This window comes from Loxodonta africana, chromosome 16, assembly GCF_030014295.1.
Source record: "Loxodonta africana isolate mLoxAfr1 chromosome 16, mLoxAfr1.hap2, whole genome shotgun sequence".
NCBI classification, from domain to species: domain Eukaryota; kingdom Metazoa; phylum Chordata; class Mammalia; order Proboscidea; family Elephantidae; genus Loxodonta; species Loxodonta africana.
Window position 1 is genome coordinate 75,091,646 of NC_087357.1, and position 144,179 is coordinate 75,235,824.

Genomic DNA, 144,179 nt, shown 5'->3' on the forward strand with positions numbered 1-144,179 from the left:
CCACTGTGTTACCTTGTCCTGTAGGTCCCAACGGTCCCCTCAACCTCCCCTTTGGCATCGCCTGGAGCCCTTCTCCTGACTCTCCTACCTGGGTATATATCCCTGGATGCCCTGAGTCCCATGCCTCACCGCTTCTCACCACTGAGGCAGTTACAGGAGAATACCACCATCAGTCAATAGAGTTTTCCTAAAGCATTATGGCTTAGAACCCCTCTCAGTGTCTGCTGCTTTATAAACAACTCCCCAGGAATGTGCTGGCTTTATCAACTCCCCCCTTCTTTTCCCCTTCCCCCTACCAAGAAATAAATAAAGAGCAGAGGGAAGATCTGTTTTGCTTCAACTTTAAAAAGTCTTTGAAGGCACAGCTATTTAAGAACAATAAAAAAAAAAAAAAAAAAGTATTTTGTTCTCTTAACTGCTGCTCAGGTGGTGAAGCCCCCCTTGTCCTTCCCACACGGAAGGGATGGAGGGGTAGTTGTGTTTGATGGTTGGCTCAGGCCCTTCTCCTGCAACTCCCCCAGGAGGGCCCTGCAGCCCCCCAATTGTGCTGCTCTCTGGGACACTGACTCTGATACAGAGCTCGCAATAAACAAAGGCAATGAGTCATAGCAACACAACCAGGGGTGACTGGAAGAGCCTTTGCTTGCTGCCCCCTCCCATGGTGGAGCGTGGGTGGGGACCAGGGGAAGTAACCCCCAGAGGAAGATTTCTTGCTTCTAATGGATCCCATATGCCAAGGGCTGCATTCTGATATTCTCCAGTCCCAAAACACCTATGCTTTGATTTTTATTTTATTTTGAATGGGTGGAGGGATAGAATCAGGATGCTTGTGCCTCAGATCTCAAGCTGACAGTCCAGCATTAAGTAAAGCATTAAATACAAATGTTAATTTTGTGTGTGTGCAAGCCTGTGTGTGGTCTTCATCCCCCTCTGCCCTATGATTCTCAACTCCCTTTCCTTCAGACTCTCTTTATCTACCAGTTTTAGTAGTTACAAAGAGTTTGTACTATTAACTATGAGAATGTCACCACGTCCCTCTCCTAACCTGAAGTTGCTAAAGGGAGGCTGACACTTTCCATAATTTATCTTCCTGAGAATGAGGTAAAGCTGGATAAAGTAAGAGGATGGAATGGTGGGATAGTCAACAGAGGCCTCATACCCAAGGTCAATATTTCTAGTCGAGTGGAGTAACTGGCAGCACGAAAATCTAATTTTGGGGTTTTCTGTGCCTTAAACTAAAGGTTCTATATGCCCCTCCCTTTCTGTTGCTATTTTATAGAATGAAAAGCAAAGGAAGTGTCATCAAGGTCTACCCTGCTGACAAATAGAAATATTCAGCTACATTCTAAAAGCTTATAACTCCTAGAGCCAAGTGAAGGCTCCCCGGAACTATTTTTAAATCTAATTTTAGATCACCCTCCTTCTTGAGTAAGGAATCTCAGTGATCAGCTGCTCAAAGCTGAGAACCTTTGATAGAATGCAAGCTTGAACCATCATAGACTGAAAATCGCCCACAAGCCATTCTATGCATGAAGAACCCAGGAGAACCTAGGTGAAGTATATAGAATTGGAGCATTTTCCATTTCATCTGATGGGCTCTGTGCATATCTGTCAGGACAAGGGGGCTTTGCAGGAAAGCAGAAGCCGAACTGAATTCCAGATGGAAAGGAAATCCAAGTGTCACTCTGGGATGCTGATGATCTGGTTTAGTCATTAAGAATGCCACAGCTAACAGAGAGCTTCAATCTGCGTCGTTAAGAATTTACTAGTTTTGTCTCTCAACCCCTACTGCAGGAGACCCCTGAACCTTCATTTTCCTTCTGAGGCTGCCCTGGGTTTTCTTCTTTAACATTGTCCCTGATTTATGGTATGTCCACATGTCCCTGGATAGTACCATCTTTTGAGTTATACATCATCAGAGTGACTCATTCTGATGATGTATGGCCCCAATACATCATCAAAGCTCCTTGCTCTGCCATTGCACTAATGATATGTTAGTGTAATACATCACCGGGCTGAGCTGCAGCCGTGATGGATGGCGCCCAGGGTGATGGGAGTCCATGGAGAGGGAGGCTGAGGAGCAGATTCCGGGTAGGCACAGGAGGAAAATCAGTCAATCCCAAGTCGACCTCCCTTCCTGGTAGCAATGCCTATTCTGAATTAGCACTGTGGCATGCATCCCGCAAACATAAAGAAACACAGAAGCATACCTTATCCCCAGAAGGCATGCAAACTTGGGGCTCACCAGTAAAGGATGTGAATAAGGAGAGGAGAGGGAAATATACAGATTGTGGGCACGTTTGAGGTTACATTGTTGTTGATGTTGTTGCTAGCTGCCATGGAGCCAATCCCCCAGTCATGAACACACCATACAGACCGCTGCCGTGTCCTGCACCATCCCCATGAACTGTTGCAGGCAGGACCATTGTGATCCACTGGGTTTTCATTGGCTGATTTTCAGAGGTAGATTGCCAGGCCTTTCTTCATAGTTCTTCTTAGTCTGGAAGCACCACTGAAACCTGTTCAGCATCATAGCAACAAGCAAGCCTTCACTGACAGATGGGTGGTGGCCGCACTTGAGGTGCATTGGACAGGGATAGATTTTGGGTCTCCTGCATGGGAGAATTCTACCACTGAACCATCAGTAGACCTGAACTGGGGCACTGAGGAGCAAACAAGAAAACGGGCTCTGGAACAAGGACTTCACCAGCAGGAGAATACAGGAACCAGAAATAGAAGAAAGAAGGAACAGGACGTGGTAGCACAGTGGTAAAGAGCTTGGCTGCTAACCGAAAGGTCAGCAGTTCGAATCCACCAGCTGCTCCTTGGAAACCCTGTGGGGCAGTTCTCTGTCCCATACGGTCTCTATGAGTAGGAACTGACTTGATGACAACAGGTTTGGTTTTTTTGTTTTGGTATTCCTAACTCCCCACCAGGGTTTAGATGAGTGCCCTCTTGCGGCTCTTTCCTCAGACCACCTTTTTATTAAAGCTTACTCCTCTTTTTTCCTCCCCAGAGCTTCTGAGTAGCTGTGAACATTCACCTTAAGGGAGCTTTGAAGTATGAGTATCTGTTGGATTTGACTGGATGGCAACAGGTTTTTGAGCTTTCACTATATCCAAGTTTAGACTGAATCAAAATCTTGTGTGAAAGAACTAGTACTCAGTTTACTTATCTGTAAATGGGGGTAATAATATAGCCAACCTTATAGGCTGTTGTGAGGATTGTGAAAGTTAGCTGCTGTAAAGTACCCGGGACAGTGTCTGAAGTAAACATTGGCTAATGTTAGCCATTACTACGACGACGACAACTGCTACCACTGCAGCTACTGACACCGCGGCTGCTACCACAGCTGCGCCCTAAAAAGGCTCTCTTTAAAGTCGGGTTTCCCAGTATCCCCAGCGGGGTGAACTTTCCCAGTATCCCCAGCGGGGTGAACTTTCCCAGTATCCCCAGCGGGGTGAACTTTCCCAGTATCCCCAGCGGGGTGAACTTTCCCAGTATCCCCAGCGGGGTGAACTTTCAAAGCTCTGCGTTCTCTCTCCTACTTGGGAAGCCTCGACGTGCTTTAGTAAATGAAAGCGTCTGAGCTCTCATATCAAAACTTGACTTCCAATTTCAACATGATGGACTGGGCACTCTGACAAGTCCTTCTGCTAAAATACAACTAGAACTGGGGAAACTACCACAAATAAAATTTTAATGCATGCATATTTAGGCTCATTTAAAAATAAGGTAAATCTTCAGGGGGAAAAAACTGACAATAGAATAGAGAAGAGTTAGAAGCAAACTACAAAATTCCCATGTCAGTGCTGAGATTGGCCTCACAGCAAAGAGGGGAAACTGAGCCAGGGACTTATTTGTCTCCACACCCAGCCTCTGGCAGAAGCAATGACAAACCCTCATTGGAACAATGAATATACTATTTATACGTCCTCAGATGCCCTCATATTAAGTATAACAAAATGCAAACTTAGAATTTAAACCTGCCAAGCACAGAAATAATTAAGGAATAAGCCATTACAAGAGAACAAAACAAACAAAAAACAATTGATTTAGATTCCTCAAAACTAGAGATACTGGATCTCTCAGATACAAAATAAGTTGTTCAAAAAATTGAGAAGATAGAATTTTAAAAATAAAGAGCAAGAGAACATCAAATATGACCAGGCACAAGACATGACTAAAAGTAATTTATAAATGAAAGATGTAAGCACGAAATGAAAAACTCAGTTAATGGGCATCATGGGTTGGACTGTGTCCCCCAGAAATATGTGTCAACTTGGTTAGGCCATGATTCCTAATATTGTGTGGTTGTCCTTCATTTTGTGATTATAATTTTATATTAAAGAGGATTAGGGTGAGATTGTAACACCCTTACTAAGGTCACATCCCTGATTCAGTGTAAAGGGAGTTTCCTTGGAGTGTGGCCTGCACCACCTTTTATCTTACAAGAGATAAACGGGAAGCAAACAGAGAGTGGGGACCTCATACCACTAAGAAAGAAGCACTGGGAGCAGAGCATGTCCTTTGGACCTGGGGTTCCTGAGCCAGGATGCTCCTAGTCCAGGGGGAGATTGACAAGAAGGACCTTCCTCCAGAGTCTACGGAAAGAGAAAGCCTTCCCCTGGAGCTGATGCCCTGAAATTGGACTTCTAGCCTAATAGACTGTGAGAATATAAATTTCTCTTTGTTAAAGCCATCCACTTGTGGTATTTCTGTTGTAGCAGCACTAGATGACTAAGATAATGGGTTAAAGAACAGACTAAACATAGCAGATAGAAGAATTAGTAAACTTTGAATTAGATCTGAGGAAATTACGCAGAAGAGTAAAACAAGGAGAGGAAAAATGTAAAAGAGATACTGAGACATGAAGAATAAAATAATAAGGCCTAGAATTCAAAGTATGAGAGCCCCAGAAGAAGAGATTAGGATGCCTCAAGGAAAAGAAAGATGTGATGCTATATTAGCGGAGAATTTCCAAACCTGACCAAAGTAATCAATTCACAAATATAGAAACATAGTATGTTTTAATAAATAGCAGAAAAGTCACATCTAGGCACATAATAACAACAATAGCAATAAAAATTATAACAACAAAACTTCTTCCCATCAAAGCCAAAAAGTTTTTAAAAGCAGCAAGAGAAAAAAGTCAGGAGCTTAAAAATAATAATGAGATGAAAGCAATAACAATAATGGAAACCAGAAGACGGTAGAATCATACATGTAAAATACTGAGTTGTGCACCTAGCAAAACCATTTTTCCAGAATGAGAATGAAAGGAAGATTTTCAGGTAAGTAATTTCCATCAACAAGCATTCACTCAAAAAAACTTCTAAAAGTTCTTTAGTAAATATGTATGTAGATGTATTTGTATATAAATTAATAAATATATACAAATAGGCTTGCATTGGAAAAAATAAATATATACATAAATCTAAACAAACAACATTTCTATAAAATAATAAAATATACAGTAAATATGAATATATATAATTTAAAAGTAAGTATAAAATATATTAATAATGGCAGATTTATGGGCTTTTATTTAAAAAAAGCAGGGCAGAAAAAATGGTGGAAAATGATAGCATGTACATTGAAAGAGAAATAACCAGATTAAAAATTTTCTAAATGTCATATATTATTTGGAAACAGGGTTCCAATATTGATTGATTTAAAATTGTAAGGCAAATCTAAAGGTTTGCCATTTATAATTATATTAAAATTGGATAAAAACTAGAATAAGAATCGAACAATTTTAAAGGATAAGGAAGAAGTCTGAGCATAGGAAAAGAAAGACAAATAGAAAGCATGAACTAAGAGACAAAAATGACTCCTGGTATATCAATATCCCAATAAAGTAAATAGATTAAACTTAGTACTGAAAAGGCAGAAAAAGTCAGGATGAAATTAAAAATATAAAGTTGAGTTATATGTTATTCAAAAGAATTATACATGTAATACACATGAAACAAAAAAATGCAGAAAAATTGAAGGTTAAGAGATTGCAAAAAATATTTCCAAATTGGCAAAATATTATTAATTGTTGAAACTAAAAAATAGGTTAATGGTAGGTGATTATAATATATAGTTTACTTTGGTATATGTTTAAAGTTTCCCATAATAAGAACATTTTTAAAAAGATACTTAAAATATCATGCAAGCATTAACCAAAGAAAGCTGGGATAGTTATTTTAACATCATACAAAATTGATTTTAGGGTCAAAAAATAGTATTAAGGATAAAGAGCATTAACACATAATTTATATATATACATAAATTTTATATATATATATATATATATTATTTACCAGGAAGATAAAACAACTCTAAAACATGAAGTTTCAAACAAATATAAAGAGAATATCAATAGATGCATCGCACTGGACAAATCTGCTGCAAAAACCTCTTTAAAATGTTGAAAAGCAAAGATGTCACCTTGAAGACTAAGGTGCGCCTGATCCAAGCCATGGTGTTTTCAATTGCCTCATATGCATGTGAAAGCTGGACAATGAATAAGGAAGACCAAAGAAGAAATGAGGCCTTTGAACTGTAGTGTTGGAGAAGAACATTGACTATACCATGGACTGCCAAAAGAATGAACAACTCTGTCTCGGAAGAAGTACAGTCAGAATGCTCCTTAGAAGCAAGAATGGCGAGATTACGTCTCACATACTTTGGACATGTTATCGGGAGGGATCAATCCCTGGAGAAGGACATCATGCTTGGTAAAGTAGAGGGTCAGTGAAAAAGAGGAAGACCGTCAAGGAGATGGATTGACACAGTGGCTGCAACAATGGGCTTAAGTATAACAATGATTTTGAGGATGGCACAGGACTGAGCAATGTTTCCTTCTGTTGTTCATGGGGTTACTATGAGTCAGAATTGACTCGACAGCACCTAACAACAACTATCACAGTGGGAGGTTTCAATACTTGCCTCTCAATTGCTAATAATAGAAACAACAAACACAAAAAATTGGTAAAAGTAAGGAAGATTTGAACAATACAATTAATAACTTGTTTTCATGGACATAGATACAGCCCCACATCCAACAATTAGAGAATAGTCATTCATCTTAAGCTCACACAGAACAATTAGAAAAACTAGCCACATATTGGGCCATAGAGGCCACAAATGTCCAAGAATGATAATATACATGTAGTGTTTTCTGACAATAATGCAATTTTACTAGAAATAATAACAAAAAAATTTTAGGTATGATGTCTCTGGAAATTAAAAACAAATGTCTAAGTAATGCATGGGGCAAAAAAAGAAACCATAATGGAAATTTTAAAGTACTTAGAATGAATATAATTTCAAAACTTGTGGAATGTAGCAAAAGTGGAACTTTAAGAGAAATTTATAGCCATAAATGCTTACGTTAGCAAAGAAGAAGATAATTGATGATATATGCATTAAGATTTAGATTTAGAAAATTAGAGTGGTGAGCATTTAACCTAAGTTAGAAAAATTACCTTAGAAAAGGTTAAAAAAATAAGTAAATAAAAGTAAAATAAAAAATCAGTGGGGGAAAAAAAGATGTAATAGAGAAGCAATAAGGCCAAAAATCGATGCCTTGAAAAAACTAGTAAAATAATCAAGCTTCTAATGAGAAGAATGACAAGAGAATGAGACTACTATGAGCAAGCACATGCCATCTTGAAAAATTGAATGAAACAGATAAATCTTTGAAAAATATGTCAAAATCAGCTCAAAATGAAAGTTGAAAGGTTTTAATCATTAAGATTTTAATCAATAGTCAAAAGAAACACCAGATCCACACAAGCATTACTAAAAAAAAAGGTGTAAGGATTGGAAAGGAAGAAATAATATCACAGATTATATAATTGACTATATTTAAAACTCAAAAGAACTTAAAGATCAGTTAGAAAAATTAATGAGAACTTTCTAAGGTGGCTGGATATGTGATCAGTATACAAAAAGCAATTGCATTTCCTTATACCAAAAATAAACATTTTAAATATATAATTTAAATAAAAAGAAATAATTTATAGTAACAAAAAAATAAATACTTTGGAATAGATTAGCAAAAGACCTGAAATTCCTTGATGGAGAAATATTAAAAATATATACTGAAAGACATTAAAGAACACTTAATTAAATGGAGATAATTTCTTGTTCACGAGCTGAAAGACTCAATAGTCTAAAGAAGTCAGTTCTCCCCAAATTGGCTTGTAGAGTCTATACAATTGCAATAAAGTTCAAGTTGATTTTTTTTAAGGAACTTGATAAGCTGATTCTAAAATGTATATAAAAAAGCAAGTGCCCCTAAATACCCAAGGTGTTCCTAAAGAAGATGAATACAATGAGGGGACATTGTCTACTAGATATCAGAACTTACTTTAAAGCTAAATAATTGAGGTAATGTTGCTATTGAGCAGAGAAAGTTTATTTGGAACAAAATAAAGAGTACAGACAGAATCCCATGCGTGTCTGAAAACTTGCAATATAACAGATGAGGCATGTCACATCACTAGAAGGAATATTAAGTAAATAGTACTGGGACACCTGGTTCTACTTATGAAAAAATTAAATAAAATTATATAAATGCCTCATACATTACATTTAATCAATTCCAGATGGATTAAAGACTTACATATAAATGGCAAAAATTAAAATTTGGAAGAATATATAAGAGAACATCTTGATAAAATTGGACTAGGCAATGATTTATTAAACAAAACTCAAAAAGTGCTAAACAAAGAGCTAAATTCAACTCCATTAAAATAAGCATTTTTGTTCCTCCAAGGAAACCATAAATAGAATGAAAAGACAAGCTATACAGTGGGAGAAGTATTTGTGTTGCACAGGACCAACAACGGATTAGTATCTGAAAAACATAGTGAACTTCTTCAACAACAACAACAAATTTTTTTAATGGTTAAAGAACTCGAAAAGGCATTGCACAGAAAAGGTACCATAAATGGCAAATAGTAAAAAATAACCAAATTGGTTAGTAATCAGGGATATACAAATTACTACCGTAATGAGACACCATTTCATATCCCCTGCGTTGCAAAAAAAGACCTCTGGAGGCACAATGGTTACACTCTAGGTTTCTAACCAAAAAAGTCAGCAGTTCAAAAAAGTCTGCAGTTCAAACTTACCAGTTGCTCCACCAGTAAAAGATGCGGCAGTCTGCAGCCTTCAAACCTTGTAAGGCAGTTCTATCCTGTCCTATAGGGTCGCTATGAGTTGGAATCGACTCGATGGTCAGTATAGTTTACAGAATTTAAGAAATTTTAGTTTACAGAAGTTAAGAAGCTTGACAGCACTAAATGTTGATGAGATTGTGGTACACTGAAAACTCTTACACATGGCTATCCCTAGGGTGCATGGGCTTCCTGGCAAATATTTTTCTCGGGAACCCTGTCTATATAAACAACTTGAGTCACCTCAAATAAGCTCACCAGCATCCTTCCAGAGGTACCAATCTCATGCAGTCCGGCAAAAGGAATTCAGCCTTGGCCGGTGAGAGTAATGTGCCAGCCAGACCACGCTCTGCAACAAGACAGCACTCCTGGTCCCAGCCAGTCTTAGGAATTGAAAGGGAACTTAGAACATTTTGAGGAAGGTAGTCAAAAGGTAGGTCCCTGAGGTGCAGGTCTAGGCAGAGACCCCTCTTGCCTAGGTCTAAAGGCAATGCTGCTCTAATATATTATTGGTAGAGAATGCATCTATGTAAGAACTCTGGAAAACAGTTTGCTCTTATCTGGTAAATTTAAGCACGCATGTTCTTTATAGCCCAGCAATTTTACTCCTAGGTGTACCTACTAGACATTCTCTTGCATATTTGTCATAGGAGTCATTTATGAGAGTGTTCATTCCAGCATTGCTCACAATAGCTAAAAACTAGAAATAACTATAATGTCCACCTATAATAATACAGAAAAAAAAAAGGTAGGATATTCACACCATGGACTCTTAACAGTTCCGTGAGCTACAGTACCTATAACAACATGATGGATTTTAAACACAGTGATGAATAAAAAAACAAGCCATCCAAAACTATGTACAATACGATTCAAAGTCTATAAAATTCTTAAGAAGCAAAATTAAATAATGTATTTAATACACGCACACATATGTACAAACATACGTACACCCATACACATACACACATATCTGGGTGGCAGTGGAGAGACACAGGGAAGAGATCACACACAGATTCAGAGAGATTGACAATGTTCTGGTTTTTAAGTTGGTTGTGGATTCATGGATATTTATTTTACTATTAAGCTTCATAACTTATATATTCCATATATTCTTTTTATGTATCAAATGTCAAAAATTTGTTCACATAGTTTTTGAAAAGAAAATAAACTTAAAAATCCTTAAACCAAGAATTTCCCACGGCACCTCTATAAACATGTAGAACTAGTGTCTTTGGGATGTTTTAAGTGCCTGATTCTGGAATAAACTGAGCTTCATTAATGTGGTTTCCCACGAGAGAGGGCCAGAATGGTGTGTGGGTCCGTCTCTTCATTTAAACAGCAATGCCACCCAGGAGGGGATTGTATTCAACCTTTCACCTCTCCAAAGATAGGAGAGGAGAATATTTGGGACTATGACAAGTAACACTCCAAGCTTGATTGTCCTCAGTAGTTGAGTTCTTTGTTTTACCTTTCCTGTCATACAATTTTTTTTTTTCTGTTCAGAGAAACACTAGTTTCCTCTGAAACAATAAGCACTCTGAATGACTGTCAGCCTAAATCCAATCCATTATTTCTTTGCCCACAGCCTATCTCTTCTCTCAAAACCTAAACTGTGAATGAGAAATTATGTGTAAATTGCCCAGCACGCCTTCCTGATGAGCAGTGCTGGTATTTGAAGACCCAGTGATGTCAACCCAGTGCTAGATAAGGAGCTATTTTGGCTCTTTGATCAAAAATATAACTTAAACTAGTCATGCATAATCATCCTTCTCCCTCACCCGTGGAAAGGGGGCCTCCAGGGAACGTGGCAGTTGTGTTCTCTTGGCTGAACAGACTCTGACATTTGGTTCTTGGCTGCGTAACCAATGCTTACTCATTTCCAATTCGAGTCAACAAATATTTATTGAGATTTATTGAGTGTTCGTTACAAGTCTTGGACTGGGTGGCTGAAGATTAAAAAAAAGATGAATTTGAAATTATCCCCTATTCTCAAGGAAGTTGAACAAGAGACAATGTTGAAAAGCAAAGAGGTTCAGGTTTTCATCTCAGCTCTGCTGTAAACTTGCTGTGTGGGCTGAGGCAAATTACTTTATCTGTCTAGGGCTCTGTTTTCTCTTTCATAAATTAAAGTGTTTGGACTGGATAATTTTGGAAGTTCCTTCCAAGGTTAAAAAATGAAGTTAATGTGAATCTGGTTGAGCAGATAAGACTAATCAGATAATTTTATGACGATAAACCATGGGTGTCATCTGGTGATCTAGTTCTTTAGTTTTACAAATGTGGAAACCTAGACCCAGATAGATGATGGAACTTTCTCAAGGTCACACAGCTACAATTTAAGAGAGTGTGGGGGTGGGAGAGGGTGTAACAGGGTGTTTTAGATACAATGAAGTTTTGCTTTAGGTTGGAATGTAGTATATGGGCTATGTCAAAAGGCCAGTGGACAATGGGAAATTGAGCTGAGCCATCTGCTATAGAAGGGAAGGGAAAATTGACCCTCTAGGCAAAGTTACTTGATTAACTATGGCCAAAGGACCACATTGTTAGAGAGAGTTCACTTGTAATACAATGAAAAATCCTAAAAAGTACTAAAACAAGAAATGGATAGATATCAAAGCATTTTCTCTCTTATTAACCATAGCCAGTGTGCCTGCCCCTCTTTCTGGCCTTAGCAACTCAATAGCACTTATATTATTGTCTCACTTTCATTCTGCTAATGTCCTCTCCTGATATGAACCTGAGTTAATAGAAGGCATCATTTCCCATGAAACCTGTCTATAGTAATGTATGTACCGGAGCCACTGGACAAGGGGTAAGGTGGCTCAAGTCAGCTCAGCAGGGGTCACTGACAGAAGAATTCTAGAAGAAAGATTTATGGCAGTACAGGCAGTCCCCAAGGTGTGAACAAAATCCGTTCCTACGTCTGTCTTGAAGTCAAACTTGTAGGTAAGTCGGAATAGTTACATATAGTTTTTATTTAGCATCAGTCAACATTTGTCTTAGTACATAGGACACATTTAACCCTTCTATGTATGTAAAACACTTAAGAAACTCTTCCAAACTGCACAGTGTTTTCATGAGCATCACAAAGTAGTGTGTGTGTTTGTTATTATGAACTATTGTATTTAATTCAAAATTTTAACAAATATAATAGGTTTATGCTAGTCCATTCTTAAGTATAAGTCGTCTGAAAGTCAGGCGTTTGTAACCTGGGACCTGCCTGTATACCCAAGATTTGTGAACAAAAGACAGACATGGAGAAATATTATCAAAGATCAGACTTGAGGCCATGTCTACACTGATAGGAAGACCCAAGGATTTCCCCAGAGATGTTAGAGTGAGCCAGGAATCTCTCCTCAAGTATTGGGCTTTGGATCAGTTAGCTATTACTATGTAACAAACTATTCCGAACTTGGTGGCTTAAAATGACAATCATCTATTAATAACTTGCATATCTGTGGATCAGCTGAGTATTTGCCGATCTGGGATAGATTTGATTCATCTCAGATGGGCTTGCTCATGTGCGTGAAGGTTGGCTGGGGACTCCACTCTAAGCTGAGCTTAGCTGGGGCACCTTGGTTGTGGTAGCTCAGGACTTTCCCACCCTCTTCCTGGGATCGGCAGACTATCCCAGGTGTGTCTTTCCCACGCTGATGGCAGAAGCTGAAGAGAGCAAATGGAGACACACGTAAAACCTCTTGAGGCCTAAGCTTGGAACTGACACACTAAAACTCTTCTCACTCTGTTGGCCAAAGCAACTATAGGGCTGAGCCCAGATTCCAGGAATAGGAGTATAGGTGCCCTTCTTTAAGAGAAAGAACTGCAAAGTCACAAGTAAAGGTGTGTATACAAGAAAATGTAAAGAAATGAGACCATTAATGAATCTCCCACAGGAGCCTAGAAAGAGCATTTTTTAAACTTTTTTTTTTTTCAGTTAATATACTATTTTGATAGTCAAAATTAAAAGGAATGCTAACTGTCTCAAGATGGGCCTGCGATATGAAAAATTTTCTATTTATGTCTCTTACCTGCCTTTCCTTATTAGTTGCCGTAGATTTGACTCTGACCCGTGACAACTCCATGAGTGTCAGAGTAGAACTCTGCTCCCTAGGGTTTTCAGTGGCTGATTTTTTGGAAGTGGCTCACCAGGCTTTTCTTCCAAGGGACCTCTGGGCAGACTCAAACCTCCAACCTTTTAGTCAGCAGCCAACCATGTTAACCATTTTCACTACCCATGGACTCCATTTACGTCATGGAGTTTGTTAATCCTTCGACATTTACCCATGGCTATCAAATTAGAAATTCCTGGCCAAGAAGGTCAAGTTGGCTACTTAGGGGTGGCACTATAGTTCTATTATAAAGAGAACACCTTCCCAAGGGTGAGTCCAGAAGGTTCCTCCAACTATAAGATGTGGTAATCTACTGAGAGCAGGGTGTTTTCTCTCATAGGGTTAAAAATTGAGGCCGACAAGAATAAGACCCAGTGCCCAAGCATGTACAGAACGAAGAGCTCTACCTGGGTGGGTATTCTAGAGTGCACCACACTTAAATCCTTTCTTGGCAGTATTTTCCTTAAATACAATATGAATTCCAACTTTATTGCTTCATTAGCATAGTGACAGGGAGTTATATTTCACTTTTCAAAATAAGGTTATTTGTCTCTCTTTAATGGCCTACTGCTTCTGGAGAGGACTTAAGTACTAAGAGGCAGTTAAGCCTACAGAATGGGTGGCAGCAGCTGGTTTAAATTAAAGAACTCAACTTCTATAGGCTGAGATATCCCCATCAAGGGCAAAGGTGGGCAGGTCCAAAGACCTGCCAGTCACAGCAGCTGTGTGCAACAGACAAAGCGACCTTGAGCAATTCCAGTGGACTTGTAAGGATATTTGGTGAATGACTAGCTTTCAATAAGTTCATTTGTCTATTTTCAGTAAAGTGACCCTTTGAGTAAAGTACGTAAAATAAAATCCATTTGATTTATCTTTTCTTGGTTAATTAAGGCAAAACACGTGGATTGTTTATGAAGGTGTCATTTTAAAAAGCAAGAAACCTCAATGAACTGACATTCTGTTGCTTACCGTCATAAATTGGAATTGCCTTATCTACAAAACCAGAGCTCAGGATAGGAATGTTTGCTCCTTCGCAGTGCTCATCCCATTTATAATTCTTTGTTTTTAGGGCAGATCCTTTGCTGGACTGTAAGCACCATGGAGGGTTGAAACTGAGCCAGCTTTTATTCCCTGCTGTTTTCCTAGCACATTGCATAGAATCTAGCACATAGTGGGGACTCAATAAAGTTGTCAAATGAACAAAAATAATCCTTCCACAGTAGGTGCTTTATTGCATGGTAGCCATTTAAAACACTAATAAACCTGTAGTTAAAATCACTTTCCTTGGGTTTTGTGGTATTTTCAGGATTCCTTGGGGAGGAATAGCAACTTGAAAATTGTGATATTGTAATAGTATAATTCTGAGTCAAAAAATATATAATGAAATTGAATTCAACCAAGGATTTAAAATGCGACGTTTGAAAGCTGTTTTCCCACAGAGGATTTATATGATAAAAATATTTTTAAGGAACTTTTTTCTTTTGACTCGGTGTTTAATCAGGAAATTTTAACATGTTCTATTTTACATAAAAGTTAAGCATATTATTAACAATAGGAACATTAATTGATAGTCACTGTGAACTATAATACTCTCTAGCCTTTGGGATGAACAATTAATTATCCTTACTTTTTTGTTTTTATTTTAATTAAGTGCATATGTAGCACTTTACATATTTGATGTATTTTATAACCATTAATTACAGAATTAATGCACAAACATAAATTATACATGTTCAGGAAAGAGAACCATCTTTAAATTACGAATAAAGGAACCATTTAGTTTGCATAGTTTTTCTCTTTGGGGGAAAATTCTGCCCATGTGTAATAAAACCAGTTGCCATCGAGTAGATCCTGACTCATGATGACCCCATGTGTGTCAGAGTAGAACTGTGCTCTGTATGATTTCCAATGGCTGGTTTTTCAGAAGTAAATCACCAGGCCCTTCTTCTGAGGTACTTCTGTGTGGACTCGAACCTCCAGCTTTTTGGTTAGCAGTTGAGCACATTAACAATTTATTCTACCTAGGGGTCCTCCTGTATAATAAAAGGGTAAAGTATCATTCTCCTATTGATAATGACAGGACTAATAAATGAAAACTAATAGTTTATAAGAAGGACTTGTGGCAGATGCTGAAAAATGGGTGTAGTTTAATTTTTTTTAAATCTTTACTGTTTTAAGGAATTTTTGTGGCTGATGAGAACGCCACTTCCCAAGTATGCCCAGCTCCCCATGTGTAACTAGATTACCGAAGGAGAATTATTTTTGCACCTTTCCTTTCTAATGGAGGATTTGGGAAAGGTGAGTAAACATTCTTTCAGGGAAGGGGCCTGGGCCTTCAGAAGCAGGGGGAAAAGCTGGGTTTGAGATGGGCTGTCTGAAGGCTTTGAGTACAAAGCACAGAGAGACAAGGCAGATGGTGGCTGAGCTGGAGAGCCTCTGCCTGAGCTGGGAGACCTGCTCTGAGGATGCTGGAAGGAAAAGGAAGCACAGAAAAGGAATTGGCCTGGGCTGGCTGCCACAGTCCTTGGAAATCCCCTTCCTGAATGAAGCATTATTATAACTCTTGGACATTTTTGTTTCCCATGAAATGCCTTCCCTGACCCCAAACCAAAACGATATCCTACTTTGGAATATGTTTTAATTATAGTTCATCTCATTTTCAAAAGTTTTGTAATACTCCTTGAGCTAAGAAAAAGCATCGTGAGAGATAAAGTAAGGACTCTGAAACAATGCTGTCAGGGCTCAGTTACCTGTACAACTTTGGGCAAGTCCCTCAGTCTCTCAGTGCTTCAGTTTCCTCTGTAAGTTGAGGACAGCAATTTTATGTACTTCCTTGGGTTGGGGTGAAGATGAAATGGGTTACTTCATGTAAAACGTTTTAAACAGTAGCTTGCATATAGTAAATTCTCCATCTGTATTAGTTATGTTGTTGTTGCTATTTGTCACAAAACTAGGATTTGGAAATGATTGTACCAGAGGCCCTTGTAATTAGAGTGCTTCCTTGAGGAGATGATGATCCTGCCTAGCAGGAATCAGAAGTAGGTCATGAATAGGCCAACTGACCATTAAGGTGAAAAGATCAAGTATGTGAAGAAGAGAGGAGTCAGTAAGAGGGAAGCAATGGAAACCACCCTAAATGGAGGACATTTTGAATGAAGACAAAAAACTTGGTAGGTTCAGCCTTGCTGCCTCCAGATATCTGAAAGAAATAGTGCTAACTCCTGACCCCAGGTAGCAGACTTGGGAGACCTGCGTATCTGGAAACATAAAGGCCATTGCTTGGCACAGAGCTCCTAATACACCTGTGTTAAATGGAGGAATGAATACATGGTAAATACGTGTGTATGTGAAAGAAATTTCTAACAGTCAGTACCATCAGAAAGAAAGTGAGCCCCTGTCACTGGAGGTAGGCAAAAAATAGTATAGAAGAGAACATGGATTAAGGGTTGGACTCTTTGGAATCAGGCAAACCTGGGTTAAAAGTTGGGTACCGCCATATAAAAGCTACTCAACCTTGGAAAGTTTACCTAACCCTCCTTTATCTTTAATATGTGAGCCTTAACTACACCGATCTCATAGGGTTGTCGTGAGGATTAAATGAGATACTGCATGTACCGTAAGTGTTCAATAAGCCGTAATTGTAACAGCAGTAAGAGTAGTTGTTATTGTTATCAGGCTGGGTAAATAAGGTCGAAGGTATTATAGATGGACCTTGGGAATCAGATAGGAGATGGAACTAAATGACTTTTAAGTTCCCCTTCAAATTTTTTTTTTTTTTATTGTTAGGCCTTGTGCTTCTATCTGTGGTAATTCTATATTTGTTTTCAGGAACTTTTGGGAATAGTATATATATACATATATATATATATACACACACGTATGTGCATATGTGTGTGCATGTGGTGTGTGTGTGTATGTGTATAAGAGAGAGGGGGCATCTGTCTGGTAACAGTAAGGAGTGCTGCTCACAGCCAGGAAAAAGTATAACAATATTAGGTGCATCTGAGAGGGGATTACATCTAACAACTTGGTTTCATTGACACTGTACTCTAATTACCAAGCTAAAAAAAAAAAAAAAAGCTAAGCAGCCATAAATCTGGCCACTAGAGACTAGACGTAAAAAAAAAGTTACCTAGGAGTGGTTGTGCAGCAGCCAGGAGCTTCCGGAGCAAGTTCTGGGTCTTTCTCCATGCTCTCTCCATATGTAGCACAGCTTCAATTAGAAACTTCTTCATTGTCTTATTGACTTGCTCACTCAGTTCCCCAATATTCTTAGCTGAAGCTTCTACAGCTGGGTGGAATCCCCTCACAGGAAAGACTCTATGGAGCACAGTTCCGGTCTAACACACATGAGGTAGCCAAGAGTTGGAATCAACTTGACAGCAACTTTTTTTTTTTTTAATGTGTATATACGTGTGCTTATGTGTTCGTATTCTGCACACGTAAATACCTCATACACATATGCACACACATGTACATGCACATACCAGCACTATTACAAACAGAAGGAAGGTCCAGTGATCTCATATAAAGAACCCGTGTATAAAACATTCCGCCTTACTTGGCGATTATTCTCCTGCTCCTTCTAGCATGAAGACTTTGCGCCTACAGCTTGCCTGGAAGCTTCCCACGGGTAAGAATCTCATTTTCCTTTCTAGCCCTTCCCTACCTAGTTAAATGCTAGTGTAGGGGTAAGTATTTAATCACAACATAAGTAAATGTTGAAAGGCTGATTTCCAAGTTAGACCCAGAATTACCATTTTTTTCCAACTACCACAAGCCTTTAAAAAAAAAAAAAATCAAGTTTTGATTTGTTTTTCTCCTCACATAAGCAGGTACTAACTAGACAAGCATGATTTTCAACTCTCCTTAAAGGAGGACAGAAATTTCTTCACTCTAAAAAAAAAAACTCTAAAACTTGGTGCCAAAAAGGAGTTTTCAAATCAGGAGGAAACAGTCCCAAGCATGCAAACAAACCCCACAAAACATCCGGAGAGAATGACTTAAAGTGTTCTTATGCCAAGGGTGCCAAGGAGCCAGAGAAAGTCGCCTTGGGAAGGCCTGTAAGCGAGGTCTCCCACCGAGTTCCCTGCAGTGGCCCTGCTCACACAGGCTGGGCTTTGGAAATGGGTCTGCTCCTTGTTCTTGGCCAACCATCCCCTCTGCCAGAACCAACAGGGACACAAGGAATGTGTTCTGAGGGAGTGTTTGGGGCAGTGTGAATGTTACAACTGGCCCCTTTATGAGCCTTCCTGGAAGCCTGGTGGTGCTCCAGACCCATGGCTGGGATGCACAAGTTGGGACTATCTTTTGACATGAACCTGAAGACTCTTCCAGACCACGGTGCAGCCTCTGGAAAGTGAAAAATGTCATTGAGAGATCTGGGAGCAGTTCCGGGAAGACAGGATGGAGCTGCTGCGGTGGGCCAGAACTTTTCTGAGGAGGACGAGCCCAGAGTCTTGGATTTGGTGTGAAATGAGAGAAAAGGTGCCTACTGACTAGTTTCACTGAACAACAATGGGCCTGTTGTGGTGAAACAAAATGAGAACCCCCTCCCAACTACCCAGATCTGCCCTTTTGCGTGTGTGCACATCAGGACTTAAGCCACCTGGGACAGAGACGCTGACTTGTCTGCATTTCTGCCAGCACTGAGCTCTCAATCAACCCCTTGCAAGACATGTTTGTGATTATCTGATTTCTCAGAGTCTAGAAGACCAGGGCTTTGTGGCCCATATTAAGATGAGGCCTTGGACAAAGAATCTACTTAACAATATGATTTATTCCCCATTTGTAAATTCAACCATCGTTTATTGAACACCGAGTTTGAACGAACATAAATACATCTCAATTCTTCTCCTTTAGACATGTACAATCTGGAGAGGGAAAATGCATACAGACCCAAGCAATTTCAATAGAACATGTTGATGTACGTATAAAAGATGATGGAGGACACAGAAGAAAGGCTGCTAATTTCAGTTATAAAACTCCGGAATGCTTCATGAAACAGGGAGTGTTTGAACTGGAGAGTCAAATAGGATAGTGGCAGAGAGAGACAGTGCATGTTGTACCCAACTTCCAGAGCCTATAAAAATAAATATATATGTGATTATATAGTTGCAGTGCTGAGATTTACTTGGAAGAAAAAATTGTAAATTTAAGACCCTGGTCTTTAATAATAGCCTGATATAACGGTCTGTCTGCTTTTTTGGTACATCTCAACAATCTTGTGTTACCCCCTCATAAGGAGACAATGGAGGCCTGACAAAAACCAAATCATCCCCTAGAAGGGAAAATATGAAGGTGACAGTTAATGACAGTGATACTGTTCAGATAAAAGCTTCCATAGCTTTGGGTCATTTGATTAATTGAGATTAATTGTAATCTCTTCTAAATCCTCAATGCAGAGCGCTTTTTGGTGGGATAGTCAGGCTGACCTGAGTTTGAATCTTGGTTCTGTCAATGCTAAGTAGCCTGTTAATGCTGGAACAGGCTACTTAGATTCTCTGAACCTGAATTTCCTCAAGTGGGAAGTGGTAACAGCGGTGCTCACCACACAAGGTTGCTGTGAAGATTAAAAGCAGTGAAGTTAGTAAAACCCCAGTATCTATCAGATCCTCTGTATAAGTTAGTACCCTCCTAATGTGTCATAATGTTCTCATCACCAAGCCATGGTATTTTCAATTGCCTCACATGCATGCAAAAGCTGGACAACGAATAAAGAAGACAGACGACCAAAGAAGAATTGATGCATTTGAATTATGATGTTGATGTAGAATATTGAATATGCCATGGACTGCCAGAAGAACAAACAAACCTGTCTTAGAAGAAGTACAGCCAGAATGCTCCTTAGAAGGGAGGATGGCAAGACTTCATCTCACATGCTTTGGACATGTTATCAGGAGGAACCTATCCTGGAGAAGGGCATCATACTTGGTAAAGTAGAGGGTCATTGAAAAAGAGGAAGATCCTCAATGAGATGGGCTGCTATGAGAGAGAATCAACTCAACAGCAATGGGTTAGTCACCAGAATTTGGAGGTAAAAAGAGGCCCAAAACCAAACCCAGGGCCATCGAGTCAATTCCGACTCTATAGGGTCGCTATGATAAAAAGAGACAGTGGACCCTAAAGGTTTTGATTTTCATAGACTTACATCAAGCTGAGGGAAAGAAAAAATTTTTATAGTATTGTTAGAATGTACTCTCAGAGAGTATATCCCACAATGACTGCCTCTACCCAAGTCACCCTGTCAATAAATTTGTTAGTACAGGGATCTGCTGGAGACTACATGAAAAGAGGCATCCTTGATTCCTGAAGTGTGGAACATGAACACATTTTTATCAAGCATGAAGAACCGCTTGTGATACTTGATAAAAGGCAGATTCCTGGGACTCAGCCCAGACCTACTGGGTAAGTGGTGGACTGGCACATTTGTCATGTTTTCTGGGTGATTCATATGCTCATTATGGTTGGGTATTGACTATGCAGATGGCCGTAACAGGAACTGTCCACCACCATCGAGTGGTGGCCGTCAACAGGACTCATGTTTATGGAAAGAAAGTGTGTCTAAAAGAACCAAGACAAGGCTAGAGGCAGGTGAGGCCACGGTTATGGTACAGCCAGTCTTCTGAAAGTGGTGAGCATGCTGGAGTGCGTTATATTGGGTGTGGAGGAAAGGCAGGGACCTAAGGTCAAAACAAGAGGGGATCATATTCATGCAGAGTAGATTCAGTAGTGGCAGATCAAGCAGTGGTAAGAATATAGATAGGCAAACAAGAGCAAGGAAAATACATTCATTTCTAAGAGATGTGAGGGCCCTATGGGAATTCTTAAAGGTGCTCACCCTGACTCCTAGAGGAGAATAAAGGAAGACATAAGATGCCTATTCAGAGAGGAAGCAGTAGGCCCGTAGAGACCAAGAGTTAGCAGAAGCAAGGAGGACAGACAAAGGCCTTATTGCCTGCGACAGCTTTGTTGTCTCCAGCTCAATATTTTTACATGGTTCCTTCTGATGTTAGAATCAATCTCAGAGTGGCCAGTTCAAGCTGGGCAGGTCATTGTCTTCTGGGGACGAAGGAATGGAGGAGACTGGCATTTGCTGAGCTTTTACTAGGGGACAGGAACAATGATTTACTTACTTCATCTCCTTTATTCTTTAAAACAACCCTGCACAGGATCTAAAAGGATGAGGAAACTGAGACCTAGAAGAGTTAAGTAACTTAACTTAAATTCACATTACCTGTGAGTTTGAATCCAAGTCTAACTCCAAATCCCTTCTACTTCCACAAAGTTGTATAGAAAGAAATGAGCAGCAAACACAGGTACAAAAATTTCTGTGAACAAATCAATAAATAGAAATTCTCAAGCTGGAAGAAAGTTTGCCCTTTAGGAATTAGACGCTCCCAGTTCTCTTCCAGGTAGTCCCCCAATTCTATTTTTAGGTTTGGCCCCAAAACTGTTCAGTGGCCACTGTTGTTTTGGAGGTAGATATAAACAAGGGCACCTTGACCACCCAGAGTCCTCTCACTTGCTGATAGGCTGGGTACTGCTGGGTACTGTTGGTGGAACAGATAGGGGCCAGCCTTGATACTTGCTTACAAAGTTCTCCAACCCATCCTGAATCCCAGTGTCCAGCCCCATCTGTCACTTAGCTGTGCTCATGGGACATTAAACACCAGCCATGGTCACAACGGTGCAAAAAGCAAGCCATACATCAGACGGAGTGTCCTGCACATTTTGGATATTAATCCTGACAGGAAAATCTTTAGCACTGTATGGATTAGTCAATGTAAATTCATTAACTACTTGTCATGACTGTAATATAATCTGCCCTGACCGTAAAGAGTCGACAGCACAGTGTTAATCAAATCTACACAGAAAACAACGCACTTCTGTTTAGACTCAATCACTACTTCCCTTGCAGAATCAGGGGCTGGGACTTTAAGTGGGAAAAAAGAGCTCCTGTGAACATCTCTGGGAGGGGCCCTCCTGTCTCCAGAAGAGTAGCACAAGTCTTTGCCTTGACAATCAGAAGCCACCTTCCATTTCCTCAAGCCATGCGCCCTCCACATAATGGAAGTCTGTCAATTTTCCAGTTCCCATCCACGAGAAGTTCACAGATAATAAAGCAGAATGTATTCTTCGAGGATTAACCATTTTCTCACAGGATGAGTAATTACCAGGTTTTAATCATACTCATTAGCCAGCTATTAGAGGCCTGTCCAGCTCTTCACCTCCAGCGGTGAGAGCGGAGAATGATTGTGGTCAGGACTGCACCCTACCTGGTGAAATATTCGACCATCTGTTCCAAGTTGTAACCTGCTGTATGAAGCTCCATGGTTTATGGCCACAGAAATCTGAGATCTTCACCACTGAATCCACTTATTTCTCTAGGTTGAGCCAGGCCTGAGCCCACCAGAACTAGAAACAAGTAAGAATTTAAAGTTCACTAATGTCAGGCAGCACCAACCTAGCTAATAGGCAGTCTCCGTTTCAGCTGAAACTTGGATTTTAATTTCCTTGATGTATTAAGGAGTCAGTGAAAATGTGGCTTTGAAACAAATAAATTCAGTGGAAATGTCTATGAGATTGTTTCTTTTCTGTTGTGGAAGATTTGTTCCTGCCCTTGAATACAGCAAGGTGGGTCTGAAAAATGCAGAAATAGTGAATGTTTAAGATTTCTAATATTTTACCATTTGTTTACCATTTTCTGTCTCTTCCAGATTGTGCTTTGATTGTCTCTGGTTGACAGAAGAGGTTTCTCTGATTGGGCCGCTCCATATTCTTTCACTTTTATACAAATCTATGTTGTATTTGAGTGGTCTTTGTTGGCAGGTCTGTGCTTCAGAGAACCTGGCAACAGGCTTTGTACACAGTGGGTGTTTGATGAAGTTTTGTTGAACGATGGAATACTATACATGTATTTTCTTAGCTAAAAATTATCGATACAAAGAGATTTCGTTTATTTCTAGTAAGTGAGTTTTTCTTTTTGTACCTAGGTTTAGTGCCCCATGGTATTCTGCTTGTGGTAACATACGGCCTTACCTTAGACTTTTCGTTTAACCAAAAACAAACCCTTGCTGTAGAGTTGATTCCAACTCATGGCAACCCCATGTGTTACAAAGTAGAAAGGCTCACAGGGTTTTCGTGGCTGTAATTTTTACAGAAGCAGATCACCAGGCCTTTCTTCTGTGGCATTGCAAGGTGAGTTCAAGCTGCCATCTTTAGGTTAGTAGTTAGGTTGAGTGCAAACCAGGTCGCCCAGGGACATAGCCTTCTTATTTATAACCTGCTTATTTAGAATTTCATCTGCATCGTAGAATGACAAAATTTTAAGAGGTTTTCACTTTCCTTTCATTGTTGCAGTATATATAACATCTCTCTCCTCAACTTTGTCTCCTCTTAGACTCAGATTCTAGCCAACACTAATTTTGCGTTGGTAAGTTTTCCTACCTTTCCTCCTTGCCCCTCGCTTAAAGAATCACCTGAGGCGCTAAATGCAGCAATATATGGCAGCGGGGTAAAGCCTTGACCTGTGTCTATTGTCCCTTTCTTCTAGTGTGAGAAGTCCAGTCCAGTGGTGAAAAAGGACATCCCAAACAGTAAAGTGTCAGTCCCAGGGGCTGTCCTGGGAAAAGGTCGTATATTCCCACAGGTGAACAGGAGGAATGTGGTAATGGAGAATAAAAGAACAGCCAAATCATGGACCAGGAAAGTAGGACACCTTGGTGGAGTGTATCCACAAGAATCAGAGCACTATATACAGGGCTGGGGAGCTCCAGCACAAATAGGACATAACCGCAGCCCCAACGAAGTGGGCCATTAAGGCAAAGTCCCAATAATTAGAACTGGGCGAGTGGCCTCAGAGGGGAGGCAACTGGAAATGAAGCCATGGTCAAAGCCAGCCTGTTCTCTAGATTCAGAATTGAGCTCCTGAGTTACCTCCTAACCTAGGTCAGGACTGGGCTGAGAGCCCAAGCAGGTGGTAGATAAGTGGTCTCAGCAGTGGGAAGAACCTGGCTGTGAGGGCAAGTGGCAGGCAGGCCAGGACAGCCTTGACTGTGCAGAATCCATTAATCGACTTACAATGAATTCAAATGAGAAGGGTCAGGAAATTTATCAACTGTCCTCTGTAAACATGGGCTACTGGGACCTAGCTTGGCAATTCCCCAAAGAGTAATGTTAATGTTAAAATTAAAAATTAGTCTACAAACAACACTGGATTATGAGAGCAGAGCAATAACATGTTATAAATCAACATTTAATTCCTATCCTTCAAGGAAATGCCAATTATGAAGGCCACTAAGTATGATTTACTCAGAAACAAACGCTGCTGGCTAAGTGTGGGTCCCATTTGTTTTAAGAATTTATCACCAAGGCTTTCACTGCTAATATAGGGATAGGTTAGAAAGAAGGTCATGGAACCTTCTTTTCAAGGTGTGTTGCTCTACCCATGTATTGTTGGGATTATTCTGCCTAGTCCTACCCATTCCCCATTCCTCTGATTGCTGGAGGCTAACTGGAAAACTAAAAGGGGTGACATCCTTTCTACGGCATTGGAAATGTTCAGCCAACTCATATTTCACCCATGTTATCACCAATGGGGTGGGCTGAGTCCTTTGCATTTTCCATAGCCTCCTTAGGCCTGCTAGATTATGGATTCTTTTTGTTCCCCTTTATCTGACCTTAATGTTCATTTTAGGGCCAGAAGAGCACAGGAAAGGAACCAACACAGACTTTCTACTCTGAGCAGGCCAGTGTATTAGATATATTATTTCATGTGCCACATTCAAGTTTCCCTTGATACATTGTTAGGCCTATCCTAGAGATGAGCAAAACTGAGGCTCAAAAATGTTATCTAACTTGCTGATGTTACAAAGCTGATAAATGGTCATGTTGAGATTTGAACCTAGCCCTCTCTGGCTCCAAAACTGATTTTCTTTCATTTAGAATGAGCTGTATTCCAGATACAATATGGTAGGATACAAATGTTGCAGAAGGGGTCATATTGATGCCCATCACCTCCTCCCATATGATTATGATTATTATGAGTTCAGTGGGGTCACTTAGTATTGGCACTAAAGTTCCTTGATCCCTACTTTTGACCAAGAATTGTCCCTCTTTTAATAAAAACATGTTCTTACTAAAAACCAAGTTGTCTCATACCTACATTTTTTTCTCCAATCCCTAAGGAATGTTAGACTGATACAACTGGCTCAGGCCTTTTTTTAAAAATGATGGTGCTATAGTTAATTTCCTGAAAAACTTTGAGTTCTCCATTAGGAGGAAGGATAGACAAAAAATTTTCCATGCAAGAGAAAGGATAGTCAAAATCTTCAAGCTTACAATTTTTACTCTCCTGCTGACCCATCATCATCCCAATAGGATTAAGAGACAAAAACAGGAGGTTGGGAAAGGGATGTGCAAAGGACAGAGGCATGGTAGACAAGGAGTATAATGACAGGGTGTAGGCTGACAGCTTCACATGGCACCTCTGTGGAGTATAATTTGAGGGGACTCTTGAATCAGAGTGCGATAGGTTGAAATTCTATCTCTGACACTCAATAACTGGTTGACTTTGGCAAGTTCCTTTACCTTTTTAGGTTTCACTTTTGTCTATAACATGGGGATAATATTAGTGTTCTTATGAGGAATAGTAAATTATTGAATGTAATACCAGAACTACCAATCCTTCTTCTTGGTAGCTGGAAAATATGGCCTTGGTGATAGAAATGATGCCGGAGATCGCATGATAGAATTTTACAAGACCAACAACTTCTTCATTGCAAATACTTTTGTTCAACAACATAAATGGTGCCAATTCTCATGGACCGTACCAGATGGAAAACACATTAATCAAACTGACTACATCTGTGGAAAGAGACAATGGAAAAGCTCAATATCGTCAGTCAGAACAAGGCCAAGGGCCAACTGCAGAACTGACCATTAATTGCTCATATGCAAGTTGAAGTTGAAGCTGAAGAAAATTAAAACAAGTCCACAAGAACCAAAATATGACCTGGAGTATATCCCATCTGAATTTGGAGACCATCTCAAGAAAAGATTTGATGAATTAAATACCAATGACAGAATACCAGACGAGTTGCGGAATGACATCAAGGCCATCATAGATGAAGAAAGCAAAATGTTTTTAAAAAGACAAGACAGAAAGAAAAGACTAAAACTGATGTCAGAAGAGACTCTGAAACTTGCTCTTGAATGTAGAGTAGCTAAAGTGAATAGAAGAAATGTTGAAATAAAAGAGCTGAACAGAAGATTTCAAAAGGTGGCACGAGAAGGCAAAGTAAAGTATTATAATGAAATGTGCAAAGATCTGGAGTTAGAAAACCAAAAGGGAAGAACATGCTCAGCATTTCTCAATCTGTAAGAACTGAGGAAAAAATTCAAGCCTCAAGTTGCAATACTGAAGGATTCTATGGGCAAAATATTAAATGATGCAGGAAGGATCAAAAGAAGATGAAGAAGCGGGGCCAAGATGGCTGACTAGGCAGAAGCTTCCACTGAACCCTCTTGCAACAAAGACCTGAAAAAACAAGTGAATCGATTACACATATGACAATCTATGAACTCTGACCATCGAACACAGAACTAAGGAATTGACCTGAGTGAGAGGTGAGCGAGAGACCACACAGGAGCAATGACTAGTTGCCGAGCCCGTACAGTGCCCCAACTCTGATTCCTTGGTGCTGTTATTTAGTGCGAATGCGGTGGGGCTGATGGTAGTTTCCTGAGACATGGCTAGCACGGGAAGCAGCCCTAACCCCCTGGGGCAATCTCAGCGGGACCCAGCCAGCACACACAGGCTACACATGCCTCTGGAACCTCCGATAAAACAGCGCTCTCTATACAAGATAAGTGATTTTCTTTATTTTACTGCGCTACTCTCTCCTGTCTATCTGATCCCTCCACTCCCTGCCCCAGCCAGCTTTATTAACATTCGAATTCCCTGGGCCTGAGACAGAAGTGCCATGCTTTTTTCTGACCCATTCTCCTGGCCTGGGAAAAGCAGCCAATTAACAATCAGGGGAAAAATACTTTCCCAACTCCCCTAAACTGGAAGATCAGAGCAGAAGTGGCTCTGGTTGAGGCATAAGCAACCCACAGACTTTGGCTTTCACCTGTACATGGAACCAGGTGGCTATTATAATGCAAAGGCAAATCTGCTAGAGGTCTGACTATAATTGTTTCAGCTGAGCAGTGGAGAGGCAGGTTTTGGAGGTCTGATACCCCTCTACCTATTAAATAGAGCTCTCACCTACCCACAGCACGGACCTGAGGGCTGAAGCTCCATCCCCACCACCTAGGTACCTGAGAAAGTGGTCTGAGGATAGTGGTGTCTACCAGTCTTTACAGGTATAAGCATTAGGTGCCTAAGGTACAGCTGCAGAGCCCACCCACCAGAGCGCTCTAGGAACAGAGATGCTGCTTCCTCACTGGCACTTGGGGGAAGGCTGTCAGCACCCTGCCCGCCTCAGAGCGTGACCCCCCTGCTGCTACCAGAAACCAGTGCATACAACCATCACCACCACTCCTCTAAGATGGTACGTGAGAGCCTACACCACACACTAGGTGCCCGACTATCAGGACACCTGAGCTGATTCTATTCAAGAATAGTGAATGGACTCATAGGCTCATATACCTGGTAACACCTCTAAGCGTCTGGTGACAGGACATTAGTGCTTCGAAGGCTCCAATAATCAAGTTAGCACACTCTAGTAGCCCATCTGTGTATATTGAAACAAAACAAAACAAGAACCTAGGACTCAGTGAGCAAACATAAAACAAATTATTACAATAATTTACAGATGGCTTGGAGACAGCAGTCAATATCAAATCACATGAAGAAGCAGACCATGATTGCTTCTGCAAACCCCCAAAACAGAGAATCAAGATCTCTCCCCAAAGAAGCTATATTCCTGGAATTGCCAGATGTAGAATACAAAAGATTAATATACAGGATGCTTTGAAGAGAAAAAAAAAAATTTTTTTTCAAGACATCAGGGATGACATCAGAAATGAAATTACACAATGTACAGAACAAGCCAAGGAACACACAGATAAAGCAGTTGAAAAAGTTAAAAAGATTACTCAAGAACATAATGAAAAATTTAATAAGCTGCAAGAATCCACAGAGAGACAGCATTCAGAAATTCAAAAGATTAACAATAAAATTACAGAATTAGACAACTCAATAGGAAGTCAGAAGAGCAGAATTGAGGAATTAGAATGCAGAATTGGGGAGATGGAGTATAAGGCAATTGGCACCAACATATTTGAAGAAAAATCAGATAAAAGAATTAAAAAATATGAAGAAACCCTAAGAATCTTGTGGGACTCTATCAAAAAGAATAACTTGTGTGTGATTGGAATTCCAGAACAGGGAGGGACAACAGAAAATACAGAGAGAATTGTTGAAGATTTTTTGGCAGAAAACTTCCCTGACATCATGAAAGCTGAAAGGATATCTATCCAAGGTGCTCATCGAACCCCATACAAGGTAGATCCCAAAAGAAAATCACCCAGACATATTACCATCAAACTTGCCAAAACCAAAGATAAACAGCAAATTTTGAAAGTAGCCAGGGATAATTGAAGTCACCTACAGAGAAGAATCAATAAGAATAAGTTCAGACTACTTGGCAGAAACCATGCAGGCAAGAAGGCAATGGGATGACATATATAGAGGATTGAATGAGAAAAATTGCCAACTAAGAATCATATATCCAGCAAAACTCTCTCAAATAAGAAGGCAAAATTAAGTCACTTACAGATAAACACAAGCTTAGAGAATTTGCAAAAACCAATCTGAAAAACAAACAAAAAAAAAGCTACAAGAATTACTAAAGAAAATTCTTTGGTCAAAAAATCTATAAAATCAGATATCAACACAACACAAGAACACAGAACAGAGCATCCTGATATCAATTCAGATAGGGAAATTACAAAAATAAAACAGATTAATAAAAAAAAAAGATCAAAATAGGGAATAAGTGATGTCATTATGTAAAAGATGACAATAATCAATAAAGAGGGACTAAATACAGGAGGCATAGATCTTCAACATGGAAAGGAAATCAAGGCAATATAGGCAGATACAAGTTAGGTCTATACTTAGAAAAATAGGGGTAAAAATTAAGGTAACCACAAAGAAGACTAACAATCCCATACTTCAAAATAAAAACCAAGATAAAAGTAAAGACTCAGCAAAAACAAATTCAACTACAATGAAAAAGAGGAACACACAATTTACAAAGAAAAACTTCTCAGCATAAAAAAGTAAGTGGAAAAATGAAATTGTCAACGACACAGAAAAAAAGGCATCAAAATGACAGCACTAAATTCATATCTATCTATAATTACATTAAATGTAAATGGACTAAATGCACCAATAACAAGACAGAGAGTTGCAGATTGGATTAAAAAAACATAATCCAGCTATATGCTGCCTCCAAGAGACACACCTTAGACTTAGAGGCACAAACAACTAAAACTCAAAGGATGGAAAAATATATATCAACCAAACAACAATCAAAAAAGAGGAGGAGTGGCAATGTTAATTTCTGACAAAATAGACTTTAAAGTTAAATCCATCAGAAAGGATAAGAAAGGACACTATATAATGATTAAAGGGACAATACACCAAGAAGATATAACCATATTTATGCACCCAATGACAGGGCTGCAAGATATATAAAATGAACTCTATCTGCATTGAAAAGTGAGATAGACAGCTCCACAATTATAGTAGGAGACTTCAACACACCACTTTTGGTGAAGGACAGGACATCCAGAAAGAAGCTCAATAAAGACACAGAAGATCTAAATGCCACAATCAACCAACTTGGCCTCATAGACAAAAACAGAACACTCCACCCAACTGCAAGCAAGTATACTTTCTTTTCTAGTACACATGGAACATTCTCTAGAATAGACCACATACTAGGTCATAAAGCAAGCCTTTGCAGAATCCAAAACATCAAAATATTACAAAGCACCTTTTCAGACCATAAGGCCATAAAAGTAGAAGTCAACAACAGAAAAAGCAGGGAAAAGAAATCAAGTACTTGGAAATTGAATAATACCCTGCTCAAAAAACACTGGGTTACAGAAGACATTAAGGATGGAATAAAGAAATTCAGAGAGTGCAATGAGAATGAAAATACTTCCTATCAGAACCTTTGGGACAGAGCAAAGCGGTGCTCAGAGGTCAATTTATATGAATAAATGCATACATACAAAAAGAAGAAAGCTCCAAAATTAAAGAACTGTCCCTACAACTTGAACAAATAGAAAGAGAGCAACAAAAGAAACGCTCAGTCACCAGAAGAAAAGAAACAATAAAAATTAGAGTAGAATTAAATGAATTAGAGAACAGAAAAACAATTGAAAGAGTTAACAAGACCAAAAGCTGGCTCTTTGAAAAAATTAACAAAATTGATAAACCACTAGCCAGACTGACAACAGAAAAACAGGAAAGGAAACAAATAACCCGAATAAGAAATGAGAAGGGCAATATTACAACAGACCCAATTGAAATTAAAAGAATCATATCAGATTACTACAAAAAATTGTACTCTAACAAATTTGAAAACCTAGAAGAAATCGTTGAATTCCTAGAAACACACTAGCTACCTAAACTCTCACAAACAGGTAGAACAACTAAATAGACCCATAACAAAAAAAGATGTTTAAAAGGTAATCAAAAAACTCCCAACAAAATTTAAAGCCCTGGCCCTGACTACTTCACTGCAGAGCTCTACCAGACTTTCAGAGAAGTAATACCACTACTACTAAAGGTATTTCAGAGCATAGAAAAGGACAGAATACTCCCAAACTCTTTCTATGAAGCCACCATATCCCTGATAAGACACCACAAAAAAAGAAAATTACAGACCTATATCCCTCATGAACTTAGATGCAAAAATCCTCAACAAAATTCTAGCCTATAGAGTTTAACAACATATCAAAAAAATAATTCGCCATGACCATGTGAAATTTACACCAGGTATGCAGGGATGGTTCAACATTAGAAAAACAATTAATGTAATCCACCATGTAAATAAAACAAAAGACAAGAACCACATGATTTCATCAATTGATGCAGAAAAGGCATTTGACAAAGTCCAACACCGATTCATGGTAAAAACTCTCAGCGAAATAGGAATAGAAGGAAAATTCCTCAATATAATAAAGGGCATTTATACAAAGCTGACAGCCAACATCATCCTAAATGGAGAGATTCTGAAAGCATTCCCCTTGAGAACGGAAACCAGACAAGGAAGCCCCTTATTACCACTCTTATTCAACATTGTGCTGGAGGTTCTAGCGAGAGCAATTAAGCTAGATAAAGAAATAAAGGGCATCCGGACTGGCAATGAAGAAGTAAAATATCTCTATTTGTAGATGACATGATCTTATACACAGAAAACCCTAAAGAATCCTCAAAAAAAAACTACCAAAACTAATAGAAGAGTTAAGCAGAGGATCAGGATACAAGATAAACATTAAAAAATCAGCTGGATTCTTCTATAGCAACAAAAAGAACATTGAAGAGGAAATCACCAAATCAATACCATTTACAGTAGCCCTCAAGAAGATAAAACACTTAGGAATAAATCTTACCAGAGACCTAAAAGACCAATACAAAGAAAACTACAAGACACTACTGCAAGAAACCAAAAGAGACCCACATAAGTGGAAAAACATACCTTGCTCATGGATAGGAAGACTTAACATTGTAAAAATGGTATTCTACCAAAAGCCATCTATAGATACAATACAATTCTGATCCAAATTCCAAAGACATATTTTAATGAGATGGAGAAACAAATCATCAACTTCATATGGAAAGACAAGAGACCCTGGATAAGTGAAGAATTACTGAAAAAGAACAAAGTGGGAGGCCTCACTCTACCTGATTTTAGAACCTATTATACCGCCACAGTAGTCAAAACAGCCTGGTACTGGTACAACAACAGATACATAGACTGGTGGAACAGAATTAAGAATCCAGACATAAATCTATCCGCAAATGAGCAGCTGATATCTATCAAAGGCCCAAAGTCAGTTAATTGTGGAAAAGACAGTCTTTTTAAGCAAATGGTGCTGGCATAACTGGATATCCACCTGCAAAAAAAAGAAACAAGACTCTTATCTCACACCATGCACAAAAACAAACTCAAAATGGATCAAAGACCTAAATATAAAACCTGAAACGATAAAGATCATGGAAGAAAAAATAGGGGCAACACTAGGAGCCCTAATACATGGCATAAACAGTATACAAAACATTACTAAAAATGCAGAAGAGAAATCGATAACTGGGAGCTCCTAAAAATCAAACCTGTGCTCATCCAAAGACTCCCCCAAATAGTAAAGACTATCTAAAGACTGGGAAAAAGTTTTGGCTATGACATTTCCGATCAGCGCCTGATCTCTAAAATCTACATGATACTGCAAAAACTCAACTACAAAAAGACAAATAACCCAGTTAAAAATGGGCAAAGGATATGAAAAGGCACTTCACTAAAGAAGACATTTAGGTAGCTAACAGATACATGAGGAAGTGCTCACAATCATTAGCCATTAGAGAAATGCAAATCGAAACTACAATGAGATTCCATCTCACTCCAACAAGGCTGGCATTAATCCAGAAAACACATAATAATAAATGTTGGAGAGGTTGTGGAGAGCTTGGAACACTTACACACTGCTGATGGGAATGTACATCATTTGGCACAACCACTTTGGAAATCGATTTGGCGCTTCCTTAAAGAACTAGAAATAGAACTACCATACAATCCAGCAATCCCACTCCTTGGAATATACCCTAGAGAAGTAAGAGCCTTTACACGAACAGATATATGCACACCCTTGTTCAATGCAGCAGTGTTTACGATAGCAAAAAGTTGGAAGCAACCAAGGTGCCCATCAATGGATGAATGGATAAATAAATTATGGTACATTCACAGGATGGAATACTACTCATTGATAAAGAGCAATGATGAATCCATGGAACATTTGATGACATGGAGAAATCTGGAAGACATTATGCTGAATGAAATTAGTTGAGTGCAAAAGGACAAATATTTTATAAGACCACTATTATAAGAACTAGAGAAATAGTTTAAACAGAGAAGAGAATATTATTTGATGGCTACGAGAGCGGGGAGGTGTGTAAGGAAAGGGGTATTCACTAATTAGATAGTAGATAAGTTTTATTTTAGGTGAAGGGAAAGACAATACACAATATAGGAGAGGCCAACACAACTGGAGTAAACAAAAAGCAAAGAAGTTTCCTGAATAAAGTGAATGCTTCAAAGGCCAGTGTAGCAGGGGCAGGGGTCTGGGGACCATGGTTTCAGGGCACATCTACGTCAATTGGCATAATAAAATCTATTAAGAAAACATTCTGCATCCCACTTTGGAGAGTGGCGTCCGGGGTCTTAAACTCTAGCAAGTTGCCATCTAAGATGCATCAATTGGTCTCAGCCCACCTGGAGCAAGGAAGAATGAAGAGCATCAGGTGACACAACCTTGCTTGCTGAAAGTGAAGAGGACTAGAAGCATTTACCGATGGAGGTCAAAGACTTCAGTTTGGATTACACCTCAACATACAGAAAACAAAAATCCTCACAACTGGACAAATAAGCAAATATGACAAATGGAGAAAACACTGAAGTTGTCGAGAAATCCAATGATGCATTGCATCGTGTGAATCTGCTGCAATAGACCTCTTTAGAGTGTTGAAAAGCAAATGTGTGACTTTGAGAACTAAGGTGCACCTTGACCGAAGCCATGACATTTTCAATTGCCTCGTATGCATGCAAAAGCTGGACAATGAATAAGGAAGACCAAAGAAGAATTGATGTGCTTGAACTAGGATGCTGGCAAAGAACACTGAATATACCATGGACTGCCATAAAGACGGACAAGTCTGCCTTGGAAAAAGTTCAGCCAGAATGCTCCTTAGAAGTGAGGATGGTGAGACTTTGCCTCACACACTTTGGACATGTTATCAGGAGGGGCCAGTCCCTGGAGAAGAGCATCATGCTTGGTAAGAGAGGTAGTCAGCAAAAAAGAGGAAGGCCTTTGATGAGATGGACTGACCCAGCGGCTGTAACAATGGGCTCAAGCATAGCAGCGATTGTGAGGATGGTGTAGGACTGTATAGAGTTTCATTCTGTTGTAAAAAGGATTACTATGAGTCGGAATTGACTGGATGGAACCTAACAACAACAAATACCAGAACATAATAAGAGTTCAATAACGGTTAGTTATTATTTTTATTATTACTGTGATCCCTATATTAAAAGTATTTCCTTGGCTGTTCCCTTCATTGGTGGGAGGTTGTGTGGGGAGGGAAAGGGATAAGGTCTTTGGCATTAGCAGCACTTTTAGCAGGATGTTGGGATTATTATGGAAGCTGTTGAGGGAGATAGTGGAAAAGGCTGTGGGGGTTATGAAATTTAGATATTAAATTCTGTAAGTTATTGATTTTTTGATTGATTTAGTGATGCTTCATTCATATGTAGTGATAGAATCACAGTGTTACAAGATTTTGAGCTCTTTTTTTTTTTGGCTGATAAAGAAACCAAGGTACAGAGAGGGAAATGTTTCTTTGGGTCACACGGTAGTGAGCAACAGATGTAAGATTAGAACCCAGGTCTTCTGGCTGTTGTTCTGAGCTCTTTTCGTAACTGTTTTGTAAGTTGTGCAGGCCTCAGAGGGCAGGCCCTAGGTGGCGACTTCACTTCAGGGCTCAGCACAGCCCTGAATCACAAACAGGCTAAGCCATAACTTGATTAGATATTTGACTGGGACCTTTGCAATATCATTCTCTCTACTTATTCCCAGGCTGCCCAAGATGCTGTCCCATTTCAGTTATATGGCTTCACAATTACAGCAAAATCCTTGCCACCACAGCAGAACTGGTCTGCCTCTTCATGATTTCTTCCTCACAAGCTTTTTCACCCCACCTTCACTTCATTTCTGATTGTTGGACAGAATCGGGTTGTGGCTAAGAGCCTAAACTTTAGAACCAAGCAGACCTGGATTCAGATCCCACTCTCTAGCTCTGAGGCCTCAGGCAAGTTAGTCAACTGCTCTCAGTCTTGGCTTCTTCACTTGCAAAACGTGGATAATAATGACTTTGTGCTTGTTAAACCCAGTGCTGTGGAGTCGATTCCGACTCATAGCGACCCTATAGGACAGAGTAGAACTGCCGCATAGAGTTACCAAAGAGCACCTGGTGGATTCGACAAGTCAATTCCGACTCATAGCGACCCTATAGGACAGAGTAGAACTGCCGCATAGAGTTACCAAAGAGCACCTGGTGGATTCGACAAGTCGATTCCGACTCATAGCGACCCTACAGGACAGAGTAGAACTGCCGCATAGAGTTTCCAAAGAGCACCTGGTGGATTCGAACTGCTGACCCTTTGGTTAGCAGCCGTAACACTTAACCACTATGCCACCAGGGTTTCCTAGTGCTTGTTAGTGGTGAGGATTAAATTGGATGAAGTATGAGGAATGCCTGGCACAAGGTAAGTGCTCAAAGTCTGACAGCTATTAATTATAATGTGCATCCATACCAGAGCTGGAAGCAGGAGCTAGCAGCTGGCAGGACTCAGTGCCAGAAGATGTCCCACTATTTTTCTAATCCTATTTCCTGACATTTAGTATTCCAGGTTTCCTTTCGTATTCCCTCAAGTTATTATGACCTCAGAGATGAAAATTCAGGACTGTCATTCATTCAATCCACGAGTACTGAGCACCTTCTGTGTCAATCGAGCTGACAGACACATACCCCCTGCCTCCAGCATTGTGTCCTTTACAAAGCTAGGTTCCTTGGATCGATTCTATGACCCAAGGGTTCTGGGGGTAAGCTATGGTATTTGTCACTCATTTGGGAGGTACAGCATTCAAGGATGGAGTATTTCTTGCCCCCTGAGGACTCCTGAAGATCCTTTTGTCTACCTCTGGAGCCAATCTCAGCCCAAACAACAATGTAATTATATCTCCATAAATTTAGAGACCCCCATGCTCATGGCAAGAGTAGAGTGGAGAGGGGAAGTTCACTTGCAAAAAGAGGAAAACACTACTGCTGGTTGACCCTGTGTTGCCGTGGCAACATCCTTATCTCTCCACGGGTCATCTAAGGCTTAAGCTCTTGGTAGTCACTCTCATTTTGTAGTAGGCCCTGGGGCTGGAGGCCTCCATTTGCTGAGGAGCCCAGGTAGTCATGGAAACCCCTAACCCGGATAATAAAGAAACATCAAGTGGAAGACATCTCCAAGCCCAGGAAATGAACCTATTCCAACCAATACTGACATTTGCCCTTTCTGCAATTTAGTATAAGTGCTAGAATAATCTGAGTTTCATGAGATTAGGGATCTGGCCTTAAGTTTGCTATGAGTTGGAATTTATTCGACAGCAATGGGTTTCATGTTGTATTACATCCATGGTACCTGGTATTAATATTGATCAATGAAAGACTCCCCATGTCAGAACTGATCTTCCAAAAATATCAGTCAACATTTGTAAGAAACTGAAGCAGACCCATACCTCATACCACACACAAAAGCTAATTCAAAATGGACAAAAGACCTGAATATAAAACCAAAAACTACAAAGACCACGGAAGATTTTAGGGCCAATACTTGTTTTTAGGCGCCTTCGAGACAGTTCTGACCCACAGCAACCCTAGAGGCCCCAACATATGGCGTAAACAGCATGTTCTTGTTGTTAATAGGTACAGTCAAGTCAGTTCCAACTCATAGTGGCCCTATGTACAACAGAACAAAACATGGCCCTGTCTAGCATGCAAACCATAATTAACAATACACAAGCACCAGAAGATAAGCTAGAAAAATGGGATCTTTTAAAAATTAAACACTTATGCTCATCAAAAGACTTCACCAAAAAAAGTAAAAAAAGAACCCACGGATTGGGAAAAAAATTTTGGCTATGACTATCTGACAAAGGACTAATCTCTAAAATCTACAGGAAAATCCAACACCTACACAAAAAGACAAGTAATCCAATTATAAAATGGGCAAAGGATATGAACAGACACTTCACCAAAGAAGACATTCATGTAGCTAACAGACACTTGAGGAAATGCTATTGATCACTAGCCATTAAGAGAAATGCAAATCAAAATCACAGTGAGATACCATTTCACCCTGACATTACCACACTAATCAAAAAATTAACAAATGTGGGAGAGGCTGCAGGGACATTGGAACTCTTATGCACTACTAGTGAGAAAGCAAAATGGTGCAACCATTTTTGAAAATGGTAAGGCACCTCCTTAAAAAGTCAAGAATAGATATCATATGATCCAACAATTCCACTCCTAGGAATATATCCTAGAGAAATAAGAGCCTTCTCACGAATAGACATATGCACACCCATGTTCATTGCAGCATTATTAACCATAGCAAAAAGATGGAAACAACCTAAATGTCCACCAACAGATGAATGGATAAACAAACCATGGTACATACACATGATAGAATATTATGCAACAATAAAGAACAATGATGAATCTGTGGAACATCTAACAACATGATGAATCTGGAGGGCATTATGCTGAGTGAAATAAGTCTATCACAAAAGGACAAATACTATATGAGACCACTATTATAAAAACTCAAGAAAAGATTTACACACAGAAAGAAACAATCTTTGATAGGTACAATGGAAAAGGGCTGGGGAGGGAAAAACACCAACTAGATAGTAGTCAAGTGGCAACTTCAGTGAAGGGTAAGACAGTACACAATACTGGGAAAGTCAGCACAGCTTGACCAGGACTAAGTCATAGAAGCTTCACAGACACATTCAAATGCCCTAACAGACTGAGCTAATTGGCTGAGGCCTGGGGACCATGGTCTCGGGAAACATCTAACTCAAGTGGCATAACATAGTCTATATTGAAAATGTTCTACATCCAGCCATGGAGAGTAGTGACTAGAGCCTTAAAAGCCTTCAAGTGGACATCTAAGATATATCTACTAGTCCCATCCTGGGTGGGTCAAAGTAGAATGAAGAAGACCAAAGTCCATGTGTTATATAGTAAAACTAAACACCATAGTGTTTTCTTGACTGTAATCTTTACAGAAGCAGATTGCTAGACCTGCTGGTTGGGTTTGAATTGCCAACATTTTGGTTAGTAGTCGAGCACAAACTGTTTGTGCCACCCAGGGACCTTAACAAGGCTATAAACCCATAACCCATTGCCATTGAGTTGATTCCAACTCATAGCGACCCTACAGGACAGAGTAGAACCACCCTATAGGATTTCCAAGGAGCAGCTGGTGGATTTGAATTGCCGACCTTTTGGTTAGCAGCCAAGCTCTTAACTACTGTAGGGCCATCTTAATAATGAAGTGGGTTCAAGGCCAATTCCCCTTCTAGGTGCCCAAGTTTCCCAATACCTACACGGTTTGTGTCCAGATGAAATAAGATTAAAATGACTATTTTGAGAAGCTTAATGGAGAAAAAAAATATGCACCAAATTACAAGCTTTGGGGAAAAAGATGGCGCTCAACTCTGTTCTGTGGCAGCCCTGTGGGCAACTGTATGGACTCGAGGTACTCCAAGGCTCCTTAGTACCTCTTCTCCCAAGTATGCCTTTATTACCCTAACACAGATATAGGGCTGTGCAAGTTGTCAGCTAGACCGTGAGCTCCATGAAGACAGGGACTAAGCCTATTTCATTTATCCCGTAGTTTCACTGTTGAATAAGTGAATGAATAGATACTGTGTGATGGGTGGGGATTTTTAAATAGAAAGAGCACTTGAGTGTAATTGTTCAGGGTACAGGGAGAAAAAGCCAATAGACATAGTTTTCTTTCTCTGGGACTCAAGTTTTGACTCAAAGCCCAGAACTCAGATTCCAGAAGAGATGACAACAATAATTATCTTTAAATTTCACATTGTGTAGTGTGACTTTTCTTTGGAACTTTTCAGTACATAATATTGAGGATGCCAGTTGGGAGGGAGGATTTTTTTTCTAATAAAACACTGCAGGCCACTTCAATTACCTCTGGGAAAATGATGTTTGCTCTTCTCTCCTCCATCCTTTCACTGAGACTTGCCTGCCTCCCGACGAGCTATGGGAAAGAAAAGGGTTTGTCTGCTTCTCTGCTTTTTCCTAATAAAGTTTGTCATTTATTGAGAACTAAAATGCTGTCCTCTTCTCTGAATTATTAATGCCCAACCAACCTCTCTAATCTTTGAACCTCTGAGCCACCAGCGAGGAATGGAGACCCACAGCCCTTCTTCCCTCTGGGACCTGCCACACAGCAGATGTGCAGCAAGGCACGCACTGCACATGTGTGCAAACACGCCCCCTCCCCCACACACACCAATCTGCTCTGTGCTGGTCCAGCTGGGCCAGTTGGGTTAGCTGAGGGGAAGGGTTTTTACTTCTTTGCCTCTTAAAGGGCTTTCAAGGTTGGTTTATTTTTTTCCCCTTGCTATCAGCAAAGGGCTACTGCATGCTTTAAAGTCAGGAAAGGTGTGAGTCAGGGTTGAATCCTTTCACCATTCTTATTCAATCTGTACGCTCAGCAAATTATCCAAGAAGATGGACTATATGAAGAAGAATGGGGCACCAGGATTAGAGGAAGACTTATTAACAACCTGCAATATGCAGATAACACAGCCTTGCTTGCTGAAAGTGAAGAAGACTTGAAGCACTTACAGATGAAGATCAAAGACTATAGCCTTCAGTATGGATTACACCTCAACGTAAAACAAAAATCCTCACAACTGGACCAATAAGCAACATCATGATAAATGGAGAAAATATTGAAATTACCAAGGATTTCATTCAACTTGGATTCACAATCAACACCCATGGAAGCAGCAGTCAAAAAAATCAAAAGACGCATTGCATTGGACAAATCGGCTATAAAAGATCTCTTTAAAGTGTTGAAAGCAAAGATGTTACCCTGAGGACCAAGGTGAGCCTGACCCAAGCCATGGTGTTTTCAATCACCTCATATACATGCGAAAGCTGGACAATGAATAAGGAAGATGGAAGAAGAACTGATGCTTTAAAATTGTGGTGTTGGCCAAGAATAATGAATATACAATGGACTGCAAAAAGAACCAACAAATCTGTCTTGGAAGAAGTACAACCAAAATGGTCCTTGGAAGCAAGGATGGTGAGACTGTGTCTCCCATACTTTGGACATGTTGTCAGGAGGGATCAGTCCCCAGACAAGGACACCATGCTTGGTGAAGTAGAGGGTCAGCAAAAAAGATGAAGACCCTCAATGAGATGTATTGGCACAGTGGCTGCCACAATGGGCTCAAGAATAGCAACGATTGTGAGGGTGGAGCAGGACTGGGCAGTGTTTCCTTCTGTTGTGCATAGGGTGCTATGAGTCGGATCCGACTTGACGGCACCTAACAACAATAAAAGCCACATCAGCAGGGAGCAATGGCTGAGATCAAAGTTGGCCTTTTTCTTGAAATACGGAAACCATTGGTGCTAGCTGTCCCAGGTGAGGGAGACATCCCAGCCTGCTTGAAAGGACACAAAAAAACAGCTGTTGAAACTTCACAGTGAAGCATGGACAGCATCCCTTGTGCCATGCCAGCTCGTTGGCTCCCCAAGGGCAGGGATCATAGTCTGTTTGGTTCACTAGGTATCCTAAGTCACTAGAAGTGTGCCTGGCACATAGTAGGTGCTCAATGAATATATTTCAAAAGAGTGAATGAGTCTAGACAGTTTTTTAGAAAAATACCTCATCATACAAAAAAATACAGACTTCCTTGCACATGCTACCTGTACAATCCCCCTCTCTCTTATCCCTTCCCAAGGCAAAAGTGCTGTTTATGCTTTCAGGACCAGCTCAATGTCACTTCCTCCTCAGAGCTTTTTCATAGTCTCCACCCCAGGAGTTGGTAATTACTTCCACTCCCAAGCCCTCAAAGGCCTTTATACACCCCACTTGTCTTAGAGAAATGGGCACACAGAACTGCAAAAGGGCTTTGCTGGTAAAAAAAGGCTTTTCAAAAAGCAGGACCCCCCCCAATCATGTCCATTTCAGTGTCCCTAAGGGTCCCCGGGTGGTGCAAATGCTTTGTGCTCCACTACTAATCCAAAGGTTGGCAGTTCAAACTCACCCAGAGGCACTGCTGAAGAAAAGTCTGGCAACCTCCTTCCATAAAAATTACAGCCAAAAAAACCCTATGGAACTCAGTCCCGTTCTGTAACACATGGAGTTGCCACGAGTAGAAATTGACTTGGTGGCAATGGGTCCGTTTTTTTTAGTTTCAACACCTACTAAAGTGGATGGAGCGATGACACTAGCACAGTGGCCAAAATTCTGCCTCTGGAGCCAGACAGCCTTGCTTTGAATTCCAGCTCTTCTATCTGCTAGCCATATGAACTTGGTCAATTTGCCTAAAGTCTGTGTTCATTTCCTTTTCCATAAAATGGAGATGCCAACAGTACCTACCACATAGTGCTTGTGAGAGGCTTAATGAATTCATAAGTGTGAAGTACTTACAGGCCTGCTTTGTGCATATTAAGTACTCAATAAATGTTCAGTTTTATTCTTTATTTACAGTGGGTGCCATAATGACATTTGTTTTTCATTTCTTTTGAAAAAAATTTGCCTGTACCTAGGCTGCTTTGTGTTTAAGGAATCTATTGTTATTGTTGTTAGGTGCCATCAAGTTGGTTCCAACTCACAGAAACGCCATGAAATGTTGCTCGGCCCTATGCCATCCTCACAATAGTAGGTATGTTTGCAGCCACTGTGTCAATCCAATCCATCTCTTTGAGAGTCTTCCTCTTTTTCGCTGACCCTGTACTTTACTAAGCTTGGTGTCCTTTTCTGGGGATTGGTCCTTCCTGATAATATGTCAAAAGTAAATGTCCTCACTTCTAAAAAGCATTCTGGCTGTACTTCTTCTAAGAGAGATTTGTTTGTTCTTCTGGCAGTTCGTGGTATTCATTATTTTTCATCAACACCATAATTCAATGCGTCAATTCTTCTTTGGTCTTTCTTTTTCAGTGTCCAGCTTTTGCATGCATGTTAGGTGATCGAAAAGACCGTGGCTTGGGTCAGCTGCACCTTAGTCCTCAAAGTGATATCTTTGCTTTTTAAGATTTTGAAGCGATCTTTTACAGCAAATTTGCCTGATGCGATATGTTGTTTGACTTCTTGATTGATGCTTCCTTGTGCGTTGATTGTTGATCCAAGTTAAGTGAAATCCTTGACAACTTCCATGTTTTCTCTGTTTATTAAGATGTTGCTTATTTGTCCAGTTGTGAAGATTTTTGTTTTCTTTATGTGAGGTGTAATCCCTACTGTGGTCTTTGATCTTCATCAGTAAGGGCTTCAGGTCCTCTTCACTTTCAGCAAGCAAGGTAGTATCATCTGCATATCACAGGTTGTTAATAAGCCTTCCTCCAATCCTGATGCCATGTTCATCTTCATATAGCCCAACTTCTTGAATTATTTACTTAGCATACAGATTAGATAAGTATGGTGAAAGAACAGAACCCTGGTGTACACCTTTTCCAATTTTAAACCATGCAGTCGCCCCTTGTTCTGTCTGGATAACTGCCTCTTGGTGTATGTACAGTTCCTCATGAGGACAATTAAGTGTTCTCACTTATGGATAGCGAAGAATCTACTATCAACAGTAATCTCTGATATTTGTTTGGAGAGTCACCCCGACTCTCAGTCCTGTGGTTTCCATGGAGCTGTACCACCTCTGATTTTAGAATGGGCTTGTGACTCAAATTTGGCCGTCCAGCACTGTGGCCTCATCACAGTCAGAGAGGCAGAGTGAAGCTTTTGTTGGGATTCCTGGAACAGAGGAGGATGCTCCTTCCTCACTGAGTGGAATCCGGAGTCACTGTGACAGCGGTCTTTCACCTCCAAGAAGTCAGAGCATATCTGGGAAGAGAATCATTATCAACAAAGAGAGCTGATCTCCGATGATATCCTTTGGGCCCTTGATCAAGCTACTCCAGAAATCAGCAATACTCCTGGATTTTTCCTTTTTTTGAGCCCTTTTCCAGTATCTATGGCTACATAACAACTACTCCTAAATTTAGTGGTTAAAAAAAAGGTTAAAACATGGCAAAAATAATTTTTCTTACTTATCTGTAATTTGGGTATGGTTCAGAAGGGATAGCTTGTATCTCTTCCACTAAGTGTCTATGGTGACCTGAGGGCTGGGGGCTGGGGTCATCTGAAGGCACACTCACGCACACAAGTAATGGTTTGATGCTGGCAGTTATCTGGGGGCATCAGTTTCTGTCCACACGAGCCTCTTCATGTAGCCTCCCCTCATGGGCTAGCTTGGGCTTCCTCACATCATGGTGGCAGGGTTTTCCTTGGTGAGCATCTCACTCTCACCCTCCAAAAAAGAGAGTGTCAGGCAGAGACTGCATCCTTTATATGACCCAGTCTTAAAACTCATGTGGACCTAATTCTGCCATCCTTTATTGGTTAGAATACTCACATGCCAGTTCAGGTTCAAGAGAAATAGAATGGCAATGGCTCCAGAAGAGCACGTAGGACTCAAAATGAACTGGTGGTCATTTTTGGAAAATACAATCTGCTACAAGGCCTTTTTGGTAAAGTCAGCCTGGGGTAGACTTTATCTCACTTGTCACAGAAAGAACCCTAACTATACAAAGTTGATCAAGATTTGTTGAATAGATGAATTAATTGTTGAAAACATGCCTTACCTGCTTTTAAGAGGTAAGCTCATGGACTTCATTACTTTTCCTTCAATCAAACTACCACTTTCATTATCTTTCATTGTATTCTACACTTTGTTCAGGAAAATATCTCACAGTGTAAGAGAGCTAACAAATGATGCCATGTTCTAAATATATTTCTTCAGTTAATTAGCCCTGCCAGCCAGGGCAGGCTCCCTTTTGTTTTTTAAATAACATTTTATCGTGCTTTAGTTGAATGTTTACATAGAAAATTAATTTTCCATTCAATGATTCTCATACAAATTTTTATAATTTTTGTTGCAAACCCTGCAATGTGTCATCACTCTCCCCGTTCCCTCCCTTGGTCTCCTGTTTCCATTCGCCCAGTTTCCCTGTCCCTCTCTATCTTCTTATCTTTGGTTTTGGGCAAATGTTGCCCTTTTGGTCTTGTATAGTCGATTGTTCTAAGTAGCACGTTCTTCAGGATGTTATTGTTTATGTTATAGCTTCATTTATTATTTGGCTGAAAGATGGCCTCCCAGAGTGTCTATAGTTTCAAGTTAGAAGGTTGTCTTAGGGCAATAGTCTCAGGGGTTAGGGCAGGCTTACTTTTGAGGACATTCAACAGCACGGTACCTGAGGTGTATTTATACAAACATTTTAAATCTTTCAAAACTCTTTCTCACCCAATGACCTTTGCTGGCTCTTTGAATCAGGAAGGGCATGCATTCTTACCTATGGATCATCTGACCCAGTTTAAAGATTGACAGATTTGATACCGAAAGAGGAAACAATTAATATTACTACTTATTAGACTGTAAAGAGTTTAATAGCCAATAACCAGTTGCCTTCGAGTCAGTTCCAACTCACGATGACCCCATGTGTCAGAGTAGAACCGTGATCCACATGGTTTTCAACTTCTGACTTTTTGGAATTAGATCACCGGGCCCTTCTACCAAGGCATCTCTAGGTGGGCTCGAAACTCCAACATTTCAGTTAACAGACAAGCAACTAAACTGTTTATACCACCCAGGGACTCCAATGGTTTTACTAGAAGTTTCAAATAAAATGGCAATATGTTAATGTACACTTAGGGAAAGTTGCGATAAACCAAAATGAAGTGGCATAGTTTATTTAACTCTAGAATGTCTCAAAGTCCATAATGTGTCACTCTCACGATCTGTTAAGCACAGACTCTTCTGAGCTAATTAGACTCTAGAGCATTTTCCTCTAAGACTCGCTTGCTCAACTCTGGTATTCCAAGGAATACAGTTTGAGAAATAATGACTTGTTCTAAGACAGATGTTGGAGGCAACCATAAACCTTTTAACCTTTTTCCTACTTGTCTTTTTCTTAGGTTGGTTTTATTTTGCCCCATTTTCTCCAGCCTAAGTTAAATTTCATAGTTTTCACATAGACACTCCACAAATGGTGTCCATATGAGTGTGGCATCCTCTGATTCATTTTGGGGAACAACGGCTGTCTTCCTGGGTGGGATAATATCTTTCATCTGTAGAATGTGAGACTGTATGGTATGTGGTAACACTGACATGCTATTGAGCAAGATAAGTCTTCCTGCCACAAAGAGAAGTGCCTTTTCCCAATTCAGAGGGACTCTAATTCTTTCTGACAGTGTGGGTGCACTGTGTCTGGTATATATTTCCTAGCTCTGGAAACTGGATCCAATCCTTCGGTTGGAACTTCTTGGACTTCCTTTTAAAGGCAACCCAATGGGCAGAAACTAAACGACAGATTTTACTTTTCTTTGCTAACAATGTTGCTTTGCTAAGACTCATATCTTTTGTTTCTTTAGTTCTAGTTTGCTCAGAACTTGGCCATTTTGTGATTGGTTCATCTAACCAAAAAGGGGAGTGAAGCAGCTCTAGAAATGCTTATTTCTTCTCAGCTTTCTTCCTTTCCCAATTAACTGTCCTGATACTTGCTGCCCCCTAAGCATTCTCTCCAACCCGCTTCTCTATGATTTCACACAGTTTTCGGTGCTGATTATTGTGGAATATTCACTGGCTCCCAACGCTCAATACGTAACACAGAGCAGCTGCACATTGGACTAAGCTTCAGCCTCGCAAATCACAGTTCTTTTGTTGTGGGTTTCTCTGGGAAGAATATCACAAACAGCAGGAGAGTATCTTATCTACCAGAGGGATGACACAAAGGTGTCATTCTGTTCCAGATATTTCTCTCTTCAAGAGAAAATTTAGTCCAATTGTATAAATGCCATTGGAAAAGAGACATTGTGATTATTGTTTATTTAGATCATGTAGCAAAGATAAGAAAAGGACAAGCTGGTAAACTATGGATACAGAAAGGTTTGATCCTTGGGTCAATACATTGCTCAAGGTATTTTTTAATTAATACGTGTTCTGCAGAATATTAATAGTTATTAATTGAAAGAAGATAAATCATCCTGTCAGATTAATTTAGAAAACCTGCGGTTAAACAAAGTTGAACTTTTTCCTTAAAGGATTTTTCAGAGCCTTTAATGCACTAATGTGTTTTGTGCAACCCTGAAAGGGGATGGAGCGTGCATGGTTTGCTAGATATTTTGGCCAAAGAATGCTCTTTTCAAGGAGCACCTTTTAGGGCTGGTGATCTAAATCTTACATTTTAGAAGAGCATTTCACGAAGTGTCTACTGGGATCATGGCTGTCACCCTGGATATGATTAAATAGAAGGAAGGGCTAGAAGACAGCTTGGCAATGCTCTCAGGTTATAGGCTTATGAGGAAACCATACAATGATATGCATATCTGTTGCAAATGATACTTGGGCAACAGAAAGAGTTCAATGGTGTTTTTAATTCAGGAATATTTATTTTGAAATCACCCAGCCAGGAAAGTCTGTCTCATTTTTTCTGTTCTGAAAACTTCTCAAGATTTGATCTACTGGTTACCCCTCATGTCTGTACTCACCATTCACCTTTGCTGCACAAGTCCACCCAACTCCTGAGCCAATTCGGATAAGAGTTAGAATTCGATCACTCCCTAGGCCTCTTGTGCCTGCCACAATTACAAGGTCCTCCACCCTGAATTCCCACTGCAATCAGCTTTAGGGTCTGATGACCTAAGAGTGAGCTCAGGTGGCCATGGAATCACCCAAGGTTCATCTCTCTACTTCCTTCTACAGGGTTGTGTAGCGGCTTCACTGTCCTTCTTCTCTAGGCCCTCTACGCAATCCTAGGCCCCATGGAGGGTTGCTCCCAGCCCTCCAGATACGAGTATCTGGCCTCTTTTTAGAAAATGTGTCCCTCTGATTCCTCTGGCAGAGAAGGATTTTCCCAAATTGAGGAATCATTTTCTTGTATTGGGCTATGATCCATTCCCCCAGGGATAGTCATCCAGCGAGGTCCTCAAATACCTCCCTCTTCTCTTTTTGTGCCTTTCCTCCTCCAATGCAGAATCCCTTCCCCTACTCCTTTATGTATCCAGACTCTTCCTGGGTTTAGCTCCCTCCTGTGTAAATATTGCCCTTCAGAAAGGATTTAAGATTTAAATGATGAAAATAAAAGCTCAGATTATTAAAGCTGCAAGGGGCTTTAGAAAACCCACAAACATATAACAGAAGGTCAACCTGTAACCAACAAAAGAAAATTGACTTGACCTCATCTCAAAGTGAGAGAGTAGCAAAGTCAGTTCTGAGACCTGTGGTTGCTTCTCTCCTTAGTGAGTGCTTTCCCACGACACTGTGGGTAACCAAGACATGTTTGCATCCCAGGAAGGATGAAAATCTTAGAGAAAAGAACTAGAGCTATAATGGTGGCAATGTAGGCTATTGCTTAGCATCATTAGCTATATTGCTTGATGGAGGATTTTTTTGGAACCCCTGAAATTATGCCACAAAATCCATTACATTTTCCACTGTTAGAGACAAGCAGTATAGAGCTGAAGCTGTTTTGCAAACAGCAGGTTTACCATTTCCCTAAAAGTACCTCTAGTTCACAGCCTGAATGCCTTCAAATGTGCATTGCCTCTGAGCCCTCGTCCAGACCACTATCCCAAAGCTTGCCCTCATCCATTTCTTTTGCAAATGGCACATTTCCTTATCTCTGAGTCCCCAAGCCCACCAAGCCAAGACCTCTCTTTCAAAGCTTATTGAAGGTCTTCAAAAGTACTAAACACATACCTAGCTCCTGCTGGATTTATTAAAGTGAACTGAACAATCAGCGATATTTGCATTAATTTCTTGTGCATCTTAAACTTTTGTTATTTTTCAAGGTACTTCTAAGCTGGACTAACATACATATTCCATTTATTATGCAAATGGTGGTGAATTTGTAGCTTCTGTCTGGAATGTTGTCAGGAAATATTCTGAGGCTTCCTCCAGGCTCAGCAAGAAGGACTACCAAGACCAATTAATGATATCTATGATAAAAAAAAAAATGATAAAAAATTTTTTTTATCATTGTGGGGGTGGGGGAAAAGCAAAGGTACCAGGGTGCCAAATGCTTGACATCCTTGCTCTAAATCCTTTTCCCGCCCCCCCCCCCCCCCCCCCAGTGATATCCAAATCATTAAGAATTCTCTATGTCTGGAGTCATTTGGAGGGTAAATCTGGTGAATTAGATTTACAGCCTGTATTGTAAACCTCATAAAACCTCATCTGAACTCATCTACCACTGTTAAACCCTAATAACAGATTGTTCTTAAATCAAGTTTTTTGGTGATTTTTTTAAAAGAGATTTTTTTAAGAAGGGACAGCAGATGGGGATTCACTATTTCACACATTTGAGGGCAAGGAAACCTGTTGCTTTCTTACAGATATCTTATGACCTGAACATTTGTTTTGTTTTGACCTTTTTATGATCATCTTATGACCTGAACTTTCTCAAGAGAGGCCATGTGAAAGCCCTTGGAGGAACTAAAAAGACCCAAAAGTTGACGTCATATCTTTCTCTTTAAGGACCTCCTGAGACCATGCAGGTCAAAGTCAGATGCAAGTGAATGCCTTCATCCTGCCTAAGAAGGGCATGTCCTTCCTGCCTGAGTCTCAGCTGCTATTCACCCATAAAAAAAAAAAAAAACAAACAAACCAAACCCAGTGCCGTCGAGTCGATTCCAACTCATAGCCACCCTACAGGACAGAGTAGAACTGCCCCATTGAGTTTCCAAGGACAGCCTAGCGGATTTGAACTGCCAACCCTTTGGTTCATACCCGTAGCACTTAACCACTACGCTACCAGGGTTTCCATTCACCCGTAGGGTGACTTTATAAGATTTAAAAAAGTCACCATTCCCTTAAGAACTTCACATCTGTCAGGCATTATCATAGAATTTTCTAAGAGCACATCACCTACTACCATTTGCAAAAAAAAAAATGGCGTAATATATGCACACATCTATGATGCTTACACTGTGAACAGAGCCCTCCTAGATGTGCTGTGAGACCTGTAAAACCATACAGGGAGGCCGTGCCTCTAATTGTTTAAAATATTTAAAAGTGATTCTCAGAACCATAAAATAGCAGATTTCTGATATCCTCTTATTAAATTTAAAAGCCAATGACACTTTATTGCTTCAAATTTACTCTTCCTATGCCCAGTTAGGAGTTCCTGGGTGATGCAAATGATTAACACGCTCGACTGCTAACTGAAAGATTGGAGGTTCGAGTGCACCCAGAGGTGCCTTGGAAGAAAAGCACAGTGATCTTCTTCCAAAAAATTAGCCATTGAAAACCTTACAGAGGACAGTTCTACTCTGACACACATGTGGTCACCATGAGTTGGAATCGACTCAACAACAACTATTTTGCTTTTCTTTTGATTTAGGAAATAGTATTGGAGTCTGTCTTGGTCATCTAGTACTGTTGTACAGAAATACCACAAGTAGATGGCTTTAACAATGAGAAATTAATTTTCTCACAGTAAAGTAGGCTAAAAGTCCAAATTCAGGGCATCAGCTCCAGGAGAAGGCTTTCTCTCTCTGTTAGCTCTGGACGAAGGTCCTTGTCCTCAATCTTCCCCTGGTCAAGGAGCTTCTCAGGTGCAGGGATCCCGGGTCCAAAGGATGTGTTCTGCTCCCAGTGCTGCTTTCTTGGTGGTATGAGGTCCCCACTCTTGGCTCGCTCTCCTTTCCTTTTATCTCTTGTAAGATAAAAGGTGGTGCAGGCCTCACCCAGGAAACTCTGTTTACATTGGATTAGGGATGTGACCTTAGTAAAAAAAAGAAAAAAACTTATTATTATTATTTTTTTTTACTAAGGTCCTTACAATTCCACTCTAATCCTCTTTGACATAAAATTACAATCACAAAAGGGAGGAGAACCACCCAATACTGGGAATCATGACCGAACCAAGTTGACAGTATTTTGGAGGGACACAATTCAATCCATGAAGGAGTCATTATTCCCTATCCTGAAGCATAGAGGTTGTAACCCAGCTGGAGCTGGGCTCGCACAGACTCACAAGGACACATCAACTGAGCCCTGAGGTATAAAGACAATAGCTAGGACAATCTTGGAAAATGTTATTTAGGGAACCTTTCACATAAGCCAATGAACCAGAACGCAAAAGACTTGCAACTCTTATCTTTTTCTATTAGTAAACAGAAAATTTGTGGGACCAATGAAGAACTTCCTGACTGTTGTTACTGAAACCTGTACCAATGATTGTTAAGAAAGACAATTCAAAATGTAGGATTGCAGTTTCTAGCCAATCCGTGAAAAGGTGAAGCTTTCAACAGTTTTGCCCATTTTGTAATGTTAAGATATACTAGTCATTCTGTAATAGCTCCTTGGACTCAGACATACATGGCTCTTACAGCATGCTTGCCCACTTTCCCATTCTTACCTGTTCTGTAATGTTGCTTGGACTAGGACAGACATGGCTTGAGCAGCATGCTTGTCCATTTTCCCACTTTTGTCTATTCTGTAATATTTCCTTGGATTCGGGCAGACATTAGGTGGCAGCATGCTTTCCCACTTCCCACTTTTGCCTTTTTGAATATATGCCAAATAAAACTTTCTTTCTGCTTTAGGGAACTTTGTGATTTTTTTTCCTGCAACACTTTTATGTTCCATTAAATCTCCTCTCTGGCCACTTAACTCTTACCCATTCTTCAAAACCCAGCTTTCGTCTACTTTCTCCAAGACAATTTCAGTGACTCTTACAACCCTCACTGATCTCCCACATCTCTTAAATTCTGTACAACTGATCTTCTACCTCATGCAGTTCAATATCTATTGTCTTATTCACTGTCATCTCAGATGTGTTAATTTTTTCCAGCTAAGGTGGTTTAGACCTCCTGATGCAGAGACCACCCCTCTTCCTTTTCTTTGCCACCCATTGATCTTATTTGAGCACTGAATAGTCTTGTTGTAAATACACCCTGGTTGGATGATGGCCCTAGTAGAAGGCAAATGGATTGTAGGTTCTCCTAACTTATATTGTCTTTGCCTTCAGAGAATCTCAGCTATAATCAATTCTCTCCATTTTTACTAATTTTAGACTTGGATAAAGGGCATAAAGCAGTTTAGAACAAAGACCACTAGCCTAGATTGGGAGTGTGAATGAAATTTCCACAAAAATTTAAAGATAAACAAAAAGGTTGTTCATAAACATTTTCAGTGAGTTTTGGTGGTTTTCTTGTCAAAACTGCTTCTCCTATCATCTGCCTTTCTAGACATCTGGAAAGTAGAGAGTCTGTGAAATATGTGCTTTGTGTTAATCAATCAGTTAGAATTATTGAGCACTACTGTACTTGGAAGGAGCCCTGGTGGCGCAGTGGTTAAAACACTCAGCCACTAACTGAAAGCTCAGTGATTCGAACCCATCAGCCACTCAGCCAGAGAAAGATGTGGCAGTCTGTTCCCATAAAGATTACAGCTTTAGAAGCCCTATGGAGCAGTTCTACTCTGTCCTGTGGGGTCACTATGAGTCAGAATCAACTGGATGGCAATGAGATGGATTACTCTACTTAGCTGTGAGAGAAGCTATATGCAGGAGGTAGGATTGGGTTCTATGTGGTCTTGGCCCTCTGGGAGGTATACAGATTATGCTCGCTTCTACTGCTGAGAACACTGAGGCTTAGAGAGGTCAATGGAATTTCCAAGCATTTCAAAAGTTGCCACTAAGTGAAGTGGCAGGGCTGGTATAAACCCAGGCTTGTCTGCCTCCAGACTCCGAGTTCACCACCTTGCACTGTCGTCGTATTTTCTTTGGCTCTTCGGCAGGGACCCCTCCTTTGCTTCATAGAGATCAGCACCGCCTTGAGCTTGGAAGGCCTGAGACTTGGGACACGGTTAAAATTGAAGGGTTTTGACCCTTTGCCAACAGTATACGTGCTGGTTGTTGTTGTTAGGGCCTGTCAAGTTGGTTCCGACTCATAGCAACCCTATGTACAACAGGACAAATCACTGCCTGGTACTCATAATCATTACTGTGTTTGAGCCCATTGTTGCAGCCACTGTGTCAATCCATCTCATTGAGGGTATTCCTCTTTTTCACTGCCCTTCTCCGTTACCAAGCATGATGTCCTGTTCCAGGGGCTGGTCCCTTCTGATAACATGTGCAAGGTACGTGAGATGAAGTATCGCCATCCTTGCTTCTAATGAGCATTCTCGCCCATTTCTTGTATGCATATATTCATTGAATCATCCTTCTGTCAGCAAACAGCATTGAGAAGCTATTATGTTTTAGGTGCTGAGATATGTTATTGTTGGCTGCCGTTGAGCAGCCCTCCAACTCCTGGAGGCTCCATGGATGGGATTGGACTGTTGTGATCCATAGAGTTTTCATTGGCTGACTTTTGGGAGTAGATTGCCAGGAGGAACCTAGTCTCTCTTAGTCTGGAAGCTCCGCTAAAACCAGTTTAGCATGATAGCAACATGAAAGCCTGCACTGACAGATGGATGGTGGTTCGTTTGAGGTGCGTTAGCCAGGAATCAAACCTGAGTCACCAGTCTCTCCTGCACAGAAACCAAAGAAAATTCTACTGCTGAACCACCGCTGTCCTCTATGGGGATATCGTTACTGTTACTGTTGGTAGGTGCCATTATCTACCTCAGTATTTTTTGTTTTTATCTTTATTATTTTCTTTCTTGTGCTTTCTTTTAGCTTGTTTTGTGTACCTCAGATTTTTGCTAAGGTGAATCATTAATTTTCTTACATTCATTATTCATTCTTTCATTTTTATTTTTAAAAGTATATTTATGGCTGTGCAGTTCCCTCTGATCATTGCTTTAAATGTGTCCACAGATTTTGATATGAAGTGTTTTTAATATGAGTTTTTACAAATTCTGTATTTTCAATTTGCATTTTCCTTTTAATATACAGTTGTTTTTCAATTCTAGGTGGAACGAATTTTTAGAATTAATTTTAATGTTACATAGGTGTTTGCTTGTTTTTGCATAGTGATCAGAGAGTGTTGTTTAAAATACTTCTATTTTATGAAACTTACTGCTGATTTCTTTGTGACCTAATGTAGGATAATTTTTTCGTGACAATCCCATGAGTGTTTGTATGTTTGAGAAGAAGGTATATTCTCAATTATTAGAGTGCAGTGATGGAAAATAAGTGATATCTTACATACATCCTTAAGATAAAAAAAAAAAGATACACCATATTTATGTTTTTTAGGTCTTTTATATCCACCATTATTTTTTGTCCACTTGATCCATCTTTTACTGACAGTAACGTGCTAAAGCCTCTGATTATTAATATATTTGGCTTGAAATCTACTGTGATGTCACAGCCACTACTCCTGATTTCCTGTTGTTCCCATTTTCTAGTGTACATTTGTTTACCCTTTTAATCTTGTTGTTGTTATTGTTATGTGCCATCCAGTTGGTTCTGACTCTTATCAACCCTATGTACAACAGAACGAAACACTGGTTCTGTGCCATCCTCACAATTGTTGTTATGCTTGAGCATAACAACATTGTTGCAGTCACTGTGTCAGTTCTTCTCATTGAAGGTCTTCTTTTTCGCTGAGCCTCTACTCTACCAAGCATGATGTCCTAGTCCTGGTCTCTCCTGATAACATGTCCAAAGTATGTAAGACAAAGTCTCATCATCCTTGCTCCTAACGAGCATTCTGGTTATACTTCTTCCAAGACAGATTTGTTCCTTCTTCTGAAAGTCCGTGGTATATTCAGTATTCTTTGCCAACACCATAATTCAAAGTCATTGATTTTTCTTCGATCTTCCTTATTCATTGTCCAGCTTTCTCTTGTGATTGGAAACACCATGGCTTCGGTCAGGTGCACCTTAGTTCTTAAAGTGACATCTCTGTTTTTCAACACTTTAAAGAGAACTTTTGTAGCAGATTTGCCCAATGCAATGCATTGTTTGATTTCTTCACTGTTGCTTCCGTGGGTATTGGTTGTGGACCCAAGTAAAATGGATCAGAAGTAGACTGCCAGGTCTTTCTTCCTAGTCTGTCTTAATCTGGAAGCTCAGCTGATATCTGCCCACCATGGGTGAACCTGCTGGTATTTGAATACTGGTGGCATATCTTCCAGCATCACAGCAACAGACAAGCTCCCACAGTACAACAAACTGACAGATACATGGGGTTTTAATTTTAGCCTTTTAAAATCACTTTGTTTTAGTTGTGTCTCTTGTATATAGTTGATTCTTGCTTTGTGAGTCAAACTGAATTTTTTTTTCAAACAATAGGTGAAGTAAACTTTGAACTGACATATTTGGTCTCTTTTCCATCATAATATTTTATAATTATGTATATTGTCGTTGTTGCTGTTAGGTGCCATCAAGTCAGTTCCGGCTCATAGCGACCCTACATGCAACAGAACAAAACACTGCCCAGTCCTGTGCCATCCTCACAATCGTTGTTATGCTTAAGCCCATTGTTGCTTCCACTGTGTCAATCCATGTCATTGAGGGTCTTCCACTTTTTCTTGACTCTACCAAGCATGATGTTCTTCTCTAGGGACTGGTTCCTCCTGATAACATGTGCAAAGTATTATATTATGTTATATTCATTATGTTAATTTCTTTACAGGATGTATATTCTTTGCTCTTTAATTTTAAAAAATTTTTTGTATGTAGAAACATTTTTAGTGTTAATCTAATGGTTATCTTTATACTTATATATTTTGTAATGTCTTTTTTTTTTTAATCCCTAGTTTGTTTTTTTTTTTACTTAACCTTTAAGCTATCTTTTTTTGGTAAATTTTAATAGTATTCTTCAATGGTATTAGAGCTATGCAAAAATTAATGTTTTATTTCTTCTTTCTCACTTGTCATTCCTTTCTTTAATTATTTATACTTTGTAACAATATGTAACATTTGTATATTCATCTTCTATAATCATTCCTACCCTTGTTGATGTCTTAGATCTACAATCTCTCTCATTTTCTCTCTCTCCCCTTATCTCTCTCTCTCTCTAGTTCTTTCTCTCTCACCATCAATCTTTTTCCACAAGTTTTCCCAGTCTTCTCTTGGTTGTGTGAAGATTATTCTGTAGTAGATTCCTAAAAAAGGGTTCGTGGTTATAGAATTCACTAAGTTCAGGCATGTTTAAAATTATTTTTCTAGACTATTTTTACTTGAAAGATAGCTTGGCTGGAAAGAAAATATTTGGTTCACAATGTCTTTCACTGAATTATTTGAAAATACTTCTCCGTTGTTACACTGTTTTGTTTTGAGAAGCCTAATGCCAGTCTAATAGTTTTACAAGATATGTCTCAGTGCTGGGTAAATTTTACCAAGAACCTGGTGGGAACTTTCAATATAAAGATTCAATTTTTCTTTTATTTCTGGAAGATTGTCTTGAATAAGAATTTTAAACATTAGATATGCTCCATTATTTTGCTTTTCTTTTTCAGGACCTCCAGTTTTATGTACATTATTTCTTCTTTTTCTGTTTCCTTTTTCAATACTTTTTCTTGTTTTTTGCTTCTTTCTTTAACATATTTTCATTCTCTTGTCTTTGTCCTACCTTTATTCAATGACCCTTTTTTTCTTTTTTATTTTTTCTATTTCCCCCGAGCATCTTATAATTTAGTCTTCATTTCTGAGATGATTTTGATTATTATTTTTCATTTCTTTCCTCAGCTCTATCAGATCTCTTTTCATTTCTCCCTGCATTTTGGTTTTGTTTTTTAAATTTTTGATTCAAGGTGATTTTTTTACATCCCAAATACTTGTTTTAGTGTACAGTTAAGTTTGCAATATTGTCTTACAGTTTTGTTTTGGGTTTTTTTTTTTTGCTTAATTTTATTTAAAATTTTTTTTTTAATTTTTATTTTTTGAGGGAGAATTTTCATCAGCTGAGACTTTTTAAAAATTTTTAATAAATTTTGAATAGACTTGTTAATTGTCTTTCCTTCAGTTTTTACATTTGTTGGTATCTAGAAGATATCTAATTCAAGACTGTCCTCTTCTGCCAGGGTAGCAAAGTCCAGTTTATTTAGTGGATTTGTGTGTGTGTGTGTGTGTGTGTGATGTGTGTGTGGGGGGAGGGTGTTTTGTGTACTCTATTTTTTTGTTTGTTGCTTTGGAGGGACCTAATTTTCTTTTCTTTTGGTCCTTTTCCCCTTCAGCACTCAGTTTTCCGGGAACTGCCCCGCCCTTCTTCTTTGCCCTTTTCTCTCCCTGAAGTATCTTTCAAATACTGCCATTTCAAATCATGGGTACTATTAAACACCTTTTCTGTCACCAGAAACCATAATTATTAATAGACTTTCTATATTATTTTCACACTTGAAGTGTACTGTCTTTTTCTGCCTATGGTTTTAGAAAATGTTGAGTCCATCTTTAGCTCCCATCTTCTCTCTTTGCTACAGTTTTTCTAGAGCCACCCCTGCTCATCTTAAAAACTTTTGGTGGGAGCATAAGTGACAGATTACTTGGATTTGGTCATTTTTCTTTCTACATTTATTTCTTCTACTTATTCTGAAAGTGGATTTTGGATAGTTTTATTTGTTCTTGTTCTGTATTGTTTTTACAAGATATATGGAAAGATATAGACTTAGGTAGCTGATATTGTGTTCAGCTAACCAGAAAAAAAAAAAAAAAGAAGTCCTCCATATATCATTTTAGAACAACATTTTCCCATTTTATAACCATAGATGAAAATTTTGAAGTTAAATAAGTTAAAGTAGTGTATTCAAAATCATATAGTTAGTCAGTGACAAAAGCTGAGAACAATGCAGTGTAGGGATTAAGAGCCCAAGCTTTAGGATAAGATAAATATGGTCTCATGTACTGGTTTTCTAGCTGTGTGATCATAAATGACTTATTTAACTACTCTATACTCTCAGTATCCTTACCCAACAAGTAAGGATTATAGTACTTAGCTCATGGTGCTTCCATGAAAATTAAATGATATAACCTACAAAACATCTATAGTACATTCTCCAAAATGATATGTTCTCAATAAATATAAATGAAATCCCTTCCTCCCCAAATAAGTCTTCTGACAACTTTTCCAGTGTTCCTCACTTAATATCTTGCTGCCTATTTAGTCAGAAATAGCTTCGACCAGCCCTACCTTGGCTAACTCCAAAGAAGAGTTACGTTTGTCCTACCACGTAAGTGTTAAACTTAACCCTAATTTAATAAAAAAAAAAAAAAAAACCACCACAAGTAATATCTCAGAGTCATAAGAGAAACTTGAAAGTCTAATCTTCCATTGGGTGCTTAATCTCTCCATAAGATCTCCAGTAACTGGTCATTCATCTCAGCTTGTTGGTTTTCCAATTGCAAACAAAAAGAAAATTATTATTTCCCAAGCTGCTTGTTTTTTCTTTGGTATCTGTGGCTGTACAAAATGCCTTTCCTTATGTTGACCTATCATCTCCCTCTCTTCAGCTTCCATCAAACAGATCCATTTCTGCCAGCTAAAAGTTATAACAATAGCTCTGCTTCACAATGCACTAAGGGCCTCAGAAATAGGTCTGGTACATTGATAGTTGTTATTTAAAGCCAACTGCTTCATGAAGTGTTTCTTACCAGACTCTGGAGCTTGATTGTTTTGTAGGTTTTCTACTATTTGCATAAATAACTAGGCTCCGGCTTATTGTCCCTTATATAGGATTTAGGATGTTTTTGCCTGACTGCTAAGTGTACCAAATCCCTCTCAGCAATGCCCCATTTTGGATCTTCTCTGGAATCCTACCCTTCCATACAGCAGAACATTGTGGCAGGGGTTCCTTTTTCTAGATGCTAGGGTATATTTTCCAGTTATAGAATACAGACACGTGCCCAGCAGGGCTCAGGACCAGTAAGGAAAGGTATTATTTCTGATTATCACTCATGTTTTTTCTTATTTAGATTTTTTGTGATGGATTCTCTCACTTTCACTCCCCGCCCCTTTACCATTCCTGGAAACTCCTCTGTTCTATTTAATCAAGTAGGTCAGTGATATAAATTGATGGGCTGCATACAAACATGATGCATATATAAAGGCTCTTATCAAATAAGTTTAAGATGTCTCCAAGTTTTAAAAAATAACTATAAATAGATGTTTCATGGGACCCCAATTTAGCAGCAAACTTGACAACAAAATAGTCAAAACTTAGATTACCTGTGTATCTACCACACCCATCATGTCTGCTAGAATGCCCCTGATTTCAAATATAATACTTTTCACCACTTCAGGCCACATGTCCTAAATTTTTCACTTAATCAATACAATTACCAAACTCAAAAAAATGATATTCCTGTTTCTTCATGCCAGTGAGCATCATTCATAAAATTGTAGCGTGGTTAGTAACAGTAATAATAATCATGATTGTCATGGATTGAATTGTGTCCACCCAAAATGTCTGTGAACTTAGCTGGGCCACGAGCCCCAGTATCATGTGATTGTCCAACATTTCATGTGATTTCCCTATGAGTTGTAAATCCTATCACTACGATGAAAGGAATTGGATTAGTGGCAGCTACATTGATGAGATATACAAGGCTAGATAGTGTCTTAAGCCAAACTCTTTGAGACATAAAAGAGAGTAGTGAGCAGAGAGACAGGGGGACCTCATACCACCAAGAAAGCAGTGCTGGAACCAGAGAGAGTCCTTTGGACCCGGGGTCCCTGTGCAGAGAAACTACTAGCCCAGGGGAAGATTGATGACAAAGACCTTCCCCCAGAGCCAACAGAGAAAGCCTTCCCCTAGAGCTGACACCCTGAATTGGGACTTCTAGCCTACTAGACTGTGAGAGAATAAATTTCTCTTTGTTAAAGCCATCCACCTGTGGTATTTCTGTTACAGCAGCAAGAGATGACAAAAACAAAGATAAATAACTTTTGTTGAATACTATGTGCCTACTTGGCTAAATGTCTCACAACAATTTAATTCTCACAACAATTCTAAGTGCCTTCCATAGGAAAAAAAAAACTTTTTTTTTTAGGCCACATTTTTTTCCTAAATTTACCATTAAATATCTCTTTCTCTTCACCAAACTTCTTGAAAGAATCTCTGCTTCCTGACCTTCATTTACAGCCCATTGGAATTTGGTTTCTATCCTCACCACACTATTGATACTCATTACCAATAACCATCTTATTGACTAATTCAAGGCTTCTCTTTATTTCTCATCCTGTTAGACTTCTTCTGAAACCTTTGACATTGTGGGATATTCTCTTGTTCATGAAATTTTCTAGTAATCATTACTAACCCCATTTTGCAGAATAAGAAGTTGAATAGCTTTCCCAAGTTTACACAGCTAATAATTGAAAGAATCAGGTTTGGCAAACTGGTTTCTATAAATACAGAGCTCAAGCTCTTAAACCAATAAGCAATTCTGCATCTCAAAACTCAAACTTCATTGTTCCTTAACTAATTTTATTCCAAAGATATTCACCTCCACTTTACCTTGGCAAGTCATCCCTGTGGCCATATCTTGTAGACTTGACGTTCCAAGATCATAAGCTGGAAATGCCACTTGCTAATCACTACAGACCCCATGTAATCATGCCTCCATCTTAAATGACCTTAGAGCAACTCTATCAAGTTCGTCCAGTTCTCTTCTCCTTGGTTACATTGCTGCATTTCCCCCACCAGTCCCTGTACCAGATTCACCTATTTCTGAACAGCTATCTTCAGCTAAAAAAGGGTATTATCTTCAGTGCTCTTAAATCCCATATTCCTAGCTTCTTCTCTTGTCCGTCTCCCCAAGTGCACCACGGCATTTCTGCCTCTTCATTCCCAACAGATGATGGAGGCTTTTACTTCTCCAACATAACAGAGGACATGGAGGCACATAACAATCATATCTTTCCTCTCTTCTTCCTCCAAACTTATTTTCACTTGTCTTCGTCTTCCCACATCTACATCTCAACCTTGACTGCACATTAGAATCCCCTGAGGAAACTGTAAAAATTCTAGTGCCTAGTAAGAACCCAGACCAATTAAATCATTATCTTTGGGGGTGGAATACAGGCATCAATAATTTTTAAAGTTCCCCAGGTGATTCTAATAAGTGGTGGAGTTTGTGACCACTGTTTAAATATCAGATATTCCTAGAGCAACTTCTCAAACCAGCCTGATTACAAGAATCAACTAGGATGCTTATTAAAGTTTGGACTCTCAGGCCCCTCTGATGGAAGCGCTAACTTAGCAGGCCTGGATTGGGGCTCAGGAGTATAGTCAACAAGTGTCCACAGGTAATTCTTGTTTTCAGGCTAATTTAGGAAATACTATCCTAGAGTTGGGGCCCTGGTGGCACAGTGCTTAAGAGCTACAGCATGCTACAGGCTGCTAACCAAAAGATTGGCAGTTCAAATCCACCAGCCACTTCTTGGAAACTCTATGGAGCAGTTCTACTCCGTCCTGTAGGGTCACTATGAGTCAGAATCAACTCAATGGCAATGGTCAGTGGGTCATCTTAGACTTAAGGAGCCCTGGTGGTGCAGCGGTTAAAACAATCAACTGCTAACTGAAAGGTCAGCAGTTTGAAACTAGCAGCAGCTCTGCCAGACAAAGATGTGGCAGTCTGCTTCCGTAAAGGTTTACAGCCTTGGAAAACCTATGGGGTTGCTATGAGTCAGAATAGATTTGACAGCAGTGGATAGGGATCCTAGACTTGGAGCCCTAGTGGAGTAGTGGTTAAGGGTTTGGCTGCTCACCAAAGGTAGGCAGTTAGAATCCACCGGCACTCCTTGGAAACCTTATGGGGGCAGTTCTACTCTGTTTTATAGGGTTGCTATGAGTTGTAATCAATGCAATCACAATGATTTGGATTGGATTTGGTATCCTAGACTTCTCTATATCTCCTCTCTCTAAAAACTTTACATTCCGTATAGGAATTTTTTTTTCTGATTGCAAATATCTTTAAATATATCTCATTTATAAATCATCTTCCTTTTACTGAATATTTTCTTAAAGTTACCACCATACCTCTCTCTCTTTTTTGTTTTTAATCATCAATTGTCTTCCATTCAGTCCTCATCCCAGGATAATCTACTCTTCTAGTAGATTAAAGTCCTTTGTGTCCTGCTTGGTTTTTATCTGAATTTGCTTTTCTGTAGCATTTGATGTTAACCATCCCCTTATTCTTGAGATAATACCAAAACCAAACCCAGTGCCGTCGAGTCAATTCCGACTCATAGCGACCCTATAGGACAGAGTAGAACTGCCCCATAGAGTTTCCAAGGAGAGCGTGATGGATTTGAACTGCCGACCCTTTGGTTAGCAGCTGTAGCACTTAACCACTACACCACCAAGGTTTCCATTCTTGAGATAATAAAAAAAATAGTCTCCCTTAGTTTTCCTGCTACTTCTCTGGATAGTCTTTATCTCTTTTAGTGAGTCAGCTCTCTACGCCCTCTATGAAGTCTTCTTCACAGGGTTCTATTTTCTCCCTGTTCTTCTCGAACACTTTCTCTTTGGTTGTTCTCATCTATTCTCGTGGCTTCAACCACAGCTACATATTGATTAGTCTCAAAATCGTATTTTCACCTCTAAGCACTACATTTTTACATTTGACAACCCACCTCTTAACCTGTTGGTGCTTCCAATTCATCATGTCCAAAAGCAAACTCCATCTCATCCTGCCTTTGTCATCGTCTGTCTTCACTACCTCTATTAACGTCACCCTCTTTGGAGTGCCTGGCTAGAATTCTTGGAGTACTTCCTAGTGCTATTGATTATATCTGAGTTTATAGGAACCCATATATCAAGATCTCCCTAATCCAGCATGACATAAAAGTGAGGGAACACCTCCTACTCACCTCAGTCCTGAGCAATTCAGCCCAACCATATTCCCAGCTCTGCATTCTGACCTCCACTGTGAGCTTCTTAGTGCCATGATCCATTACCTCACTCTTACCTTTGGATCATCTCCCATACTTGATGCTTAAAGACTGTTTCCATGACAATATTCTTGGATATCCTCTTAGACTACATTTCTCCCTTGGCTGTGCTGCCTTAGTTGGCCCTGAGCAAATTCTTCTCAAGGTCCTACACTCCCCCAAGACCAACTTTCTTCGAACAGATGTCATGATAACCCTAGAGCCATATTTGCTCTATCCCTAAGAGCAGGAGCTTGAGAGTTTCTATTTCTAAAACGTTTCTCACATCTTTGTCCTTCTCTTTATTCCCTGACCAATGCTTATCTGGGATTTTATTGTTTTCGCCTGAACTATTATACTTGTCTCTGCCTAGACTCTCCTTGTCTCCAAATAGCAATCTGATCCCATTATTTCCCTGCTTAAATTCATTAATTGCTCTTTATTTCCTATAGACTAATAAATCTGTAATTCTTCAGCATACCATACAAACCCTTTCATCTGGTCCCAACATACCTTTCTAGCCTTTTCTGTAATGACTTTACCCACAGTCTTCTTTCCTACTCCTTGCTCCCATCATTCACTTGAAAGTTTTTCTCTCTCTTTCATGCACATGTGTACTTATACATGCACAAACACACACACACTATAAACTCTGGCCACACTGAATCTGTAATGCTTTTACACACATAGAGATTCTGGAATGTGCAGTCCCAAGGTCTCCCGGTCTCTGTCATTTTCTCTTCTCTGGTCTATTTTTCCCTAGGAAAAATGCATTACTTTCATATGTACTGTTTTGACTACAGCACCTAATGAATTATATTACAGTCATGCAGGCAAATAGCTTTCTTCTTCCTTACACTTGAAGCACTTCAAATGCAGGCTGTGTCTGTTTCATCTTTTTTCTAACATCTAGTTCTGTGCCTGGCAGATAGAAAACACTCCATGAATGTTAGTTGGTTGAATGGAATTGTGGTGTTCTTTTTCCTCAGGTGTCTTCAAACTACAGCCAGCTAGCCAAATCTGGTCCACCACCTGCTTTTGTAAATAAAGGTTTTCTAGGAACACAGCCACCCCCATTCATTTATGTATCATCCATAACTCTTTTCATGCTACAATGGCGAACTGACTAGTTTCAACACAGTCCATAAGGGCTATAAAGCCTAAGATATTTACTAACTAGTCCCTTACAGAAAAAATTGGCTTACCCCTATTTTTGGCCACTTAAAACCAAAACCAAACCCATTGCCATTAAGTTGATCCCAATTCATGGCAACCCCACGTGTTTCAGAGTGGAACTGTACTCCTTAGTGTTTTCAATGGACATAACCTTACAGCCTTTCTTCCATTTTGCTGGGTAAATTCAAATCACCAACCTCACTTCCAGTGAACATGGCGCCATTGACAGGAGCACCATGCCGTCCCTCCACAGCAAAGATGTGAAAAACTAAGTAAAACAGAGACAAAAATCATTCCTGGAACCTGAAGTGTCAAATGAAGAGATAAAGAACTCAGCAAAGCACCGAGTGGAATAAGAAACTGACAGAGGACAGGCAGCGAGGAAAGACAGATCTGGAGGGTCCCATCAGCTAATGCAGCACAGATACGCCATCTTGGGTTCCTATCGGGGATCTGCAGACAGGGAGCAAGGGAAAGCATCTTCACGGAACTCCCAGCAGGAGCCAGAGCACCTGGTAAGGAGCGATATACCCTTTCCTAGCCCTTCTCTTCTTCCCCCTGCCTCCTCTGCTTCCCGCCAGCTGCAGTCCCTTGGCTGGGAGCCAATTGCTTTGACCTCAGGCTGCTTGAATTCACCCTGCCCACACTGGCCAGGTCCCTGAGCTGGTGTTGATTCTTTCCTTCTCTTTTGGTTTCTTCTGTATCTTCTACCACCTCCCCCTCCTTTCTCTTTGAACATCTGGCTCCGTGTGCCATCCTTGCTTCTTCTTGAAAGGCTACGAAGCCACAATCTACTGGGGAATCACTTCCCTGGCCTGAAACACCACACTAGTGGGATCCCTGAGGCTTTTTTGTTTTGTTCTCTTTTCTTTTGTTTTTGTTTGTTTTCTTTTTCTTTTCAGAGCTTGGTAGCCCCTTCTAGCCAGACTGCAGTGTACAGCTTAGGAGCCACTCCCCCAATCTGCACAGCCATTTAGGTGGGATCCCTAGGGCGTTTCTTTTTTTCCTTCTCTCTCTCTTTTTCCCTTTCCATCTTTCTTCATTTCTCAGTTCTTGTCTCTCTACACTTATATTCCTTTCCCGTATTCCTGAATAACTGGTGCTAAGTGACATCTATGCCTACTGTAGCCAGGCTATACTGCACAGCCTGGGAGCCACTTCCCCAGTCTTAGCAGCCCCACTAGTGGGGTTCCAGGACTCCTGGGGACTTTTCTAAATTTTTATCTAGTTACTTTTTTCTTGCTTTTTCCTTTTTTTCTTTTTGCTTTTCTCCATTTCTCAGTTTCTCATCTCTCCACTCCAATGGCAAGCTCCCTTAGTACTCTCTCTTTTTTTTTTCCTTCTTTGTTTGCTTGTTTTGGGCTCCTCTTTCTCTTTCTTCTCTCTGGTCTTTCCCATATCCCTATTAGCTCCACACATCACAACCTCCCCTCTCTTTCCTGCCTACCTTCACCATTCACTGAGCATCACACCCCCGAGCAGCACAGGCATGGCCTACTGAAATCTGCTTGGCACTAATTCCTGGCCCATCGTGTCAACCCTAGTATGTGCCAGAAACAACCCATCCCACTTACTCCTCTTCAGCTGGACCTGCCCTGCTGCACCATAGCTGAATGACTGGTCCTTCCCATTAGACAAGGAGGTGAAAAGTATTGTGAGTACAGATGAGCAAACAGCAAATGCATGTCCTACCTGCTCAGACATAACCAAATAAAACAACAAATAAGGACAAAACAAACAAATCTACAATCAAGAAACAAAGAAAATAACTAGTGAATGTCCCAAAGACAGCAGAGGATATGAAAACATAAAAAAAAAAAAAAGGACATGATGGTTCCAGTAGATGTCCAAAAGAAAACACCAGATGACTTTCCAGTAGAAGAAGAGGCACTAGAACTACTTGATGGGGAATTCAAATCTCTAACATTCAGAGCTATCCAAGAGTTGAAGCAAAAAGGAGACAAAAATAAGGAAAAAATAGGCAAATTTATGGAAAAGGCAGACAAATTCATGGAAAATGCAGACAAAAATGGAACAATTCAGGAAAGTAATACAGGAAAAAATGGCAAAAATAAATTCACACCTAAAAATCATACAAAAACAAAAATTAGAAATCCAAAAGATAAACAGGATTTCAGAAATGGACAGTGTCATAGAAGGGCTGAGGAGCAGGTTTGAAATGATGAAGGACGGAATCAACAAAATTGAAGATAAACACTTAGATACAACTCTGTTAGAGGAAAAATCAGAAAAAAGAACAAAGAAAAATGAAGTAACCCTGATAATTATGTGGGATACAATCAAAAGCAAAATTTGCAAGTGATTGGAGCTCCAGAACAGGGAGAGAAAATGGAAAACACAGAGAGGATCATTGAAGAATTGCTGACAGGAAACTTCCCCAGTATCATGAATGATGAAAAGCTGACCATCCAAGAAGCTCAATGAACTCCATATAGGATAGACCCCAAAAGAAAAATACCAAAGCATATCATAATCACACTCACTAAAACCAAAGACAAAGAAAAGATCCTGCGAGCAGCTCCAGAAAAACAAAAGGTCACATACAGAGGAGAAATAATAAGACTAAACTCTGATTATTCGGCAGGAACCATGCAGGCAAGAAGGCAATGGGATGACATATATAAAGCCTGGAAAGAAAAAAATTGCCAACCAAGAATCCTATATCTTGCAAAACTTTTGTTCGAAGATGGTGGTGAAATTAGGACATTTCCAGATAAACTCAAGGAATATGTAAAAAATCAAACCAAACTTTCAAAAATTATTAAAGGGAGCCGTTTGGTCTGAGAACAAACAACACCAGACCACAGCCTAAATGTAGGACACAAGATTGTCCCAGCCAGATACCAACAAAGGAAATGAACTCTAAAGGACTATCCAAAACCAAAACAATTGCAACAGGGAACCAGAGAGATTAATCTGTAAATGACAGCAATGTCAGAACAATGAAAGAGGGAATAAATAGTATAGGTATAGGACTTTGTAATGGAGAGGAAGGCAAAGTGATACCAAGCAATAATAGACTGGTTCAAACCTAGGAAGATAAGGGTAAATTTCATGGTAACCACAAAGAAAGTTAACAAATCTCATCAAAATAAAGAACAAAAACATAAAGTCTCAGTAAAAAAAAAAAACTATAGAAACAAAAGAAATGAAAAAGAAATCCACAAACAAAAGGAACTCAGCACAGGATAGTAAGAGAAACAAAAAAAATGATTTGTTGTTGTTGTTGTTAGGTGTCCTCGAGTCGGTTCTGACTCATAGCGACCCTATGCACAACAGACCGAAACACTGCCCGGTCCTGTGCCATCCTTAAAATCGTTGTTATGCGTCAGCTCATTGTTGCAGCTGCTGTGTCAATCCACCTTGTTGAGGGTCTTCCTCTTTTCTGCTGACCCTGTACTCTGCCAAGCATGATGTCCTTCTCCAGGGACTGATCCCTCCTGACAACATGTCCAAAGTATGTAAGATGCAGTCTTGCCATCCTTGCCTCTAAGGAGCATTCTGGCCGCACTTCTTCCAAGACAGATTTGTTCATTCTTTTGGCAGTCCATGGTATATTCAATATTCTTCGCCAACACCACAATTCAAAAGCATCAATTCTTCTTCGGTCTTCCTTATTGACTGTCCAGCTTTCACACGCGTATGATGTGATTGAAAATACCATGGCTTGGGTGAGGCGCACCTTAGTCTTCAGGGTGATATCTTTGCTCTTCAACACTTTGAAGAGGTCCTTTGCAGCAGATTTGCCCAATGCAATGCGTCTTTTGATTTCTTGACTGCTGCTTCCATGGCTCTTGATTGTGGATCCAAGTAAAATGAAATCCTGGACAACTTGAATCTTTTCTCCATTTATCATGATCTTGCTCATTGGTCCAGTTATGAGGATTTTTGTTTTCTTTATGTTGAGGTGTACTCCATACTGAAGGCTGTGGTCTTTGATCTTCATTAGTAAGTGTTTCAAGTCCTCTTCACTTTCAGCAAGCAAGGTTGTGTCATCTGCATAACACAGGTTGTTAATGAGTCTTCCTCCAATCCTGAGGCCCCGTTCTTCTTCCTGTAGTCCAGCTTCTCGCATTATTTGCTCAGCATACAGGTTAAATAGGTATGGTGAAAGAATACAACCCTGATGCACACCTTTCTTGACTTTAAACCAATCAGTATCCCCTTGTTCCATCTGAACAACTGCCTCTTGATCTATGTAAAGGTTCCTCATGAGCACAGTTAAGTGTTCTGGAATTCCCATTCTTCACAGTGTTATCCATAGTGTGTTATGATCCACACAGTCGAATGGCTTTGCATAGTCAATAAAACATAGGTAAACATCCTTCCGGTATTTTCTGCTTTCACCCAGGATCCACCTGCCATCAGCAATGATATCCCTGGTTCCATGTCCTCTTCTGAAACCAGCCTGAATTTCTGGCAGTTGCCTGTCGATATACTGCTGCAGCCGTTTTTGAATGATCTTCAGCAAAATTTTGCTTGCGTGTGATATTAATGATATTCTATAATTTCCACATTCGGTTGGATCACCTTTCTTGGGAATAGGCATAAATATGGATCTCTTCCAGTCAGTTAGCCAGGAAGCTGTCTTCCATATTTCTTGGCTTAGACGGGTGAGCACGTCCAGCGCTGCATCTGTTTGTTGAAACATCTCAATTGATATTCCATCAATTCCTGGAGCCTTGTTTTTCACCAATGCCTTCAGAGCAGCTTGGACTTCTTCCTTCAGTACCATCAGTTCCTGATCTTATGCCACCTCTTGAAATGGTTGAATATCAACTAATTCTTTTTGGTATAATGACTCTGTGTATTCCTTCTATCTTCTTTTGATGCTTCCTGCGTCATTTAATATTTTCCCCATGGAATCCTTCACTATTGCAACTCGAAGCTTGAATTTTTTCTTCAGTTCTTTCAGCTTGAGAAATGCCGAGCGTGTTCTTCCCTTTTGGGTTTCCATCTCCAGCTCTTTGCACATGTCATTATAACATTTTACTTTGTCTTCTCGAGAGGCCCTTTGAAATCTTCTGTTCAGTTCTTTTACTTCATCAATTCTTCCTTTTGCTTTAGCTGCTCGACGCTCAAGAGCAAGTTTCAGAGGCTCCTCTGATATCCATCTTGGTCTTTTCTTTCTTTCCTGCCTTTTCAATGACCTCTTGCTTTCTTCATGGATGATGTCCTTGATGTCATTCCACAACTCGTCTGGTCTGCGGTCACTAGTGTTCAATGCGTCAAATCTGTTCTTCAGATGGTCTCTAAATTCAGGTGGGATATACTCAAGGTCTTATTTTGGCTCTTGTGGACTTGCTCTGATTTTCTTCAGTTTCAGCTTGAACTTGCATATGAGCAATTGATGGTCTGTTCCACAGTCGGCCCCTGGCCTTGTTCTGACTGATGATATTGAGCTTTCCCATTGTCTCTTTCCACAAATGCAGTCAATTTGATTTCTGTGCGTTCCATCTGGTGAGGTCCATGTGTATAGCTGCTGTTTATGTTGGTGAAAGAAGGTATTTGCAATGAAGAAGTCATTGGTCTTGCAAAATTCTATCATTCGATCTCCGGCATTGTTTCTATCACCAAGGCCATATTTTCCAACTACTGATCCTTCTTCTTTGTTTCCAACTTTCACGTTCCAATCGCCAGTAATTATCAATGCATCTTGATTGCGTGTTCGATCAATTTCAGACTGTAGCAGCTGATAAAAATCTTCTATTTCTTCATCTTTGGCCCTAGTGGTTGGTGCGTAAGTTTGAATAATAGTCATATTAACTGGTCTTCCTTGTAGGCATATGGATATTATCCTATCACTGACAGCGTTGTACTTCAGGATAGATCTTGAAACGTTCTTTTTGACGATGAATGCAACGCCATTCCTCTTCATGTTGTCATTCCCAGCATATTAGACTATATGATTGTCCGATTCAAAATAGCCAATGCCAGTCCATTTCAGCTCACTAATGCCTAGGATATCAGTGTTTATGCATTTCATTTCATTTTTGATGATTTCTAATTTTCCTAGATTCATACTTTGTACATTCCAGGTTCTGATTATTAATGGATATTTGCAGTTGTTTCTTCTCATTTTGAGTCATGCCACATCAGCAAATGAAGGTCCCGAAAGCTTTACTCCATCCACGTCATTAAGGTCGACTCTACTTTGAGGAGGCAGCTCTTTCTCAGTCATCTTTTGAGTGCCTTCCAACCTGGGGGCTCATCTTCCAGCACTATATCAGACAATGTTCTGCTGCTATTCATAAGGCTTTCACTGGCGAATGCTTTTCAGATGTAGACTTCCGGGTCCTTCTTCCTAGTCTGTCTTAGTCTGGAAGCTCAGCTGAAACCTATCCTCCATGGATGACCCTGCTGGTATCTGAATACTGGTGGCATAGCTTCCAGCATCACAGCAACACACAAGCCCCCACAGTATGACAAACTGACAGACACGTGGGGGAAGAAAATGATAGCGCCACAAAAAAAGCACTACAAAATGACGGCAATAAACTCACACCTATCAATAATTACACTGAATGTAAATGGCCTAAATGAACCCATTAAGAGACAGAAAGTGACAGAATAGATTTTAAAAAAAGGATCCATCAATATGCTATTTACAAGAGACACACCTTAGAAACAAAGATGTAAATCTATTAAAAATCAAAGGATGGAAAAAATATATCAAACAACTACCAAAAAAGAGCAGGAGCGGCAATACTAACCTCAGATAAAATAGACTTTAAAACAAAATCCACCATAAAAGACAAAGAAGGGCACTATATAATGATTAAAGGGATGATCCACCATGAAGATTTAATCATAATAAATGTCGACGCATCCAATGACAGGGCTCCAAAATACATAAAACAAACTCTTAACAGCACTGAAAACAGAAATTGACAGTTCCACAATAATAGTAGGAGACTTTAACACACCACTCTCAGTAAAGGAAAGAACATCTAGAAAGAAACTCAACAAGATACAGAAGAGCTGAAGAGCACAATCAGTCAACTTGATCTCATAGACATATATAGAACACGCTACCCAACAGCTGCAAAGTACACATTCTTATCCAATGCACATGGAACATTCTCCGGAACAGAATAGACCATATCTTAGGCCACAGAGCATCCCTCAAGAAAATCAAAAAAATTAAGATAATACAAAGTATCTTGTCTGACCACAATGCCAGCAAAGTAGAAATTAGTAACAGGAAGAGTAAGGAAAGAAAAAATCAATTATATGGAAACGGAATGACACCCTGCTTAAAAACCACTGGGTAATAGAAGAAATAAAAGATAGGATCAAAAAGTTCCTAGAACAAACGAGAATGAAAACACATCATACCAAAACCTTTGGGACACAGCAAAGGCAGTCCTCAGAGGTCAATTTCTGGCAACAGATACACACATCAAAAAAGAGGAAAGGGACAAAATCAAAACTTTAGTTACACAGCCAAAACAAATAGAAAGAGAACAGCAAAAGAAACCCACAGCCACCAGAAGAAAGGAAATAATAAAGATCAGAGCAGAAATAAATGAAATAGAGAATAAAAAAAACAATAGAAAGAATCCATAACAAAATAGACAAACCACTGGCCAAAATTACAAAAGAAAAACAGGAGAGAATGCAAATAAACCAAATAAGAAATGAAATGGGGGACATTAAAACAGACCCAACTGAAATAAAAAGGATCATAACACAGGACTATGAAAAACTAAGGAAACCCTGGCATGAAAATCTATACACCAACAAATTTGAAAACCTAGAGGAAATGGACAAATTTGTAGAGACACATTACCTACCTGAAGCAACAGAAAATGACATTGAAAATCTGAACAGACCCATAAGAAGAGAAGAGACTGAAAAGGTAATAATAATAATAAAAAAAACTCCCAACCAAAAAAAGTCCTGGCCCAGATGGGTTCACTGGAGAATTCTACCAAACTTTTACAGAAGAGCTTACACCAGTGCTACTCAAACTATTTCAGGACATAGAAAAGGAAGGGATACTTCCAAATTCACTCTATGAAGCCAGCATAAACCTGATAGCAAAACCAGGAAAAGACACCACAAAAAAAGAAAATTACAGGCCAATATCTCTCATGAATATAGGTGCAAAAATTCTCAACAAAATTCTAGCCGATAGAATTCAGCATCATATCAAAAAAATAATACACCACGACCAAGTAAGATTCATACCAGGTATGCAAGGATGGTTCAACATTAGAAAATCAATCAACGTACTCCACCACATAAATAAAAGGAAAGAATCACATGATCATCTCAGTTGATGCAGAAAAGGCATTTGATAAAGTCCAGTGCCCATTCCTGATAGAAACTCTCAATAAAATACATATAGAAGGGAAATTTCTCAACATGATAAATGGCATCTATGCAAAACCAATGGCCAACATTGTTATTAATGGAGAGAAGCTGAAAACATTCCCCTTGAGAAGAGGAACAAGACAAGGATGTCCTTTATCACCACTCCTATTTAACATTGTGTTGGAAGTATTAGCTAGAGCAATAAGGCAAGCAAAAGAAATAAAGGGCATCCAAATTGTAATAAAGAAGTTAAACTCTCCCTATTTGCAGATGATATGATACTATACTTAGAAAATCCATGAGAAAACTACTGGAATTAATAGAAAGATTCAGCAGATTAGCAGGATAGAAGATAAACATACAAAAATCAGTTGGATTCCTATACACCAATAAAAAGAATGATGAAAAGGAAATCAGGAAAACAATACCATTTAAGACAGCCCCTAAAAAAATAAAATACTTGGAAATAAATCTAACCAGGGATGTAAAAGACCTATACAAAGAAAACTACAAAACACTACAGCAAGAAACCAAAAGAGATCTGCATAAACGGAAAAACATACCATCCTCATAGATAGGTAGACTTGACATTGTGAAAATAACAATTCTACCCAAAGCGATTTACAAATACAATGCAATGCCCATCCAAATACCACCAACATTCTTTAAAGGGGTGGAAAAACTTATCGTTAACTTTATATGGAAAGAGAAGGAGCCTGGAATAAGTAAAACACTATTGAAGAAGAAGAATAAAGTAGGAGGACTCTCTCTACCTGACCTCAGAGCCTACAGTACAGCTACAGTAGTCAAAACAGACTGGTACTGGTACAACAACAGACTCATTGACCAATGAAACAGAATTGAGAACCCAAATCTAAATCCATCCACCTATGGTCACCTGTTCTTCGACAAGGGCCCAAAGTCCATCCAATGGGGAAAAGACAGTCTTTTTAATAAATGGTGCTGGCACAACGGGCTGTCCATCTGCAAAAAAAAAAAAAAAAAATGAAACAGGACCCATGCCTCATGCCATATACAAAAATTAACCCAAACTGGATCGAAGACCTAAGTATAAAGCCAAAAACAATGAAGTTCATAGAAGAAAAAAAAAGGATCAATGCTAGAGGCCCTAATACACGGCATTAACAGGATACAAATCACAACCAACCGCACACAAGCTCCGGAAGATAAGCTAGATAACTGGTATCTGCTAAAAATTAAACACTTATGCTCATGAAAAGACTTCACAAAGAGAGTAAAAAGAGAACCTACAGACTGGGGAAAAAAATTTGGCTATTACAAATCAGACAAAGGTCTAAAATGTACAAGAAAATCCAACACCTCTACAACAAAAAGACAATCCAATTAAAAAATGGGCAAAGGAGAGGTGGGGACAAGATGGCGGAATAGTCAGATACTTCCTTTGAACCCTCTTACAACAAAGACCCAAAATAACAGGTGAAACGATTGTATTTATGAAAACCTAGGAGCCCTCAACATCAAAGGCAAAGTTAGAAAACAGGCTGAGCGCGAGGGGGAGGAAAAGATGGTTCAGAAGCAGAGAGGAGTTGATGGACCTGAATCGCTGGGACCCCTCAGGCACCCTTCCCAGGAGTGGCTGCGGTGGGCTGGTAGTAGTGTTTGGCCATGTTGCCACAGGAAGAAGCACCCAGCCACACAGCCTACTCTCACCTCCAGACCCAGAGAAGAATGGCACTCTTGGCAAAAGCTAAGTACTTGTGTATATTTTACTGCACCCCCCCCCCCACCCCCTAGCAGGCTTCAGTGGCTGTTGATTTTTCTGGCCTGAGATAGGCCCTGTTGAATGGCTGGAGCCATCCTCCTGGCCTTGGAGAAGGAATAAATTTGCAACTGGGGGGAAAGATAATTTGCCAGTTCCACTAACTTGGGGAGCTCAGGAGAGAAGTGGCTCCTGTCCAGGCATAAATGGCCCGTGGACTTTGAATACCTTTCCCCACTGCATGGACCTGTGTGGGCCCATTTCAGGAGAATAGGCCCTTGTTGGCAGGCTACAACTCTTTCAGCTGTGTGGTGGAGAGGTGGGTGTTTGATGTTTGACACCACTTTGCCCATTAAAAAGGGTCCTCACCTACCCACATTAGGTGCCTAAGGACTGGTGGCTCCACTCAGGTCACCCAGCTACCCGCAACAGGGGTCCAAAGGTAACTGGTACCTCCCAGTACTTACAACCAAAAACACTGGGTGCCTGGGGTTCATCTGCAGAACCCACCCACCTGTATGCTCTAGGGAAGAGGGACGCATGTTCCCCAGAGACACTTGGGGGGATGATTCTCAGCCCCCTGTCTTGTTCAGAGCATGACCCCCTGCTGCAACCAGATATCAGTACCTACACCAATCACCCCTGCCCTCTAAGACTGTAGGATAGAGCCTATACCACACACTCGATGATCAGCTACCTGGAACCTGAGCTGAATTCATACAAGAAAAGTGAACGGACTTCTAGACTGATATACCTAATAACAGCTCTAGCCATCTGGGGACAGGACATCAGAGCTCCACAGGTGAACATAATCAAGCTAGCTCACTCAAGTAACCCATTTGGGCATATCAAAACAAAACAAAGCAATAACCTAGGATACAGTAAAACCAAAAGCCAAACCCAGTGCCATCGAGTCGATCCCGCCTCACAGCGACCCTATAGGACAGAGTAGAACTGCCCCCATAGAGTTTCCAATGAGTACCTGGCAGATTCAATCTGCTGACCCTTTGGTTAGCAGCCATACTACTTAACCACTACACCACCAGGGTTTCCAGGATACAGTAAGCAAACATAAAACAAATTAATCCAATAACTTATAGATGGCTTGGAGACAACAGTCAATATCAAGTCACATAAAGAAGCAGACCATGATCACCTCAACAAACTCTCAAAACAAAGAATCAACAAATCTTCTGGTTGAAGGTGCCTTGCTGGAATTACCGGATGTAGAATTCAAATGATTAATATGCAGAACTCTTCAAGACATCAGGAACGAGATTAGGAAGGAGATCAGGCAGTATGCAGAAAAAGCCAAGGAACACACAAATAAAGTAGTTGAAGAAATTAAAAAGGTTATTCAAAAACATAATGAAAAATTTAATAAGCAGCAAGAATCTAAAGAGGCAGTGTTCAGAAATTCAGTAGATTAACAAGAGAATGACAGAATTGGACAACTCAGTAGGGGTCGGAGGAGCAGACTCGCGCAAGTGGAAGATGAAACTGGAGACATCAAAGACAAAGCACTTGGAGCCAATATATTTGAAGAAAAATCAGATAAAACAATTTAAAAAATTGAAGAAACCTTAAGAATCTTGTGGGGCCCATCAAGAGAAATAACTTATGAGTAACTGGAGTGCCAGAACAGGGAGAGATAACAGAAAATACACAGAGAATTGTTGAAGATTTGTTGGTAGAAAACTTCCCTGACATCATGAAAGATGAGAAGATATCTATCCAAGATGGTCATTGATCTCCATATATGGTAGATTTTAAAAGAAAGTCACCAAGACATATTATAATCAAACTTGCAAAAACCAAAGATAGAGAGAATTTTAAGAGCAGGTAGGGATAAACGAAAAGTCACCTACAAAGGAGAGTCAATAAGAATAAGCTCCGACTACTCGGCAGAAACCATGCAGGTAAGAAAGCAATGGGGTGACTTATATAAAAAATTGAAGGAAAAAAGTGCCAATCAAGAATCATATATCCAGCAAAACTGTCTCCCAAATATGAAGGTGAAATTAGGGCATTTCCAGATAAACAGAAGTTTAGGGAATTTGTAAAAACCAAGCCAAAACTACAAGAAATACTAAAGAGAGTTAGTTGGTTAGAAAATCAATAATATTAGGTATCAACCCAAGACTAGAACACTGGGCAGAGCAACCAGAAGTCAACCCAGACAGGGAAATCACAAAAATATATTAAGATAAAAAAATGATCAAAACAGGGAAAGAGCGATGTTATTATGTAAAAAAAGAAAACATTAAAAGAATAAAGAGGGACTAAAGTGTAGTCATAGATCTTTCATATGGAGAGGAAGACAAGGCAATACAAAGAAATAAAAGTTAGGTTTAAATTTAGAAAAACGGGTAAATATTGAGGTAACCACAAAGGGGACAATCTATCCTACACATCAAAATAAAATACAAGAAAAAAATAGAGACTCAGCAGAAAAAAAATCAACAACAACGATTATGAGGAAAAGACGATATATAAAGATAATCTACTCAACACAAAAAATTAACTGGGAAAAAGAAACTGTCAACAACATACAAAAGAAGACATCAAAATGACAGCACTAAACTCATACATATCCATAATTACGCTGAATATAAATGGACTAAATGCACCAATAAAGAGAGAGAGTGGCAGAATGGATTAAAAAACACCATCCATCTATATACTGCCTACAAGAGACGCACCTTAGACTTAGAGACAAAACAAACTAAAACTCAAAGGATGGAAAAAATATATACCAAGCAAACAACAATCAAAAAAGAGCAGGAGTGGCAGTGTTAATTTCTGACAAAATAGACTTTAAAGTTAAATCCATCAGAAAGGATAAGGAAGGACACTATATAATGATTAAAGGGACAATACACCAAGAAGATATAACCATATTAAATATTTATGCACCCAATGACAGGGCTGCAAGATACATAAAACAAACTCTAACAGCATTGAAAAGTGAGATAGACAGTTCCACAATTATAGTAGCAGACTTCAACACGCCACTTTCGGTGAAGGACAGGACATCCAGAAAGAAGCTCAATAAAGACACGGGAAAATCTAAATGCCACTATCAACCAACTTGACCTCATAGACATATACAGAACACTCCACCCAAGAGCAGACAAGTATACTTTCTTTTCTAGTGCACATGGAACATTCTCTAGAATAGACCATATATTAGGTCATAAAGCAAGCCTCAGCAGAATCCAAAATACTGAAATATTACAAAGCATTTTCTCTGAGCCCAGTAAACCCAGCGCTGTCTCTGAGCATAAGGCCATAAAAGTAGAAATCAATAACAGAAAAAGCAGGGAAAAGAAATCAAACACTTGGAAACTGAATAATACCCTGCTCATAGAATCCAATGAGAATGAAAACACTTCCTATCAGAATCTTTGGGACACAGTGAAAGCAGTGCTCAGAGGTCAATTTATATCAATAAATGCACACATCCAAGAAGAAGAAAGGGCCAAAATCAAAGAATTATCTCTACATCTTGAACAAATAGAGAGTAACAAAAGAAATCCTCAGCCACCAGAAGAAAGCAAATAATAAAAATTAGAGCAGAATTAAAAGAAATAGAAAACAGAAAAATAATTGAAAGAATTAACAAGACCAAAAGCTGGTTCTTTGAAAAAAATTAACAAAATTGATAAACCATTGGCCAAAATGACAAAAGAAAAACAGGAGAGGAAGCAAATAACCCGAATAAGAAACGAGATGGGCAAGATTAAAACAGATGCAACTGATATTAAAAGAATCATATCAGATTACTATGAAAAGTTGTACTCTAACAAATTTGAAAATCTAGGAGAAATGGATGAGTTCCTAGAAACACATTACCTACCTAAACTAACACAAACAGAGGTAGAACAACTAAAAGGACCAATTACAAAAGAAGAGATTAAAAAGGTAATCAAAAAACTCCCCCTCCCCCAAAAAAGGGCCCTGGCCTGGACAGCTTCACTGCAGAGTTCTACCAAACTTTCAGAGAAGAGTTTACACCGCTGCTACTAAAGGTATTTCAGAGCATAGAAAAGGATGGAATACTCCCAAACTCATTCTATGAAGCCAGCATATCCCTGATACCAAAACCAGGATAAGACTCCACAAAAAAAGAAAATTACAGACCTATATCCCTCATGAACTTAGATGCAAAAATCCTCAACAAAATTCTAGCCAATAGAATTCAATGACATATCAAAAAAATAATTCACCATGACCAAGTGGGATTCATACCAGGTATGCAGGATATTTCAACATTAGAAAAACTATTAATGTAATCCATCATATGAATAAAACAAAAGACAAGAATCACATGATTTTATCAATTGATGCAGAAAAGGCATTTGACAAAGTTCAACACCTATTCATGATAAAAACTCTCAGCAAAATAGAAATAGAAGGAATATTCCTCAACATAATAAAGGGCATTTATACAAAGCCAATAACCAACATCATCCTAAATGGAGAGAGCCTGAAAGTATTTCCCTTGAGACCGGGAACCAGACAAGGATGCCCTTTATCACCACTCTTATTCAACATCCAGTTTGGCCAGGCAGAAGTAAAAATATCTCTGTTTACAGATGACTTGATCTTATACACAGAAAACCCTAAGAAATCCTCCAGAAAACTACTGAAACTAATAGAAGAGTTCAGCAGAGTATCGGGATACAAGAGAAACATACAAAAATCAGTTGGATTCCTCTACACCAACAAAAAGAACATCGAAGAGGAAACCATCAAATCAATACCATTTACAGTAGCCCCCAAGAAAATAAAATACTTAGTAATAAATCTCACCAGTGATGTAAAAGACTTATACAAAGAAAACTACAATACACTTCTGCAAGAAACCAAAAAAGAGCTACGTAAGTGGAAAAACATACCTTGCTCATGGATAGGAAGACTTAACATTGTAAAAATATTCTACCGAAAGCCATCTATAGATGCAATGCAATTCCGATCCAAATTCCAATGACATTTTTTAACAATGGAGAAACAAATCACCAACTTCATATGGAAGGGAAAGAGGCTCCAGATAAGTAAGGCATTCCTGAAAAAGAAGAATGAAATGGGAGGCCTCACTCTACCTGATTTTAGAACCTGATATACTGCCACAGTAGTCAAAACAGCCTGGTACTGGTACAACAACAGGCACATAGACCAGTGGAACAAAATTGAAAATCCAGACATAAATCCATCCACATATGAGCAGTTGATATTTGACAAAGACCCAAAATCAGTTAAATGGGGAAAAGACAGTGTTTTTAACAAATCGTGCTGGCATAACTGGATATCCGTCTGTAAAAAAAAATTAAACAAGACCCATACCTCACACCACGCACAAAAACCAACTCAAAATGGATCGAAGACCTAAATATAAAATCTAAAATGATGAAGATTAAGGAAGAAAAAATAATGACAGCGTTAGGAGCCCTAATACATGGCATGATCAGTGTACAAAACATTACTAACAATGCAGAAGAGGAACTAGATAGCTGGGAGCTCCTAAAAATCAAACACCTATGCTCATCCAAAGACTTCACCAAAAGAGTAAAAAGATTACCTACAGACTGGGAAAAGGTTTTTAATTATGGTATTTCTGATCAGTGCCTGATCTCTAAAATCTACATGACACTGCAAAAACTCAACTATAAAAAGACAAATAACCCGACTAAAAATTGGGCAAAAGATACAAAGAAGACATTCAGGTAGCTAACAGATACACGAGGAAATGCTCAAGATCATTAGCCATTAGAGAAATGCAGATCAAAACTACAATGAGATTTCATCTCACTCCAACAAGGCTGGCGTTAATCCAAAAAACACATGGTAATAAATGTTGGGGAGGTTGTGGAGAGACTGGAACATGTATACACTGCTGGTGGGAATGTAAAATGGTACAACCGCTTTGGAAATCGATTTGGCACTTCCTTAAAGAACTAGAAATAGAACTACCATATGATCCAGCAATCCCACTCCTTGGAATATATCCTGGAGAAATAAGAGCCTTTACACAAACAGATATATGCACACTCATGTTCACTGCAGGACTGTTTACAATAGCAAAAAGATGGAAGCAACCAAGGTGCCCATCAAAGGATGAATGGATAAATAAATTATGGTATAGTCACACAATGGAATACTACACATCAATAAAGAATGGTGATGAATCTGTGAAACGTTTCATAACATGGAAGAATCCGGAAGGCGTTATGCTGAGTGAAATTAGTCAGTTGCGAAAGGACAAATATTGTATAAGACCACTATTATAAGAACCTGAGAAATAGTTTAAACAGAGGAGAATAAATTCTTTGATAGTTATGAGAGGTGGGAGAGAGAGGGGTATTCACTAATTAGGTAGCAGATAAAAACTACTTTAGGTGAAGGGAAAGACAACACACGATACAGGAGAGGTCAGCACAACTAGACTTAACCAAAAGCAAAGAAGTTTCCAGAATAAACTGAATGCTTTGAAGGCCAGCATAGCAGGGGTGTGGGTTTGGGGACCATGGTTTCAGGGGGCATCTTACTCAATTGGCGTAATAAAATCTATTAAGAAAACATTCCGCATCCCACTTTGGAGAGTTGCGTCTGGGGTCTTAAACGCTAGCAAGTGGCCATCTAAGATGCATCAATTGTTCTCAACACACCTGGAGCAAAGGAGAATGAAGAACTCCAAAGTCACAAGGTAATTATTAGCCCAAGAGACAGAAAGGGCCACGTAAACCAGAGACTACATCAGCCTGAGACCAGAAGAACTAGATGGTGCCTGGCTACAACTGATGACTGCCCTAACAGGCAACACAACAGAGAACCCCCCGGGGGCAGGAGAGCAGTGGGATGCAGAGCCCCAAATTCTTGTGAAAAGACCAGACTTAATGGTCTGACTGAGAATGGAAGGAACCCAGTGGTCATGGTCCCTAGACCTTCGTTAGCCCAAGACAAGAACCATCCCCAAAGCCAACTCTTCAGACAGGGATTGGATTGGAATATGGCATGGAAAATGATACTAGTGAAGAACAAGCTTCTTGGATCAAGTAGACACATGAGACTGTGTTGGCATCTCCTGTCTGGAGGGGAGATAAGATGGCAGAGGAGGCCAGAAACTACCCAAATGGACATGAGGAGAGAGAGTGGAGGGAAGAACTGTACTGTCTCATTGAGGGGAGAGCAATTAGGAGTGTACAGCAAGGTGTATGTAAATTTTTGTATGAGAGACTGACCTGATTTGTAAACTGTCATTTAAAACACAATAAAATTTTTTTTTAAAAAATGGGCAAAGGAAATGAACAGACAGTTCACCAAAGAAGACATTCAAGTGGCCAGCAGACACATGAGAAAATGCTCATGATCTCTCGCCATCAGAGAAATGGAAATCAAAACCACAATGAGATACCATCTCACCCTGGCATTACTGACAGGAATCAATAAAACAGAAAATAACAAATGTTGGAGAGGCTGTGGGGAGTTCGGAACTCATATGCACTGCTGGTGGAAATGCAAAATGATACAACCATTTTGGAAAATGATATGGCACTTCCTTAGAAAGCTAGAAATAAAAATACCATATGATCCAGCAATCCCACTCCTAGGAATATATCCTAGAGGAATAAAAGTCGTCACACAAATAGATATATGTACACCCATGTTAATTGCAGAATTGTTCACAACAGCGAAAAAATGGAAACAACCTAGATGCCCATCAACAGATGAATGCATAAAAAAACTGTGATACATACACACAATGGAGTATTACGCAACGATAAAGAACAATGATGAATCTGTTAAGCATCTCATAACATGGATGCATCTAGAGGACATTACACTGAGTGAAATAAGTCAGTCACAAAAGGACAAATGCTACATAAGACCACTACTGTAAAAACTCATGAAAAAGTTTATATACAAAAAAAAAAACAACATTTAATGGTTATGGAGTAGGGGGGTGGGGATGGAAAAACACTTAATAGACAAAAGATAAATGGTAACGTTGGTGAAGGGAAAGACAGTATACAATACTGGGGAAGCCAGCAAAATCTGTACAAGGCAAGGCCGTGGTAGCTCTGTAGACACATACAAACTCCCTGAGGGATGGAATTGCTGGGCTGAGAGCTGTGGGGACCTTGGTCTCAGGGAACATCTAGCTCAATTGACATAACTGAGTTTATAAAGAAGTTGTTCTACATTCTACTTTGGTGAGTGGCATCTGGGGTCTTAAAAGCCTGTGAGCGGCCATCTAGGATGCTCCACTGGCCTCACTCCTTCAGGAGTAAGGAAGAATGACGAAAACTAAGGCACAAGGGAAAGCTTAGTCCAAAGGACTAATGGACCACATCTATCACGGGCTCCACCTGACTGAGTCCAGTACAACTAGATGGTGCCCAGCTACCACCACTGACTGCTCTGATAGGGATCACAATAGAGGGTCCCGGATAGAGCTGGAGAAAAATGTAGAACAAAATTCTAACTCAAAAAGGAAGAGCAGACTTGCTGGTCTGACGGAGACTGGAGAAACCCTGAAAGCATGGCCCCCAGACACCCTTTCAGCTCAGTAATGAGGCCACTCCTGAGATTCACCCTTCAGCCAAAATTGAACAGGCCCACGGAATATAACAAGACTGAAGGGGTGCCCCAGCCCTGGGGCAGGGACTGGAAACCAGGAGAGAACAGGAAAACTGGTAATAGGGAACCCAGAGTTGAGAAGGGAAAGTATTGACATGCCATGGGGTTGTTAACCAATGTCACAGAAGAATGTGTGTACTAACTGTTTGATGAGAAACTAGTCTGTTCTGTAAACCTTCATCTAAAGTCCAATAAAAAATAAAAATAAAAAAATCACCAACCTTCTGGTTAGCAGCTGAGCTCAAACTATTTGTGCCACCCAGAGGCCTTGAAATGTCTTCAGTGAACGTTAAATATAATCTTGTATATGGAAGCAAACGTTTCATCCTCGATATCGTTGTTGCAAATTTGTTCTTATAGAAAAGGACATGTTGTACCCTATGCCTCTAATTACATCAAAGATAGAAACGTTCCAGTAAGTGAGAAAAAAATCTTAATTTTCATCCAAGAATATCTCAAACTGCTCGTTTCCTTTCTAGGGAGTTCTGTTCTCCTGCCATGAGGCACTTCTCTTACTTTGCTGAACCATTGGTTGGTTTGGAAAAAAACAGCTGTGGAATCATGGGTTAGAAGATTTCAGAGAAGGCAAAATATTTCTCCAGGGAAATATATTAAAAACTCTGTGTATTTATGACTTCCCCCAGCCCAGATTCATAAGTCTAAAATAATCAGCCGGCACCCCTGGGAAGAGTAGGCTTCCTGGCTGACGTGGGAAGAGGAATATTCAGTGAATACCTTGCATCTGTACATGATGCTTTGGCGGGGTGTTAATGGGCTTACCCACGCTTCATTTGGAGACGGCTTGGCCCAGCATACAGAGCCGGATGGTACCTGAGGACCAAAAGAAAGCTTCTTACATCATAAACATCATTTAGCTCCTGCATAGAAGTTAAAACCTTGGGTGCCTTTGTTGTGGTCCTTAATTCTGTTAATCGCCCTAGGTAAAGATTAGCTGCTCTTGTCAATTTAATTCGGCTTCAAACAAAGCAACAAGGTCACTATTTTTTCTCTTCTCGCTCTCCCTCTCTCTCTTTGCCAGCAAACAGGATTGAGTTGTCATGTAGCTCTAATAGGCAGCGCGGGGAATCGTTAGTCCACCTCTACGCCCTGACGGATAGGCACTTCACTTCAATCATCTGACTGAGCAGTGGTGGCCCAGTACTATTGACACCGTGTCAGCTGCAAGAGAAGATGCCTTAATCGGCCCCGACACCCTCTGCATTGATTTGACAAGTTGCTGTAATGACCTTCTTGTTTTTCTGAAGGATTACTGTTTACTCCAGAGGTGCTGCTGACTAAATGCACTGCATCGTCATGGAAACAGTGAGGTAGAGGCTGCCTCCTCACCAGGCCTGGGTAGAGGGTGACATTGATAGGGACTCTGAATATTTCAATGAACTGGTCTGTCCCAATAGTGCTAATTACAGCCCATTAATCAAACCTACTCTGCGGAGCCAGCCAGAATTAGGGACTAACCTTGCAGGTCCCCTGTAAAAGGCTGTTTGCTATGAAACTCATTCCTTTTCCAAAATTCATGTTTGGGTTTTCCTTATAGTAAGAAAATGCTGTTCATGTGGCCACCTCCTGAGTGCACCTGGAACTTACTGCCGTTTGGTACTATTTAAGGAGGCTGAGTCTTCCTGTGTATATGTGTCCTAGCATTAAAAGGAGGAATCATAATGGAAGGAAAGAAAACAACACTTGAGCACCTCCCACGTCCTTGGGACTGTGTTAGGAACCATTATATATAGGAATAAGAATGAGAATTGCTATATAAATGTTAGCTACTATTATTGCCCTATTTCATTGATTCTAAAATAAAGAATTTTCTCATCCAAACACCTCTGAAATCAGGTGTATCTTATAAGTGACTCATAGTTTACATTTGTCATCAGCCAGGTGGCAGTTGTAACATAGTGGGGAGAAGATACTCCATGGATACTTCTGGTAAGGGCAAAAAACAACATCAAAGTTTCTGAGATCTAGTACTGCAGATTTTGCAACAAATGCTTTGTAGAGAAGACTTCTTTGAATTCTTAAAAAAATCTTTTCTGATTACATATTGCATGTGGCTTCAAGTAACAAGAGACCTAACTACAGTGGATTGAACACACAGAGGCTGATTTTTTTCTCACACAACAGGAAACTCAGAGTTGCCAGCATTGCTTCATCAGCTTGAGGATGGCAGAGCCAAGGTCTCAGTAATTCACTTTTTCTACTCCTCATAGACCCAAGATGGCTGCTGAAGCGCAACACATCACAACGTAATTTCTGATGGGAAAAAGAAAGAAAGACAGAAGAATATGGCTCTTAGCTGCATCAGTCCCACTTTAAAAGCATTTCTGCAAATCACGCTTAACCCTTTCCAGTAACATCTCATTAGTTAGTTGGGTGCCGTTGAGTCAGTTTTGACTCATAGAAACCCTACGTAAAAGAGATGAAACATTGCCTTGTCCTGCGCTATCCTCGCAACTATTGCTATGTTTGAGCCCATTGTAATAGCCAATGTGTCAATCCATCTTGTTGAGAGTCTTCCTCTTTTTCAATGAACCTCTAGCTCACCAAGTATGATGTCCTTCTCTAGGGATTGGTCTCTCCTGGTAACGTGTCAAAAGTATGTGAGATGAAGTCTCACCATCCTCACTTACAAGGAGCACTCTGGCTGTGCTTCTTCCAAGACAGACTTGTTTATTCTTCTGGCAGTACGTGGTATATTCAATATTCTTCACCAACACCATAATTCAGAGGCATCAACTCTTCTTCAGTCTTCCTTATTCATTGTCCAGCTTTTGTATGCTATGAGGCAACTGAAGATGTCATGGCTTGGGTCAGGCATATCTTAGTCCTAGAAGTGACAACTTTGCTTTTCAACACTTTAAAGAGGTCTTTTGCAGGTCATATTACATTTGCCCAATGTAATATGTCATTTGATTTTTGTTGATTCTTTGACTGCTACTTCCATGGCCATTGATTGTGGATCTAAGTAAAATGAAATCCTTGGCAACTTCAATATTTTCTCCATTTATCATGATGTTGCTTATTGGTCCATACTGAAGGTTGTAGTCTTTGATCTTCCTCAAGTAAGTGCATCATGTCCTCTTTATCAGCAAGAAAGGTCGTGTCATCTGTATATTGCAGGTTGTTAATGAGTCTTCCTTCAATCCCGAAGCCGCATTCTTCTTCATATAGTCCAGCTTCTCGGATTATTTACTCAGCATAATAATTGAATAAATATGGTGAAAGGATACAGCCCTGACATACAACTTTCCTGACTTTAAACCATGTGGTATCCCCTTGTTCTGTTTGAACAACTGACTCTTTGTCTATGTACAGGCTCCTCACAAGGACAAGTGCTCGGGAATTCCCATTCTTCACAATGTTATCCATAATTTGTTATGATTCACACACTCGAGTGCCTTTGCATAGTCAATAAAACAGAGGTGAACATTTTTCCGGTATTCTCTGCTTTCAGCCAAGATCCACCTGACATCAGCAATGGTATCCCTCTTTCCACATCCTCTTCTGAATCAGACTTGAATTTCTAGCAGGTCTCTGTTGATGTACTGCTACAACATTTTTTAATTATCTTCAGCAACATTTTACTTGTGTGTGATATTAATAATATTGTTCGATAATTTTTGCATTCTCTTGGATCACTTTCTTTGGAATGGGCACAAATATGAATATTTTCCAGTCAGTTGGTCAGGTAGCTGTCTTCTAAATTTCTTGGCACAGACAATTTAACACCTCCAGTGCCGCATCTTTTGTTGAAACATCTCAATTGGTATTCTGTCAATTCTTCTGGAGCCTTGTTTTTTGCCAATGCCTTCAGCGCAGCTTGGACTTCTTCCTTCAGTACCATTGGTCCTTGATCAGACGCTACCTCCTGAAATGGTTGAACACTGACCAATTCTTTTTGGTACAGTGGCTGTGTGTATTCCTTCCATCTTCTTTTGATGCTCCCTGTGTCATTCAATATTTTGCCCATAGAATCCTTCAAAATTGCAACTTGAGGCTTGAATTTTTTTCTTCGGTTCTTTCAGTTTGAGAAATGCTGAGCATGTTCTTCCCTTTTGGTTGTCTAACTCCCCATCTTTGCACATTTCACTATGATACTTGACTTTGTCTTCTCGAGCTGCACATTAAAATCTTCTGTTCAGCCCTTTTATTTCCTCATTTCTTCCATTCACTTGATCTGCTCTACGTTCAAGAGCAATTTTCAGAGTCTCTTCTGACATCCATTTTGGTCTTTTCTTTCTTTCTTGTCTTTTTAATGACCTTTGGCTTTCTTCATCTACGATGTCCTAGGTGTCACTCCACAAGTCCTCTGGTCTTCGGTCACTAGTGTTTAACTAATTAGTGTCAAATCTATTCTTAAGATGGTCTTTAAATTCAGGTGGGACATACTTAAGGTCATATTTTGGCTCTTGTGGACTTGTTTAAATTTTCTTCAGGTTCAACTTCAACTTGCGTATGAACAATTTATCATCTGTTCCACAGTAGGCTCTTGGCCTTGTTTTGACTGATGATGTTGGGATTTTCCATTGTCTCTTTCCACAGATGTAGTCAACTTAATTCCTGTGTTTTACATCCAGTGAGGTCCATGTGTATAGTCACTGTTTATGTTGTTGAAACAGGTATTTGCAATGAAGAAGCTGTTGGTCTTGCAAAATTCTATCATGTGGTCTCTGATATCGTTTTTGTCACCAAGACCCATATTTTCCAACGACCAATCCTTCTTCTTTGTTTCATCCTTATGCATTCCAATCACGAGTGATTATCAATGCACCTAGATTGTACATTTGATCAATTTCAGACTGAAGAAGTTGGTAAAAATCTTCAACTTTTTCATCTGTGTCCTTAGTGGCTGGTACATAAATTTGAATAATAGTTGTATTAACTGGTCTTCCTTGAAGGCGTATGGATAGTATCCTATCATTGACGTCATTGTACTTCAGGATAGATCTTGAAATGTTCTTTTTGACAATAGTTGTAATGCCATTCCTCTTCAATTTGTCATTCCCAGCATAGTAGACCATATGATTGTCTGATTCAAAATAGCCAATACCACTCCATTTCAGCTCACTAATGCCTAGGATATCCATCTTTATGTGTTCTATTTAATTTTGGGTAACTCCTAATTTTCATAGATTCATACTTCATACATTCCATATTCTGATTATGTATGCATGTTTGCAGCTGTTTTGTCTCATTTTGAGTTGTGATGCATCAGCAAAGAAGGTCCTGAAAGCTTTACTCCATCCATGTCATTAAGGTCTGCTCTACTTTGAGGAGGCAGCTCTTCCCAGTTGTGTTTTTAGTGCCTTCCAACCTGAGGGGTTCATCTTCTGGCACTATACTGGACAATGTTCTCCTGCTATTCATAAGGTTTTCACTGAAAGTGATTAAATTATTAAATCCTCAGGTTTCATTGCCCACCCATATTGGCATGGAAGGCTAGAAATTTTTTAAATCTTGGCACATTTTCACCCATACGAAAACAAGGATTATATTCCTAAGGAACAAGAGCAGAATGGATATTGAGTAGACAACCCCAGTTTTTCTCTTACCTTATGAGCAAGACACTACCATATACCCATTGTACAGATCATGGAATCAAAGCTGAAAGTGATTAAATTATTGAATTCTCAAAACTGTTCCATGAAATAAATATTCTTATCCATGTGACAGATAAAGGATAAGCCAAGCTTAAAGAGGTGAAATAGCTTGCCATCATCGTTACAAGTCTATCTTACCCTAGAATTCAAGCACTGTATAAGTACACTGGACAAGGAAACACCATTGAGGGTGTTTTTTCTTCTTCCAGGGATCCAGCCAGTGGTCATGAGAAGAACTCATCTTCATAGATGTCAGTGATTTGTTTGACGTTTATTAGGCATTTGCAGAATGCTAGGCTGCTTTTCCAAGACTTTTCCATCTTTAACTGCCTATTGTAAGACTTGTTGGCCACCTGTGTGTTTTATGTCTTGGGCCCTTGTTGACTCCTGACTTTCCTGGGAAAGTCCTGAGAAATGTCGTTGCACAATTTAGAGGATACTAGAGAGAAAATAGCTGAGGCCTGGTTTGGCACAGTAAGGGATTGAAAGGTCACATGTGTGGTTAAAAAAAAGTGAGAGATGATTGTCTGACGTGATCTGGGTCAAGGCACCTGGATAGGTATGTGCTAGTACCCCTTTTCTAGGGGAGCTGCTAACTCACCACAGCATACGTGCCATTCCATGTGATCCTGATGGGGCTGTTAATCATGGTGTCCCATTTAACTCCCTGGTAGTAAGCTACTACTCAAGTGACCAGGATGGACTCAAAATGTAAGTAGGACCAGTGATTAGTTCAAGGGGAGTGTGCCACCCAAGTAGAGCCAGTCATAAGCCTCCCTTGAGGTTCTATATATGGGCACTGAAAGAAAAATGTTTTAAATTATGAGTCACTAGGGTGAAGGCCTGGGGATGCCAGCAGCCATCTTTCCTACCACATTGAAAGAGCTTACTAATAATGACACGACTGTAGACTGGGAAGCAGAATCCAGAGATAGAGAGATAGCCAGAGCCCTCACAACGTACTCTAAACACCTGGATCCAGAACTGCCTATAGTTACATATCTTGAAACTCATTTCTAACCAGGTTAAACATGCAAACACCAACAAAGAAATTCAATGTCTAATATAAGTGGGAAGTTTCTATCACTTTCAATAAAAATGATCCTGATTAATACTCTATGAATAAAACATCATTGATAAATAAAGCCAAGACATAGGCAACCGAAAATTTAAAAGAAACAGAAGCAAAGTTGTTACTTAAGATAGTTTGAAGGCCACGTGTGAAATGGGTTGAGAAGAATGGTTCAGAATTAAGGTTGGGACATGGAGGATGAGAGTAGCTTCTTTCTACGTAGTATCCATCACACACACAGTGTGCATAGATGATCCTGGAGACATACACGTACACACACACACATGCACACATATAAATACTATCTGTTTTGTGTATTTATTTCACGTATGTGTGTGTATGTGTGTATTTGCGCTGTTATTTTTCAAATCTAAGTGCTGTTGCAATTGAATCCAGTAGTGCTTTTGGACAAATTTGAGTTTTCTCGAAGGTTCTTTTTGTCATTTTCTCAAGCAGCAAATAAGAAAAAACCCCACCCCCATCACAAAAAGGTCAGTGAAGTTCTTTTTTTTTTTTTTTTTGCCATGGTCGGGTGGCTAACTTTAAGCTCTCCTCATCTTTTTCTCCCAGAAAAAGTCTCAGAAACACAGAAGCTAATGCAGTGTCTCTATAGCTTAAAGCTGCTTCTTGAAACTATGTCCTTTAATGTGTTTAAAATGCAATAGTAACTATGCATATTGGAGCAGGATCAGTTGTGTCATCCTCGTTTAATTCTCTGTCTATTAACATCATGTGTTTATAAATATTTTCATGAGAGGACACATGCATATTTCAGATGCTGTAGTAGATGCGCCTTTTACACAGGATGTCAGGAAGCAAAATGCAGGCGTTCAGGCAATGATCCACGAGATCATGTGCGACTCAGTTACATAAATACTCAGACGACAGTTTCTAACAGCAAGTCACCGTAAAATTGCTAATAGACTGTACCTTGTCAGTTATGCCCACGTTGTGTTACCACTGAGTCAAATTAAAGGCCAAGGAAAGTTAGATTTGTGTGCCACTTTAAATTGAAACATGCTTCATTGTGCTACTTGAGCGTAATAGAAGAATACCTATGTACTGCAGTGTGTTGGCACAGTCACGTATTAAGCCAAGATAAATGGGGCAGTCAGTTGAAGCAGGAACTAATGATGGCCAAATCAGCAGTTAACAAGCTGGGGACCTGACATATATCAGGTTTTGAGAGCAAAAGAAAATATTAGCAGTCCCTCTGGTCAACATCCGAAGAGGGTAAGAAGAAGTTCATTGGGTCTTGCTAAATCATACCCAAGAACAGTCCCTTTTGTACTAGCAGTGGTTGCAGTGGTCGAAGGCATTAGAACTTCACCCTTCACTCCTTTTTACACCCTCCCCCCAAATATGTCACTCCAGGATAATTGCCAGATGTCTTAAGGTACTAGATGAAAGAGCTCTTTGCAGAAGAAAAGAAAAAGTCAAACTCTAATTCATGTTTCAGAGCTTAAAATATTTTTTGTTTTTGCTTAATAGATTTTCAGCTCCTATTTTGATGAAAGATGTGTGCTCCTACACCATTCTGGAACAGAACGTCATCCCATTTAGGGAACAGGCCAGTAATATCCTGTCTCTGCTGGGCCCACACCAACCTTGCTGATCTGGGTAATTCCGGCTCGCTCTTTTCCAGGCAGAATCTTGAGCCATTGACCTGGTAAAAACAGTTTTGCATTTGGTACCCAATGCTGCTCCATCTATTCTGTTCTCTATCTCTGTCTCCCATTCTATTTTGTGCTTATTCCGCCCTTCTCATTTTGCTCATTCTGAATTTTTACTTATTCCTACTGACCACCCACTTAGATACCTACTCTCACATTCTACCTCTAAGATATGGTTTCTAAAATGTTGTCGTCCATTTGTGACTGGGGCCATAAAAACAACTCTGGAGTGGATATATGTGTTACCTCTATGAGCCCCGGCCAACTACCACATGGTCTGAAATCAACTGATCAATGAATATCAAATCAAATGTGTATATAGATGATTCTGGACACAACACTCTGTGTTAGTCTGTCACGGTCAGGTTAACATAAAGGTGGTGGCCTTTATGCAGGTGGAGACATCCCTTAGGGAATACTCAGATAGACCCCTTTACTCCCCCTAGCCCCAGTTCAGGCCATGAATAACAACTAGCTATGGTTTTTGGTATCCTGATAAACTCTTAAAACTATATTCGTGAGGATTATGGTGGAAATAAATTACCTATCCTGTGTACACATTTGCATATTAATAGGCATTATGTGGTGACCCAATAGCTTGACTCAAATGAATGCTACCAATAGTGGGAATTAGGGTCTCTTGGCTAGCTGGTGGAACTTTCCAGTTCCTTTCAAAACCCTCTGCAGAATCAGTCACCTATTTAATCTCCATAAAGATCTGTATTTTATCAGGGGCAAAGCCATACCATCAACTCGGGCATGTTTATTAATCTCATGCAGCAACAGGAGGCCAGGCCAGCCTAGGACAGTTTCTCCAGGAGAAGGTGGGGGAAGGACAGACAAATGATTAGAACTCTAACTTGCCTTTCTTGCCAAAAGTCAACCTCATGTTTTGGAAACAAACTGTGTAGTACCTTAGTGGGATTTTTTGTGGGGAGTAACACTCTCCTGCCTGAGTGAGAGCTCTGCTAACTTTATCTGCCCCCAGTTGCCTCTCCATTGGGTCCCTGGGTAGTGCAAACAGTTAAGTGCTCAACTGCTAGCTGAAAGGTTGGTGATTTGAACCCACCCAGAGGTGCTGCAGAGGACAGGCCTAGCAAGCAATCTTCTTCTGCATGATCACAGCCCTAAAAACCCTACAGAATGCAGCTCTACTGTGACACACATGGGGTCGTTATGAGTTGGAACTGACTTGACGGCAACTAACAACAACAACAGCTTTCTCTCCAGCATTGCCTTCTTTCCCTTGCTAGATTTACACTTTATGTTCCAACCACTCAGAAGTAGCTCCATTCCCCAAAGTGCTGTCTGTCTATTGTCTCCAGACCTGGAGACATTCTCTTCTCCTGCCCCTTCACTTGGAAGGCTCTCAATCATATTTTAGGGCTCAGTTTCAGTTTTTTCTGCTTAGAAGAGTATCTCTAAATGAGTGGTTCTCACAGCATGGTCCTCAGACCAGCAACAATAAAACTATGTGGGAACTTGTTAGAAATGCAAATTCTTGGGTCCTTCCCCAGACCAAATCAATCAAAAATTCTGGGGTGAGGCCCAGGAATTACTACTTTAACAACTTCTCTAGGTGATGCTAATCCACACTACAGTTTGCAAACCACACTCTAACTCATTCTTCTCTTTGCTACCACCTATTTATTCTGTCTACCACCTGTCTGTCAGTTTGCCATACTGTGGTGGTGCATGTGTTCCTGTGATGCTGGAAGCTAAGCCACCGGTATTTCAAATACCAGCAGGGTCACCCACGGTGGACAGATTTCAGCAGAGCTTCCAGACTAAGACAATTTAGGAAGAAAGGACTAGCAATCTACTTTTGAAAAGTAGCCAATAAAAACCTCATGGATCCCAACAGGATATTGTCTGACTCACTTGCTTGGACACATCATTGGAGGGATCAAGCACTAGAAAAGGACATCATGTTTGGTGAAGTAGAGGGCCAGGGAGGGTGAGGGAGACCTTAGGTGAGATGGATTGGCACAATATCCCCAATGATGGACTCAACCATGCCGACAGTTGTGAGGATGACGCAGGACCAGACAGTATTTTGTTCTGTTGTACATAAGATCACCATGAGTCAGTATTAATACGACCGTAGCTATCTATCTCTATTATTTATCTTATATATTACCTTCTCCAGGAAGTTTCTCTTGGTCATATACCTCCCACCCCCAAGCCTGAGTTCTCTTATAAGGTTTTAGAGCCATTTGTACCTACCCCTCTCAGAGCACAGAGATAAATAACCAAGCAATTACCATTCATTGTGGGGTTTCATCCATCAAACCAGTTGATCTTGACAGAGAGAATTTGCCTCTCCTTTCTTATATCCCTTGTGCCTAGATAGTGTTATGGGGGAAAGTTTCAAGCCTGACTGACTGAAACAACATAGGGGCTCAGTCAATATCTATTGAATAAATGAATGATTCCAAACTGAATGAGAGACGGAATCATGAGGTGATCAAGCGCCCAGGCTCTGGAGCCAGACTTTCTGGGATCCAATCTTGGCTCCTATGCTTCTGGTTGTGTGACCCTAGACAGTTACTCAGCCTCTCTGCTTCTTGGTTTCCTCATCTGTAAAACAGGAAAGGTAATGGTCCCTATTTCATAGGTGTGGTGTATGGACTCTCTACATTAATATCTGTAAAGCACTTAGAACAATGTATGTCACCTGGTAAGCACCTAATATTACTAGTATAGAAAAGGACTTTAATTCTGACGTATTTGTGTTGCCAGAGGGATTTCCCCAAAGGATACCTGAAATCAGAATCTGAGATTTTATACACACACACATACATAAGTGTCCTGGTTCTATTTCTTGGCACTTTTCAACACAGTATCTGGAGAAAAGCTTCTTTTGGTGATGTTGTTTCCCACCCAATTAACTGTGCTTGAAGTGTTTAAAGTTTTAAAGTGTTAAAAGGCAAAGACATCACTTTGAGGGCTAAGATGCGCCTGACCTAAGCCATGGTATTGTCAGTCACCTCAAATGCATGCAAAAGTTGGACAATGAATAAGGAAGACTGAAGAAGAATTGATGCCTTTGAATTATAGTGTTGGCAAAGAATATTAAATATACCATGGACTGCTGGAAGAATAAACTAATCTGTCTTGGAAAAAGTACAGCCAGAATGCTCCTTAGAAACAAGGATGGCAAGACTTTATCTCATGTACTTAGGACATGTTATCAGGAAGGACCAGTCCTTGGAGAAGGACATCATGCTTGCTAAAGTAGAGGGTCAGCAAAAAAGAGGAAGACCCTCAACGAGATGGATTAACACAGTGGCTGCAACAATGGGCTCAAACAAAGCAATGACTGTGAGGATGGTGCAGGACCAGGCAGTGTTTTGTTCTGTTGTACATAGGGTCGCTCTGAGTCAGAACTGACTCTATGGCACCTAACAACAACAACATGAATTTGAAGCAGCTGATGAGAGTAGGAATTTGCTGAGCAGTTTCTGTTTGTCTTCCCCTTCTCATCTTCCTTTTCTCCCAGCTGCCCTGTTCTCCTTTTTTCTCTCTCCTTATTCTCGTTTCCCTCTTCTCCCTCTTTCTTTTCCTGTTGCCTCTCTAGCCATCTCTCCCTCACTCCGGCTACCATTCTCTCCATCCCTACCCTTATGATTTTATTCTTTCTCTTCTTCTCTCTCCTCCAGATGTTTCTGGAACCATTACAACTGGTTTCTGCCAAAACTTTCAAATGCCACAAAATAGTCTGAAATATCCAAGATTTATAAATCACTCTTATCCACCCACAGTTTTTAGCCCAAAAGAACATGCTAGGAAAGTGTCAGCAGAAAAGGAAAATTAATTCAAGTGAAGCCCTCACAGTTATTTTGCTCACCAAACCCAAAACTGAGTTTCATTGCTGTACTTTGGGCTAGGGTGGGGCAGGAGGGAGTTGTCATCTTGTTACAAAGCTGCCCACAAAGCAAAGGCAGGAGAAGCCCCCCAGTACTCTCTTCAGTGTTCCTGATGTCCCAACTCAGCTAGCAAATCAAGTATCTCACAAAATAAATTCACTCCTCCCTCAGTGTCCTTGGGGGATTCATTCCAGAGCCCTCGCGGATATGAAAATCTGCAGCGGCCAAGTCCTTTATATAAAATGGAATAGTATTTGCATATAACCTACACACAATTCTTTAAATCATCTCTAGATTACTTTTAATACCTAATACAATGTAAATGCTATGTAAGTAGTTGCTAATGCTTATAGGTAACCTTAATGCTTTCTCAATCTTTGCAAGCTCAGACAATGAATGCTGGAGAGAGACTGAGGATCTGTGAAATGGGGGAGGCTACAGCAGGGGATGCCGACACATCACTTCATTCACGTGGATTCAGCGTAGCCGTCGTGTGGGCAATTTGAGTTTTGCTTTTTGGAACTTTCTTTCTTCTTCTTCTTTTTTTTTTATTCTCAAATGGTTTCAATCAGTGCTTGGTTGAAGCCACAGTTTCTGCACCCCATGGATGCAGAACCCATGGATATGGAGGGCCTACTATAATGCAGACTGCAGTTGGCTGGGCTGTCTTGTGTCAAATGCTTTCTCACGACCCATGCAGCATGGAAGGAACCAGTAATGGAAAGAGCTCCAGCCCTGGGGCTGGCCCTGCCCCCCACACTCCCATCACAAGTGCCGAAGAGGCGATTCTAATGTTTGGTGGGAGGCTGGGCAACATGACATCAAAGATTTCTTCAAACTAGAAATTCTGTGTTGTGTTCATTATTGACCTCAAACTCTTATTGGAGAGAACTGAGCTTTTGCTGGGCATTAGATCACCCCAATAGCTCCTGCTGCACCCCAATAGCCATGGAGATCGTTCTTAATGGTTAGCATCCTCTCAATCACCTGGCGGACAGATAGGCCTCCTCTGGATTTTACCTTAGCCTTGGCCTCCTTCCAATGTATAGACAATAAGCCAAATACTATCCTTTGGAGTGACAAAGAAGTTGGCGGCGTTGCCCACCAGGGCTGGGTGATGGTGGCTTATAGGCTCAGGTGAGGTGTTGCTTGATAGAAGGGAGTCTTAGTGACAATGGACCATGCCCTTCCTTGCCCCCCACTCAGCAGGGGACCCCCTGTCTCTCCCAGGGATATATCCTTTCTCCTTAAAAGCCAAACCAAGTTTATGACCCCCACCCACCCCCAAACACCTGGCCAAGCAGGTTACTTCTGCCAGGGCAGGGAGGGAAAAAGGGCATTGTCTGCTTCTACTTCTGGCTCCCCTTCATTGCATTGAGCTCACGCTTCCCCTCTTCATGTCACTGCAAATGTTATTTATCGATCCTGCTGACAGCGGCAGTAAATAGAGCCCAGGCTGTTTTACATCGCTGATGAGAAGGCATGCTCCATAACTCATCAGGCCCAATCTGACTTCACATCAGTCCTCATCCCCTTTTTTCTCTTTTGTATCTCATTACAGAAACAGGAATTAATACACATGGACAGAAGAGAAATGAGCTCAGCTGCTCTTCCGGCGTTTGTGGGAAGGCAAGTATCCTCAGTTGCTCCTTAAGAAAAATTGACACGCAGGTCAGCCCGGCTCTCATCTGCAGGCACGCCCACACCCAGGCCCATTAGCTGTGCCCTGATGGTGATTGACTGGAGGTGGGGGTCATCACACACTCAGCATGAGCTGAGATTGGGGATTACCATAGAGAAAGAGAGCCCCAGCCTTTCTAGTCAATCTGGGTGCACAGCTGTGGCCCATCGATAGCCTGAGCCATAGGATAAATGTGGTGTATTTTCTTGGAATGTCTATTTCACTCTAAGATTTAAGGGTGAACATGTATATTAGAATGCACACATATGTACCTGGAATTGAATGTAAAATGCAAGTGAACTTTCATGGAAAACTTCAAATGTTGCCTATGCTTCCAGACCCTCAGCAATGGGCATTTATTTTGCTCAAGATTTGGGGCCTTCTCCAATGAAATACTTTCAGAAATGAACCAATCTATTAATCCTACTCCTTTGAAAGCACCATCCTCTAACAAGGAGAGAAGGGTGCAGCACGGGGTAGATGCTAGGATGGGAAATCTAAGACTGTTTTCCAGAACCAACCCTTCATTGCTTGACTTCAGGCATGTTACTCCATTTCCCTCAAAGCTGAGGCTCCTCCACTATTAAATTTGGATGGTGGTACCTGCCTGCCTGAATCTTTATGAGCATCACCTGAGATGGTGCTTGTCAACTGAGAAGTTACTTGTCAACATTTTTGCAAATGAGACTTTTTTGCTACATTAAAGCGCTGGTTTCTGATGGCAGATATGTCACAATTGATGGGGCATGTGAAAAGGCTGCACATTATAAACTGCTCCACTGTATAAAAAACAATTTATGTCATTATTGAGCACCTATTTTTCAAAATTCCAACTCATAGTGACCCTGTAGGACAGAGTAGAACTGGCCTATACCATTTCCAAGGCGCGCCTGGTAGATTCGAACTGCTGACCTTTTGGTTAGCAGTCGTAGTTCTTAACCACTACACCACTATAAGTTGGAATTGACTTGACGGCAATGGGTTTGGTTTTTTTGGGTTTATTTTTTTAAATTAGGGCCAGGCACTGGAGAATACAAAGTAGGACTAATCTCAGGAACTCAGTCTCACTGAGGAAAATAGATGTCACCGGTATGCAACAACTAGCAAGCAATAGCAAGAATGTCCCGGTAGGCGGTAGATTTAGACTTTATAATAGAAACCAAGACCATCAGAGTCAACCTCAGTGGAGGTTTTTATGGAGATCTAGCCTATGCCAGGCAGTATTTTAAGCTTTACCTGTAGTTATATCCTTTAAATCTCGTAACAAACATATGAGATTTATCTTCATTTATAATGGAAGAATTGAGGCTTAATGAGGTAAAGGGTTCATCCCCTACCCTATAGTGCTTGTACCCAAGTTTGCTTGACTTCAAAGTATCTGAGTAAGAGATATGACCAGGGAGCTCCGGCTGTGTGTGGGGCAGGGGTAGGGTATGCTTAGAAGTTACTGAGAAAGCCCAGTATTCTCTACCACTCATCCCTTGACACACTGGAGATTCCAGATCCCTCCTGGTGGCCTCAGTTTCTTCATTTGCAATATGAAGGGATTAATTTTGATCATCTCAATTCTGAGAATACAGACACACTTGTGGGGAGAAAACCAGGCAGAACTCAACTGCAAGTCTTTAGAAGCTACTGGTAGGCTTTGAAGTCTTTATTCTAAGTAGAATGAAGAAGAGTTAGATACAATCTAAACAACCTCACTTTCTAAGTTCAGAGGCAAGGTCTTTTATTTTGGAAAAATAGCAATAAGAAGAAAAACTCCACAACTCATACAGTGTTTGAAATAATTTTTTAGGAGATTTTACGTATATGTATATATAGAGAGAGAGAGAAAGAACATATGTGTATATATATATGTATCATACATAAGTATATATGTGTAAGTATATTATATGCATACATTTATCGGTATTATCATTGTTATTATTATTAACCTGTTTAAATTCCAGGCTGATTGGGTCCTCTACTGTATTCTCAGTATGGGCACATCTGAAAACTTGGGCTCTTACTCCTTTCTTCGCCCTCTTTAGAAGCTGCTGCTGTTTGTTTCTCAGCTATTTCATAGTTCCTAACTTTGCTTAAAAGCATTTCTAATTCCTCACATTGAAAAGTGTATTGTGAACGAAGTTTAATACAGAATGTTTTGTACCAAGAAAACTAATGCCCCATTTTCCCCCCTAATGAATGCCAAAATCATCACCCACTCAAGGCTTATGAATAATGTATGTGGTCCAATTAAATGAAAATGATGTTCAGTTCTGGGAACTGGGACGTGATAGCCAGCTCTGGCCTTGGGATGGGCAGAGGCTGGGGGTGGGAGAGAGCTTGAGAGGGTTGTGTGGTTGTGTGTATGTGTGTGTGTTTGACAGCTAAACCTCACAACCTGTATTGTAGCATGCTTGTTACGTTCTGAGCAGTGAACTTCTCATGTTCAAGTCCACAGAGAGATGTGAGAATTTTTCCAACCATAAAGAAACTCATCTTAAATTTCTAAATCCCCAAACCTGCTCCTTAATGGCCTAGGGGTTTTTGTATGGTCATGCTGTCCCCTGCTTGCAAAACCATCAACTCTTATTGCCCATCAGAACTCCCTAAGATGGAATGCTGCGGATGGACAGCCTTTCCAAGAAGGCAACAGCAGTGATTCCATGGGCACCTCATTTTATTCTTTTGGCTCCTGATCAAGATGCCCTTCTTAATTAAGAGATCCTGGCAGGCCTCTGGAGGCTACTGAATTGGGGGCAATTTTTGGCAAAAAATCACTAAGCCAGGAAGATCTGATAGCAAGATGAAGCCTGATATCACACTTTCAGCAAAAAACAAAAACCAGTTACTGTCGATTCTAAGTCACAGAAACCCCATGTGTGTCAGAGTAGAACTGTGCTCCATGAAGTTTTCAATGGCTGATTTTTCAGTAGATCACCAAGCCTTTCTTCTGAGGTATTTCTAGTTGGATTTGAACTTCCAGGCTTTCAGTTAGCAGCTAACCGTGTTAACCATTTGCAGCACCTAGGGGCTCCACTTCCAGTAACAGTGGTCATTTCACATCTCTGAGCCTCTGTTTCCTTCTTGGAAATAAATTTTTAAAAAAAAAATTTTTTTTTTTAAATAGCAAGTGGTAAATAACAATTGTTGGACCTCCAGGTGGGTGTCCATACTAAAAGTGGGGGTTTCTGTAAATCATGAAGCCCCATGCAAATGTTAGTAATTACCATCTCCACTTTCAGTGTACAGGTAGTCCCTGGGTTACAAATGTCTGACTTTACGAACCAACCCCCACGAAGCCGATTATATTAAAAATTCGAGGTACATACAATGGTTCCTAATAACAAGCGGGTGTTACTTTGCCATGCACATCAAAACACTATTATTACTGTCGTATTATTTTTTTTTATTATGTTAAAGATGTTTTAGTGTCTCTAGAAGTGTTTCTTTAATACTTTTTATGCATAGAATGGTGCACTATACACTAAGACAAACGTTTGGCTGGTATTAGAGACGAACCGTACCTAACTATTCTGACTTATGTACAAATTCAACTTGAAGACAGATTCAGGAACGGCACTTGCTTGTAATCCAGGGACTGCGTGTACACACATCCTCACGTATGGCTTCACGACTGGACATGACGAATCCCCATGGGTTTGGGCTGGCCCGAGCCTGATTAATGTTGTTCATAAAAATATTCATCCATCAAGGTTTCCATTTGTAGCATTTAGTTGTGCCAAATAAAAGAGGGAACCAGTGGTTTCTTAGAATTATACCATCTAATAATGAATGCTAGAGACAGAATTTCTTTCAGCCTGAAATCTCTTCTTATAACTCAGGGCTGATGAGTGCTGCCCTACATTTCTCGATGGATTCAATTTAACACCAGACGAAGCAGTGACTCAGACTAACTTAAATATCTCAAGATGAGTTTCACCTTTTTCTTCTGAGGCCGTATCAGTTCAATTGCATAAGTGCAAATTTATTGAAAGTGGTTTGGTGCTTAGCTTTTCTCTATTGGCAGTAATGGAGTTTAAATTTATAGCAGGCTGATGAATTTCAGATAAGAGAACCATTACCTTACAACAACATTAAGGAAAAATATATAACTCCGATTGCTGAACCTCGAATGGGTATTGTTTGAATGAGGGGAGATGGATGAGGTAGGCTGACATTTGCAAATGCAATTCCTTTCCATCCTCATGGTGCTAGCCTAGGACTTTGAAAGCATGGCATATTCCAGAAAGGATTTGGGGTAGCTATGCATTACGAGTGCGTTATAACAAAATGGCAGCAGTAGGATATGGTCTAGAGATGAGGGATTTTCCTCTAGTAATATCATTGGAGGTGTCTTTTGGCAATGTACCAAAGCTATTATAGGGCTTAGGTCATTCATGTGGCAGTTGCAATGTGCCTCCCCAGTATGTTAAAGTCTTTTTACTGCAAGTCTTTGTCTTCCCACCGGGTAGGACTGAGGCATGGTGGAGACTAAAATGAAGGACACACAGTACCACATGCAAGGCCTCAAAGAGATCGGGCATGGCCTGAGCTTCCTCCATTGTTTTGAGGCTCCTACTACATGAAAAAAATGAAGAAATACTGAAACAAAGTTATAAAATCAGCATTATATTTTACATGGTTATTCTGAGCAAATTAACTCTTTAGGTTAAAAAATTAAAATGCAGTATTATTATGCTACACATAAGATAATGACAGAATTGATAAAATAGGGTTTTATGGTCAGAAGTTTTCCACCGTGGAGCACAGGGTCCAGGTCTCTTTCTGCCCCCCAGTGCTGTCAGGCATTTCAGCGATTGTATTAGTAATAACCTCAGAGTCCCTTGATGGTGAAAATAGTTAATGTGCTCAGCTGCTAACTACAATATTAGTGGTTTAAGTCTACCCAGAGGAGCTCAGGAAGAAAAGCCTGGTGATCTACTTCTGAAAAATCAGCCATTGAACACCCTGTGGAGCACAGTTTTACTCTGAAACACATGGGGTCATGATGGGTTGATGTCAACTCAGCGGCACCTACTATGAATAACTTCATTTGGAGGTAACGTTGGAATCTAAATGTGACCCCCAGACAACCTGCTAACTCAGAAATGAAGCCACTTCCAATGTCCACCTTTCAGCCAAAGATTAGACAGGCCAATAAAACAAAGAGTAACACATGTGAGGAACGTGCTTCTTAGTTCAATCAAGTATACAAGACCAAATGGGCAACACTTGCCCAAGGCAAAGACAAGGCAGAAAGTGACAGGAAAACTGGACATAATGGCACACCAATAACCCTGGATGGAAAAGGAGAAAGTGCTGACACATTGTGGGGATTGCAACCAATGTCACAAAACAACTGGTGAATGAGACACTAATTTGCACTATAAACTTTCACCTAAAGCACAATAAAAAAAAAAAAAAAATCTAAGTGTGAAGCTCTTTGCAAGCCTGTATTGCAAATAGCCTTTCTGTTTTTCTATTTTTTTTTTTTTCCCTACAGGCTTTGCCTTGATGGATAAGATAACAAAAGCTTTGTTCTTGGCAAGTTACTTCTTTTTTTCTCCAGCCTTGTTCTCCTCATCTATAAAATATTTACGTATGTGTATATAATTTTTTTTTTTAAATGAGGCAGGCTAGAAGTGGGGAGGATCTCAGTGGTGCAACCGTCCAAGGTGAGACCCCAAACCCAAAGGCCTACAGTCCCTTTTCTCAGATAAGAAGTGTTCTTACTGCTGTCAAAGAAGAGAGAGCAGCTTCCCCAGACCTCTGAGGAAACTGCTGGCAGGATTCTATCTCTGAGGTTCTATTAGCCCAAGGCCCCTTCCTGCTGTTGTGCTCTGCATTAGGGAACCAGCCACAACTCACTCTGAGGATGAGAAGAAATGGAAGGAAAGGACTTTTCATTCCTCTTAACCGCTTTGACCTTCCTGAGAAGGAGCAGCTGAGATGATGAAGCCACGGCCTCTGTCATTTTAGACCCTGGCAGATTTCTCTAGGCATTGTGGGGAAGAGAACGCCAGAATTTACAAGGTCCTCTCTGGGACCGTTTCTATGTGGCTTGCACACTCAATAGCGCCAGAGGAAGACCAGCACTTAAAATGCAGTTAGCTTTACAAGAGAAATCTCCATTTACTGTAAACAATAACAGAGGGATTTGCGTTAAATGAGACATTCATTTTGTGTTAATACACACAGCCAGTTGGGAAGAAAAAGAGCTGAATTCAGTTGGCTAGTCACTTATTTTGAAAAGAACTGGCTATTAACTGAACTCAGCAGAGGTTGCATGAAATTAACTAGGCAAACAACTTGTGTTTTGCCAGCAGTTTTCTCAGCCAAACAAACAGCTTTTGGTGTGGTCCGATCCTGGAACATCTGATGCTGTCATTCTGTGCTGAGGCAATCAACTGTGGTCGCTTGTTGTAACAGCACAAAAGAAGAGACCAAGACCCATGCCTTTAATGGAAAACAGTATTTTAAAGACAAATTGCAGAACAGTGGTCAACATAGCTCTGAGAACACTGATTAGGACTTTAATCTGGAGTCTTGGAATCCCTATCAATAACTACTAGCCTTTTCTTTTTTTTAATGTAAATGGCTCACATGAAAAAAATAAAGGTAACAATCACCATCATACACGTTTTGTTTCATGGACTAAGGTAATTTTAAAGCTGAGAAGAAAAGGAGAGATTGCTTAGTTCAGTTCCCTTGTTTTTCAGACCAAGGTGTCCCACCTAGGTTCATATCTTGGTTTACAGAAGTTGACATCATGGTGTTTCTGAGTTAGAAAGGACAGATTACTTTTTTTGGTCTCATTTTAATTTTTCCCCAAACGCATAAAATATCATTAGAGTGCTTTGAAATTTTTTTCTGAAAAGCAGGAAATCGTAAGATTGATAAATAGTTTAATGCGAACCTGATGGCTTGATTAATTAATCACCACGCTGAGGAACCACTACAATTCATATGTCAATTTAGACTATTTTCGGGAAATGATTTGAATCAATTGCTAATGAAATTGAGAAATTTAGGAGCCGCTTTCTGACTTCCAAATGACAGGGCTCATATTTAACTCAAGAGACTTGACAGTTAATGACAACATAAAAAGTACCATGAATTATTTTCCAGATCATGAGAAAATTACAGCATCTCCCCATTGAAAGAGCTCTCAGCTCATCAGCACGAAAATAAACAGCCTTAATCACATGCTAAGAAATCAACCGTGCTCTTTAAAACCTAGGTTCCTTTTGAAATAAACAAAGAACATAATCTTCAGAAATAATTGTAATATTTCATAACCTTTTCCTTAATACAGAGTGATGGATGAACTTAGCCTGACTAATATTACAGCTGAAATTCCATAGGAAAAAAATTGTGGATCACCATTCTTAGATCTAATTACTTTAAACCCTTAAAATTTGCAGAGTTTAATTTTTAACTCTCTGCTTGAATTCACAGACTGAGTTCTCCAGCCCTGATTATGTTTCAAAGGGCTTGCTTTGTGTATCTTCCCATAGCTTTTCATTTCCAGCAAGAATTTAATAAACTTAAAGTTACATCTGGATATAAGAAGTTAGTTATTATGTGTTAATGGAATATCAATAGAAAGTGCACTGATCAATATTTAATCTAATTAAGGTGTACACAAGGCAATATTACTATGTAATTAACTCAAAACAGCATGCATGTTTAAATTTTTATTAATATATCTGTTAAGAATTTTGAGATCATGCTGTTTTATGGGTTTACTTGAGAGGTATAAAATTAAAATGTTTGTCAAGATGCTTCTGGAGCAACTGTTAAATGTGGCGTTAATCATCTTAACAGTCCTTAAGGCTCCTGTGCAGTTTTAATAGCCTCACTAAGGATGAAAGATGATTTTGCCACAAACAGGAGTCTACCTTTCTGGAACGGTCTATGAATTTTTATTTTAAGTTCCCATGCCATTTCACCAGGATGACATATGACAGGGCTGGTACATGTAAGAAAATTTGAAATATTTTCAATATTTTTAAGAATATTCTTTGAAGAACTACATGTTGCTGAATATAGAAACATTAATCACTAAATGTTGAATTACTCTGCGTGTGTCTCTTGGACTTTCCATGCTGTAGCTTCAAATATTCATGTGGAATTGCAACCTGGGAGGTGAACTTTGCTGGGGCTGCTATTATCACAACCAAGGATCAGAGTCAGTTGGCATGATCTTCAGAGCCCCAAATATACAAAGTTACAATACAGAAAAAACATTTAAACAAAGGTCCTGAATTCAAACCCACAAACAGCCATGGGGTATGAACAATAATACAAATGGTGCTGGGGAATTACTTGTGCTAAGTTAAGCAGAAGAATGAGCCCAAGGTTCCAAAGTCCAAGCTCATTTTTACATACTAATGTCCCTGATGACTCAGTGGTTAAGTGTTTGGCTGCTAACCGAAAGGTCAGTAGTTCGAATCTACCAGCTGCTCCTTGGAAACCCTGTGGGGCAGCTCTACTCTGTCCTATAGGGTTGCTTTGAGTCAGAATTGACTCTATGGGGATGGGTTTTTTTTTTTTTTAATGTCCCTGGTGGTACAGTGGTTAAGCACTCGGCCGCTAACTGAAAGGTCGGCAGTTTGAACCCACTAGCTGCTCCTCAGGAGAAAGATGTGGCAGTCTGTTTCCGTAAAGTTTACAGCCTTGGAAACCCTAGGGGCAGTTCTACTCTGTCCTGTAGGGTCTCTATGAGTCAGAATGGACTCAACGGCAGTGGGTTTGTTTTAGTTAATGTCGCTTAATTGTGCACTCAAAAATAGTTAAAATGGCTATATATATATATATCCACAAAAAAAAATTTAATTAATTTATAAAGCTCGTTTTTAAGGTTGTTGCAGTGTATCACGGCTCCCTAAATAGCTCAGGCAGATCCAGCTCCTGAACCATCAAACCATGTACTTGAATCTGCCATTCCATGGGCAAGGAGACAAGCCTTCTCTTTCGCTCCTGTAGCTGCTGCAACACCCAAAACACCGGGGAACATTTTGTAACCAAACAAATATAAAGATTTAATTTGGTGGAATGGTAATTTTATTCCACTGGCTTCCCTCCATCAAACCATTTTATGGCGGGAAAGAATATAGGAGGTACTGGGACAATTTATTGTTCTCCACCATTCTTAGTATGTATATCTTGCCTAAATGTTGGGATGACATTTCTATGTTTTTATCTCTGTGAGTGATAACTCATAGCTTATGAGTCCGCATCTCTCCTATGAGTGATGATAACAACAGGGTTCAGTCATCATATATTATACACACAACATATTTTTCTTCCTCTCTCTTGAGAAGGGCTGCAAATGCTTAAGATGACAGTTATGAAAGATGAAAAACCCATAAAAGTTGTGGGATAAAGATGTTCCAAACAGAAGTAAACTTTTAAATACCTCTGTGTGACCGTGTTGGTAATGAAGCCATTGGCATATGCGTGGCCAACTAACAAGAGTTGCCTAAATGATTATCCTCCACTCTGGTTTGTCACCTTGGTGTTATGATATGTAGCAATATTTTGAGTTCACAATTCCTGTTGTGTTTCAAATTCTTTATAGTTGGACAGTTTTTAGAGAAATATTCACGAAGTCCTTCATTTAGTAGGCTCATGTCTGAGGGTGAGAGCCAAGGGTTCTGGAATCATCCTAGGAGCCAACAGATAGCATCCACCTGCACATCTGTGGGTGGGGAGGGACTTCACCAGCTCTACCACAAATTTTCCCATAAAAACGGAGAAATGAGAATACTGGCATTTGTTTACCCTTTTCATATCAAATCTGAAACTTTAAAGGTCTTTAACTAGGTGGCACAAGAGGTTTTCAAGAGGCTACTAACCCAAAGGTGGGTGGTTCAAACGCACCCAGCAGCACTGCTGAAGAAAGGGCTGGCCATCTCCTTCCATAAAGATTACAGCCAAGAAGACCGTACAGAGCAATTCTACTCTGTAGCACATGGGGTCACCATAAATGGGGTCGCCATAAGTCAGGATTAACTCAGTGGCAATAGGCTCCCTTTCCTGTTTCACTTTCTTGCCAGTGTTTCCTGGAATCAACTCACAAATAAACTACTTGTTTACAATCTTGGTTTCAGAATCTGTGACAATCTTGTGACACCTTGAATGTCACGAGTTAACACCAGATATGTCATCAAGAATATTGGATAAAAGAAGACAGTGAAGTAATACCGTGAAAGTGCTGAAGGAAAACACTTGGATTCTAGAATTCTGTGCTTATACAAATTGGCAGCTACAGGTGAGTTTGGACTGAGAAAGTATGTAACTTATAGACTATGTGTACTAAATAAAGAAAGAAAATGAATCCAGAAGGAAGTAGGAGGATGTGTAAAAAAATAGCAATGAGAATCGTTGCTAGGTCTAAAGAATTTATTATGAAAAGAAAAGAATTTCCACAATGGTATGAACTAAAATTTCAGGCAGTTCCCACATCAGTATTGGTGGAGGCTAGGGGCAAAGCTGAGGAAATAAAAAGGCAGTAAGATTTTTGCATTGCTTTGAAGGAAATACAGTTACTAATTAACTGACTGCAGACTTTAAGACTAAGGAAAAAACAAAAAACTGTAACTAATTACCAAATTACCTCACAGTGGAACTTCTCAGTTGATAATGTTTTGCCATAACGGCTCTTGAAAAAGCACACATTTTTTTAGACACAACTTTTTTTTTTTTTTTGGTATAATAGCTTTGTCACCTAAAAATACACTAAGCAAATACATTCTAAAATGTGGTATTTCAATATTCCAGTTTTAAGCAAAAACACAATTCACAGATTTACTAAAACACCTTCTAGTCAGAGAATATCATATGAAACAAAACTAAACTGCAGTTCATATTTCGATGACCCGAAAACATTTTTATTTGCGAACGTGTACCAAGTGAGAGAGATAAAAAGGTAACTTCTTCTACAACTCTTTAGCCTACCGAGTGTGTTTGCTTCTTCCATATATTTCGATATGCTTTCATATGTTGCCTTTATTTTTTTAATATTTTTTTCTGCTATGATTTTATTTTTAAGAGTTTGGGTGCGAGATAAACTATGAACTTCAAAATGTTGAATGTACCTCTCATAAAGTGACCCGCTCAGATACCTCCTCCACTAACCAGCGCCCATTCTGAAATCTCTTCATACTTTCGTGAGTATAATAAATCTGATTGTATTATGTACCTATTGGTTTTTAAAGTTTTGTTTCTATCTTATATAAAGTTGTTCAACTTATATATCTTTCTATTCATGCAAATTGTATGGGCCTCTAGGATCGAAATAGAGCACACTTAATTTTTTTCCATTCAAATTGATAGATGGGTTTTCCCACCTCAGCTCTGATATAGAAGGAGCTGGGGAGTCATAGTAGTCCTTGGGTGGCACAATTGGTTGAGCGCTTGACTACTAACTGAAAGGTTGGCAGTTCAAACCCACACAAAAGGAACCTGGAAAGAAAGTCTTGGTGGTTTGCTTCCAAAAGCTCACAGCCATGAAAACCGTCTGGAGCACAGTTCTACTCTGCACACATCGGAATTGATTTCATGGTGACTTTGTTTTTTTTTTTTAAGTCATCGCTCCTGTCATTAGAACAAGAAAAGCTGGACAAGCTGAATATCAGCAACGTTTCTGGGACCCATCAGAAAACTGAGGTCACAGGGCAAACCTCCAGCCCAAAACCTGGAGACACAGACACACACACAGAGATATAGAATCTGAGATCTGCTTGCCTGGAGTAGAAGCCATTGGAAGCCATATGCTGTAGGGCTACTAACTTCATTAGTAATTTTGACAAATCACTGGAGGCTGAATGCTGACTCTCTTGAGAGTGAGAAATTCCTGCCTCCACCCATAGTCAAAGGAGGGCCCCCACACCATCTTGCATTTTCCTTCCAGGAATCCCACCTGCTTCTCCAAATGAGGAGCCAAGAAAAATCCCCTGTGGCCCTGACAAGGGGAGGGGAAAAAATGTTATTGTGTAACCCTCCTAGGTTCTTCTCTCTAACAAAGGCCTCGTCTCCAGGGAAAAACTTCTCCACTTGGTAATATTAAAACCTTCTCCCACATGGGGGAAGAGATTTCCTCTCTTCTGCTGTCCCTTCTTAACTAATTAAAAAAAAACAACAACAGACAAAACCAACAGGGGGCAGCGCTTCAAGGAAATGGATTGAGAATTCTGTTTCAATAAATGTAGAAAACATTTGACAAAATTCAACACCCATTTAGGATAAAAACTCTCGAAAAACTAGGAATAGAGGGAACTCCCTTAACCTAATAAAGGGCATTTTTTTTTTTTTTTAAATCTATAGCTAACATCATACTTATGGTGAGAGACAGAGTGCTTTCCCACTAAGATTGGGAACAAGGCAAGGACATCCTTTCTCACCACTTCTATTCAGCATTTTACTGGAAGTACTAGCTGGCGTAATAAGATGGAAAAATAATAATAAAGAAATACAGATTGGAAAGGAAGACGTAATAGTGTTTTTATTCATAAATGACATGATTGTCTCTGTAGAAAGCCCCAAATAATTTATAAAAACAAGCAAAAACACAAACCTCTTGGGACTGAGAAGAGACTATAGCAAGGTTGGAAAACCTGGTGGTGTAGTGGTTAAGAGCTACGGCTGCTAATCAAAAGGTGGGCAGTTTGAATCCACCAGGCGCTCCTTGGAAACCTTATGGAGCAGTTCTACTCTGTCCGATAGGATTGCTATGAGTTGGAATTGACTCAACGGCAATGGGTTAGGTTTGGTTTTTTTAATATAACAAGGTTGATTCCTTCCAAAGAGTACTGTATGAAAAGGAGGGGGACATATCCTTGATATGATGTAATAAGAATCGCACTTTACCCCTGTGATTTTCCTCCCAAGAATCCATAACCCCAGTCTAATCGTGAGTAAAACGTCAGACAAGCCCAAATTAAGAAACGTTCTGTAAAACACCTGACCCACATTCCTCTAACCTTTCAAGGTCATCAGGAACAAAGAATGTCTGAGAAATTGTCACAGTCTAGAGGACTTTAAGGAGACGTGATGACTCAATGTAACGTGCTATCCCAAAAGGGATCCTGGAACAGAAAAAGGACATGAGGCACAAACTAAAGAAATCTGAATAAAGTTTGGGCTTTAATCAGTGATAATGAATTACTCTTGGTTTATTAGCTTTGGCAAATATACTAATATAAAATGCTAATAATAAGAGAAACTGGGTGCATCTTTCCAAATTTTCTGAAAATCTAAAACTAATCCCCCAATTTTAAATTTATTAAAAGAATAACGATGCCTACAAAACACACACACACAAAACCCTCATAAAACAAACAAAAAAAAAACCTTTTTTTTTTTTTCCATTTGATGACTTTTAACTTCTTGCAAGATTATCAGGGTGGTTTAAGCAAGAATTAGGTGTATGTGTATGAAAAGTCTATCTTAATCACTAGAAAAACAGAATTTTAAGATATAACTCTCAGTAAAGAAAAAATTAACAATGAAGGGTAAAATAAAAAGAAGAAAGAGAATAAAAAGTAAATAAAATGTACCAAATGGAAAGAAAATAAAACCAAGATGGCAGGAATAAATTCAAACATATCAGTAGTCATAATCAGTGCTGGGGCTTATGCTTATTAAAAGACCAAGACTTTCACAGTAAATTTTATAAAAATCCTTCCTTATACTGTTTATGAAAAATAAAGGTGACAACGGAAGTTTCAAAATGAATTAATGAATTATAAAAAACATATATGACAATAATAATAAGAAGAAAGCTTTTCAATGTTAACATTGGATGAAATATTAATATCTAAATAACTTACATGAGTTGAAATTGACTTGATGGCAATGGGATTGGTTTTTGGTTTGGTTTAAATAACTTTTGGACCAAAGAAAAATCAGAAAGTAACTGTTTAAAAAAGGAGATACTATATATCATGGTCTATGAGATGCAGATAAAAATTATATTTAAATTTATAATCTTAAATGAATTGACTGAAAAAATATAAGCTACCAAAAAAAAAAAAAAAAGAGTATGTCTTCAATTCAAGAAACTATAAAATAGAATAAAAAATTAACCCAAACAATGTAAAAGGAAGGAATTACTAAAGTCAAGAAGCAGGACCAAATAGGAAAAAAAATCAATGAAATCAAAGTTGAGTCTTTGAAAAGACCAATAAAGTAGGCAAACCCTTGACCAACTTGTCAGGACAAAATAAGAATGATGAGATGAGGGTGTCGTATGCTTGTTAATTCTACCCAAAATGATGTATAAATTCAATGAAATCTAAATCAAAATTACAATGTTCTTATAGAAATTGACAGGCTGATCCCACACTTACAAGCAATAGTAAATGAGCAAGAATAACCAATATTATTTTGAAAAAAACTTAAAAAGATGGATTTCTCTTATTAAATATAAAGATACATTACAATGATTTAGTAATGAAAACAGTGTGATGGCTGAGAGCCACTGATTCGGGAACAGGAGTTTCTTCCTGGTAGTACTGATGTGGAAAAATAAACTAAGCAGTTGTTAGTTGTGGGGACTTCTCTTTGGCAACAAACAGAGGAAAGGGGAATTTACTCATTTCCTTATGATTCATTCATATCATTTATATTACTTATTAAACATCTTACAATATACCAACCTTAGTAGCTATTCAATAATGTTAAAGTAAAATTAAACTGTTTTATGGCCCAACAAAAGAAATGTCAGTGCCGTTGTCACTGGTGACCTAAACCTTGCCAGTGAGTTAGTAATCCCACCCCTCACCATATACCTAATTTTCTACCAACCGAAGAGAACTTAGCTATGTATAACATACATCCTTTATTAAGATCTATAAAAAAGTGATATATTAAATATTGTTGTTGTTAGGTTCCATCGAGTCAGTTCCAACTCATAGCGATGCTATGTACAACAGAACAAAACACTGCCCGGGCCTGTGCCTTCCTCACAATTGTTGTTATGCTTGAGCCCATTGTTGCAGCCATGGTGTCAATCCATCTTGCTGAGGGTCTTCCTGTTTTTCACTGACCCTCTACTTTACCAAGCGTGATGTCCTTCTCTAGGGACTGATCCCTCCTGATAACATGTCCAAAGTAGTTTTGCCATCCTTGCTTCTAAGGAGCATTCTGGTTGTACTTCTTCCAAGACAGATGTATTCATTCTTTTGGCAGTCCATGGCATATTCACTATTCCTCGCCAACACCACAATTTAAAGGCATCAATTCTTCTTCCGTCTTCCTTATTCATTGTCCAGCTTTCCCATGCATATGAGGTGACTGAAAATACTATGGCTTGGGTCAGGCGCCCCTTAGTCTTCAAGGTGACATCTTTGCTTTTCAGCACTTTGAAGAGGACTTTTGCAGCAGATTTGTCCCATGCGATGGGTCTTTTGATTTCTTGATTGCTGCTTCCATGAGTGTTGATTATGGATCCAAGTAAAATGAAATCCTTGACAACTTCAATCTTTTCTCCGTTTATCATGATGTTGCTTATTGGTCCAGTTGTGAGTATTTTTGTTTTCTTTATGTTGAGGTGTAATCCATACTGAAGGCTGTGGTCTTTGATTTTTATCAGTAAGTGCTTCAAGTCCTCTTTACTTTCAGCAAGCAAGGTTGTGTCGTCTGCATAACACAGGTCGTTAATGGTTAATGAGTCTTCCTCCAATCTTGATGCCCACCCCCCCATTCTTCTTCATAGAGTCAAGCTTCTCAGCTTATTTCCTCGGCATACAGATTGAATAGGTATGGTGAAAGAATATAACCCTAATACACACTTTTCTTGACTTTAAATCATGCAGTATCTCCTAGTTCTGTTCGAAAGACTGCCTCTTGATCTACGTACACGTTCCTTATGAGTGTAATTAAGCTTTCTGGAGTTCCATTCTTCACAGTGTTACCCATAATTTGTTATGATCCACACAGCCTAATGCCTTTGCATAGTCAATAAAACACAGGTAAACATTTTCTGGTATTCTCTGCTTTCAGCCATGATCCATCTGACTATATCAATGTTCTGCTGCTATTCATAAGGTTTTCACTGGCTAACTCTTTTCAGAAGCAAACAGCCGGGTCCTTCTTCCTAGTCTGTCTTAGTCTGGAAGCTCAGCTGAAACCTGTCCACCATGGGTGACCTTGCTTGTATTTGAATACTGGTGGCATAGCTTCTAGCATCACAGCAACACACAAGCCTCCACAGTATGACAAACTGAGAAACACATGGGGGTATTAAGTATAACATCACCATATTTAAGCCCTCTGAAGTTTAATAAATAAGTAAACTATTAAAAATGACCTCTTCCCTCTCTCATAGTACCGTCTCATTTCCTGTGGTCCATTTGTGAAAAACATGTGAACAGGGAGGGAAAATGACTCCAAGCAAAATGTACTTGAAGTTTCTTAAAGACAAACTCCATAAAAAGGGAAAGGAAAGCTCATTTCCAAGAGGCATTTGTATCGTACAGTTTTCAACAAATACGTTTCAGAAGGTATACAACCAGAATGCTCAATAGAAGTGAGGTTGGCAAGACGACTTTGACTTGCTTACGTTGGACATGCCATCAGGAAAGACCAGTCACTAAAAAAGGACATTATGGTTCTTAAAGCAGAGGGTCGGTGATAAATAAGGGAAACCCTCAATGAGATGGATTGACACAATAGCCAAAGCGATGGGCTCAAACATGGTGACAGTCATGAAGATGACACAGGACCCAGCAGCCTTTTGTTCTGTTATTCGTAGGTCTCTGTGAGTCCGAGCTGACTCAGTGGCACCTAACAACAACAATTTGTATCATAAGAAGGAGTCATAGATTATTGGAGTTGGAAAAAGGCATGGGTAAGATCCTTGGACAAGATGAGGAGATGAAGGCCCAGAGAAATCAAATGACTTGCCCAAGGTCATAGTTATTTAGTATCAGAGAGGAAATAATACCTTTTTCTAAAACTATGTTTCTCATGTTTTAGTCTTTTTCCTCCTTACCAAATTTAACGTTTTCTATACAGCTGTTGAGATAACCTACTGATCTCACAAGCTAAATCAACACAAGGGACATATCTCGGAAAATGCCCCCAAACTGCCTGCCTTTCATTATTGAAAACCACCGGATGAAAGTCTTTAATAACTCATTGCACAAGAGAACCATTACTGTCACCATATACCACTCAGCCATATATTATAGCTTTTTACTTCTCCACACAAAATTGCTTTGAAATTTACATTTGCTATAAAGGATTCAAGTCCATCACTATTAATTTTCTCCAACAAATTATCTTTAATTATCACCTCTTTCCACCTAGGAAGAAACCCCTCTTGTACTCCTGTCTCCATGTAGCTCTCAAGAGGAGTTTCCCCAACATGAATCTTTGATGGTGGTTTTATATTCCTTTTTGCCCTCCCTTGTCAGGCTCACACAGCCTACTTAGAGGTATGGAAATTCACGGTGTTCTTGGCTCCACATTTCCTACAGACATATGAAATCTGGTCTCTCTAAGCAGAAGAAAAATATGGACACTTTCCAGCTTTAGCCTATGGACAATTATCTAGAAACATTCCATTTTAAGATTCAAAGCAGCTTTGAAAGCCCATCCATGATTGATTGCCTAACATCTCCTATACTACATCTAAAGAAACTTCTTGAGATTCAGCTATCTTTCTGATGCATCAAGAATCATCTTTACTCTCTCCCTCATTTCTGGAGTCCTGGTTGGGGGGGAGGGACTAATTTAAAAGAGATAAGGGGAGAAATCCAAATATTGTATTTCATGATTTTTTTCATTTAATTTTTAATGCTTCTTTACTACGTGGTCCTTGGAAGAAAGGCCTGGAGATCTACTTCTGAAAAATTAGCCACTGAAAATCCCATGGAGCACAGTTCTACCCTGACACAAATGGGGTCACCATGAGTCAGAATCTACTCAATGGCAAATGGTTTTTATAATAGAAATATCATGGTGTTTGGAGTAAGACATTCAAATCTTAACTCTACCAAAAACTTACACAACTTATTAACTCAACCTTAAATATAAAGCTATTGTAAGCTTAACTAAGTTTAATGGGTATAATATCTGACCTTATTCATGGCATCTTCAAGGAATTACATTTGAATTGGTTTCACCTTCCAGATTCAGTTAGGTAATGTTTTTGTCTGTACAGTAATCATTTGTTTGCAACTAACAAAAGCCCAAATCAAAGTAGCTTAAGCAAAAAAGGGAATTATTGACCTGCATAATTGGGAAGTCCATGCATGTCTCTGGCTTTAGACACAACTGGATTAAGTTTCTTAAACAATGTCATCACAGCTCTTGACTCTATTTATCTCTGCCTGGAATTGTTCTGAACGTAAGCACTGACTAAGTACCTGTCCGGATAGCCAGTGTAAGTTTCAGACCTTCAGCCCTCTCTCTTAATAATCCCTCAGTCAAGGGAACTCTCTCCTACTTTCCATATATCAAGCTCAGAGAAGATTCTAATTGGCTTACTTGAGTCATGTGCCCACCCCTAAGCCAGTAACGGCAATTGGGGGAGGAGCTCCTCAGTTTGGCCTGCCTGAGTCAAGGCCTACCCTTGTGGCAGAAAGCAGAGCACCATAATTTATATTCTAATCACGATCACATGGAGTAAGGGAGGAGTGCTCCCAAAGAAAGCACAAGAAGGGATATTGGAAGTAATAGTGAAGGGGAAAAATAAAACAAAATAAAAACTTTAGCTTCCACTGTATATTACAGTAAATCAACAAATAAGCATTTGGCTTCTTTTTTTCATAACCTGATTCCTCTACCCCCACCTCACCCCTTTGTCTTGTTTAAGGATCTTCAGTCTATGTTAAACTCACTGCCATTAAGTCTATTCCAACTCATAGCAACCCTACAGAACAGAGTAGAACTGCCCCATAGAGATTCCAAGGAGTGCCTGGTGGATTTGAACTGCCGACCTTTTGGTTAGCAGCCATAGCACTTAACCATTACACCACCAGAGTTTCTATGTTAGGTATTAAAAAATTGCAGCCTGCAGGCCAAATCTGGCCCACTACCTGTTCTGTAAATAAAGTTTCATGGAGCACAGCCAGGCCCATTTGTTTACATATTGTCTATGGCTCTTTTTACACTACATTAGAGTTGAGCAGTTGCAACAGAGACCATATGGCTTGAAACGTCTATAAATTTACTATCTGGCCCTTTTCAGAAAAAGTTTGCCAACCTCTTATCTATGTTCCAAACATAAAGATAATGAAAGATATAGAAAAAAGGCTTACTGAGAATATTTTCTTAGAATAAATAGAAATATTGATAACAATTTTTTATGTGATTTACATCCACAATTGTTCAGGAATAAAAAGCATTTTAGAAGTTAGAAAAATAATCTTATCAAACTAATGTAGATGGGTCAGTCTATGCATACTTTAATATATTTGTCAAATATGTTATATATATATTTGTCAATGGCACTACCATCCATGAAATTCACTCAAGCCCTTTAATTAGGAGTCATCTTTGATTTCTCCATTTCCCTCCCTCTTCACTTCATCCATTCAAGTCCTGTTAGCATTACCTTCAAAATATATCCTGAATGCCTCTAGTCTTCATCTCCAGCTTCTTCTCTAGGGCAAGCCAACATCATTTCTTCTGTAGACTGGTGCAACAGTTTTCTGATTGGCCTCCCAACTTCCATTCTTACTCATCTGCACTTCATACTTCCCTCAACAGCCAAGAGGAACCCTTTTTAAAATAGATCAGGGAATAGTTTTCACTTCCCTAAAACCCTCAATGGCTTCTCATTTTGCTTAGACTGAAATTTAAACTCTTGACTTTGGACTACAAGTCCGTACTTGAACTGGCCCTTGCCCACCACCCAACCTCCACTAAATTCACTCTAACCTCTTTGCTCCACTCCAGTTAGCAACGCTTATTTTGTTCCTAGAATATTCCATACTTATACCCACTTCAGGACTTTTGCCCTGCCTCCCTCTGCCTGAAACTTTCTGCCCCATCCTCACATGGCAGACAAATTTCAACTCTTGATTGAACTCCCCAAAATGAAGTGGCCCCATCCAATCTCTCTTTCATATATCATTCAGTTTTATTTGCTTTATTGAATGTATTGCTGCTCAAAATCCCCTTATTATTTAAGAATTTTATTCTCTACTATATCCCTGTGCCTAGAAGAATCCTTGGATCTTAAGAGAGAATACATAAATATTTCCTGAATGAATAACTATAAAATAATTTTCCCCTCCCCTTTTGTATGCTATATATAATTGTCTATAAAATAATATGAAAAGTAACACTATATTTTTGTCTGGTTACCACCTGCATTATGAGATCTATATTATGTGTAAGTACAAAGTAATTCACACCCAAAACCTTATTATTTTTCAGTTATCATCTACTTGCTAAAGCTTGATTTCCTAACATGGGCCAGGTGATTGGAAGGTTATGAATACAAAGATATATACTAGATCAATGACTCATTTAATGAGATGCAGCAATATGATATTTATGTCTTTCTTATTATCATAGAATTTGAATAATCACTTCATAATTAGATCCAGCTCATCTACCTCCTTCAATTACTGAAGAGATTTTTAATCTTGAGTCTTTTTTTTCCATTGGTTGAAGTTAATGATTATCGGCTAAAGTAGATTTGCACAAATGAGTACTATGAGGAGTAAGAAATGCCAACTCTGTTTATAAATCAAGGAAGCTGTACATTTTGACCGAGGAACTGTTGACTTCAGGCAATCCTAAAAAAAAAAAAAAAAAAAAAATTGTCATCATCATTATAATGTTCATCATGATTAAAATCACATGAATTTTGAAAATATTGTGAGCCAGAAGACATTTCCTGATTCTCTGTTACAGGACATACAGAATTTTAACTGATCCTAGATACAATGAAGGTCCATTAGGGCATCTGCGTTACTCTTGCTGTTAGTTGCTGTCAAGCTGGCTTCAACTCAGGGCAAGCCTTAGTTATAACAGAATGAGACATTGCCTAGTCCTGTGCCATCTTCATGATCTTTGGTGTGTTTGAATCCATTGTCGTGGTTATCGTGTCAATCCATCTCATTGAGGGTTTCCCTCATTTTTGTTGGCTCTCTATTAAACGTGATGTCCTTTTCTAGCAATTGGTCTTTCCGGGTGATGTGTCCAAAATTAGCCAGTTGAAGTCTACATAATAAAGCATTTATGCACCATGACTGAGCCTTGCTGGTTCAGAGTTATTCTGAAGATTCATTAAGTAGAAATCGTCACGTAGCTTGAAATTGATGTACTAATCCACACTCTTGAGGGACAACATTTCAGTCAGGTACTAGCCACTTTTCTGAGCTAATATCCCTAGCTCATATTTGTCAACAAAGATATTTTGATTCAAATGCCACAGTAAAATACAGGTACAATGCCTACCATGTATTTTTGACTTAAAAATAATACCAAAAAGCAAACAAGTTGATTTGTCTTTTTTTTTTTATGACCTCCAACTTGGATTCTGGTGGGAATGGCTTTTTCCTCAGTACTCATAAATCAGCTTGTATTATTCCACACCATAAATTTTATCCAAAAAAAATCTCAGATTTGTTCATTGTTATCCTTTTCCTTTTACAAAACTAAATACCGCCTTTCCCTCTTGCTCTTATTCTCTGACACTTCTTCTAATCTTAGGGGTCTTATGTGGAAACTGTATTCATACTTTGGGGTATAAGTCTAGTCATTAAGGTGATAGGAACTGAATTAGAACAATGCACTCTCTGACAATCTTGCTAACCATCTTTTCTGTCTGTTCCCACACACTTGGTGCTATAGATTTCAGTACAAATAAAATTACCTTTGACCAAAATGACCAAAACCAATGTGAATTTATTTTGTACATTACATGCATTATTATGCTAAAGAAGAGCCAGAGAGTTCAGAAAGGTTCAGAAAGAATCTTAGCCTTGTCATCACATGGGATTTGTAGCATTTTCCCCACCGTGGAGTCTCATCAGGCAACCGTTAGTCTCTTATGAACTAAGATCAACATGTCTACCACTCATTGACTGATTGTAGAATCAGAAGTTTAATCTTAGGCTTTCCTGGGTGTTTCTTAGAAATATGTGGCCAATGTTGCAGAGAGGAGAGGAGAGGAGAAAACTTTAGTAGGTATTGAATATGGTTTCCATAAGTGGATCAAAAGCAAAATTGAGAAATCCTTGGCGATTTTTCTGTCATACTTCTACAAACCTGCTCCTTAATCTCTGTTGTTGTTATTGTTAGATGCCAACCAATCAACTCATAGTGACCCTATAGGACAGAGTAGAAGTGCCCCATAGGGTTTCCAAGGAACAGCTGGTGGGTTTGAGCTACTGACTTTTTGGTTAACAGTCAAGCTCTTAACCACTACATCACCAGGGCTCTAGCCCTTATTTTCTCACAAGGGCTTGGTCGTCTTGCTTATTCATGGTTGACCCAATTTCTAACAGAGCCACTCCTGAACCCTGTACATAAAACTTTGTGCTCCTGATTATTTTCTTGTGAGACTTAGTAAGAAATTGCTAGGTAATACTGTAAAAACATTTTTAAGGACCTTAATATATATTGCCAAAATGGTTTCCATTTATTCATCTGAGAACTGACACCCATCTGTCGGTGGAGGCTTGCATGATGCTATGATGCTGAACAGATTTCAGCAGAGCTCGCAGACTAAGATGAACTAGGAAGAAAGGCCTGGAGATCTATTGATATGATGGAGTCACTCCATAGTACAAACAGTTAATATGCTTGCTGCTAAGCTTGGAGGTTCGAGTCTGCCTAGAGGCCCCTTGGAAGAAAGACCTGGTCATCTACCGCTGAAAAATCAGCCATTGAAAACCCTATGGAGCACAATTCTACTCTGACACACACGGGCTTCCATGATGGCAACTGGAGCTGGAAAAATTGATGTGATGATAAGAAGGGGGCAGAAGGAAGAATTCCACGATCCTACAATTGTGTCTTTTAGTAAGCTTGTACCCCTGGGCTGTGACCTTAACAAGTGCTTCTCACTTTTTCTTTCTTTTTTAATTCCCCTTAGGCGAGACAGGAATGGTAGAGGAGAGAGGGGTCTAAAGTTGGGTAAGATGGTTTCCCTTGAGGGCAAACCATTGTTACGGAGAACACAGTACACTGGAGCTATTGCAAAATGGTTAATTTATTTCTCCCCCTGCCAGACACTGGAGGGGATTTTTTCTCCAATTTTCATAATGAGAACCTGGTGGGGCTCCAGGAGGCTGGACCTCCAGGAGTTATAATCTACAGAGTTTGTCCAAACTTCAAACCCAAAAAATTAAACCCATTGCCGATGAGTCAATTCCAACTCATAGCGACCCTATAAGGCAGAGTAGAATTGCCCCATCAGGTTTCCAGGGCTATAAACCTTTACTGAAGCAGAGTGCCACACGACTCTCCTGAAGAGTGGCTGGTGGGTTCAAACCGCAGACCTTTTGGTTAGCAGCTGAGCTCTTACCCACCAGGCCATCGTCTCCAGCAATTAGTCAATTAACTTTTAAGTGTTCCTACCAGATGCTAGCCTTTCTTCCTAGTCTTTGGAAGCTCCACTGAAACCTGTCCACCACAGGTGACCTTGCTGGTATTTGAAATACCTGTGACACAGCTGCCAGCATCATAGCACCAGGCAAGCCCCCACATTACGACAAACTGACACAGAGTAGGAAGATCTGTCGATCTACTTCCAAAAATTAGCCAGTGAAAACCTGGTAGATAACAGAATACTGTCCTAATCTTCGACTCTTACTTTGGATGTCATTAAAAAAAAAAAAAAAAGGAAGGATGAATTGCTGGAGAAGGAAATCATGTTTGGTAAAGCGGAGGGTCAGTAAATGCAAGGGAAACCCTCAATGAGATGGATTGACACAATGGCCACAGCAACGGACTCAAACATACCAAGGATCATGAAGGTGGCACAGGACCAAGCTACGTTCGATTCTGTTTTACGGGAGGTCGCCTTGAGTCAGAGCGGGCTCCACGGCAACCAGCCACCACCAGGTGCAGGGGTCCGAGGGGCTTTCTGGTCCCGAGGGGCTTTCTGCTCCTGGCAAGTTTGGTAAGTTGTGATTTTCTGGATCTGCCCATATCTCCGGTTTGGGGGCGGGGGTGGTTTGCCCTGTGACCTCAATTTTCTGATGGCTCTAAGAATTGTCAACTTCCAAATTTTCAGCTTTTTTCTTGTCGTGAGGGCGAGAGGGATTCTTTGCAAGCTCTTTACATAGCAGATCAGAAACCTTCCTTATCTGTTTGAATAAGATTTTGTGTATTTAGTGATATTAGCCCTTTGCCATAATTGTTGCAAATATTCTTCCTAGTTTGTTGTTAGTTTTTAATCTTTGTATTGTTTTGTAGATATACAGGACTTTATTTTTACGTGTTAAACTAGTATTTTCATTTGTGATGTTTCCTTTGCTTAGTCTTTGCTAATCCAAACACCTAAATAATCTCCTAAATGTTTTGAAGACTTTTATGTTTTGAATTTTGAAGTTAATGATCTAAATGCACTTTTTCTCCCTTAGTAACTATCCAATTGTTCCGGAGCCATCTGTTGACTAATCTTTCCCATTCCCTCTCTACAAGTTTTGGATGGTTTCTTTTTCATATATTGCTATTTTAAACAGTAGAGTCTGTTACTAACCTACCTATTCCATTTGTCTGTTCGTTTATCCCTGGGGCCGAACTGGTTTAGTTATTGGAGCTTTACACTGCGTTTTAATGTCTGGTTGTGTTGGTTGCAGCCTGTCTCTGCTCATACCTGTTTGTTCCCCCAGAAGCGTTTAGAACGTTATCAAGTTCTGAGGGGCGGGGGGGAACCTTCTGAAGTGTTGGTTTGGAGTGTGTTAACAGGTATGTCTTCAAATGCGGGAACTCTGTTCTGGACAATTCATGTATCACATATATTACTTGGTTTGCTAATTCAGGCTTCTAGGGCTGTAATCCCTGAGTTGGGGCTGATTTGATGACAGCCAGTAAAAAAAACAGGAGATACTAAAATCTGAACACCTGCTTTTCAGGTCAGATTTCACCACCCCCAGCATCTACCTGAGGGAGCCGTTTAATTTCTGCTTTGTCACGTATGAAAATGCAGGCATTGTGTTGTCTCACTGTGAGCTATTGTGAGAGAACTTTTGTGGTCCAGAATGTATCGGACAAATGCCAGAGGTCCAGGCCTGGTGCCAGACTCTGGAGCTCTCTAAGCCTTCTAATGGCTGCCATACCTACTCCACAGTTATACCAGCCCCCTCCAACTCTACTTTCATTGCTCTCTACAGCAATGTTTTTGTTGTGTTTTTAGTTGTGTTTTAGGTGAAAGCTTACAGCTCAAATTAGTTTTTCATTCAAGAATTTATACACAAATTGTTTTGTGACATTGGTTGCAATCCTTGCAATGTGTCAGTACTCTCCTCCTTTCCCTTTCCACCCTGCGTGTCCATTCTCCAGTTTTCCTACCCCTTCTGCCTTTTTGTCTTTGCTTTTGGGCAAGTGTTGCCCGTTTGGTCTCATACACTTGAATGAACTAAGAAGCATGTTCCTCGCATGTGCTACTGTTTGTTTTACAGGCCTGTCTAATCTTTGGCTGGAAACCCTGGTGGCAGTTCCAATCTACCAGGCTCTCCTTGGAAACTCCACGGGGCGGTTCTACTCTGCCTATCGGGTCGCTATGAGTCGGAATTGACTGGACAGCAACAGGTTTGGGTTTTCTTCTTTTTTTTTTTTTTTAATCTTTCTTTGGCTGAAAGGTGGACTTTGCGGGAGCTTCAGTTCTGAGTTAGCAGGGTGTCTGGTGGCCCGAGTCTCAAGGGTTCCTCCAGTCTCTGTCAGACCACTCTGGTCTTCTTTTGTGAATTTGAATTTTGTTCTACATTTTCCTCCTGCTCTGTCCCAAACTCTCTATTGTGATCCTTGGTGGTAGCTAGCTACCATTTAGTTCTTCTGGGATCAAGCTTGTGAAGGCTATAGTCCATGTGGTCCATTAGTTCTTTGGACTAATATTTTCCTTGTGCCTTTGGTTTTCTTCATTCTCCTTTGCTCTGAATGTGATGGGACCAATAGATGTATCTGAGATGGCCACTCTCAATCTCTTAAGACTCACCAAACTAGGATGTAGAGCATTTTTTTATGACCTGTGTTATGCCAATTGACCTAGATGGCCACTGAGACCATGATCCCCAGCTCTCAGCCCCAGTGACTTGGTCCCCCAAGGTGTTTGGATGTGTCTAGGAAGCTTCTATGACTTTGCCTTGGTCAAGATGCACTGACTTCCCCTGTATTGTGTGTAGTCATTCCTTTCTCCAAATTTAAATTGTCTACTATTTAGTGATTTCCCCTCCTCACCCCTCCCCTCTTTTGTAATCATCAAAGATTGTTTTTTTCTGTATGTAAGTCTTGAGTTTTTACAGTAGTGGTCTCACGCAATATTTGTAGTTTCGTGATTGACTTATTTCACTCAGCATAATGCCCTCCAGATTCATCCGTGTTGTGAGATGTTTCACAGATTCATCATTGTTCTTTATTGTTATGTAGTACTTCATTGTGTCTATGTATCATAATTTGTTTATCCATTCATCTGTTGATGGGCATGTAGGTTGTTTCCATCTTTTTGCTATTTCGAATTATGCTGCAATGAACATGAGTGTGCACATGTCTATTTGTGTGATGGTTCTTTCTCTAGGATAAATTTCTAGGAGTGGGATTGCTGGATCGTATGGTAGTTCTATTTCTAGCTTTTTAAAGAGGCACCACATTATTTTCCATAGTGGCTGCACCATTGTTCATTCCCACCAGCAGTGCATAAGAGTTCCAATCTCCCCACAACCTCTCCAACATTTGTTATTTTCTGTTTTTTTTGATTTGTGCCAGTAATGTTGGGGTGAGATGGTATCTCATTGTAGTTTTGATTTGCATTTCTCTAATGGCTAATGATCGCAAGCATTTATTTCCTCATGTGTCTGTTAGATGCCCAAATATCTTCTTTGGTGAAGTGTCTTTTCATATCCTCTGCCCATTTTTAAATTGGATTACTCGTCTTTTTGTTTTAGAGGTGTTGGATTTTTCTGTAGATTTTAGAGATTAGACCTTTGTCGGATATGTTATAGTCAAAAATCTTTTCCCAGCCTGCAGGTTCTCTTTTTACTCTTTTTGTGAAGTCTTTTGATGAGCCTAAGTGTTTAATTTTTAGGAGCTCCCAGCATTCTAGTTTATCTTCTGATGTTTGTGCGTTGTTAGTTATGGTTTTTATTGGTTTAAAAAATGTTTTTTTCTTTTTATGGTATTTATGCCATCTATTCGGGCCCCTAGCATTGTCTCTATTTTTAGGTCCATGAGCTTTATCGTCTTAGGTTTTGTATTTAGGTCTTTGATCCATTTTGAGTTAGCTTTTGTGTATGGTGTGGGGTATGGGTCCGTTTCATTTTTTTACAGATGGACATCCAGTTTTGCCAGCACCATTTGTTAAAAAAGACCGTCTTTTCCCTGTCTAATGGACTGTGATCCTTTGTCAAAGATCAGCTGACCACAGGTGGATGGATTTACTTCTGGATTCTCTATTCTGTTTCATTGGTCCATGTGTCTCTTGCTGTACAAGTACCAGGCTGTTTTGACTACCGTGGCTGTATAATATGTTCTGAGATTAGGTAGTGTGAGGCCTCCTACTTTGTTCTTTTTCTTCCATAATACTGGGCTTCCTCTTTCCTTTCCATATAAAGTTGGTGATTAGTTTTTCCATCTTGTCAAAGAATGCTGTTGGTATTTGGATCCAGATTGCATTATATCTGTAGATTGCTTTGGGTAGGACTGACATTTTCACAATGTTGAGTATTCCTGGCTGCGAGCATATGTTTTTTCCATTTGTGTAGGTCTCTTTTGGTTTGTTGCAGTAGTGTTTTGTGGGTTTTTTTTTTTTTTTCCGTATAGGTCTTTTATGTCCCTGATTGGATTTATTCCTAAGTATTTTATTTTTTTAGGGGCTACGATAGATGGCATTGTCTTCCTGATTTCCTTTTTGAAGTTCTTTTTTTTGATGTATAGGAATCCAACTGATTTTTGTATGGTTGAGCTTGTATCCTGCTAGTCTAATGAATCTTTCTATTAGTTCCAGTAGTTTTCTTGTGGAATCTTTGGGATTCTCTATGTATGGGATCATATCATCTGTGAATAGGGATAGTTTTACTTCTGCCTTTCTAATTTGGATGTCCTTTATTTCTTGCCTTATCAGGATCAAGTTTTGTAATTAATATTATAAAAGCAAATACTCCAGTGCTTAGCGGGTATCTCGATTTGATCCTGCTATAAAGTGTAGGGGTTCTCGGGTGGCTCAGATGGTTAAATACTGGACTGCTAGACAAAAGGTTGGCAGTTGGAAACCACCCGAAATGCCGTGGAAGACAGACCTAGTGATCGATCTGCTTCTGAAGGGTCACAGCCTTGAAAACCCCATGGAGCAGTTCTACTCTGCACACATGGGGTCCTCATGAGTTGGAATCGGCTCCATGTCAACTAACAACAACATAAAGTGAGTAGTCTTAAAGCAAAGCAAATAGTGATAACCCCCTTCATGCCAGAAGAGCTTGAATATGGGTATATGGAGTCCTCTGAAAAAGCAGAGGGAAGAGAAAAAGCAGAGGTTGGTTTCCTATGTGTTCATCCTGCGTGAAGAAAGGAAGAGCGATAGGTCTGAGTGGGGTCAGGCAAATAGCTAAGACGAAAAAGAAAAGAGGCACTGAAGTGATCCCTTAACAACCAGCTGGTCCCTCATGTGAGGATGGTGAATTTCGATGAGGTTGAAAATCTCCCAAGCTCCTGGCAGCGCTGGTTCCTTCCTCAAGCCTCAGAGGAAAGGCAGATCCCAGAGAGGCCTCCCAGAAGGCACAGCTCCCTCCCCTCTGAGGCTGGGCCCCGCATTGTCACATACTCCAGCAAACCCGAACAAGCTAATTTGTAATCTTAGGTGGAAAATGATGGTCGCACAGTGTCTGTCATGGGCACTCTCCCTGCCAGTTTAAACAGCTGATTAGTTAGCACCACTGGAATCGATCTGCATCAGTTCCACCTGCATGCACCCACCAGGAACCACTTTATTGTAAATCAGTCATTCTGAAAACATCTCACAAAGGGGCCAGGCTTTGCTAACAAGCCGTCAAGTCCTGCTGCCTGTTGCAGCACCCAGCAAATGAGGAGTGCAACCAACATTTATTCAGAAATTATCTCTTCAGATTCTTTGGAGCCTGGGCAGTGGGTGGAGATGCAGGGGCAAATCGGGGCTTTCTAATGTGTACACGTACGCATGTTGAAGTTTGCCTATCGGTTTCCCTGGATAGGGAGCTAAGGTTTGACTAGGTTCGCCCTTAAAAAGAGAGAGAAAAAGAGGGGAGGAGGTAAAAGATCTGAACAGACACTTCACAAAAGGAGATATTTGGATGGCCATAAGCACATGAAAATGTTCTCAACATCACTAGGCATCTTTGAAAAGTAAATTAGCACCACAGCGAGATTCCTACACCATCACCAGCAAGACTAAATTGAAAGACTGACAACACCCAATGTTGGTGAGGGTGTAGAGTAAGCTGAACTTTTGAACATGGTTGGAGGGAGTATACAATACAATTACTTTGGAAAAAAGATCTAGCAATTTATTATAAAAGTAAACATCCACCTTCACGACAGATCGGTGATTCTGGGTAGTATAATCATATAAGAGAATAGTGTTTGGCAGTACAAAGGAATGAAATGCTGATATACACAGCAACATGGGGAAATCTCAAAATCATTTTATGACATTCGAGAGCAAGTAACACTTAATCTGTGATGGGGGAAAAATCAGTGTAGTGGTTCCCTCTGAGGAGGTGGGAGTGAGGATTGACTGGGATGGGGTGGGTGTAAGGGAACTTTCTGGATTGATGATCATGTTCTCTATCTTGACAGAGGTTTCGATCACACAGGCATGTGCATATGCCAAAATTCTGTGAAAGATCCAACTAAGATTTTTTTTCTTTATGTGCAAATTTTACCTCAAAAGAGAAGTGTAAATAAATACTGAACTTAGTGATACATTTGCTGGAGCATTGGAAGTAAAGCCCATCAGTGTTACTTTAAAATGCACTTAAAAATAAGATTGATTAGAAGGAAGGACGGACAGACGAATAGCTAGGGTATAAAGCAAATACAAGACAACCTTAGTGGTGGGAAGTTTACAGGTATTTACTATAAAATGCTTTCAGCTTGTCTGTATGTTGGAAATTTTTCTTAATACAATGTTTGGGGAGAGGTAAATGAGGTGGACGGTCTTCATTATCTGGTCAGCAATAGTTCCCTATCTGAATGTCCCATGGGTCTCTAAATTGATCTTTGTCCTTATGTATTGACTATCAAAAAAAACCAAACCAAACCCAGTGCTGTCGAGTCAACTCTGACTTGTAGTGACCCTACAGGACAGAGTAGAACTGCCCCATAGAGTTTCCAAGGAGCACCTGGCGGATTCAAACTGCCGACCCTTTGGTTAGCAGCCATAGTACTAAACCACTACGCCACTGTGTATTGCCTATAAAAAACCCAGTGCTGTTGAGTCAATTCTGACTCATAGAGACCCTAAAGGACAGAGTAGAACTGCCGCATAGAGTTTCCAAGGAGTGCCTGGCGGATTCGAACTGCCAACCTTTTAGTTAGCAACCATAGCACTTATACAATGTTAAATTTCCCTCAGGGGAAAGATGTCCAGAGATTGTTTTCCAAAAGCCTTCAACAAAATGTATTCAAATCTTTTTAGTTAAAGAGTTGGGGCAAAGGCATTTTGTCTTGAAATATTTCCCCCCTCCCTTTGTGACTTGTGTCTGAATGTGGGCAGGAAAGCCAGAGACAACTGCGCTCCCATCCTGGGCAATTGAGAGGTCTCTTGCTCGTGTTTGATTAGAAGACATGGTGGTAACAACCTGGCTTTGCCGAGTGTGGTCCAGATAGCCCCATGCAGTAGTCACTAAGCTCATTTGCTGACAAATGATTACATGTCAGCACTGCATGGCTGAGGGTAATTGTGTGATTATGACTCTCTGGGAAACCTTGCATCAGAAGGCAAAACTCCGGAAGTAGTTTGAGCAGTGGGAAAGAGTAAAATTGGCCTGCAAGGGAAAGCAGCTGAATGCCTATGGCCCATCAACTTCAGTGGGGGCTTGTGGAAGCACAGATGGGAGAACCAGTTTAAAGTCACCGGGGAGACTGGCAATGAAATATAACGTGGTTAAAAGGAACTTGGACTTATAAGACTTGGCAACAGGATTTAAGGATGCTGTAGGCTGTGCTGAAACCATTGGTACTGATGTGGAAGCTAGGCACCCTCCTGATAAATTTAGCTTTGTCTGAGTGCAAGTCTCAGCTCATGGCTTACTAGCTCTGTGACCATGGGTAAGTTTCTCTGCTCTTCTAGACCTGTGTTGTATCTTATCTGAAAAGTGATTTAAATAATTGCTGTGCTCATATGGTGGTTGTGAGGATTGGGTGAGCTAGGTAAAAAGCCAAGAATAATGTGGGGCATGGGATCAGCATCATGTAAATGTTCAGTATGACTTTGGGCAAATTGCCCTTCCCCTCTGGGCCTTGGGCGGTCTCGGGTTACAGCAATACCGTGTTAGTCTCCAAATATTACTCTCTGTTGCTTGACTACTATCTGCCCTCCATTCAAGTTGAAATTTCTTGTTCTGGGCATAGGCTATAACTTATCACAGTAAGCACAATGAAAACAAGACTTGAGCAAGCCTGTTTTAAACTGAATACGTACTTCTTGAAGATTCTTTTGGAGAATTAGGACATGGGGTCCCTCCACTTCTGAGTGGCTATCTAGCACCTCTAGGTCTTAGTTTCCTCTTTTGTAGAATGAGGATAATAAGGCCAGCTTTTTCGGGGTTACTGTGAAGATGAGAATAATGTATGTAAAGTGCCCGTCACTGTATCTGGCACATAGTTGATTAATAAATGATATATGCTAGTGTCTGTGTGTATGTGTATATATATATATATACACACACACACACGTATATATATATATATATACCTATATATGGAAACCCTGGTGGCATAGTGGTAAAGCGCTACAGCTACTAACCAAAAGGTCGGCAGTTCAAGTCCACCAAGCACTCCTTGGAAACTCTATGGGGAGGTTCTACCCTGTCCTCTAGGGTTGCTATGAGTCGGGATCAACTCGAAGGCAACAGGTTTGGTTTTTTGGGTTTTTTAATACCCATATACATACATATGTACACATACATATAGTATTAGTAGTAGTATATTAGTGTTAATATTAACTATTATTCCAAAAACTGCAACTAGATGAATGAGAATTGCAGGTGAATATTTATTTAGGCATGTATGAATCCTGTTTTTCAGGTCTAGGCAATTTAGAAAGCAAAAATCCAGCAAATGTTCCATTTACCTGTGTTTTCTTCCTGATTCTATTTTATAAAATTTTATATATAATAACAACAAGTTATAAATTATTTAATACTCCAGATAGAGCAAGGGTTAAAAGATGTCCATGAAGCACTTATTTAGTAGTAATAGAATGGTAGTGGTAGTAGTGACATTTATGGTAACAAACTATACAAAGTGCTTTTCAGTTTAATGATTTCACTCAAATCCTCTTTCTTCTTATCACTGTAAAACCACTGAGTGAAAATAACATGTAATCCTAACTCTACATATCACGGATGAGCAAATTGAGAACACAGAAAACATGTAACTTTTCTCTTTCTTCCATTACACGTTTGATAACCTGCCAAGTGCTCATCATCGTGCTGTATGTTTTATACACAGAGGACTAAGTCATCATAACTGTGTACAAGGGCTTAAAATCTAGGTAAAATGGTATTTTTCAAGGTCCCACCAGATGTGCCTCCCCAGAAAAGTTTCTGGTTGAAAGTATATGTGAACCTCTACATCCTGCCCATCACCCTGGTGATCTTCACAATCCATGTGGGCATAGGAAACACTCAGAAGTCCGAGGGAAACCTGTGCACTCTATTTCACCCGGCACTTCAAAAATTACTTGGCCACAGAATCTTTTTTTTTTAATTGCGCTTTATGTGAAAGTTTACAATTCAAGTCAGTTTCTCATACAAAAACTTATACACACATTGACCCTAGTTGTTCTCCCTACAATGTGACAGCACACTCCCTTCTCTCCACCCTGTATTTCCTGTGTCCATTCAACCAGCTCTTGTCCCCCTCTGCCTTCTCATCTTGCCTCAGAACAGGAGCCGCCCACATAGTCTCACGTGTCTACTTGAGCTAAGAAGCACACTCCTCACCAGTATCATTTTATGTCTTACAGTCCAATCTAATCTCTGTCTAAGGTTTGGCTTCAGGAATGGTTTTAGTTTTGAGCTAACAGGGACTCCGGGGCCTACGTCTTCTGGGGTCCCTCCAGTCTCAGTCAGACCACTACGTCTGATCTTTTACTAAAGAGTGACCCCACTTTTCTCCTGCTCCATCAGGGGTTCTCTATTGTGCTCCCTGTCAGGGAAGTCATTGGCAGTAGCCACGCACCGTCTAATTCTTTCAGTCTCAGGCTGATGGAGTCTCTGGTTTATGTGGCCCTTTCTGTCTCTTGGGCTCTTATTTTCCTTGTATCTTTGGTGTTCTTCATTCTCCTTTGCTCCAGGTGGGTTGAGACCAATTGATGCACCTTAGATAGCTGCTTGCTAGCTTTTAAGACCCCAGACACCCCTCGCTGAAGTGGGATACAGAATGTTTTCTGAATAAACTTTGTTATGCCAATTGACTTAGATGTCCCCTGAAACCATTGTCCCCAGACCCCTACCCCTGCTACTCTGTCTCTCAAACTGTTTGGTTGTATTCAGGAAATTTCTTAGCTTTTGGTTTAGTCCAGTTGTGATGACTTCCCCTCTGTTGTGTGTTGACCTTCCCGTCACCTAAAATAATTCTTGTCTACTATCTAATTAGTAAATACTCCTCCCCCTCCCTCCCCACGCTTGTAACCATCAAAGAATGTTTTCTTCTGTGTTTAAACCTTTTCTTGAGTTCTTATAATAGTGGTCTCATACTGTATTTGTCCTTTTGCAGCTGACTAATTTCACTCAGCATAATGCCTTCCAGATTCATCCATGTTATGTTTCTTGGATTCTTCGTTGTTCATTATTATTGGGTAGTATTCCATTGTGTGAATATACCATAATTTGATTACCCATTGATGGGCAATGGGTAATCAAATTATGGTTGTTTCCATCTTTTTGCATTTGTAAACAGTGCTGCAATGAACATGGGTGTGCATATATCTAGTTGTGTGAGGGCTCTTCTCTAGGATATATTTCTAGGAGTGGAATTGCTGGGTCGTATGGTAGTTCTATTTCTAGCTTTTTAAGGAAGTGCCAAATCGATTTCCAAAGTGGTTGTACTATTTTACATTCCCACCAGCAGTGTGTAAGTGTTTTACTCTCTCCACAACCTCTCCAACATTTATTATTTTGTGTTTTTTGAGTTAATGCTAGCCTTGCTGGGGTGAGATGGTATCTCATTGTAGTTTTGATTTGCATTTCTCTAATAGCTAAGGATCATGAGCATTTCCTCATGTATCTTTTGGCTGCTTGAATGTCTTCTTTGGTGAAGTGCCTGTTCATATCCTTTGCCCATTTTTAATTGGGGTATTTGTCTTTTTGATCTTGAGGTTTTGCTGTATCTTGTCAATTTTAGAGATTATATGCTGATTGGATTTGCCATAGCCAAAAATTTTTTCGCAGTCTGTAGGTTGTCTTTTTACTCTTTTGGTGAAGTCTTAAGTTGGAATCAACTCAACGGCAGTAAGTTTGAGCTTTTTTTGGTTTAGTGAAGTCTTTGGATGAGCATAAATGTTTGCTTTTTAGGAGCTCCCAGTTATCTAGTTTCTCTTCTGGTGTTAGTGCATCTTTAGTAATGTTTTGTTTACTGTTTATACCATGTATCAGGGCTCCTAGCATTGTCCTTAATTTTTCCTCAATGATCTTTATCATTTTAGATTTTATATTTAGGTCTTTGATCCACTTTGAGTTAGTTTTTGTGCATGGTGTGAGGTATGGGTCTTGTTTCATTTTTTTGCAGATGGATATCCAGTTACACTGGCCCCATTTGTTAAAGACACTCTTTTCCCCAATTAACAGACTTTGGGCCTTTGTTGAAGATAAGCTGCTTGTAAGTGATGAAGTTATATTTGGATTCTCAATTCTGTTCCATTGGTCTGTGTATCTATTGTTGTACCAGTACCAGGCTATTTTTACTATTATGGCAGTATAATAGGGTCTAAAGTCAGGTAGTGTGAGTCCTCCCACTTTGTTCTTCTTCTTCAATAATGCTGTACTTATCCAGGGCCTCTTCCCTTTCCATATGAAGTTGGTGATTTGTTTCTCCATCTCATTAAAAACACAATTGGAATTTGGATTGGAATTGCATTGTATCTATAGATCACTTTGGGTAGAATAGACATTTCACAATGTTGAGTCTTCTTATCCATGAGCAAGGTATGTTTTTCCACTTACGTAAGTCTCTTTTGGTTTCTTACAGTAATGTCTTACAGTTTTCTTTGTATAGGTCTTTTATGTCCCTGGTTAGATTTATTCCTAAATATTTTATCTCCTTGGGTGCTATTGTAAATGTTATTGATTTGGTGATTTCCCCTTTGATGTTCTCTTCATTGGTGTAGATGAATCCAACTGATTTTTGTATGTTTATCTTGTATCCGGATACTTTGCTGAAATCTTCTATTAGTTTTCTTATGGATTCTTTAGGGTTTTCTGTGTATAAGATCATATTGTCTACAAATAGAGATAGATTTACTTCTTCCTTACCAATTTAGATGCCCTTTATTTCTTTTTCTAGACCAATTATTGTGGCCAGGACCTCCAGCACAATGTTGAATAAGAGTGGTGATAAAGGGCATCCTTGTCTGGTTCCCATTCTCAAAGGGATTGCTTTCAGACTCTCTCCATTCAAGATGATGTTGGCTGTTGGCTTTGTATAAATGCCCTTTATTAGGCCACAGAATCTCTTTGCCTGTGAGACATTTACTCATATTTTTGGGAAATCCGTAGTGGAAGGGGATTGTCATGGATTTAATTTTGTCCCACCAAAAATATGCCTTACCTTTGGCTAGGCCATGATTCCCAGTAGTATGTAATTATCCTCATTTTTTTGTGATCTATGTAAGTATCCTCCATTTTGTGATATTATGTAACTATTCTACATTTTATGTGTTGTAAATCCTAAAGCCTCCGTGAGGTGGGATTAGGGTGGTGTGTATCTTGAGTCTCACTGCCTTACTCAAGACACTCCATTACTCAAGTCACATCCTTGCCTGAGTCACACCTTTTCTCTCATAAGACATAAAAGGAGAGAGAAGCAAGCAGAAGGAGAGATATCTCACTACCACCAAGAAAGAATAACTGGGCGTGGAGTGCCTCCTTTGGACCCAGGGTCCCTGTGCTGGGAACCTCCTAGACCCAAAAACCAAACCCAAACCCACTGCCATCAAGTGGATTCCGACCCATAGCAACCCAGGCGAAGATTAATGCTAAGCCACATGGAGATCTCCAAGTAACCAGGAAGCAGAAGCTGAAGAGACAAGGACCTTCCTCCAAAGCCAACATAGAGAGAAAACCTTCCCCTAGAGCTGGCGCTCTGAATTCAGATTTCTGTGAGAAAATAAATTTCTGTTTGTTAAAGCCGCTCATTTGTGGTATTTCTGTTAGAGTAGCACTAGATAACTAAGACAGGAATGGACATGCAAATATATGCAACTGAGTTGTAAGAAGGGTTGGGATAGCTTTGTGGCCTAAGCAACCTGGGAGCAGAGAGAATGGAGTGGTCAGGCCTGCCTCTGTGTGAGCCAAAGATTCAATAAAGGCTCCCACATTTGAGCCAAGGTCACATAGCTAAGTGATGGCAGTGCTGGGATCACCCCAAAGCTCCTTGAACTAGACCACAGTGCTCCTAACAAGGTAATACAGGCTTTGCATATTTATTCTTCTCACTCAGTAGAGATGCTCCAAGCAGCTTGATGTTCTGTTTGGGAAGTTCAGCATTGTTTTCATGACATGTAAAACAAGAGGTTGAACTTGGTCATCTCTAATTGCATGCTGCTGTTTCATGTTTCTGTGCTTTAAAATGCCAAGTGTGTGGTTCAATTAAGGGCCTGTTACTCACAGGCCAGTACATAGGGGCATGTCTGTTGTATCCCAACTCCAATCCAGAGCCAAAAGGCAAAGCTCATTACAAAGAGGCTAATCTCATTAACAGTGAAATATATTGATGCGGGCTGGAGAAGATCACAGACTGCGTCATAACAAATGCTATGAGAAAGAAGCTTCCAGGTTAGTTTTGAGTGTAACATACAATTGGAACTCAGAAAACCTTTGGGTAATTTCTGTGAAACCTCCATTTCTGAGGGACTTTATCATACCAATGGATATACCCAGATTCTGTCTAACAGAAATACAGAGTTACATGTATGAGAACCTGGTAAGCCCTGCATCTATAAGCAGCCCTCCTATGCAACAACCCTCTCAGGCTGTCTTTTCAGCAAGTATAAGCATATATGTGATACCATGTTACTCAAACTAGGGTCTCTAACCCAGTAGGTCTGAATACATATTCTCAAGAGTCCATATGTTTGGGAGGAGAATTTTAAAACTGTGATTTTATCACACACACACAAATACATGGAGTCATCATGAGCCAAATTTGACTTGATGGCAACTGAAGATGTATACATGTTTCTATGTATACATTTATGTGTGTCATGTGGATGACCATCATATATTCAGGATAGCCATTTGCTTTTAGGGCCCATGTTATGCTTTGTGTTTATGATAAATTTCAAGATAATGAAGGATAAATTACATCATAGCATACCTTAGTACGGACGGTTATATAGTAGTTTAAATAGACAATAGTGCTGAGCCAGTTGAGTTCTCCCTGGAACCTGTGAATATTACTTACATGGTGTCTTAGTCATCTAGTGCTGCTGTAACAGAAATATCACAAGTGGATGGCTTTAACAAACAGAAATGTATTCTCTCACAGTCTAGGAGGCTAGAAGTCTGAATTACAGGGCACCAGCTCTCGGAAGGCTTTCTCTTTCTCTGTAGGTTCTGGGGGAAGGCCCTTGCCACCAATCTCCCCCTGGTCAAGGAGCTTCTCAGTGCAAGGACCCTGGGTTCAAAGGATGTGCTGCACTCCTGGCACTTCTTTCTTGGTGGCTTGAGGTCCCTCATCTCTCTGCTCACTTCTCTCTTTTGTCTCCTGTAAAATAAAAGGTGATACAGGCCACACCTCAGGAAATTCCCCTTATATCTGATCAGAGCTATAACCTGAATATAGGTGTCACATCCCACTCTAATCCTCTTTAACATAACCTAATCTTGTCTCATAACCACAGGCAGAGATTAGATTTACAACACATAGGAAAATTACAACAGATCACAAAAAGGAAGACAACCACACAATACTGGGAATCCTGGCCTAGCCAAGTTGACATACATTTTTGGGAGGCACAATTCCATCCATAACACCTGGCAAATGGACTTTATAGATGTGATTAAAGTTAAAGACTTTGAGATGGGGAGATTATCCTGACGGGCCTAATCTAATCATATGAGTCCTCCGAAGTACAGGAGCTTTTTCAGTGGCGGCCTTTCACCTGAGTAAGGGTAGGAAAGATGTAATGTGAGAAGAACTTGACCACCATTGCTGACTTTAAAGATGGAGGAAGGAGTCATGAGCTGAGGAATGCAGGAGGTCTTGAGAAGCTGGGAAGGGCAAGGAAATGGATTCTCCACCAGAGACTTTAGAAAGGAATTCAGCCCTGCCAACATCCTGGTGTTAGCCCAGTAAGACCCATATCATCTTATGACCTACAGGACTGTAGGGGAATAAATTTGTGGTTTTTTAAGCTGCTAAACATATGGACATTTTTGTAACAGCAGCAGTAGGAAACTAATACAGTGTGTCAAATACAAAAGAACTGGCAACATAGCTGCAGGTGCTGTATTCACATTTTCAGGAAAATTCATTACCTAGACTTGTCTTTCACTGGTACTGGTCCAGCTCACAGAAGTACATTTTGGAGTAAGCATAGTCATACGCTGAAGAATATTTTTATTTGAATTTCAGCAATCAATGAACTTTCAAATTTTGATTTAAAGTTTTTTATTTAAAAATGATTTCTTTTAAATGTTTATTTCATCATATGATTAAGTGCCTACTATGTGGTAGAAACCCTGGTGGCATAGTGGTTAAGTGCTACAGCTGCTAACCAAAAGGTCGGCAGTTCGAATCCACCAGGCACTCCTTGGAAACCCTATGGGGCAGTTCTTCTCTGTCCTATAGGGTTGCTATGAGTGGGAATCGGCTCAACGGCAACAGTTTCGTTTTTTATTTACAAGGTACTGTGTGTAGGATGTCAGTCAGACCTGATCCCTGTCCTCAAGGAGCTAACAATCTTGCATAGGAGGTAGAACCTATATAAGAAAAGATAAGTCTATAATTATAAATGTGACAAGCACTATGAAGGAAATGGGCAGTGTGGTGAGAGAGAGAATAATGAGCCTGGTGGGGAAGGGCAGTGCCATTAAGGTGCTTCACGAAGGCTTCTCTGAAGAGAAAACATTTAGGCAAATGTCCGAAGGATGGGAAGGGCCCAGCCTTGTGGAGAGAGAGAAGGAAGAGCAGGTTCAATGGCCCTGAGGCCTCCAAAGTCTTTGGCTTCATGTGTGCAAAAAAGTGAATGTAGGCCAATGTAGTGCAGGAGGCTGGGGGCAGGGAGTAGTATGTGAAGGTGGGATGACTCAAAGAGAGGTGGGAAAGATGAGATGTTTCCAACAATGCTGGGCCTTTTAGGTGGTCAAAGTTGGATTTAGTCAGTGAAGTGACAGGGTTGTATTTTTTGCTGTTGTTGTTGTTTAGAATACACATACCAAAAAAGCATACATCAATTCGACAGTTTCTACATGTACAATTCAGTGACATTGACTACATTCTTCCAGTTGTGCAACCATTCTCACCCACCTTTTCTGAGTTGTTCATCCACCGTTAACATAAACTCACTGCCCCCTAAGATTCCTAACATTTTGAGTTGCTGTTTTCACTTTAATCCCAAATAGATAGTTCTTAAAAGAGCATAATGCTCAAGGCTGACCTTTTTTTACTGGTTACACTAGACTATTGTTTGGTTCTAAGAAGACTTTAGGGGATATTTTTGGTTTAAGGCTTAAAGATTATCTCTTTAATGTTTATTCCAACTTCCGTAAGGAGAAGAGTTGGAAGCAAGAGAGTGCAGGGGGGGAGGATAGTTTGGAGACTAGGCCAAATTTCAGGGGAGAAGAGTTGGTTACACAGCTTTGGGTGGCAATGTGGATAAAAATAAGAAGATACACTCAGGAAATATTTTAGAGGTATACTTGCTAGGACTTGCTCAGTTAAAGGATAAGAACAAAAAGGTATAAGTCACGAATGTCCTGAATTTCTAACTTGAGCAACATTGTGATTTAGAGAATAATTTCATGCTGACTTCACTAATAATGTAATGCTAATATTATCTTTAATTAAAATTGGCATTCTAGGACTGCTCGCTAGTAGAGTGTTGGTAAAGAATGAGGTCTGATTGTCCTGAACTAGCAGTCTTGATAGTGATGGTAACATTCTGAAACAGTGACTTACACATGCAGATGTCCTCTGCATGAATGTTACTAAAGTCAAAATAGAGAAACAAATACACAGTATAGACCTAGATCTGAAATGACACCTTTCTATATTATTTAGTTTCAGTAAAAACAGCATTATCTTTCACATTAAATTATAAATCTGAATTTTAGTAGTTTTATAGCTTTATTATATCTTCATTTCCAAATTGTTTTGCTTTACATTTGAGTAAATTTCAGATCATTTGTTTTATAGTTTGTCGTTGTTAGGTGCCATTGAGTCAGTTCCGACTCCTAGAGACCCTGTATACCACAGAACGAAACACTGCCTAGTCCTGTGCCATCCTTATAATCATTGCTATGCTTGAGCCCATTATTGCAGCCACTATGTCAATCCATCTCGTTGAGGTTTGAGGGTCTTTCTCTTTTTCACTGACCCTCTACTTTACCAAGTTCCTTCTCTAGGGACTGATCCCTCCCGACAACATGTCCAAAGTATGTAAGATGCAGTCTTCGCCATCCTTGCTTCTAAGAAACATTCTGTTTGTACCTCTTCCAAGACAGGTTTATTCATTCTTTCGGCAGCCTATGGTATATCAATATTCTGCCCCAACACTGCAGTTCAAAGGCGTCATTTCTTCTTTGGTCTTCCTTATTCATTGTCCAGCTTTCACATGCATATGTTGCAACTGAAAATACCATGGCTTGGGTCAGGCGCACCTTAGTCTTCTTAGTTTAGTAAGAGCTATATGCAAAAAAGAGTTCATTCCTAATTTCATGCTTATACATTTTACAAAATTATATTTAATATTGTGTGCCTAATAGCTGCTTTAAGTGCTTTGTAAATATCAACTCTGTTAATTTTCTTTAAAAATTATGAATATTGGTGGTGTTCTTATCCCCATCTTACAGATAAGGAGATTGAGGCACCAGAAAGTTAACATAACTTTTAAGTAGCAGATCTGAGATTCGAATCCAGGAGGTGTGGCTCCTGAGTCTGTGCTCTTAGGTAACGTGAATAATTTAAGCTAACACTGGGAAGATCTGTGAATTTTTTTCCTTTGAGAAATCGTCCAGAATTGAGAAATTCAGAGTCTATTTGATTCCTCGAGCAGAACTTAGAAAAGATTCGTTTTAACCTTCTTTTTATCCGGGGGGAAACATAGGCCCAGAAGGGAGGAAAGAGGTCATGATAGCATCTTTTGGACTTATCTGTTTAAATCGACTCAACAGCACTGGGTGGGTTTATTGCTTTGTAGCGTTATTCTAGTTATTTCAACTGCGTTTGATCTTCCTGTCTAGATAGTGAAGAGACAGAGTAACTGGAGTTAGCCAAATTGCAAGGTTTAAAGGCATAGTCCCCAAGACTTCCCTCACTTCTGACACCAACTGCAAGTTCAGGCGGTTCCTAAAACCACCCTGAAGTTCAATAATTTGCCATGAGGATTCACAAAACTTGCTGGAAGCTATTATACTCACAGTTATGGGTTATTCAGGGAAAGGATAGCGATTAAAATCAGCCAAAGGAAGAGATGCATAGGACGGAGTTTCGGAGGCATCCAAATGAGACACGTCCTTTGTTTTCCCCCATAGACGTGTTACCCTTCTGGCAATCTGTCACAACATGCATGGAGTGTGGCCAACCAGGGAAGCACACCTGAGCCTCTGTGTCCAGAGTTTATTTTGGGGCTTCATTACATAGGCATGTTTGAAGGATTGATTGCCCTCATGGTTTAACTCAGTCTCCAGGTTGACTGGTACTCTGTGACCCTAAGCCCCCATAATAAATCACATGGTTGGTCTTTATTATATGGCCAGCCCCCTCCCTGAGACTACTGGATATGGCTGGCCCCTTCCCTAAACAACGCACCCAGAAGCCAGGGGGAAAAGACCAGGCCTTCTCTTTGGGCAAGGCTAAATTTTTTACTACTCAGAGGTAGTGTCTTTTCTATCCCCAGGTCTCCTAGGACAACATTCTACACACTACTAAAAAAAAAAACCCATTGCCATCAAGTCGATTCCAACTCATAGTGACCCTATAAGATAGTAGAACTACACCATAGGGTTTCCAAGGAGTGGCTGGTGAATTTGAACCACCAACCTTTTGGTTAGCAGCCAAATGCTTAACCATTGTGTCACCAGGGCTCCACACACATAGACACACACACACACACACACACACACACCAAACCCATTGCCATTGAGCCAATTCTGACTCATAGTGACCCTATAGATTTAGACCAGTTACAGTTAGAATTGGCTGAGGATGGCTGGGCTCTTTCCTCACCTCCCAAGGAGGCCCTTGCTATAAGACATCACTGACCTGTATGGGCCACTGGGTTAACCCTAAATAGCTACCTTTATCAAATGGCATTCTCCTTCCCGACCCTTCCCCCATTGGCATGGAGAACTCCTAGAAGGGCTGCAAGACCCAGCACAAATATTGGCCCCTCTTGATACTTTCTGTAACACTGTGAAGCTAACTTATTGATTTTTCTTCTGTCCCTTCACTCTATTTAGTGACTGCCTTTATTATTAGATTATCACACTATATAGTAATTACCTTTCATTTCTGTCTCAAAGACTGGATCCTTGAGGGGTAGGAACTACGGCCCCATTTGTTTTGTAGCTTTAACACTTAGTACAAAACATTTACATATGGTTGGTGCTAAAGATAGACATATGTTATTGTTGTTCCGTGTGCATGGAGTTGACTCCAATTCATGGTGACCCTATATCTTTAGATTTTAAAATAAAAGTGACTTGTCCAAGTTCACAGAACAAAGTGGTGAGAGACTATGATTAGAAAAACAGCCCTCTACTTATCTAGACCTCAACCCTGCTTTTGATGGCCAACTTTTGTGATTCAATCTTCAGTTTATATGACGTCCCTCTTTGAAGTAGAGTGCGTTGGCTTTGGCATCATAAACCACCTAACCATATTCTTAAACTTTAGTAAACTAGCTGACTGACTGGTTTGATTATATTAGGATCAGTTGAACTAAAGAATAAAACAACAAATTAAAGTGTGTGTGTGTATGCGAGCACACAATCACGCAAAATTATTAAGTGTACCAGAATCCTCATGAGCTCTTACTGTGACTGTGATCTCATTCATACTTGACTATTTCCCCAAGTAAACCTCTACGCTTTAAGGAGCAACTGTAGATAGGAGTAGGCTCTGGTGGTGTGGTGGTGAAGAGCTTGGCTGCTAATCAAAAGATCGGCAGTTCAAATCCATCAACCGCTCCTTGGAAACCTTATGGGGCAGTTCTTCTCTGTCCTATAAAGTCTCTATGAGTTGGAACTAACTATACAGCCGCAGGTTTGTTTGTTTGTTTTGGTAGGTAGGAGGTGGGGAAGGACAAATGCAGAGTAAACCAAACCAAACCAAAGCCATTGAGTCAATTCCGACTCAGAGCAACCCTATAGGACAGAGTTGAACTGCCCCATAGGGTTTCCAAGGAGCACCCGATGAATTCAAATTGTTGACCTTTTGGTTAGCAGCCATAGCTCTTAACCACTATGCCACCAGGGTTTAAAGGCAGAGTAATAGAAGAAAATTAGGAAAGACAGACATCTGGTTTCCTGGCTGGAGGCTAGGGCTAAGAAAAGCAAATACCAAAGATGGACTCATATGAGGCAGATGTAGAGAGAAATGTGTGAAGAGAGAATTGGTGACATTCGTCGAAATGTGTTAAGGGATCTTTTCTACTAGGTACCTGTCTTAGTCACCCAGTGCTGCTGTAATGGCTTTAACAAGGAGAAATTTATTTCTTCACGGTAATGTAGGCTAAAAGTCCAAATCCAGGGCGTCAGCTCCAGGGGAAGACTTTCTCTCTCTGTTGCCCTTCTCATCAATATTCCCCCAGACTAGGAGCTTCTCCATGCAGCGGCCCTGGGTCCGCTCTGGGCACTGCTTTCTTGGTGGTATGAGATACTCCCTCTCTGCTTGCTTCCCTTTCTGTTTTTATCTCTTGAGAGATAAAAAGTAGTGTAGGCCACATGGCAGAGAAACTCTGTTTACACTGGATCAGGGATGAGACCTGGGTAAGGGTGTTACAACCTCACCCTAATTCTCTTTAACATAAAATTAGAATCACAAAATGGAGGACAGCCACACAATACTGGGAATCTTGCCCTAATCAAGTTGAGACATATTTTGAGGGGTCACAATTCAGTCCACGACAGTGCCCATGGCAAGCGTGGTCCTTTATCTTCCATACTGATACGGTTAAATTCTGCACTGTCCTTTCTCAGAGTTCACATGAATTCTAAGTCCTGTTTTGCTAACAATTGAGGCACATTAAGTATTTGTTGAATGGATGAATGAATCAAAGAAGCTGATTTAACTGGGAACACACTTTAACGTTTATCATAGCTAAAGGAGGTGCATTTCCACATACTGGCCTGCAGTGGTGAAAGCAATTCAATTGCCCACAAACTCAGACTAAAACATGGCAATTTTATGAGACATTGGGCTGCAGCAACTTTGCCTTTCTTTTCTTGGTTTCTCTTCTTCTTTCCCACCCCCCACTTGCCTATTTCTAAGCACCACAGCATGATATCCCAGCTTTTTCAGTTTCTGTCCTAAATCCCCCAGTCACTGTGTGGGCTATGAGAAGCATATGCCGACCCTTTAATCATTTGTTTTTCTTTTGTCTTCCCATACAGTCGAATAACTCATATGAACTTTAAAGGCTGAGGAATTTGGCAGGGCAAACCCTGCACACACAATGAATGGGAACCTTATTTGCTTAGAACTGGGAAATAGAATTGGGGAGTGAGGTGGCTTATCACTCTGAAAGGGATGGAATTTTGTCCTGACTCCCTGGTGGTTGAGTCCATCAGAGAATAAATGTGACCTTGAGATATCTAGGTCCCTGCAACAGGGGACAGTCTATTCAGACCAGGGGATTAGCTAGTCCATTCCTTAGCACAGGAAAATGCCTTCACAGTTTTCCCTGCTGGAGACTGGATGAGGGGTAGGGAAGGGGGGATTAGCTGGGAGGGAGAAGAACCATGAGGAAAGAAGGGTGATGTCTTTTAAGAGCAAAGAGAGGACAAAGTCAGAGGCGATTGGATCCTGTCTCTTGGATGACTGAGGTTGGATAGAGGGTTGGATAGAGCGTTGATCTATTTTTAGTCCCCACGGCACAGAGCTGCACTGCAACCTTTGTTGATGTCAGAGAGACACTAGAACAAGGGCACCGTAAAAGTGGGAGAGAGGAATTACCCAAGAAAGAGGGCACACAGGAAAGGGCTGTGCATGCAGTAGGGAGAAGCGGAGCACTCTCTCTCCCTCCTTTGTGAATATACAGGCAAGTCCATCAAATCCTTGGCAGGCTGCAGTGATGAGAAAGATACATAATATGATAAAGCTTGGTAGCAGGCATGTGTGATTGAACAGACCAATGAAGAGATAACATTTGAAAGCTTTACTGCTTGGAAAGCTGTTAGCAAGCTGGTGTCCCCTTCATCATGTTTAATTTTACTTTTACTACCCTTCATTTGCTTTGACGGGTTGATGTTGCCATGGTGCGGTTGGAATTCTCATAAAAGTGCTGTTACCCTTTCAAGATGGCCATTTTTTTCTAGGGTTTATACCACATTTTATAGTTATGTCAGAAGGTTTACTTGGTTTATGAATTCTCCAAGCTCTGAGATTGCTCTCGAAAAGCTCCAAGTTGCCTTCGGTTCTTGCCACTTAATTTGTGGTCTTTTGACAACAGTCACATTGGTGGGAGGTGTCCTGACATAATTAGAAACGCATCTTTTAGTTAATGTGAGTAAATAAAGGACACACAGAGAAACCAAGTCTACTTTTCCTAGGTTATCAGCTCCTGAATGTATGTGAGTGCTACAAGCTTTTTAATATTGCACTTTATGCATAAAACGGTAATAAATAAAGTAACTATGATCAAGTATGAAATCTGATGATTAATATGGAACCGTATAACTGGATGACTCTTTTATTTCCTCTCTAACAACTCAAGGCTGGTACACTCTATAAGAAGTAAACACACTTTATTAAGATTCTGCTGAGACTGCCCAGGCTATAGGTTATGAATAAGCATTTGGGTATCTTGCCAACTTCATCAATTATTATGTTCTATTCATTCATTCAAAGAGCTTTGCTTAAAATCCCTGTCTGTATCTAAGAATGTTTAAGAAACCAAAAAAATTCAAGGTACTACATGTCACCAAATTTGGGAGGTAACCCAAATGGAAACACCCACAAAGGAGCATAGAACTGTAAGATAATGTGCTAAAATCTGCTGTATAATTTCACTGGATTGAAATGTGGTTTTTGCCTTAAGATATGAGGAGAAACATAAGAAAAAATATTTCAAAATCTATCCTTTAGTTTTATTCTGGTCAATAAATATTCAGTCCACCCATCCACAATGGAAAGTCCTACCAGTTCTGGACATGGTTTTGAAAAGCATGACCTACCCATTCGGATTAGCTTTCTATGGTGCTGTAACCAACTACCACAATCTTAGTAGCTTAAACAATATCTTAATACCTTACGGTCTGTAGGTTAGAAGTTCGACATGGGTCTCACTGGGCTGAAATAAAATTGTCAGTAGAAATGTATTCCGTTCTGGAGGCTCTAGAAGACAATGTTTCCTTGCCTTTTCTAGATTCTAGAGGCCATTTACATGGCTTAGGGACCCCTTCCTCCATCTTCAAAGCCAATAACATTGCATCCCTCTGATCATTTTTGTCACAGTCGCATCTTTTCTGTCCCCTCTTCCACTTTTAAGGACTCCTGTGACTACATTGGGCTCAACCAGATAATCCAGCAAAATCTCTGTATTTTAAGGAGAGCAGATTCACAGCTTTAATTCCATCTGCAACCATAATTCCCTTTTGCCATGCAACCCGACATATTTCCAGGTTGTGGACGTCTTTGTTGTTGTTGTTGTTAGGTGCTGTCAAGTCAGTTCGGACTCATAGCGACCCTATGTACAACAGAATGAAACACTGCCCAGTCCTGAGCCATCCTCACAATCATTCCTATGCTTGAGCCCATTGTTGCAACCACTCTGTCAGTCCATCTTGTTGAGGGTCTTCCTCTTTTTCCTTCACCCTGTACTTTACCAAGCATGAAGTCCTTCCCCAGGGGACTGATCCCTCCTGATAACATGTCCAAAGTATGTGAGACATAGTGTTCTCATCCTTGCTTCTAAGGAGCATTCTGATTGTACTTCTTCTAAGACAGATTTGTTCATTCTTTTGGCACTACATGGTATATTCAATCTTCTCCAACACCACAATCAAAAAAGTGTCAATTCTTCTTTGGTCTTTCTTATTCATTGTCCAGCTTTCGCATGCATCTGAAGTGATTGAAAACACCATGGCTAGGGTCAGGCGCACCATAAGTCCACAAGGTGACATCTTTGCTTTTTAACTCTTTAAAGAGACCTCTTGCATTTGGTTTGCCCAATGCAATGT